General features: G+C 57.9%; 3 long non-coding RNA genes across 11 annotated transcripts; all 3 read right to left on the bottom strand.

The window, feature by feature from the left end:
* Positions 1-15168: 15168 nt before the first annotated feature.
* On the bottom strand, positions 15169-26309 carry LOC135311024 (uncharacterized). Its single transcript, XR_010370926.1, has 3 exons — positions 25785-26309; positions 15427-15484; positions 15169-15198 (listed from the first exon to the last, which is right to left on the bottom strand). It is a non-coding gene; the product is annotated as an uncharacterized LOC135311024 (long non-coding RNA).
* Positions 26310-38556: 12247 nt separating this feature from the next.
* Positions 38557-44624, bottom strand: LOC135311026 (uncharacterized). Its single transcript, XR_010370936.1, has 4 exons — positions 44518-44624; positions 43941-44132; positions 43573-43682; positions 38557-38744 (listed from the first exon to the last, which is right to left on the bottom strand). It is a non-coding gene; the product is annotated as an uncharacterized LOC135311026 (long non-coding RNA).
* Positions 44625-59172: 14548 nt separating this feature from the next.
* LOC135311025 (uncharacterized) lies at positions 59173-114788 on the bottom strand. 9 transcript variants are annotated; one of them, XR_010370928.1, is made up of 19 exons: positions 114703-114788; positions 109860-110051; positions 109492-109601; positions 104273-104464; positions 103905-104014; positions 98858-99049; positions 98490-98599; positions 92953-93144; positions 92585-92694; positions 87360-87551; positions 86992-87101; positions 81478-81669; positions 81110-81219; positions 75400-75509; positions 70317-70508; positions 69949-70058; positions 64679-64870; positions 64311-64420; positions 59173-59390 (listed from the first exon to the last, which is right to left on the bottom strand). It is a non-coding gene; the product is annotated as an uncharacterized LOC135311025 (long non-coding RNA). The 9 variants fall into 9 exon arrangements; XR_010370927.1 differs by lacking the exon at positions 59173-59390 and adding an exon at positions 59672-59840; XR_010370932.1 differs by lacking the exons at positions 59173-59390; positions 87360-87551 and adding an exon at positions 59670-59840.
* Between the last annotated feature and the right edge of the window lie 4212 nt (positions 114789-119000).

Here is a 119000-nt window from a genome sequence, read left to right as displayed (position 1 = left end):
TACACTTATGTGTCTACTTACACATCCATATGCTTATGGAATACATATATTTTACACATATCTATTTAGATATGTTTAGACTTGGCTATATTTACACTTACACAGAATAGCTATTTACACATACCTGTTTAGGCTTACATATCAATACATATATAGAACACCTATTTAGACTAGCTATCTGCTTACTTATACTTTTCTGACACTTTCATCTTTTTCAACTTCTCTATTTAGACATCTACTTACAATGACATGTATTTAGACTATGTAACACACAGTAAGTGTAGATGCTCACTCTAGTCAGACTTCCTTCTATTTTTAATTCCTTCATAAATCCTTTTTCTTCATTTTAAACTCCTTTATTTTTTATTTTAAATATATGTAGACAGGCGAGTTACTTTTGTATTTTAAAATCCTGTATCTCAATGTAGAATTCTTTCTATCCTAAAATCCATTTATACATCTATAAAGTAATAATACTTTTCAATATATATAAAATAAGAGGTTTTCTCTAATTCAGTGCCTCACACCCACGTTGGCTTAAAATATTTTTCTTAATAGACCCCTGAATTTTCAGGCGTTTTTGGGCTACAACCCCCCTTTTTGAGGGGGGGAACCCCTAGATGACCCACACACACACTGACCTGCTCCTCTGATGCATTATCAGCTCCCCCAGTGACACTGGGGTGCCCTGCATGACATCATCACCCCCCCAGGACTCCCCCTATTTTATTATAGTGAGGTTGGACTAGGTGATCCCTGAGGTCCCCTCCAACCTGAGATTCTGTGATTCACCCCCAAGAAGGGCACTAAACAAGGGAATCTACTCCAACCTGCAGCTCATTAAGAGTGTCATTTACAAAGGTACACACACCCACCCCCCAAAAAAAGGGGAGCTCTGCTAAATCTAAAAGGTGGGGCAGCCCCCCCAGCCCCTGTCCGCAGGCTGGCGGCCGCCCCACGGCAAAGCAGGAGCGTGCCAGAGGATGGTGTCACGTCTCTCTCGGGCTCTGCTCGGACATGTTCCCGCGCTGGGACGTGCTCCCCGGGGCGACAAACAGCCCCGGTCCCTGGGGGCCCCGACTCTCCCCACCAGGCAGCCCTCGCGGCCGCACCTGCGGGGCACCCGCTGGAGACAGAGCCGGGAGCCCCCAGGCAGAGGGATGGCCCCTTACCTTCACCACGCTTAACGACCGGCAGGCAAACCCGGGCCGGGGGGCATCTCTTGAGCATCACGAGACACTGAGAAGACATCTGAAAAACAGAAATCCCAAACTATATTTCAGCACGTTAATAAAATAGCACAGAAGAAAATGGAGGAGCTCAGTCAGCACAAGGGATAGGAAGGAAATTGAGCCGCAGCAAGATTCTGGGCAAACGGGTCATGTCAAAACACAACACCTCCTTTAAAAGCTAGAGGGACTGGAACACTTGAAAACGGTATTAAGACTAAGCGATACCGTTTTGAACAGATTCTTCGCGTAACACTGAACGCTCTGGCTGGTGCTGGAAAACGTCTCATCCCTTCCTTACGGCACCGCTGCGGGGAGATAACCCCGTGAGGCTGCGGGGCAAAGTTGTACCGTAACCAGAACCTCCGCTTACAGATCCGCCGCAGCAGCTACAGCCCTCGCCCTGCCGCCGCATGTCTTGCTGCCTGGCTCCATGAAGCCTGAAGCGAAGCGTCAAACTTGAAAGAGTAACGTAAAAAATTAAGAATAAATCTCAGTAATGCACTTTGTGCTGAGAAGGCAGGCGCGTGTTTACGCACATCCAATATGAACGTCTACGCTATAAAAGCTTTTCATTTAACTCACACAGCCTTTCACGCGCGCCATTCCATTATCTATCTCCAAAATACACAGCAGCAACGTGACTGGGGGGTTTTGGCGTGTTATGGAGTCGGGAGGGATGTCCGCCCAGCTGCCCCGCCCAAGAGATGCTGCTGAACTGCCAGGGAAACGCACATCGAAAGCGAGACTGAAATAAAATACTTAAGAGCGCTCCCTCAAAATACCGGCAGGAAAAAAACGCCCCCACCCCAACATTCAGTCACCCCTCATTAAATATTTACAACAAATACCTACCTGCTTAATTACACCTAATAAATCGTACGCTACATCTGCTCGGCAGTTACAGCTGAAACAGCGCAAGTCACATTGTTCATCAGACGATGTTAGCTTTTTTTAAACTTTCATTTATGACAGAAGAATCGGTGAGTGAAGAGATCCCCAATACAGTTTTACTTTTTTGCAGAAAAAAATAATACCACAACAAAAAACCACGCGAATCAAATCCCCAGTGTTGCAATACATGGGGCTACCAAGAAGGACCGGCAGATATGCTAATGCGTTTGGCTGTACCGAAGCATGCAGGGGAACCGTATTTTTATGGGATCTCGACTGTTACAACTGAGAACCCAAGCACTACCAATGCCATCAACATTTGGAGTATGTGCTGTGCTTGGATTCAACCGTACAAGTGTCGGAGGAAATTTAGTACCGTGCAGGCACCCAAAGATGATGGTTACCAAAGGGAGGAACGTATATGCCTTCACCTAAAAAAAACCCCACAACAATCCACACTCGATAGCGTTGTCACCACCACATCGCTCCACAAGGACCTACCCCACAACATCCCCCACCTCACGTGCACCTGGCTTCTCCTCTCACCTGCTCCTTACCCGTGCTGGACTTGGACGGTCACCATCCTTTGCGGCCCCTAGAGATAAAAGCACATAGAGTTGCCATTGCAGTTCCTAAAAAAAATCACCAGCTGCGCACCCCTCTTCTCTGCAACCCAATTCACCTCAAACGCTCCTTTGCCACCTTGCCCTGACTCGACACCCCCGGGCAGGGCGGCTCCAAGCCAAGACACCACAACCACAGACAAACCCTACGCGGAACGCCAACAACAACACGCCTCAAAAAACAAGCCGAGTCACTCGGCGAGACCGACGACACACGTACAGAAAACCTCCATCCGGGAAGAGCACGCGCAGAACCCTAGCGTGCTCCTAGCGCCACGCCACAAAACGATGAGACCTTCGTGGGCGGGGACAAGCGCTTCCTCTCAAAACTGACGAGATGGATGCACAAGCAGCCCGCCTTCAAGACCTCAGCCCCTGAAGACGCAAGGAAGAAGTGCCAGTCCCTAAAAGCGACAGCTAGCGAGCAGAGCCGCTCACGCGGCCGGGAACGGCACGGCACAAGACCACCGGCCAGAACCACCCGAGACGCCAAAACGATCCACGCCGGAAGCTTGCGACGCCAAAAGAGAAGCGCCCGATGGGCGCCGTGCCCACGACTAGGGCCTCGCCGGGCCCTAGTAACGCTGCCGAGGCACCCGCCTCGATCCTACGGAACAAAGAACGACCGAGACCCGAGGAAGGTCAAACGCACCCAACACCAAACACACAGACGCACTACACAACGACACGCACAGCCTGGAACCGCCCTGCCCGGGGCACGCTGCCATCATATTTCAGAGGAACGCGCTCCATTCCCCTTCTCAAAGGGGACCGCTTCCTAGACAACCCTCTCCCCTACGCTCTCTTTAAAACCCCTTCCTGCCACAGCCAACCGTGCCGCCCTCGCTCCCCCAACCCCTTCCCCAGCACCATTGCCTCAACTTAGCTTTCGAGGGGCCCAGAGTCTCCCTCTTCCCTTCCTTCTGAAGGACAAGCACACGTCACTCCTCCAGTCACCAGCTGCCTCTTTGTCATCTGAAAAATAAAAACAATCACAAGCCCCACACAACAGCCCTGTCAGTCAGCATCCCATCACTCTACAAAGACCTAGGCCGCTGCATCCGTCTACCTCAGATGTGCCCACCTGCTCCGCTCACTTGCTCTGTGGCCCTGCCCAACTCACACTATTGTCCTCCCTTCTGGCCCCTAGGGATACCGGGAGATCATGTTACCACTGCACTTCCAAAGGAAGATCTCCCCAGCCCCACGCCCCTCCTCCCTACGACCCAGCTCACCTCAAACGCACATCCAGTCCCAAGGGCAGCCGCACACAATCTAAAAAACCAAACAGAAATGTTTCAACCCGCTTGCCACACAACACCTTGGTACGGAACCGCCACCCTGACCGCAATCGCCTCACCTTCTCGGACCTCTCGTCGCCGTGCGTCCTCTCCCCTCTGATGGCCGATTGCGGCACCTGCAAAAATCCAAGCAGAAAGGCACCTGCTGAGAAGCTGCAGAACTGTCAAGCTACCCACACCAATCCCCGTCTAAGACTCGCACCTTTTCCTCACCAGCTCACCTGCCTGGACGCCATCAGATCCAACTGCCACGTTCAAGCTTGACCACCACCTGCAAGACCCAAACAGGGGTTATTCATGACTAACTGCAAAGCCCCAAAGAGACACATCGCTACTTCAGCGCACCTAACATTGCTCACCCCGTGCAGTTCCCCTCCAATGCCCGGATCCCGCTTGGCCCACCACATGCACCCTCAAATATTATTGCCATGTTGCACTCACAGAGCCATCAGTCACCACTTCCTTCTACATACACCACGCACCAACTCACCTGCTTACAGCGCTATCCTCGGCCCTCCTCCGTCGCCCTGCACTCCTCCCTCAGCATCTGCAAAAATATTAAACAAGTCCCCTCAATGAACAGCAATAGCTTAGCCATTCCACAGGCCTTGTTCCCAGGTAGCAAGCCCATCGAGAGCCCAGCTAGGCTGCTCTGCCATCTAAGCACCGTAAACCAAGCATTACGCCCGACCCACATCCAAGCCGGAACGCCCCTGAGATGCTCTCTGCTCCGCTGAAGCAGGAGCTCCCTCTCCCAGACAGCTACCGTCATTCCCTGGAAGGCCACAAAACACCGTGGGAATTCTTTTTCTCACCCACAGACAACGGCCGCTCGATCTAAAAGGGCCACACATCTTTTCCCCCAAAGAAGCAAGGCACTTTGACACATAAGCCATAGCCTCTCATCGCTCCTTTGCCACCTTGCCCTGACTCGACACCCCCGGGCAGGGCGGCTCCAAGCCAAGACACCACAACCACAGACAAACCCTACACAGAACGCCAACAACAACACGCCTCAAAAAACAAGCCGAGTCACTCGGCGAGACCGACGACGCACGTACAGAAAACCTCCATCGAGGAAGAGCACGCGCAGAACCCTAGCGTGCTCCTAGCGCCACGCCAGAAAACGACGAGACCTTCGTGGGCGGGGACAAGCGCTTCCTCTCAAAACTGAAGAGATGGATGCGCAAGCAAGCAGCCCGCCTTCAAGACCTCAGCCCCTGAAGACGCAAGGAAGAAGTGCCAGTCCCTAAAAGCGACACCTAGCTAACAGAGCCGCTCACGCGGCCGGGAACGGCCCGGCACAAGACCGCCGGCCAGAACCACCCGAGACGCCAAAACGATCCACGCCGGAAGCTTGCGACGCCAAAAGAGAAGCGCCCGATGGGCGCCGTGCCCACGACTAGGGCCTCGCCGGGCCCTAGTAACGCTGCCGAGGCACCCGCCTCGATCCTACGGAACAAAGAACGACCGAGACCCGAGGAAGGTCAAACGCACCCAACACCAAACACACAGACGCGCTACACAACGACACGCACAGCCTGGAACCGCCCTGCCCGGGGCACGCTGCCATCATATTTCAGAGGAACGCGCTCCATTCCCCTTCTCAAAGGGGACCGCTTCCTAGACAACCCTCTCCCCTACGCTCTCTTTAAAACCCCTTCCTGCCACAGCCAACCGTGCCGCCCTCGCTCCCCCAACCCCTTCCCCAGCACCATTGCCTCAACTTAGCTTTCGAGGGGCCCAGAGTCTCCCTCTTCCCTTCCTTCTGAAGGACAAGCACACGTCACTCCTCCAGTCACCAGCTGCCTCTTTGTCATCTGAAAAATAAAAACAATCACAAGCCCCACACAACAGCCCTGTCAGTCAGCATCCCATCACTCTACAAAGACCTAGGCCGCTGCATCCATCTACCTCAGACGCACCCACCTGCTCTGCTCACCCGGCTGCTCCGTGCCCATTCCGGACGAGGACGAACGCCACCCCCTGCGGCCCCTAGAGATACCACAGGACACACAAAGTTACCGTGGCTCTGCCAAAAAAGGAAGAACGAACCACACCAGCCCCACGCCCCTCCCCTCTGCGACCCAGCTCACCTCAAACGCGCATCCAGGCCCAAAGGCAGCCGGCGCACAACCTGCAGAACCAGAGACAAACGCTTCCATTGAGTGGCCGTACGACACCTCGCTCTCAAACAGCAGCCTGGCCTTCAACCCCCTCACCTCTCGGACCTCTCGTCGGCACGCGGCGTCTCCCCTCCGAAGCCTGCGGGCGGCACCTGCAAGAACCCAAGCAAAAAAGGACCCGCTCAGGTGCTGCGGGACTCTCAGGACACCCGCACCAACCGCCCCCATCTCAGACACGCACCTTTCCCTCGACAGCTCACCTGCCCGGCCTCCATCAGATACGGTCGCCACCTTGAGGCTCGCCCACCACCTGCAAGAGCCAAACGCACGTTGCTCACAACCACCTGCAACGCGGCACCTCAGGACGAATCGCTACGCTTCAGCCCACCCGTCACCGCTCACCCTGTGCGATTCCCCTCCGGTGCCCAGATCCCGCTCGGCTCCTCGCATGCACCCAAAGAAAAATTACCACAATGGGCTCGTAGAGCCAACAGCCACATCTTCCCTCTAGCTACACCACACACCAACTCACCTGCTGACAGCGCCGCCCTCCATCACCCTGCACAACTCCTCCCTCGGCACCTGCCAAACCGATGTCAAACAAGTCACCTGCATGCACGGCCACAGCTTAACCACGACACGGGTCTCGATCGCATGTAGGAACACTCCTTGAGAGCCCAACTAGGGCGGCTCCTAAACATAAGCACAATACATCAAACATTAAGCCCAGCACACAGACAAACCACAACACCCTTGACATGCTACCTGCTCAGCTAAGACTCCAGCTCCCTCTCCCAGACACCTACGGTTGTTCCCTGGGGGCCCAGCCCACAAAACCCAACAGGAATTACTTCCCTCACCCACCGACAACAGCCACTTGATCCAAGACGGCTGCAAAACTCCTCCCCGCTCAAAGCCTGGGCGCATCCCTAGATGCCAGCACCACCCACCTTGCCCTGACTCTCCATCCCCGGGCAGGGCGGCTCCAAGACACACACAGAACAACGCTACACAGAACGCTACAGGCAATGCACCCCGAAGGATGAGAGGCAGCTCTCGGAGAAAACGACGACACACAGACGGAACCCCCCGTCCGGCAAGACCACCTGCGGGACCCCGACGGTGACGTCGGCAGGCCCTACGGCAACACCAGAGAACGCCAACAGCTTCGTGGCCCGGGACAAGAGCTTCCTCTCACAACCGAGACGACAGACGCGCAACCAGCCCAGCTTCAAGACCTAACCGCCTACGGATGCAAGGAAGAAACGCCAGTCCCCAAAAAACTCACAGCCACAGAGCGGCGCCGCTCACGCAGCCGGGAACGACGCCGCCCAAGACGACCGTCCGAGACGCCAAAACGATCCACGCCTGAAGCTTGCGACGCCAAAAGAGAAGCGCCCGATGGGCGCCGAGCCCACGACTAGGGCCTCGCCGGGCCCTACCAACGCTGCCGAGGCACCTGCCTGGCTCCTAAAGAACAAAGAGAGCAACCGAGACCCGAGGAAGGTCGGAGACACCCAACACAAAACACAGACACACTGCACAATAACACACACAGCCTGGAACCCCCCTGCCCGGCACACGTTCCCGTCACGTTGAAGAGGAACCTGCTCCTTTTCCCTGCTCTCAAAGGGGACCGCTTCCCAGACAGCCCGCTCCGCTGCGCCATCCTTAAAACCCCTCCCTCCCGCAACCCCTTCCTCAGCACCGTTGCCTCAACTTAGCTTTCAAGGGGCCCAGAGTCCCGGTCCACCCATCCTTCAGAAGAACAAGCACACAGGCAGCCCACTGCATCGGTCCTCCAAGGGCCAGCTGCCTTGTCATCATCTAAACAAAAACAACAAAAATACACACACCGCCCCGTCAGTCAGCATCCCACCACTCAACAAGGACCTACCCCGCAACGTCCCCCACCTCACGTGCACCCGGCTGATCCGTGCCCATTCCGGACGAGGACGAACGCCATCCCCTGCGGCCCCTAGAGATACCACGGGATACACAAAGTTACCGTGGCTCTGCCAAAAAAGGAAGAACGAACCACAACAGCCCCGCGCCCCTCCCCTCTGCGACCCAGCTCACCTCAAACGCGCATCCAGGCCCAAAGGCAGCCGGCGCACAACCTGCAGAACCAGAGACAAACGCTTCCATTGAGCGGCCGTACGACAGACACCTTGCTCTCAAACAACAGCCTGGCCTTCAACCCCCTCACCTCTCGGACCTCTCGTCGGCACACGGCGTCTCCCCTCCGAAGCCTGCGGGCGGCACCTGCAAGAACCCAAGCAAAAAAGGACCCGCTCAGGTGCTGCGGGACTCTCAGGACACCCGCACCAACCGCCCCCATCTCAGACACGCACCTTTCCCTCGACAGCTCACCTGCCCGGCCTCCATCAGATACGGTCGCCACCTTGAGGCTCGCCCACCACCTGCAAGAGCCAAACGCACATTGCTCACAACCACCTGCAACGCGGCACCTCAGGACGAATCGCTACGCTTCAGCCCACCCGTCACCGCTCACCCTGTGCGATTCCCCTCCGGTGCCCAGATCCCGCTCGGCTCCTCGCATGCGCCCAAAGAAAAATTACCACAATGGGCTCGTAGAGCCAACAGCCACACCTTCCCTCTAGCTACACCACACACCAACTCACCTGCTGACAGCGCCGCCCTCCATCACCCTGCACAACTCCTCCCTCGGCACCTGCCAAACCGATGTCAAACAAGTCACCTGCATGCACGGCCACAGCTTAACCACGACACGGGTCTCGATCGCATGTAGGAACACCCCCTTGAGAGCCCAACTAGGGCGGCTCCTAAACATAAGCACAATACATCAAACATTAAGCCCAGCACACAGACAAACCACAACACCCTTGACATGCTACCTGCTCAGCTAAGACTCCAGCTCCCTCTCCCAGACACCTACGGTTGTTCCCTGGGGGCCCAGCCCACAAAACCCAACAGGAATTACTTCCCTCACCCACCGACAACAGCCACTTGATCCAAGACGGCTGCAAAACTCCTCCCCGCTCAAAGCCTGGGCGCATCCCTAGATGCCAGCACCACCCACCTTGCCCTGACTCTCCATCCCCGGGCAGGGCGGCTCCAAGACACACACAGAACAACGCTACACAGAACGCTACAGGCAATGCACCCCGAAGGATGAGAGGCAGCTCTCGGAGAAAACGACGACACACAGACGGAACCCCCCGTCCGGCAAGACCACCTGCGGGACCCCGACGGTGACGTCGGCAGGCCCTACGGCAACACCAGAGAACGCCAACAGCTTCGTGGCCCGGGACAAGAGCTTCCTCTCACAACCGAGACGACAGACGCGCAACCAGCCCAGCTTCAAGACCTAACCGCCTACGGATGCAAGGAAGAAACGCCAGTCCCCAAAAAACTCACAGCCACAGAGCGGCGCCGCTCACGCAGCCGGGAACGACGCCGCCCAAGACGACCGTCCGAGACGCCAAAACGATCCACGCCTGAAGCTTGCGACGCCAAAAGAGAAGCGCCCGATGGGCGCCGAGCCCACGACTAGGGCCTCGCCGGGCCCTACCAACGCTGCCGAGGCACCTGCCCGGCTCCTAAAGAACAAAGAGAGCAACCGAGACCCGAGGAAGGTCGGAGACACCCAACACAAAACACAGACACACTGCACAATAACACACACAGCCTGGAACCCCCCTGCCCGGCACACGTTCCCGTCACGTTGAAGAGGAACCTGCTCCTTTTCCCTGCTCTCAAAGGGGACCGCTTCCCAGACAGCCCGCTCCGCTGCGCCGTCCTTAAAACCCCTCCCTCCCGCAACCCCTTCCTCAGCACCGTTGCCTCAACTTAGCTTTCAAGGGGCCCAGAGTCCCGGTCCACCCATCCTTCAGAAGAACAAGCGCACAGGCAGCCCACTGCATCGGTCCTCCAAGGGCCAGCTGCCTTGTCATCATCTAAACAAAAACAACAAAAATACACACACCGCCCCGTCAGTCAGCATCCCACCACTCAACAAGGACCTACCCCGCAACGTCCCCCACCTCACGTGCACCCGGCTGATCCGTGCCCATTCCGGACGAGGACGAACGCCATCCCCTGCGGCCCCTAGAGATACCACGGGATACACAAAGTTACCGTGGCTCTGCCAAAAAAGGAAGAACGAACCACAACAGCCCCGCGCCCCTCCCCTCTGCGACCCAGCTCACCTCAAACGCGCATCCAGGCCCAAAGGCAGCCGGCGCACAACCTGCAGAACCAGAGACAAACGCTTCAATTGGGTGGCCGTATGACACCTTGCTCTCAAACAGCAGCCTGGCCTTCAACCCCCTCACCTCTCGGACCTCTCGTCGGCACACGGCGTCTCCCCTCCGAAGCCTGCGGGCGGCACCTGCAAGAACCCAAGCAAAAAAGGACCCGCTCAGGTGCTGCGGGACTCTCAGGACACCCGCACCAACCGCCCCCATCTCAGACACGCACCTTTCCCTCGACAGCTCACCTGCCCGGCCTCCATCAGATACGGTCGCCACCTTGAGGCTCGCCCACCACCTGCAAGAGCCAAACGCACATTGCTCACAACCACCTGCAACGCGGCACCTCAGGACGAATCGCTACGCTTCAGCCCACCCGTCACCGCTCGCCCTGTGCGATTCCCCTCCGGTGCCCAGATCCCGCTCGGCTCCTCGCATGCGCCCAAAGAAAAATTACCACAATGGGCTCGTAGAGCCAACAGCCACACCTTCCCTCTAGCTACACCACACACCAACTCACCTGCTGACAGCGCCGCCCTCCATCACCCTGCACAACTCCTCCCTCGGCACCTGCCAAACCGATGTCAAACAAGTCACCTGCATGCACGGCCACAGCTTAACCACGACACGGGTCTCGATCGCATGTAGGAACACCCCCTTGAGAGCCCAACTAGGGCGGCTCCTAAACATAAGCACAATACATCAAACATTAAGCCCAGCACACAGACAAACCACAACACCCTTGACATGCTACCTGCTCAGCTAAGACTCCAGCTCCCTCTCCCAGACACCTACGGTTGTTCCCTGGGGGCCCAGCCCACAAAACCCAACAGGAATTACTTCCCTCACCCACCGACAACAGCCACTTGATCCAAGACGGCTGCAAAACTCCTCCCCGCTCAAAGCCTGGGCGCATCCCTAGATGCCAGCACCACCCACCTTGCCCTGACTCTCCATCCCCGGGCAGGGCGGCTCCAAGACACACACAGAACAACGCTACACAGAACGCTACAGGCAATGCACCCCGAAGGATGAGAGGCAGCTCTCGGAGAAAACGACGACACCCAGATGGGACCCCGACGGTGACGTCGGCAGGCCCTACGGCAACACCAGAGAACGCCAACAGCTTCGTGGCCCGGGACAAGAGCTTCCTCTCGCCACCGAGACGACAGACGCGCAACCAGCCCAGCTTCAAGACCTAACCGCCTACGGATGCAAGGAAGAAATGCCAGTCCCCAAAAACTCACAGCAACAGAGCGGCGCCGCTCACGCAGCCGGGAACGACGCCGCCCAAGACGACCGTCCGAGACGCCAAAACGATCCACGCCTGAAGCTTGCGACGCCAAAAGAGAAGCGCCCGATGGGCGCCGAGCCCACGACTAGGGCCTCGCCGGGCCCTACCAACACTGCCGAGGCACCTGCCCGGCTCCTAAAGAACAAAGAGAGCAACCGAGACCCGAGGAAGGTCGGAGACACCCAACACAAAACACACACACTGCACAATAACGCACACAGCCTGGAACCCCCCTGCCCGGCACACGTTCCCGTCACGTTGAAGAGGAACCTGCTCCTTTTCCCTGCTCCCAAAGGGGACCGCTTCCCGGACAGCCCGCTCCGCTGCGCCGTCCTTAAAACCCCTCCCTCCCGCAACCCCTTCCTCAGCACCGTTGCCTCAACTTAGCTTTCAAGGGGCCCAGAGTCCCGGTCCACCCATCCTTCAGAAGAACAAGCGCACAGGCAGCCCACTGCATCGGTCCTCCAAGGGCCAGCTGCCTTGTCATCATCTAAACAAAAACAACAAAAATACACACACCGCCCCGTCAGTCAGCATCCCATCACTCAACAAGGACCTACCCCGCAACGTCCCCCACCTCACGTGCACCCGGCTGATCCGTGCCCATTCCGGACGAGGACGAACGCCATCCCCTGCGGCCCCTAGAGATACCACAGGACACACAAAGTTACCGTCGCTCTGCCAAAAAAGGAAGAACAAACCACAACAGCCCCGCGCCCCTCCCCTCTGCGACCCAGCTCACCTCAAACGCGCATCCAGGCCCAAGGGCAGCCGGCGCACAACCTGCAGAACCAGAGACAAACGCTTCCATTGAGTGGCCGTACGACACCTTGCTCTCAAACAACAGCCTGGCCTTCAACCCCCTCACCTCTCGGACCTCTCGTCGGCACGCGGCGTCTCCCCTCCGAAGCCTGCGGGCGGCACCTGCAAGAACCCAAGCAAAAAAGGACCCGCTCAGGTGCTGCGGGACTCTCAGGACACCCGCACCAACCGCCCCCATCTCAGACACGCACCTTTCCCTCGACAGCTCACCTGCCCGGCCTCCATCAGATACGGTCGCCACCTTGAGGCTCGCCCACCACCTGCAAGAGCCAAACGCACATTGCTCACAACCACCTGCAACGCGGCACCTCAGGACGAATCGCTACGCTTCAGCCCACCCGTCACCGCTCGCCCTGTGCGATTCCCCTCCGGTGCCCAGATCCCGCTCGGCTCCTCGCATGTGCCCAAAGAAAAATTACCACAATGGGCTCGTAGAGCCAACAGCCACACCTTCCCTCTAGCTACACCACACACCAACTCACCTGCTGACAGCGCCGCCCTCCATCACCCTGCACAACTCCTCCCTCGGCACCTGCCAAACCGATGTCAAACAAGTCACCTGCATGCACGGCCACAGCTTAACCACGACACGGGTCTCGATCGCATGTAGGAACACTCCTTGAGAGCCCAACTAGGGCGGCTCCTAAACATAAGCACAATACATCAAACATTAAGCCCAGCACACAGACAAACCACAACACCCTTGACATGCTACCTGCTCAGCTAAGACTCCAGCTCCCTCTCCCAGACACCTACGGTTGTTCCCTGGGGGCCCAGCCCACAAAACCCAACAGGAATTACTTCCCTCACCCACCGACAACAGCCACTTGATCCAAGACGGCTGCAAAACTCCTCCCCGCTCAAAGCCTGGGCGCATCCCTAGATGCCAGCACCACCCACCTTGCCCTGACTCTCCATCCCCGGGCAGGGCGGCTCCAAGACACACACAGAACAACGCTACACAGAACGCTACAAGCAACGCACCCCGAAGGATGAGAGGCAGCTCTCAGAGAGAACGACGACACCCAGACGGAACCCCCCGTCCGGCAAGACCGCCTGCGGGACCCCGACGGTGACGTCGGCAGGCCCTACGGCAACACCAGAGAACGCCAACAGCTTCGTGGCCCGGGACAAGAGCTTCCTCTCGCCACCGAGACGACAGACGCGCAACCAGCCCAGCTTCAAGACCTAACCGCCTACGGATGCAAGGAAGAAACGCCAGTCCCCAAAAAACTCACAGCCACAGAGCAGCGCCGCTCACGCAGCCGGGAACGACGCCGCCCAAGACGACCGTCCGAGACGCCAAAACGATCCACGCCTGAAGCTTGCGACGCCAAAAGAGAAGCGCCCGATGGGCGCCGAGCCCACGACTAGGGCCTCGCCGGGCCCTACCAATGCTGCCGAGGCACCTGCCTGGCTCCTAAAGAACAAAGAGAGCAACCGAGACCCGAGGAAGGTCGGAGACACCCAACACAAAACACACACACTGCACAATAACGCACACAGCCTGGAACCCCCCTGCCCGGCACACATTCCCGTCACGTTGAAGAGGAACCTGCTCCTTTTCCCTGCTCCCAAAGGGGACCGCTTCCCAGACAGCCCGCTCCGCTGCACCATCCTTAAAACCCCTCCCTCCCGCAACCCCTTCCTCAGCACCGTTGCCTCAACTTAGCTTTCAAGGGGCCCAGAGTCCCGGTCCACCCATCCTTCAGAAGAACAAGCGCACAGGCAGCCCACTGCATCGGTCCTCCAAGTCCCAGGTGCCTTTTCATCATCTAAACAAAAACAACAAAAATACACACACAGCCCTGGCAGTCAGCATCCCATCACTCAACAAGGACCTACCCCGCAACGTCCCCCACCTCACGTGCACCCGGCTGATCCATGCCCATTGTGGACGAGGACGAACGCCACCCCCTGCGGCCCCTAGAGATACCACAGGACACACAAAGTTACCGTCGCTCTGCCAAAAAAGGAAGAACGAACCACACCAGCCCCGCGCCCCTCCCCTCTGCGACCCAGCTCACCTCAAACGCACATCCAGGCCCAAGGGCAGCCGGCGCACAACCTGCAGAACCAGAGACAAACGCTTCCATTGAGTGGCCGTACGACACCTTGCTCTCAAACAGCAGCCTGGCCTTCAACCCCCTCACCTCTCGGACCTCTCGTCGGCACGCGGCGTCTCCCCTCCGAAGCCTGCGGGCGGCACCTGCAAGAACCCAAGCAAAAAAGGACCCGCTCAGGTGCTGCGGGACTCTCAGGACACCCGCACCAACCGCCCCCATCTCAGACACGCACCTTTCCCTCGACAGCTCACCTGCCTGGCCTCCATCAGATACGGTCGCCACCTTGAGGCTCGCCCACCACCTGCAAGAGCCAAACGCACGTTGCTCACAACCACCTGCAACGCGGCACCTCAGGACGAATCGCTACGCTTCAGCCCACCCGTCACCGCTCACTGTAGCCTTCTCTGCGGTCTCATCACCACACTGTGTCTCTCCCGCAAAGCCTACATGGAACATGTGCAAAAGCTTAAGGAAGAAGATACATGCTACGATATTACCCAGAACAGCAACCTACCCACGCCGAATCCCGTTCTCACACATCTTTTCTTTGACAGCTTGCCTGCCCAGCCTCTGCAGTTCCAGCTGCCACTTTGAGGCTCACCCATCACCTGTAACACACAAGTAACACAGGTCACTTTTACCTTCGCTATCAACACAACACCTCAGAAAGAACCGCTACTTCAGCACACCAATCACCTCTCACCTTGATCCACTCCCCTCCCGTGTCCAGCTCACACTTGGCTCATTCCTTACTGCCTTCTAACCCCCCAAAACACACTGCAGACTCATTCAGCCGTCAGTCACATCTTCCTTCTATATACCACACACTGGCCTACCTTCTTACAGCATTTCCCCGGCTTTCCTCTGTCACCCTGAACAACTCCTCCTCTGCCTCTGGAAAAAAAGGACATGGTGGAAGTCACCTGGATGCACAGCAATAGCTTAACCGATCCATAGGTCTTGCTCCCACGTAGGAATACCATGTAGAGCCCAACTACCACCTGCCATTAAAGGACATACATTAACTCAAGCATTACACCCTATACACATACAAACCTGAAGACCGTTAGGATGTACTCTCAGCTAGCACTCTAGCTGCCAGCTACAGTCATCCCCTTAACATCTACAAAATACTACTAAAGTTACTGACCTTTCCCATTGCTTTTGGCTATTGGCTCTGCACAAGGCTACACAGGGTTTTACAGAAGTCTATGGATATTAACTATACACTTGTATTGCTCTTCTTTTCTTAAAGAAACAGCATATATAAATTCCCATACATAAATGCATACAGAACACTCACCCTAACCCCTACCACATCTTATCAATACCCTTAACAGTTAATGTCAACACCTTCTAAATTACACAAGAGAGTTAATGAAAATAATTTTAAGATTCAATAAAGTTGAAAATTCCAATAATAAAAAGAAACATACTCAAAACTAAAAAGAAAAAAATAACAGAACAACATACTATCAAGCCATCTTACCACACCTGAACCTCCAATGCAGTATTAGATAAGAAAAAATAGATAAGTTTAGACACAAATGATCTTTCAAATTTAAATGCCACCAACCCTTATTGAGTTCTAAAAGCCTTACCTCTCACAAGCATCTGCATTTCTTTAAATATCAAAACATACCTATCCAAAAATATTTAAACAGCTCAAAACTTACAATTAAGTACAGGAACACCAAAGCACCCACACTGAAGAAACCCAGGAGGAAAATGAGCTCCCTCACCAGAGGCTGTGGCTCATATACCCCGGGCCCTGCCCACCACCCTTCCCACAATCACCTGGGAAAGGGGAGGGGTGAACCACCACAGGGTATAAAGGCAGCTGAAGGAACAGCAGGGAGTTTTCTCAAGTGCTTTATGTTAACAGCATGGAAGAAGACAAAAAGAGTGGTTCTTACTGTAATTGTACTACTATTTGTTTTTCTTCACCTACGTGTATTGCATCAGCAATGTGACCAGGTAAGAAATTAAACATAATTTTCCTGGGATGTATACAGGGAAAAAGCATGTCTTTCTTACTAATTTATATAGAAGAGCAGCTCCTGGATTATAATAGCACTATTATGACCATTAGTTGTATGTTTTACTTTTCTGGTAAACAGAAGAGTTATACAATTATGGTTCATTTCTAGCAAAACCACACATACTATCTATATACTAGCAGAGCTATAGTCTAGCTATGACTGAATGGCAAAGTGAATTAAATCTCTGGTTCAAATGAAATTATTTTCTATAAATCACTGATAATTCAGAGTAATTTTGACACTCTGATTTCCTTAAGACACTGATAGCAGTCTCAAAGGACAAAAATTACAAAAGGGAAATACAGGAATGGTATCAAAAGTTATATGAAGTGTCCTAATGAGCATATAAGCAGCTAAATAAAGAATAAATGGGGAAGTGCAATAAAAACTCATTGAGACGTGTGTTGCTAAAAATAGATCCAGGCTATTGATTCTCCAAGAATCTCAAGAGAAGGTCAGAGCCACCTGTAGACATTTTTGGGGTACCAGATACCAAAGAGAAACATACTATAAGACAGAAAACAAATTAATTACTGCAGAGTACAAAGATGGCTTTAGGAAAGGTTCTGGCAGAACAAGAGGCGTTGTCACAGGGATAGGAATAGTTTCTAATGGACCAGAGAAACTAAAGCAATGGTGAGAATGCAGGAAGCTCAAAAGGGAATTGACCAAACTAACAGATATTCTCGGGGGAGCTGGAACGGGGGGCGGCAAAGAATTGAGGAAAGAAAAAAGTGATCAGGGTAACAGATACTGACTCAGGAATAGAGCTGGAGGGTAAAGAGGGGTGAAAAGTGTCCTTCTGAGCTAGAACAGGGTCCTGGGCTATCTCTATGAGGGGATGTCTCGTGGGAACTCAGCAAACGGAGCAGAGGAGTCCTGAGGGAGCCCAAGACACCAAAGCAGCCTTGGAGCTGGAGCCTGAGGAGAGTCTAGGAAAGGACCGTGACTAGGATAGAAGATGTCCTGAGGAAGGCAGAGAGACAGAAAAGTATTTGGGGATGTGACAATTACATCCAGAGGGCATCTGAGCTCAGTAAACGCAACGTGAGAAAGCCAGGGAACAAATGGAGGCACAAACGGGAGGAAGAAAGGACAGAACGACTGCTGTGCGCAGCATATACAGACTCGGGAAATCTTCAGATGGTGAGAGAGGGGCGCGAGTGCCGCGGCAAAGCTAAAAGTGCGCAGAATGCGACCTCAAAGGGACCGATAGGTGTGGCGGCACCCTGAGGGGTCCCGGATGAGGCGCAGAGACAAAAGAATGCTCTGGGAAACGAGGATACGGTCTGGAGGGGTGTGACCAAATTACAGATCTCCTCAGGAGCCGGGGACCGGCTGGAGGTACCGTAGTCAGCAGACGGTATGCTAAGAGTGCTCCGAGGCACAAGCAAACCCGACGACTGGGTTCAGAGATAACAAGGGAAGACCAAAGTCCGCTACTGAGCTAAAACAGGGTTGTGGGACGCAAAGGGACTCTCTGGACACACGGTGACTGGGAGCAGAAGGGTCACGAAAGGCTCGCGGGATAAGAGATTGAAAAGGAGAGTAAATGCTACCAAAATACTGTGGAGCACAGGGAAGGTCTCAGGAGGCATCCTAGATGGCATAGAAAAGAAAAAGATTGCTCTTTTTTGGGAACAGATGTCTTGGAGAGGTGCGATTGCGACAGCAATGTGCTGCTGGGGAACGTCTAAGACGGTGAGGTAAAAGGCCTATGAGGTAGAAGAAGACATTTTAAAAGCTGCGACACTAACAAAAGACAAGAAATTATTCAAGTGTTAATACAGCCAATGGATAACATTAGGCAGAGGAGTTCAAAACTGATAGTAAAGAAATAGGGAAAAACATAAAACACCAAAGGCCAAGTGACTTGGAGATGTAGGGGAAAAAAAAAAATCAAGTGCGGGATGTTAGAAAAACAAAGAGAAAAATGAAAAGACAGACAGGAAACTGAAACGGGAGCAGAAAGAAAGTTAAAATGCAGCAGAACTAATGAAAGACAAGAAATAATTCTGAGAAACAGCAAAGGGAATAAAAGTAGACAGAACATTTAGGAAGCAAGAGATTAGGAAAAGGAAGGGCAAAAATAGATAGGGACAGCCATCTAAAAGAGACAGCAAATTTTAAAAGCTGTGACGCTAAGGGAAGAGAAGAAATAATTTTAAAAAGACAGCAAAGGGAGAAAAAATTGGCATAGAAAAGGTTTAAAAAGCAAGGGGGATTATGGAAATAAAGATAAAATTTAAAACATAGGGACAGCAAACGGATGAAGCAGACTGGTGAAGTGATGGTGTTAAGGGAAGACATATACTTGAAAGAAAACAGCAAAATAAGCACAGGAAACGGGCTAAAGGAAGAAATCTAAAAAGTGACAGGGATTAGGGAAACCTAGAGCAAACTATTAATAATAGGGATGGAAAATAGAAAAATATTATAAAAGCAAAGGTACTGCTACTAAGGACAAGAAATAACTAAAACATAAAGACACCAGATAAAATTGTACAAAATTTTAGAGGAAAATACGATTCAAGAAATGAGGGAAAAAATTAAAAATAGCAACGGTCAAGTAAAATGGAAATGTAGAAAGTAAGTGGAAAAAAGCAAGGTCATTAGTGAAATAGAAGAAATAACTTTTTTTAAACTTCCAAAGGAATGAGAGTTAACTTATAAATAACATTTAAAAAGGAAGGACTTATAGGAAAACACAAGAAAAAATTAAAATTAAAACAGAGACGGTAACCTAGAAGGGAGGTAGAAAGGAAATGGAAAAAGCGAGGGCACTAAAGAGAGATGAGAAATAATTTTGCAAAGACAGCAAAGAGAACTGAGGTTGCTGTAGAAAGAAAGCCTAGGCAGCAGTGCGTATTAGGAAATAAAGACAATCTTATGCAATAAGGACAGTGACCCGAAACAGACGTGAAAAGGAAATGTAAAAAGCGAGAGCGCTATGAAAAAGAAAAACAATTGAGAAGTAACACCGGCAAACGAGACAAAAGTAGGAAACTTTAAAAGCCAAGGGATTAAGAGACAATAACAACTAAAAATTAGTAACAGAAATAAAACACAGACATAAAATTTTAAAAGCGATGGTGCTAAGGAAAGAGCTGAAAATGAACAAATGACCACAGTAAAGGTGATAATAGTACACAAAAAGAACAAAAAGAACGAAAAGGGTGGTTAGGGTACCACTGGAAAAAAATTAAAAGGGATTGAATAAGGAGTTCAGCTATCTCAAAGGGGGAAAAGCATTCTTCCTTGGGAATTTGCAGGGCTCGGGGAGGCGGCTTTAAGGGAGACTTGGAGGGGAAGGGATATAGCCAGGCTCGCTAAAGAAGAGCCTAGGGGCGGCGTGCCGAGCTCGAGGGTGAAATCGATATCCCACCTTGAGCAGGTCTACCCCGATGCACGCAGCACGGATGCCGTAAGGCAGGAGATAGAAGCTGTTGTGCAGCGGGATAGCTTTGGTTTTCTTGCCGTCGCAGACATCCCAGAATCACAATGTTCTGGGTCAGAAGGGACCCACGAGGATTAGAGTCCAACTCCTTTCCCTGCACAGGACAACCCCAAATTCACCCCATGCCTCCAATGGTGTTGCCCTAGTGCTACTTGATTATTGTCAGGCTTGGCGCTGTGCCTGCTTCCCTGGGGAGCCTGTTCCATGTTCCGTGGCCCTCTGAGTGAAAAACCTTTTCCTAATACCCACCCTAAACCTCCCCTGGCCCATCCTCCTGCCGTTCCCTCAGGTCCTATTGTTGGTCACTGGAGAAAAATGATCGGCACCTGTGCCTCCTCCACCCCTTGTGAGGAAGCTGCAGAGGGAGATGAGGTCTCCCTGTCTCTAGGCTTAATAAACCAAGTGACTTTAGCTGCTCCTAGTACGGTTTCTCACCAGATGCGGTGGGATGCCTCGTACGATTCGAGTGCTGTGACGGATGGCTCTAATCTCTTACGAAAGGTTAGGCAAGGAAGGAGATGTGGTGGGGTGGCTCTGTATGTTACGTACTGTTTTGGTTGTAGAGAGCTCAATGATTGGGAGGATGAGGTTGACGGCTTATGGGTAAGGATGAGGGGAAAGGCCAACGAGGCAGGTATCCAGCTGGGGGTCTGCTGTAGACCACCTGACTGCAATGAAGAAGTAGCTGAAGAATTCTACAGGCAGCTGGCAGAACTCTCCCAGTTGCTACCCCTTATTTTCACAGGGCACTTGAACTTACCAGATGTCTGCTGGAAAGAAAACGCAGCCGAGGACACTGTCTAGGAGGTTCATGGAGCACGTGGAAGGTAACTTCCTGATGCAGCTGGTAAATGAGCCTACTGGGGAGGTGCCTCGACTGACCTGCTCTTTAGAAACAGAAGGACTGGTGGGAGATGTGGGGGTTGGAAGCCATTTTGCGCCTAGCGACTGCACCCTGATGGAATTCCTGATGCCTGGCAAAATAAGGAAGGGGGGCTGGCAAAATCTATACCGTGGACTTGCGGAGGGCAGGCTTTGGACTCTTCGGGACACTGGTTGAAAGGGTTGCTTGGGAGGAAGTCCTGAAGGGCTAAGGGGTCCTGGAAGGCTGGACGTTGAAGAAGGAAATCTGGAAGGTACAGAACCAGGTTGTCCCCGTGTGCAGTAAGACAAACGGGCAGGAAGATGACAGGCCTGGCTGAACAGAGAGCTTTTGCGGTGGCTCGGGGTGGGGGGGAAAGGAGAGTTTACTGCTTTTGAAGAATGGGTAGGCAAGTCAGGAACAGAACACAGAGCTTGTTATGCCAATCGGAGAGCAAACCAGGAAGGCAAAAGCCCAGCTAGAACTCAACTGGCCACTGTTATTAGAGATGACAAAACATGCTTTTACATATATGCTAACAGAAAGAGAGCCAAAGAGAATCTCCAGCCTCTACTGGGGGCCGGGGTGGGGAATGCTGCCACTGAGGACTAGACTGAGGTACTTGATGCCTTCTTGGCCTCAGTCTCCAGTAGACTGGCTGTTTATCACCAGGGTAGTAATGGTTCACCTTCGGTGTGCTCACCAGGCATGTACAGGATGAGCAGGGGATCAGGCCCAGACACTGCAGGTTCTGCCTGACCAACCCAGTCTCCTTCTATGACCAGGTGACCCACCCAGTGGATGAGGGAAGGGCCGTGGATGTTAGCTACCTGTACTTCAGTAAAGCCTTTGACACTGTCTCCCACAGCATTCTCCTGGAGAAGCTGGTGGTTCCTAGCTTGGACAGGTGTACTCCTTGAGTACAAAACTAGCTGGATGGCTGAGCCCCAAGAGTAGTGGTGACAGAGGTTAAGCCAAATTTGTGGCTGGTCATGAGCGCTGTTCCCCAGGGGTCAGCTTTAGGACTAGTCTTGTTCCATGTCTATATCAATGACCTGAATGAGGGGACAGTGTGCCTTCAGTAAGTTTGCAGATGATACCAAGTTGGGCGGGAGTGTTCATCTGCCTGAGGGTAGGAAGGCTCTGCAGAGGGATCTGGACAGGCTGGACCCATGGCCCTAGGTCAGCTCTATGAGAATTAACAAGGCTGAGTGCCGGGTCCCGTGCTCGGGTCACAACGACCCCATGCAATGCTACAGGCTTGGGGAAGAGCAGCTGGAAAACTGTGCGGCAGAGAAGGACCCGGGGGTGCTGGTTGACAGCCGGCTGAACGTGAGGCGGTGGTCTGCCTGGGTTGGCAGGGAGGCCGATGGGGTCCTGCCTTGTATCAGAACTGTTGTCAGCCTAAGGCATAGTATATCAGTTCAGTCAAAGGAGGTTTCTAAGTAAATGGATCAGCTTGAAACACAACATATCCTTTACAGCTTAAGTGAGTAGAACACTTAAACACTATTAACAGCTATTTATACTAAAAATCTGATCAAAATGGTACCACACTAAACATTCTTGCTGGTGTTAGAAAAAGCCTCATCCCTTCCTTACGGCACTGCTGCAGGGAGATAACCCTATGAGACTGCAGGGCAATGCTATAGCGTAACAAGAATCTATGCTTACCGATTCACCACCACAGCTACAGCTCTTTCACTGCTGCTGCTGCACATCATGCTTACGCAATGAAGCCCAAAGTGTCAAACCTAAAGGAATAAAATCAGGGGAACACAGCTGCCCTTCTGAAGGCAGGCTGCCCGGGGTGAGGGGGGCAGCCGTGCGTCGGGGCACAGGGCAGCCAGGCAGACCAGATGCCAGCGGCTGACCTGCAAAGGAGTTGTGCGCTGCTGAGCCTTGGGCTTTGTTGGCTTGGCAGCACCTCGCCTCTGCACTGCCAGGACCCTGCTCTGCTCATCCTGCACAAGCACAAGGCTTCAGCGAGCACACAACAGGAGAGCAGGGTAAGTGAGGGCATGTCACCAAGAAAAAACCCACACAGGAGAAAACCTCATGCAGGAGGCCCATTTCAGTGGAAGGGAGGGCACAGACACATGCAGAGGGAGGGCGGGGGAGGAGGCGGACACTGCCGGACAGGGGCATGTCTGGGCAGACACGCCATGGGGAACGTGCATGGGGATGACTGACACCAGGGGGTCCCCCCAGGATAATCCACAACAGGCAACTCACCTGGGATAACCTGCAGATGATGATGCACTCCAGATAACTGATGCACTGCAGGAAACCCCTTCCAGGCAAGCCCCAGAAATGCCCTTCCAAATGCAGGTGTTTCACACCTAGTAATCTCCAAATTAGGATTTTCATGGTGTTTTTTTCTTTATAGGGTTGGGTTGGTCAATTATTGCTTTGGGGTGTTGGTTTTTTTTGTTATCTTTGGGTTGTGTTGTTTTCCATTTTGCTGGGTTTCTTGGGGATTTGTGGGTTGGGTCCTTTTTTTTTTTCCCCATAATATAAAACTTGGGGTTGTTCTTCAAAAATACTGTATAAAGTGTGGGGGGGTGTGTTTTGAACCACAAAAATTGGTGATTTTCAGTTTGTTCTGTGGGTTTCTTCATTTGGAGTTTTTTGTAGGTTTTTTTTGTGGTGTGTGTTTTGTCACTCCCCAGCCCACCTACCTGATGTGCGGAAAGCGGACTCCACAATCCGTAAGATTGTGAAGTAGGTATGTTTATTCAGCACGGGCAGTAGTCCCACCAAAGTCATGCATGCCTGTGTGATAGTTTGTCTTCCATTTATATAGTAAAGCATTACAGATACATACAATTTCCCAATACGCCTAGAGATATGCATGACCTTTCCCCACGTCGTATTAAAATTAGCCAAAAAAGTAGTTTCCATAAATCTTTCCCAACTGAGCTTGCACAGTGCCTCCTCGTGGTGGTGATCGGGGGTAGTAAAGATGAAGGCTGCTGGCTCCTCTTCATCACCACTAGTAACCTTTTGGTTTTGCGCAGACTCAGTTATCTCTTGACACTTGTCCAAACTACTGTTTTACCTGGTTCTTTAGACAATTTTCTATCCTTGTCAGGAATTTGTCCTTCGCAAGTGGATGCCAGGCCTCCTTGCTAATTATTTTACACAGCGGCTAGATAAGCGTTCCGCAACAATTAACTTTCAGCTGGATAAGCATTCAGAGATAGAACAGTTAACTTCTGGTTTTGCATCTTAAGAGCCCCTTCCCCCTTTCATACCCCCCAGCCATTTTCTTGCTTTCCAGCTGCACAAATCCACCTGGAGTTGACTCTTCCAGTTTTCTTTCCCCCAAAACTGTTTGGGTTTTTGTTTAGTGTTTTTCTCTTTGCTTTGGTTCCACCACCCCCCACCACTGCAGACCCAGACTCGAAAGGTTTGGGGTTCTTTTGTACCCTGGCAGCAGCTCCCATTCCGCATATGCGGCCCCATAGGGGAAAATCCCCATTTGGGGGAATCAGGCCCACACTGGGATAGGAAAAGGAGAAGGCGAGAGGGGCAGCATTTGAAAGCGCATTTGTATCTTCAATTGATGGGGGGAGTTGAGGGGGGTTGTCAAATTTATAAATCCTGTGTATAAATAGGGTTTCTTTGCATTTTAAAAACCTTAAATAGCATAGACATTTACACTTATGTGTCTACTTACACATCCATATGCTTATGGAATACATATATTTTACACATATCTATTTAGATATGTTTAGACTTGGCTATATTTACACTTACACAGAATAGCTATTTACACATACCTGTTTAGGCTTACATATCAATACATATATAGAACACCTATTTAGACTAGCTATCTGCTTACTTATACTTTTCTGACACTTTCATCTTTTTCAACTTCTCTATTTAGACATCTACTTACAATGACATGTATTTAGACTATGTAACACACAGTAAGTGTAGATGCTCACTCTAGTCAGACTTCCTTCTATTTTTAATTCCTTCATAAATCCTTTTTCTTCATTTTAAACTCCTTTATTTTTTATTTTAAATATATGTAGACAGGCGAGTTACTTTTGTATTTTAAAATCCTGTATCTCAATGTAGAATTCTTTCTATCCTAAAATCCATTTATACATCTATAAAGTAATAATACTTTTCAATATATATAAAATAAGAGGTTTTCTCTAATTCAGTGCCTCACACCCACGTTGGCTTAAAATATTTTTCTTAATAGACCCCTGAATTTTCAGGCGTTTTTGGGCTACAACCCCCCTTTTTGAGGGGGGGAACCCCTAGATGACCCACACACACACTGACCTGCTCCTCTGATGCATTATCAGCTCCCCCAGTGACACTGGGGTGCCCTGCATGACATCATCACCCCCCCAGGACTCCCCCTATTTTATTATAGTGAGGTTGGACTAGGTGATCCCTGAGGTCCCCTCCAACCTGAGATTCTGTGATTCACCCCCAAGAAGGGCACTAAACAAGGGAATCTACTCCAACCTGCAGCTCATTAAGAGTGTCATTTACAAAGGTACACACACCCACCCCCCAAAAAAAGGGGAGCTCTGCTAAATCTAAAAGGTGGGGCAGCCCCCCCAGCCCCTGTCCGCAGGCTGGCGGCCGCCCCACGGCAAAGCAGGAGCGTGCCAGAGGATGGTGTCACGTCTCTCTCGGGCTCTGCTCGGACATGTTCCCGCGCTGGGACGTGCTCCCCGGGGCGACAAACAGCCCCGGTCCCTGGGGGCCCCGACTCTCCCCACCAGGCAGCCCTCGCGGCCGCACCTGCGGGGCACCCGCTGGAGACAGAGCCGGGAGCCCCCAGGCAGAGGGATGGCCCCTTACCTTCACCACGCTTAACGACCGGCAGGCAAACCCGGGCCGGGGGGCATCTCTTGAGCATCACGAGACACTGAGAAGACATCTGAAAAACAGAAATCCCAAACTATATTTCAGCACGTTAATAAAATAGCACAGAAGAAAATGGAGGAGCTCAGTCAGCACAAGGGATAGGAAGGAAATTGAGCCGCAGCAAGATTCTGGGCAAACGGGTCATGTCAAAACACAACACCTCCTTTAAAAGCTAGAGGGACTGGAACACTTGAAAACGGTATTAAGACTAAGCGATACCGTTTTGAACAGATTCTTCGCGTAACACTGAACGCTCTGGCTGGTGCTGGAAAACGTCTCATCCCTTCCTTACGGCACCGCTGCGGGGAGATAACCCCGTGAGGCTGCGGGGCAAAGTTGTACCGTAACCAGAACCTCCGCTTACAGATCCGCCGCAGCAGCTACAGCCCTCGCCCTGCCGCCGCATGTCTTGCTGCCTGGCTCCATGAAGCCTGAAGCGAAGCGTCAAACTTGAAAGAGTAACGTAAAAAATTAAGAATAAATCTCAGTAATGCACTTTGTGCTGAGAAGGCAGGCGCGTGTTTACGCACATCCAATATGAACGTCTACGCTATAAAAGCTTTTCATTTAACTCACACAGCCTTTCACGCGCGCCATTCCATTATCTATCTCCAAAATACACAGCAGCAACGTGACTGGGGGGTTTTGGCGTGTTATGGAGTCGGGAGGGATGTCCGCCCAGCTGCCCCGCCCAAGAGATGCTGCTGAACTGCCAGGGAAACGCGCATCCAAAGCGAGACTGAAATAAAATACTTAAGAGCGCTCCCTCAAAATACCGGCAGGAAAAAAACGCCCCCACCCCAACATTCAGTCACCCCTCATTAAATATTTACAACAAATACCTACCTGCTTAATTACACCTAATAAATCGTACGCTACATCTGCTCGGCAGTTACAGCTGAAACAGCGCAAGTCACATTGTTCATCAGACGATGTTAGCTTTTTTTAAACTTTCATTTATGACAGAAGAATCGGTGAGTGAAGAGATCCCCAATACAGTTTTACTTTTTTGCAGAAAAAAATAATACCACAACAAAAAACCACGCGAATCAAATCCCCAGTGTTGCAATACATGGGGCTACCAAGAAGGACCGGCAGATATGCTAATGCGTTTGGCTGTACCGAAGCATGCAGGGGAACCGTATTTTTATGGGATCTCGACTGTTACAACTGAGAACCCAAGCACTACCAATGCCATCAACATTTGGAGTATGTGCTGTGCTTGGATCTCCGCAAGGACCATTGATTTTTTTATCTTAGAAAAAAAAGCAATACTTCGCAAGTCTTGTGCTGGTGAGTTCTACTGACAAAGACATTGTCTCTAAGATGCACTCTGATGGCAAGTTCATAGAATGCAACCTCACTGAATAAGAAATATCTCAATTTTTCAAGATCTCTTCCTAACAAAAGTCACACTGTGGGGCTTTCAGATGGGTCAGATTATGAATCCTTTCACAACAAGAACCACACCAGCTAACTAGGATATTCTTGCAGTGGCCAGGTGCCTCTTCATCACGTGAAAAAAAAAAACAACAAAAAAAAACCCCAAAAAACACCAGGGCCAGCAATAAGTATCACACGGGTCAACACAGCTCTCTTCCAGAGCACCCCCCTCATCAAAACGAACATGCCCATCGGCTCACCTGCTCTGCACAGATTCCACCATCACCCCCCGCTTCCGTCATCGCTTGTGGCACCAAATGTATCAACACACAGTAAACTACCGTTACGCTCGTGAGAAATCACCGCCCCATGACTTCCTCGTTACTACCCAGCTCGCTTCTAATGCTCATACGCCGTTCCAAAGATGGCCCACGTGTTACCTACAGAACTGAAGAGCTCGACGACGGACCACAGCATTCTCTGGTCTCAGATGCTGGCCGCTGCCCCACCTTCTCAGACCTCTCATAGGCATGCGGCAGCACCGCTCCGAGCCTGCCAGCGGCACCTGCAAAAAGCCAAGCGAAAAGGCACCTCCCGAGATGCTGCCCGATGCCACAGCCTGCCCGCACCGATCCCCGTCTCGCACCCCTTTCCCTCGACAGCCTCCCTCCCAGCCTACGCCACTTCCAGGTGCCGTGTCCAGCTCGCCCGCCGTCCGTAACACCCGAACAACGCGCGTTGCTTATAACTTCCCCAGCAACACAACACCTCAGAAAAGAGCTGCTACTTCAGCCCACCAATCACCACTCGCCTTGCTCGACTTGCCTCCTTTGCTCATTGCTACGCTACTTCAAACCCCAAACAAAAGACAAACGCAAGGAGCAACGGAGTCATAGAGCCATCGGTCACATCTTCCCTCTATATACACCACGCACCACCTCACCCGCTTACATCGGTCCCCTCAGTTCCCCTCCGTCGCCCTGCACGACTCGTCCCTCGGCATCTCCAAAACCAGTACCAAACAAGGCGCCTGGTTGCACAGCAGTACCTTAACGGTTCCTGAAGACCGACTATAACCTGCCATTAAAACAAACATATGACATCAAACATGAAGCCCTACGCACGTACAAGCTTGAACACCCTGCAGAGGTAATCTGCTCAGCTGAACTCTAGCCGCCTCTCCCAGATAGCTACGGTCACGGCCTCCGAGCCCACAAAACGTCACAGTGATTACGGTCCTCGCTCGCTGAGGAGGGCCACTCAATCCGAGATGACGGTACAACCTTTCCCCCAACAGCCTTGGCACAGCAACAGATGAACCCTAAGCTCTCATCGCTGTGCCACCTACCCGACTCTACAGGGCCAGCAAGGCGGTCCGAGACAAACTCAAACGCACACACCAACGCTATGAGAAACGCTACAAACTGCGCGCCTCCGAGACGAGAGAACGCTCTCGGCAAACAGAGGGACAACTGGACGGAAGAGCTCGTCCAGCAACAAGACCTGCGGAACCCTGACAGTGACGCAAGGAGGCCCTAACGCGATCCAAAAAGATTAGAAGAGCGTCAGGGCCCATGACAAGAAGTTCCTCTCAAAACTGAGACGAAGGGTGCACAAGAAGCCCGGCTACAAGACCTAAGAACATAAGGATGCAGGGAAGAAATTACACTCCTTGAAAATGGACAGCGACAGAGCAGAGCTGTTCATGCATCTGGGAACGATGTCGCAGACAACAACTGCCCAGAAACTCCTCAAAGAACAGAGCGATCCACACTTTAAACTGTAACACGCAAAAAAAGAAGCACCCAAAGGGCGCCAGCCCCACAATTAGAACCTTGCCAGCCCCTAGGGATAGTGCTGTGCTCCTGAGAGTAAAGAGAACATCGTGACCCGAGAAAGGTCTAAGACGCCGAACACACACCACACAAACTACACAACACACGCAGCCCCGAACAGCCCTGCCCAGCACAAACTAGCACCATGCTGAAGAGGAACTCGCTCCCCTTACCTGCCCAAAGGGGACTGCTTCCTGGACAGCCCTCGCCCCTAGGCTACCTTTAAAACCCCTTCCTGCCGTGGCCAACCTTGTCCCCACCCTACCCCGACCCTTTCCCCAGCACCCCTGCCTCAACTTAGCTTTCAGAGGGCCAGGAAGCTCAATCCATCCTCAAGAAGGAAGAGCACAGTCAGACCACTGGATTTGTCCTGCAGTCCCAGGTGCCTCCTCATCATCCAAAAAAAAAAACCCCACACACAACCAAAAAAAGGCTGGAGAGTGCTGTCAATCAGCATCACACCACAGACACTTCCCACAGCATTCCCCTCCTTACTCTACAGCAAGTCCAGAAAAGGCCACCACTGCTTTTAGAGGGCCGGGACACTCAATCCATCCTCAACAAGAAAAACACCAGCAGCCCACTAGATCAATCCTGCAGTTGCCAGGTGCCTCTTCACTCTCAGAAAAAAAAAAAACCCAAACTCCCAACCCACAGACAACAAACAGTGCTGTCAGTCAGCAACACATCAGTCAACACGGACCTTTCCCATATCATCCCCACCTCACATGTAGCCCGGGGTTCCGCTCAGCTGCTCTGTGCCCCTTCCAGACTTAGACAGTCGTCATCACTTGCAGCCCCTAGAGATACCGTAAGACACAAAATCACCGCTCTCCTTGCAAGAAGTCACCAGCCCCATGCTCCTCCTCACTGCAACCCAACTCACCTGAAATGCTCCTCAAATACCCTTCACTTGCATCTTCCCTTTAATCCTGCACAGGGACCTGCTGCCTTAGTGTGCTCTACTCAGCTCTGCTCTATCACACTGCACAGGTCAGACCAAAGGGAGGGCCAGAGGAGGAGGAGGAGGACGACAACGAGCAGGTGCACAAGGGCAGGCAGAGGAAGAGGAGGAGGGGCCCGAGGAGGAAGATAGAGGGCCCAAGAGCAGGCCCGAGGGCGGGCTGAGGAGGAGGGGGAGGGGCCAGAGGGTGGGCCGATGAGGACAAGGAGGAGCCCAAGGGTGGGCACATGAGGACGAGAAGCAAGAAAAGGAGGAAGATAGCAGGGCCCAGGGCGAGCACAGGACAGTAGGAGGAGAGAAAAGCAGCATCCGGCTGAACGGGGCGGGGGGGCGTGTGTACGTGTAGTGAGAAGGCACGAGGCAGGGAACAGGACGGCCAGAGAAGGACAGGGAGCCTGACGGAGGTGGAGATACAAGCAGCAGAGAGAGGGGAAGAGAGGCAGCAGAGAGAGGGAAGAGCAGGACACAGACCAACAAAGAAGGAAGAGGAGCAGGCTGGAGACGCACAAAGAACCTGGGGCAGGCAGCACGACAGCGAGGGAGGAAAGAAGAATAGGGGCAGGAAGCTGGACCGAGCGCGATGGAGACAGACAAGACAAGCGACAAGAACAGGGCAGAGAGGGAAGAATGAAGCCACGGGGACAGGGAGCCGAGACAGCCAACAACGGAGGGAAGGGGCCGGGGAGGGAACACCACAAAACAAACCATGGGGCTACGTGGTACAGAGCATGAGAAGGCAGAGAATTAAGAATTAGGGACAGGGAGCCAGAAAAACAACAAAAAACCACCCAAAACAAAGGGCGATGGGGAGCAAAAGGAATCGCAATGCGTACAGAAAGGAGAGAGAAACAATTCTAAAACAGGGTCATGGGGAAGCCAGAGACAGCAAGATGGAGAAAGGACAAAAGCTACAGGCTACAGGGCAGAGAGGGAAGAATTAATGAATAGACACAGAGAGCTGGGCAGAAAGAGATGGAGAAAGGCTGAAGATCACACGGCCAACAGGGAAGAGAGAAGAGAGGGAGGAATTTTCAAAACAGGGGCAAGAAGCCAGAGAGAGGGAGAGAGGCGCAACAATAAAATGGGGACAGGCCACAGGGCGGCGAGGAGGGAATCGATGAATAAGAACAGGAGACCAAAGAGAACACAATGTAGAATGGAGAAAAGGAACAGCGGCCTACAGGGAAGGAGGAATTAAAGATCAGGCACTGGGAGGCAGACAGAGACACATGAAGAAACAAGTAGGAAAAAAAAAAAAAAACAAACAACGGCAATGGGCTACAAAGACAGACAGAGAGGGAAGAAATAAAACATAGCAGCAAGGAGCTGGACAGAGAGAGATGAGGACAAACAAACAGCACGGGTCTACGTGACAGAGAACGTGGAATTAGAACACAGAGAGGGGGAGCCGGACAGAGAGAGAGGCCGAGAGAAAAATCTAGACGGGCTACGGCGGGCAGAGGCAGGAATTAAAACCTAGGGACAGGGAGCTGGACAGAGAGAGACGGAGATCACAGGGAACAGCGGCGGGTGCAGGAAGAACAGGAATTCGAGAATAGGGAAAGGGAGCTGGACAGAGAAGAACTCAGAAAGGCAAGAACAGTAGCAGGGTACAGAGCAGAGCAGACGAACTAAAAAGCGCGGCGGGAGCGTTGAGGCAGACAGAGAGAGATTAAGAAAAAAGTCACGGGCTACGTGGCAAAGCAGGAGGAACTCAGAAACGGGGATGGCAACCAAGGGAGAGTGAGCTGGTGAAGGATAACGGGTATTCAAAGTGAGGGACGGGGAGCTGGGAAAAGCGAGGCAGAGAAAAACAGAATCACAGAGAGAATCACACAAAGCCAAAAAAGAAGAAACTGAACAACAGGAACAGGTGTAACCAAAGCGATGAAGTCAACCAACCAGAGACGGTGTTCCATTACGGGAACACGGAGCGTACGAATCAGCGCATCTGTCGATCTGCATTTTAGTCCCTAGGCGATCGTTAATGTCAGCAGAACAACAGACAACGTGCTTCTGTCAGAAAAGGATGACAAAACGCGGTTTCGTGTAGCGCACTGAGAAAACTAGCCAAGACTGCCAAGATTAAGAGCCAAGAAGGTAAAAGGCAATTCTGGCAGGGGGAGATCGCGACCACCGACTCACGGACCACCACCGAGCCTGCGCAGTGATTTACATACGGAACGAGCCAGTTTGTACCGATCAGTAGACAGGACGATAATGAATATGTATGAATACGTAAAATTTTGATCTACAAATTCTACGGGAAAGGTGTGTGAGGTACGCACGCCAGGAGGAGCGATCCCCCGTGCATCCGGCGCCGTGAATAAAGAACGCCTGCTCTTTAATACTAAATCGGCGTTGAGGAGTTGTTTCCGATTTTACCGCGTTTTTCGGTAACACACGGAGTCAGACCAAGAGGGCCAGAGAAAGACAAAATACCGACAGGCTACAGGACAGAGCAGGAGGAATAAAAAAATGAAAACGGAGCCAGAGCCAGGCAGAGAGAGGCGGAGAAAGAACAAGTAGCCACAGGCTACAGGACAGAGAGAGGGAGGCCTGAAAAGACGGGGAGGCAGGGAGCCACTCAGAGCAAGATGGAGAAAGAAGGGGCGGGGGGGCGCCAAAAAAAAAAAAAAAAAAAAACATTTTGCAGCAGGTAAGGAAAGAGAGGGGGCCAGGGGAGAGACAGGGAGGGCCCAGGACGCACAAGAGAGGCAACGGGGCCCCAGTGGCCCAGGACTCACCGCGACTCTCGCTCTCAGCGCTGCTGGCACAATTTAGCCGTTCAGATGCTTCTTTCCCCTCCTCTCCGCCCTGCCTCTTCTGCAGCTCCAGACTCTAGGCCGTCCTGCACCTAAAGAGGATACACGGGTGTCTTACCGCTCTTACGAGATGAGGCTTCCTAGGCACGTAGCCTAGCTCGCTCGTGCACTACACGCCCGTACCCAACTCCCGGTTACGCGTACAGACCCTGCGGTGCACGTTGGTGGCCTGGCCCGCTGCGGGCTACGAAGGGGGATCCTCCCTCCCTCACCTGCAGGGACAGGCTCTCTCTTGCCTGCGGCAGGAAGGCAGCTGGCAGCCAGAGCGCCTTCAGTTTCTGCTGCTTTACCTTTCGTTGGCGTCTCCAGCTTCAGCCGAGGCAGCTCCTGTCCACAGCCGGGAAGGGCTCTGTGTGTCCCTTTTCGCCCCCGCGCTGCGAGGATGGCAACGCCGGGCAGAGAGAAGCCACGCAAGCCTGAGACGGCCGCAGTCAACGGCATCCCCGGGGGAAGGACAGACAACCACGTCCTCAGCACGGTCTCTGCGAGAGGGAAAGAAGAAACAGCGACCGTCATTACCGTCGATCGACCCTGGCCAAAGCCCCTCCTTGCGCAGGGGCTTCTGGACACACCGCTCCTTCCCCGCGCTACTGCTAAGGGCCCCTGCGCCGAGGGGGAATCCAGTGCGCTCGAGGGCCGGCTCGCTGCCTTCACGACAGGGCCTGGGGGCAGCCAAGGGCTACGCAGCACGCTTCAGGGGAGGTGCCGGGGCTGGGGGCAGGCGCACGGGGCAAGGGGGGGGCCAGGGGAGGCTGAGCGGCAGCTCCGGTGAGCCGGGGAGGCGGCGGCCATCGTCTGCGCCCTGGGCAGGGGGAAAAGGTCCTCCTCCTTTCCCTCTTCCCTTCTGTCAGCTCCCGGGGAACTCACCGCTTCTCGGGGAGCGGCCGCACCTGGAAGCCCCCAGAAATCAACACGAATCCAACCCCAAAAATACACCGCGCCTACCGTACGCGGCACGGCCGCCCGGCACCCGAGCGCCGGAACACCGCGCCTCCCGCCGCGCCCCGGCGAGCCACGTGACAGGGCCGGCAGCCACTGCGCCAGGACTACAGCTCCCGGCATGCTCTGCGCCACAACACGGCCGCCCGGCAGCCACTGCGCCAGGACTACAGCTCCCGGCACGCTCTGCGCCACAACACGGCCGCCCGGCAGCCGCGCGCCGCAAGGACTACAGCTCCCGCCATGCTCTGCGCCACAACACGGCCGCCCGGCAGCCCCCCGCCACAAGGACTACAGCTCCCGCCATGCTCTGCGCCACAACACGGCCGCCCGGCAGCCCCCCGCCACAAGGACTACAGCTCCCGCCATGCTCTGCGCCACAACACGGCCGCCCGGCAGCCCCCCGCCACAAGGACTACAGCTCCCGCCATGCTCTGCGCCACAACACGGCCGCCCGGCAGCCCCCCGCCACAAGGACTACAGCTCCCGGCATGCTCTGCGCCACAACATGGCCGCCCGGCAGCCCCCCGCCACAAGGACTACAGCTCCCGCCATGCTCTGCGCCACAACACGGCCGCCCGCCCAGCCGGCAGACGCACCACCACAGCTCCCGGCACGCCGCGAGCCCGCCCTCCCCGCTCTCTCACCCTGCGGGGCACCGTCCCTCCCGCCGATGCACCCGGAAGCCCCACCGAGCCCTCAGCACAGCCTCGCTCTCCCCACCGCCCGCTCCGACCCGCCGCTGCCCCGCCGCAGCCCTCCTCGGGGCTTGACCCGGCACGCAGCGGCCCCCCACCCAGCCCCCGCTCACCTCCCCCCTCGCTACACTCGCAGCCCGCTGACGCTCGGCCACAGCTCCGCTCCGCCCCGCCCTCGGCTCACACTGGCCCCCCCGGAGCAGGGCACCACCCCTTTTCCAGGGAGGAGCCGGCACCGGCAGCCCCACTGCCCGCACCTGGGGCTCCTCCAGCCAGACCCCGCCCACAGCTGAAGCGCAGCAGCAACGGGGGGCCCCCTCCCCTCACCCCCACAGTGCACCACCTCCTCCCCTGGGCTCCGTCACAGCCCCTTGCCCCACGCCAAGGGAGCGCAAACGCAGCCCTCAGGCCAAAGGAGAGGGCAGCTGTTGGTGCAGGCGCGCACGGAACAAGTCCCAGGAGCGATTCGTGGCTCAGGGTCCCCAACGCTCCCCCTGCCCCAAGGCCACCTCGGCCGCCGTTGCCGCAGCCGCACGGAGCTGGTGGTGGCTGGGATAGTGCTCATTTTCTCCACAGTAGCTAGGAAGGGATACGTTTTGGATTTATGCTCAAAACACCGTTAATAATGTAGAGATGTTTTGGTTCTTGCTGAGCACTGCTTCCACAGTCAGGGCCTCTTCTGGTTCTCTCAGTGCCCCACCAGCAAGTAGGCTGGGACAGCTGGGAAAGCTTTCCCAGCTAACTGACCAAAGGGATATTCCATACCATTTGACATCATGCTCAGCACACGCAGCTGGGGGAAGAAGGGGGAGTCCTTGGGGGGGGGGGGGGGGGGGGCTACGGCATTTCTCTCCCTAAGTAACCATGACACATGACAGAGCCCTGCTTTCCCAGAGGTGGCTCAACACCTGCCCGCCGAAAAGGAGGAGTGAATTAATTCCTTGCTTTGCTTCCACGCACAGCTTTTGCTTTACCTATTAAACAGTCTTGATCTCAACCCATGATTTTTCTCACTTTTACCCTTCCAGCTCTCTCCCCCAGCCCACTGAGGGTGGAGCGAGCAAGCAGCTCCCTGGTGCAGAGTTGCCAGCTGGGGCTGAACCACGGCACGCGCTTGTCCGCGTTTGGCAGGGAAGGGACCGTCCGTCGCCTGGCTACTGGAGCGACGGGCTGCTGGGCAGAGGGGGAGGCCACCAAAGGTGAGGAGCAGGGCACAGGACAGTAGGAAGAGAGAAGAGAAGAGCGGCAGCCGGCTGGACGGGGGCGGGGGGGCGTGTGTGCGTGTAGTGAGAAGGCACGAGGCAGGGAACAGGACGGCCAGAGAAGGACAGGGAGCCTGACGGAGGTGGAGATACAAGCAGCAGAGAGAGGGGAAGAGAGGCAGCAGAAAGAGGGGGGAAGAGCAGGACACAGACCAACAAAGAAGGAAGAGGAGCAGGCTGGAGACGCACAAAGAACCTGGGGCAGGCAGCACGACAGCGAGGGAGGAAAGAAGAATAGGGGCAGGAAGCTGGACCGAGCGCGATGGAGACAGACAAGACAAGCGACAAGAACAGGGCAGAGAGGGAAGAATGAAGCCACGGGGACAGGGAGCCGAGACAGCCAACAACGGAGGGAAGGGGCCGGGGAGGGAACACCACAAAACAAACCATGGGGCTACGTGGTACAGAGCATGAGAAGGCAGAGAATTAAGAATTAGGGACAGGGAGCCAGAAAAACAACAAAAAACCACCCAAAACAAAGGGCGATGGGGAGCAAAAGGAATCGCAATGCGTACAGAAAGGAGAGAGAAACAATTCTAAAACAGGGTCATGGGGAAGCCAGAGACAGCAAGATGGAGAAAGGACAAAAGCTACAGGCTACAGGGCAGAGAGGGAAGAATTAATGAATAGACACAGAGAGCTGGGCAGAAAGAGATGGAGAAAGGCTGAAGATCACACGGCCAACAGGGAAGAGAGAAGAGAGGGAGGAATTTTCAAAACAGGGGCAAGAAGCCAGAGAGAGGGAGAGAGGCGCAACAATAAAATGGGGACAGGCCACAGGGCGGCGAGGAGGGAATCGATGAATAAGAACAGGAGACCAAAGAGAACACAATGTAGAATGGAGAAAAGGAACAGCAGCCTACAGGGAAGGAGGAATTAAAGATCAGGCACTGGGAGGCAGACAGAGACACATGAAGAAACAAGTAGGAAAAAAAAAAAAACAAACAACGGCAATGGGCTACAAAGACAGACAGAGAGGGAAGAAATAAAACATAGCAGCAAGGAGCTGGACAGAGAGAGATGAGGACAAACAAACAGCACGGGTCTACGTGACAGAGAACGTGGAATTAGAACACAGAGAGGGGGAGCCGGACAGAGAGAGAGGCCGAGAGAAAAATCTAGACGGGCTACGGCGGGCAGAGGCAGGAATTAAAACCTAGGGACAGGGAGCTGGACAGAGAGAGACGGAGATCACAGGGAACAGCGGCGGGTGCAGGAAGAACAGGAATTCGAGAATAGGGAAAGGGAGCTGGACAGAGAAGAACTCAGAAAGGCAAGAACAGTAGCAGGGTACAGAGCAGAGCAGACGAACTAAAAAGCGCGGCGGGAGCGTTGAGGCAGACAGAGAGAGATTAAGAAAAAAGTCACGGGCTACGTGGCAAAGCAGGAGGAACTCAGAAACGGGGATGGCAACCAAGGGAGAGTGAGCTGGTGAAGGATAACGGGTATTCAAAGTGAGGGACGGGGAGCTGGGAAAAGCGAGGCAGAGAAAAACAGAATCACAGAGAGAATCACACAAAGCCAAAAAAGAAGAAACTGAACAACAGGAACAGGTGTAACCAAAGCGATGAAGTCAACCAACCAGAGACGGTGTTCCATTACGGGAACACGGAGCGTACGAATCAGCGCATCTGTCGATCTGCATTTTAGTCCCTAGGCGATCGTTAATGTCAGCAGAACAACAGACAACGTGCTTCTGTCAGAAAAGGATGACAAAACGCGGTTTCGTGTAGCGCACTGAGAAAACTAGCCAAGACTGCCAAGATTAAGAGCCAAGAAGGTAAAAGGCAATTCTGGCAGGGGGAGATCGCGACCACCGACTCACGGACCACCACCGAGCCTGCGCAGTGATTTACATACGGAACGAGCCAGTTTGTACCGATCAGTAGACAGGACGATAATGAATATGTATGAATACGTAAAATTTTGATCTACAAATTCTACGGGAAAGGTGTGTGAGGTACGCACGCCAGGAGGAGCGATCCCCCGTGCATCCGGCGCCGTGAATAAAGAACGCCTGCTCTTTAATACTAAATCGGCGTTGAGGAGTTGTTTCCGATTTTACCGCGTTTTTCGGTAACACACGGAGTCAGACCAAGAGGGCCAGAGAAAGACAAAATACCGACAGGCTACAGGACAGAGCAGGAGGAATAAAAAAATGAAAACGGAGCCAGAGCCAGGCAGAGAGAGGCGGAGAAAGAACAAGTAGCCACAGGCTACAGGACAGAGAGAGGGAGGCCTGAAAAGACGGGGAGGCAGGGAGCCACTCAGAGCAAGATGGAGAAAGAAGGGGCGGGGGGGCGCCAAAAAAAAAAAAAAAAAAACCACATTTTGCAGCAGGTAAGGAAAGAGAGGGGGCCAGGGGAGAGACAGGGAGGGCCCAGGACGCACAAGAGAGGCAACGGGGCCCCAGTGGCCCAGGACTCACCGCGACTCTCGCTCTCAGCGCTGCTGGCACAATTTAGCCGTTCAGATGCTTCTTTCCCCTCCTCTCCGCCCTGCCTCTTCTGCAGCTCCAGACTCTAGGCCGTCCTGCACCTAAAGAGGATACACGGGTGTCTTACCGCTCTTACGAGATGAGGCTTCCTAGGCACGTAGCCTAGCTCGCTCGTGCACTACACGCCCGTACCCAACTCCCGGTTACGCGTACAGACCCTGCGGTGCACGTTGGTGGCCTGGCCCGCTGCGGGCTACGAAGGGGGATCCTCCCTCCCTCACCTGCAGGGACAGGCTCTCTCTTGCCTGCGGCAGGAAGGCAGCTGGCAGCCAGAGCGCCTTCAGTTTCTGCTGCTTTACCTTTCGTTGGCGTCTCCAGCTTCAGCCGAGGCAGCTCCTGTCCACAGCCGGGAAGGGCTCTGTGTGTCCCTTTTCGCCCCCGCGCTGCGAGGATGGCAACGCCGGGCAGAGAGAAGCCACGCAAGCCTGAGACGGCCGCAGTCAACGGCATCCCCGGGGGAAGGACAGACAACCACGTCCTCAGCACGGTCTCTGCGAGAGGGAAAGAAGAAACAGCGACCGTCATTACCGTCGATCGACCCTGGCCAAAGCCCCTCCTTGCGCAGGGGCTTCTGGACACACCGCTCCTTCCCCGCGCTACTGCTAAGGGCCCCTGCGCCGAGGGGGAATCCAGTGCGCTCGAGGGCCGGCTCGCTGCCTTCACGACAGGGCCTGGGGGCAGCCAAGGGCTACGCAGCACGCTTCAGGGGAGGTGCCGGGGCTGGGGGCAGGCGCACGGGGCAAGGGGGGGGCCAGGGGAGGCTGAGCGGCAGCTCCGGTGAGCCGGGGAGGCGGCGGCCATCGTCTGCGCCCTGGGCAGGGGGAAAAGGTCCTCCTCCTTTCCCTCTTCCCTTCTGTCAGCTCCCGGGGAACTCACCGCTTCTCGGGGAGCGGCCGCACCTGGAAGCCCCCAGAAATCAACACGAATCCAACCCAAAAAATACACCGCGCCTACCGTACGCGGCACGGCCGCCCGGCACCCGAGCGCCGGAACACCGCGCCTCCCGCCGCGCCCCGGCGAGCCACGTGACAGGGCCGGCAGCCACTGCGCCAGGACTACAGCTCCCGGCACGCTCTGCGCCACAACACGGCCGCCTGGCAGCCGCGCGCCGCAAGGACTACAGCTCCCGGCATGCTCTGCGCCACAACACGGCCGCCCGGCAGCCGCGCGCCGCAAGGACTACAGCTCCCGCCATGCTCTGCGCCACAACACGGCCGCCCGGCAGCCCCCCGCCACAAGGACTACAGCTCCCGGCACGCTCTGCGCCACAACACGGCCGCCCGGCAGCCCCCCGCCACAAGGACTACAGCTCCCGGCACGCTCTGCGCCACAACACGGCCGCCCGGCAGCCCCCCGCCACAAGGACTACAGCTCCCGCCATGCTCTGCGCCACAACATGGCCGCCCGCCCAGCCGGCAGACGCACCACCGCAGCTCCCGGCACGCCGCGAGCCCGCCCTCCCCGCTCTCTCACCCTGCGGGGCACCGTCCCTCCCGCCGATGCACCCGGAAGCCCCACCGAGCCCTCAGCACAGCCTCGCTCTCCCCACCGCCCGCTCCGACCCGCCGCTGCCCCGCCGCAGCCCTCCTCGGGGCTTGACCCGGCACGCAGCGGCCCCCCACCCAGCCCCCGCTCACCTCCCCCCTCGCTACACTCGCAGCCCGCTGACGCTCGGCCACAGCTCCGCTCCGCCCCGCCCTCGGCTCACACTGGCCCCCCCGGAGCAGGGCACCACCCCTTTTCCAGGGAGGAGCCGGCACCGGCAGCCCCACTGCCCGCACCTGGGGCTCCTCCAGCCAGACCCCGCCCACAGCTGAAGCACAGCAGCAACGGGGGGCCCCCTCCCCTCACCCCCACAGTGCACCACCTCCTCCCCTGGGCTCCGTCACAGCCCCTTGCCCCACGCCAAGGGAGCGCAAACGCAGCCCTCAGGCCAAAGGAGAGGGCAGCTGTTGGTGCAGGCGCGCACGGAACAAGTCCCAGGAGCGATTCGTGGCTCAGGGTCCCCAACGCTCCCCCTGCCCCAAGGCCACCTCGGCCGCCGTTGCCGCAGCCGCACGGAGCTGGTGGTGGCTGGGATAGTGCTCATTTTCTCCACAGTAGCTAGGAAGGGATACGTTTTGGATTTATGCTCAAAACACCGTTAATAATGTAGAGATGTTTTGGTTCTTGCTGAGCACTGCTTCCACAGTCAGGGCCTCTTCTGGTTCTCTCAGTGCCCCACCAGCAAGTAGGCTGGGACAGCTGGGAAAGCTTTCCCAGCTAACTGACCAAAGGGATATTCCATACCATTTGACATCATGCTCAGCACACGCAGCTGGGGGAAGAAGGGGGAGTCCTTGGGGGGGGGGGGGCTACGGCATTTCTCTCCCTAAGTAACCATGACACATGACAGAGCCCTGCTTTCCCAGAGGTGGCTCAACACCTGCCCGCCGAAAAGGAGGAGTGAATTAATTCCTTGCTTTGCTTCCACGCACAGCTTTTGCTTTACCTATTAAACAGTCTTGATCTCAGCCCATGATTTTTCTCACTTTTACCCTTCCAGCTCTCTCCCCCAGCCCACTGAGGGTGGAGCGAGCAAGCAGCTCCCTGGTGCAGAGTTGCCAGCTGGGGCTGAACCACGGCACGCGCTTGTCCGCGTTTGGCAGGGAAGGGACCGTCCGTCGCCTGGCTACTGGAGCGACGGGCTGCTGGGCAGAGGGGGAGGCCACCAAAGGTGAGGAGCAGGGCACAGGACAGTAGGAAGAGAGAAGAGAAGAGCGGCAGCCGGCTGGACGGGGGCGGGGGGGCGTGTGTGCGTGTAGTGAGAAGGCACGAGGCAGGGAACAGGACGGCCAGAGAAGGACAGGGAGCCTGACGGAGGTGGAGATACAAGCAGCAGAGAGAGGGGAAGAGAGGCAGCAGAGAGAGGGGAAGAGAGGCAGCAGAGAGAGGGGAAGAGAGGCAGCAGAGAGAGGGGAAGAGAGGCAGCAGAGAGAGGGGAAGAGAGGCAGCAGAGAGAGGGGAAGAGAGGCAGCAGAGAGAGGGGAAGAGCAGGACACAGACCAACAAAGAAGGAAGAGGAGCAAGCTGGAGACGCACAAAGAACCTGGGGCAGGCAGCACGACAGCGAGGGAGGAAAGAAGAATAGGGGCAGGAAGCTGGACCGAGCGCGATGGAGACAGACAAGACAAGCGACAAGAACAGGGCAGAGAGGGAAGAATGAAGCCACGGGGACAGGGAGCCGAGACAGCCAACGACGGAGGGAAGGGGCCGGGGAGGGAACACCACAAAACAAACCATGGGGCTACGTGGTACAGAGCATGAGAAGGCAGAGAATTAAGAATTAGGGACAGGGAGCCAGAAAAACAACAAAAAACCACCCAAAACAAAGGGCGATGGGGAGCAAAAGGAATCGCAATGCGTACAGAAAGGAGAGAGAAACAATTCTAAAACAGGGTCATGGGGAAGCCAGAGACAGCAAGATGGAGAAAGGACAAAAGCTACAGGCTACAGGGCAGAGAGGGAAGAATTAATGAATAGACACAGAGAGCTGGGCAGAAAGAGATGGAGAAAGGCTGAAGATCACACGGCCAACAGGGAAGAGAGAAGAGAGGGAGGAATTTTCAAAACAGGGGCAAGAAGCCAGAGAGAGGGAGAGAGGCGCAACAATAAAATGGGGACAGGCCACAGGGCGGCGAGGAGGGAATCGATGAATAAGAACAGGAGACCAAAGAGAACACAATGTAGAATGGAGAAAAGGAACAGCGGCCTACAGGGAAGGAGGAATTAAAGATCAGGCACTGGGAGGCAGACAGAGACACATGAAGAAACAAGTAGGAAAAAAAAAAAAAAACAAACAACGGCAATGGGCTACAAAGACAGACAGAGAGGGAAGAAATAAAACATAGCAGCAAGGAGCTGGACAGAGAGAGATGAGGACAAACAAACAGCACGGGTCTACGTGACAGAGAACGTGGAATTAGAACACAGAGAGGGGGAGCCGGACAGAGAGAGAGGCCGAGAGAAAAATCTAGACGGGCTACGGCGGGCAGAGGCAGGAATTAAAACCTAGGGACAGGGAGCTGGACAGAGAGAGACGGAGATCACAGGGAACAGCGGCGGGTGCAGGAAGAACAGGAATTCGAGAATAGGGAAAGGGAGCTGGACAGAGAAGAACTCAGAAAGGCAAGAACAGTAGCAGGGTACAGAGCAGAGCAGACGAACTAAAAAGCGCGGCGGGAGCGTTGAGGCAGACAGAGAGAGATTAAGAAAAAAGTCACGGGCTACGTGGCAAAGCAGGAGGAACTCAGAAACGGGGATGGCAACCAAGGGAGAGTGAGCTGGTGAAGGATAACGGGTATTCAAAGTGAGGGACGGGGAGCTGGGAAAAGCGAGGCAGAGAAAAACAGAATCACAGAGAGAATCACACAAAGCCAAAAAAGAAGAAACTGAACAACAGGAACAGGTGTAACCAAAGCGATGAAGTCAACCAACCAGAGACGGTGTTCCATTACGGGAACACGGAGCGTACGAATCAGCGCATCTGTCGATCTGCATTTTAGTCCCTAGGCGATCGTTAATGTCAGCAGAACAACAGACAACGTGCTTCTGTCAGAAAAGGATGACAAAACGCGGTTTCGTGTAGCGCACTGAGAAAACTAGCCAAGACTGCCAAGATTAAGAGCCAAGAAGGTAAAAGGCAATTCTGGCAGGGGGAGATCGCGACCACCGACTCACGGACCACCACCGAGCCTGCGCAGTGATTTACATACGGAACGAGCCAGTTTGTACCGATCAGTAGACAGGACGATAATGAATATGTATGAATACGTAAAATTTTGATCTACAAATTCTACGGGAAAGGTGTGTGAGGTACGCACGCCAGGAGGAGCGATCCCCCGTGCATCCGGCGCCGTGAATAAAGAACGCCTGCTCTTTAATACTAAATCGGCGTTGAGGAGTTGTTTCCGATTTTACCGCGTTTTTCGGTAACACACGGAGTCAGACCAAGAGGGCCAGAGAAAGACAAAATACCGACAGGCTACAGGACAGAGCAGGAGGAATAAAAAAATAAAAACGGAGCCAGAGCCAGGCAGAGAGAGGCGGAGAAAGAACAAGTAGCCACAGGCTACAGGACAGAGAGAGGGAGGCCTGAAAAGACGGGGAGGCAGGGAGCCACTCAGAGCAAGATGGAGAAAGAAGGGGCGGGGGGGCGCCAAAAAAAAAAAAAAAAAAACATTTTGCAGCAGGTAAGGAAAGAGAGGGGGCCAGGGGAGAGACAGGGAGGGCCCAGGATGCACAAGAGAGGCAACGGGGCCCCAGTGGCCCAGGACTCACCGCGACTCTCGCTCTCAGCGCTGCTGGCACAATTTAGCCGTTCAGATGCTTCTTTCCCCTCCTCTCCGCCCTGCCTCTTCTGCAGCTCCAGACTCTAGGCCGTCCTGCACCTAAAGAGGATACACGGGTGTCTTACCGCTCTTACGAGATGAGGCTTCCTAGGCACGTAGCCTAGCTCGCTCGTGCACTACACGCCCGTACCCAACTCCCGGTTACGCGTACAGACCCTGCGGTGCACGTTGGTGGCCTGGCCCGCTGCGGGCTACGAAGGGGGATCCTCCCTCCCTCACCTGCAGGGACAGGCTCTCTCTTGCCTGCGGCAGGAAGGCAGCTGGCAGCCAGAGCGCCTTCAGTTTCTGCTGCTTTACCTTTCGTTGGCGTCTCCAGCTTCAGCCGAGGCAGCTCCTGTCCACAGCCGGGAAGGGCTCTGTGTGTCCCTTTTCACCCCCGCGCTGCGAGGATGGCAACGCCGGGCAGAGAGAAGCCACGCAAGCCTGAGACGGCCGCAGTCAACGGCATCCCCGGGGGAAGGACAGACAACCACGTCCTCAGCACGGTCTCTGCGAGAGGGAAAGAAGAAACAGCGACCGTCATTACCGTCGATCGACCCTGGCCAAAGCCCCTCCTTGCGCAGGGGCTTCTGGACACACCGCCCCTTCCCCGCGCTACTGCTAAGGGCCCCTGCGCCGAGGGGGAATCCAGTGCGCTCGAGGGCCGGCTCGCTGCCTTCACGACAGGGCCTGGGGGCGGCCAAGGGCTACGCAGCACGCTTCAGGGGAGGTGCCGGGGCTGGGGGCAGGCGCACGGGGCAAGGGGGGGGCCAGGGGAGGCTGAGCGGCAGCTCCGGTGAGCCGGGGAGGCGGCGGCCATCATCTGCGCCCTGGGCAGGGGGAAAAGGTCCTCCTCCTTTCCCTCTTCCCTTCTGTCAGCTCCCGGGGAACTCACCGCTTCTCGGGGAGCGGCCGCACCTGGAAGCCCCCAGAAATCAACACGAATCCAACCCCAAAAATACACCGCGCGTACCGTACGCGGCACGGCCGCCCGGCACCCGAGCGCCGGAACACCGCGCCTCCCGCCGCGCCCCGGCGAGCCACGTGACAGGGCCGGCAGCCACTGCGCCAGGACTACAGCTCCCGGCACGCTCTGCGCCACAACACGGCCGCCCGGCAGCCCCCCGCCACAAGGACTACAGCTCCCGGCATGCTCTGCGCCACAACACGGCCGCCCGGCAGCCGCGCGCCACAAGGACTACAGCTCCCGCCATGCTCTGCGCCACAACACGGCCGCCCGGCAGCCCCCCGCCACAAGGACTACAGCTCCCGCCATGCTCTGCGCCACAACACGGCCGCCCGGCAGCCCCCCGACACAAGGACTACAGCTCCCGCCATGCTCTGCGCCACAACACGGCCGCCCGGCAGCCCCCCGCCACAAGGACTACAGCTCCCGGCATGCTCTGCGCCACAACACGGCCGCCCGGCAGCCGCGCGCCACAAGGACTACAGCTCCCGCCATGCTCTGCGCCACAACACGGCCGCCCGGCAGCCCCCCGCCACAAGGACTACAGCTCCCGCCATGCTCTGCGCCACAACACGGCCGCCCGCCCAGCCGGCAGACGCACCACCGCAGCTCCCGGCACGCCGCGAGCCCGCCCTCCCCGCTCTCTCACCCTGCGGGGCACCGTCCCTCCCGCCGATGCACCCGGAAGCCCCACCGAGCCCTCAGCACAGCCTCGCTCTCCCCACCGCCCGCTCCGACCCGCCGCTGCCCCGCCGCAGCCCTCCTCGGGGCTTGACCCGGCACGCAGCGGCCCCCCACCCAGCCCCCGCTCACCTCCTCCCTCGCTACACTCGCAGCCCGCTGACGCTCGGCCACAGCTCCGCTCCGCTCCGCCCTCGGCTCACACTGGCCCCCCGGAGCAGGGCACCACCCCTTTTCCAGGGAGGAGCCGGCACCGCCAGCCCCACTGCCCGCACCTGGGGCTCCTCCAGCCAGACCCCGCCCACAGCTGAGGCGCAGCAGCAACGGGGGGCCCCCTCCCCTCACCCCCACAGTGCACCACCTCCTCCCCCGGGCTCCATCACAGACCCTTGCCCCACGCCAAGGGAGCGCAAACGCAGCCCTCAGGCCAAAGGAGAGGGCAGCTGTTGGTGCAGGCGCGCACGGAACAAGTCCCAGGAGCGATTCGTGGCTCAGGGTCCCCAACGCTCCCCCTGCCCCAAGGCCACCTCGGCCGCCGTTGCCGCAGCCGCACGGAGCTGGTGGTGGCTGGGATAGTGCTCATTTTCTCCACAGTAGCTAGGAAGGGATACGTTTTGGATTTATGCTCAAAACACCGTTAATAATGTAGAGATGTTTTGGTTCTTGCTGAGCACTGCTTCCACAGTCAGGGCCTCTTCTGGTTCTCTCAGTGCCCCACCAGCAAGCAGGCTGGGACAGCTGGGAAAGCTTTCCCAGCTAACTGACCAAAGGGATATTCCATACCATTTGACATCATGCTCAGCACACGCAGCTGGGGGAAGAAGGGGGAGTCCTTGGGGGGGGGGGGGGGGGGCTACGGCATTTCTCTCCCTAAGTAACCATGACACATGACAGAGCCCTGCTTTCCCAGAGGTGGCTCAACACCTGCCCGCCGAAAAGGAGGAGTGAATTAATTCCTTGCTTTGCTTCCACGCACAGCTTTTGCTTTACCTATTAAACAGTCTTGATCTCAACCCATGATTTTTCTCACTTTTACCCTTCCAGCTCTCTCCCCCAGCCCACTGAGGGTGGAGCGAGCAAGCAGCTCCCTGGTGCAGAGTTGCCAGCTGGGGCTGAACCACGGCACGCGCTTGTCCGCGTTTGGCAGGGAAGGGACCGTCCGTCGCCTGGCTCCTGGAGCGACGGGCTGCTGGGCAGAGGGGGAGGCCACCAAAGGTGAGGAGCAGGGCACAGGACAGTAGGAAGAGAGAAGAGAAGAGCGGCAGCCGGCTGGACGGGGGCGGGGGGGCGTGTGTGCGTGTAGTGAGAAGGCACGAGGCAGGGAACAGGACGGCCAGAGAAGGACAGGGAGCCTGACGGAGGTGGAGATACAAGCAGCAGAGAGAGGGGAAGAGAGGCAGCAGAGAGAGGGAAGAGCAGGACACAGACCAACAAAGAAGGAAGAGGAGCAGGCTGGAGACGCACAAAGAACCTGGGGCAGGCAGCACGACAGCGAGGGAGGAAAGAAGAATAGGGGCAGGAAGCTGGACCGAGCGCGATGGAGACAGACAAGACAAGCGACAAGAACAGGGCAGAGAGGGAAGAATGAAGCCACGGGGACAGGGAGCCGAGACAGCCAACAACGGAGGGAAGGGGCCGGGGAGGGAACACCACAAAACAAACCATGGGGCTACGTGGTACAGAGCATGAGAAGGCAGAGAATTAAGAATTAGGGACAGGGAGCCAGAAAAACAACAAAAAACCACCCAAAACAAAGGGCGATGGGGAGCAAAAGGAATCGCAATGCGTACAGAAAGGAGAGAGAAACAATTCTAAAACAGGGTCATGGGGAAGCCAGAGACAGCAAGATGGAGAAAGGACAAAAGCTACAGGCTACAGGGCAGAGAGGGAAGAATTAATGAATAGACACAGAGAGCTGGGCAGAAAGAGATGGAGAAAGGCTGAAGATCACACGGCCAACAGGGAAGAGAGAAGAGAGGGAGGAATTTTCAAAACAGGGGCAAGAAGCCAGAGAGAGGGAGAGAGGCGCAACAATAAAATGGGGACAGGCCACAGGGCGGCGAGGAGGGAATCGATGAATAAGAACAGGAGACCAAAGAGAACACAATGTAGAATGGAGAAAAGGAACAGCGGCCTACAGGGAAGGAGGAATTAAAGATCAGGCACTGGGAGGCAGACAGAGACACATGAAGAAACAAGTAGGAAAAAAAAAAAAAAACAAACAACGGCAATGGGCTACAAAGACAGACAGAGAGGGAAGAAATAAAACATAGCAGCAAGGAGCTGGACAGAGAGAGATGAGGACAAACAAACAGCACGGGTCTACGTGACAGAGAACGTGGAATTAGAACACAGAGAGGGGGAGCCGGACAGAGAGAGAGGCCGAGAGAAAAATCTAGACGGGCTACGGCGGGCAGAGGCAGGAATTAAAACCTAGGGACAGGGAGCTGGACAGAGAGAGACGGAGATCACAGGGAACAGCGGCGGGTGCAGGAAGAACAGGAATTCGAGAATAGGGAAAGGGAGCTGGACAGAGAAGAACTCAGAAAGGCAAGAACAGTAGCAGGGTACAGAGCAGAGCAGACGAACTAAAAAGCGCGGCGGGAGCGTTGAGGCAGACAGAGAGAGATTAAGAAAAAAGTCACGGGCTACGTGGCAAAGCAGGAGGAACTCAGAAACGGGGATGGCAACCAAGGGAGAGTGAGCTGGTGAAGGATAACGGGTATTCAAAGTGAGGGACGGGGAGCTGGGAAAAGCGAGGCAGAGAAAAACAGAATCACAGAGAGAATCACACAAAGCCAAAAAAGAAGAAACTGAACAACAGGAACAGGTGTAACCAAAGCGATGAAGTCAACCAACCAGAGACGGTGTTCCATTACGGGAACACGGAGCGTACGAATCAGCGCATCTGTCGATCTGCATTTTAGTCCCTAGGCGATCGTTAATGTCAGCAGAACAACAGACAACGTGCTTCTGTCAGAAAAGGATGACAAAACGCGGTTTCGTGTAGCGCACTGAGAAAACTAGCCAAGACTGCCAAGATTAAGAGCCAAGAAGGTAAAAGGCAATTCTGGCAGGGGGAGATCGCGACCACCGACTCACGGACCACCACCGAGCCTGCGCAGTGATTTACATACGGAACGAGCCAGTTTGTACCGATCAGTAGACAGGACGATAATGAATATGTATGAATACGTAAAATTTTGATCTACAAATTCTACGGGAAAGGTGTGTGAGGTACGCACGCCAGGAGGAGCGATCCCCCGTGCATCCGGCGCCGTGAATAAAGAACGCCTGCTCTTTAATACTAAATCGGCGTTGAGGAGTTGTTTCCGATTTTACCGCGTTTTTCGGTAACACACGGAGTCAGACCAAGAGGGCCAGAGAAAGACAAAATACCGACAGGCTACAGGACAGAGCAGGAGGAATAAAAAAATAAAAACGGAGCCAGAGCCAGGCAGAGAGAGGCGGAGAAAGAACAAGTAGCCACAGGCTACAGGACAGAGAGAGGGAGGCCTGAAAAGACGGGGAGGCAGGGAGCCACTCAGAGCAAGATGGAGAAAGAAGGGGCGGGGGGGCGCCAAAAAAAAAAAAAAACAAAACATTTTGCAGCAGGTAAGGAAAGAGAGGGGGCCAGGGGAGAGACAGGGAGGGCCCAGGATGCACAAGAGAGGCAACGGGGCCCCAGTGGCCCAGGACTCACCGCGACTCTCGCTCTCAGCGCTGCTGGCACAATTTAGCCGTTCAGATGCTTCTTTCCCCTCCTCTCCGCCCTGCCTCTTCTGCAGCTCCAGACTCTAGGCCGTCCTGCACCTAAAGAGGATACACGGGTGTCTTACCGCTCTTACGAGATGAGGCTTCCTAGGCACGTAGCCTAGCTCGCTCGTGCACTACACGCCCGTACCCAACTCCCGGTTACGCGTACAGACCCTGCGGTGCACGTTGGTGGCCTGGCCCGCTGCGGGCTACGAAGGGGGATCCTCCCTCCCTCACCTGCAGGGACAGGCTCTCTCTTGCCTGCGGCAGGAAGGCAGCTGGCAGCCAGAGCGCCTTCAGTTTCTGCTGCTTTACCTTTCGTTGGCGTCTCCAGCTTCAGCCGAGGCAGCTCCTGTCCACAGCCGGGAAGGGCTCTGTGTGTCCCTTTTCACCCCCGCGCTGCGAGGATGGCAACGCCGGGCAGAGAGAAGCCACGCAAGCCTGAGACGGCCGCAGTCAACGGCATCCCCGGGGGAAGGACAGACAACCACGTCCTCAGCACGGTCTCTGCGAGAGGGAAAGAAGAAACAGCGACCGTCATTACCGTCGATCGACCCTGGCCAAAGCCCCTCCTTGCGCAGGGGCTTCTGGACACACCGCCCCTTCCCCGCGCTACTGCTAAGGGCCCCTGCGCCGAGGGGGAATCCAGTGCGCTCGAGGGCCGGCTCGCTGCCTTCACGACAGGGCCTGGGGGCGGCCAAGGGCTACGCAGCACGCTTCAGGGGAGGTGCCGGGGCTGGGGGCAGGCGCACGGGGCAAGGGGGGGGCCAGGGGAGGCTGAGCGGCAGCTCCGGTGAGCCGGGGAGGCGGCGGCCATCATCTGCGCCCTGGGCAGGGGGAAAAGGTCCTCCTCCTTTCCCTCTTCCCTTCTGTCAGCTCCCGGGGAACTCACCGCTTCTCGGGGAGCGGCCGCACCTGGAAGCCCCCAGAAATCAACACGAATCCAACCCCAAAAATACACCGCGCCTACCGTACGCGGCACGGCCGCCCGGCACCCGAGCGCCGGAACACCGCGCCTCCCGCCGCGCCCCGGCGAGCCACGTGACAGGGCCGGCAGCCACTGCGCCAGGACTACAGCTCCCGGCACGCTCTGCGCCACAACACGGCCGCCCGGCAGCCCCCCGCCACAAGGACTACAGCTCCCGCCATGCTCTGCGCCACAACACGGCCGCCCGGCAGCCCCCCGCCACAAGGACTACAGCTCCCGCCATGCTCTGCGCCACAACACGGCCGCCCGCCCAGCCGCCACACGCACCACCACAGCTCCCGGCACGCCGCGAGCCCGCCCTCCCCGCTCTCTCACCCTGCGGGGCACCGTCCCTCCCGCCGATGCACCCGGAAGCCCCACCGAGCCCTCAGCACAGCCTCGCTCTCCCCACCGCCCGCTCCGACCCGCCGCTGCCCCGCCGCAGCCCTCCTCGGGGCTTGACCCGGCACGCAGCGGCCCCCCACCCAGCCCCCGCTCACCTCCTCCCTCGCTACACTCGCAGCCCGCTGACGCTCGGCCACAGCTCCGCTCCGCTCCGCCCTCGGCTCACACTGGCCCCCCGGAGCAGGGCACCACCCCTTTTCCAGGGAGGAGCCGGCACCGGCAGCCCCACTGCCCGCACCTGGGGCTCCTCCAGCCAGACCCCGCCCACAGCTGAGGCGCAGCAGCAACGGGGGGCCCCCTCCCCTCACCCCCACAGTGCACCACCTCCTCCCCTGGGCTCCGTCACAGCCCCTTGCCCCACGCCAAGGGAGCGCAAACGCAGCCCTCAGGCCAAAGGAGAGGGCAGCTGTTGGTGCAGGCGCGCACGGAACAAGTCCCAGGAGCGATTCGTGGCTCAGGGTCCCCAACGCTCCCCCTGCCCCAAGGCCACCTCGGCCGCCGTTGCCGCAGCCGCACGGAGCTGGTGGTGGCTGGGATAGTGCTCATTTTCTCCACAGTAGCTAGGAAGGGATACGTTTTGGATTTATGCTCAAAACACCGTTAATAATGTAGAGATGTTTTGGTTCTTGCTGAGCACTGCTTCCACAGTCAGGGCCTCTTCTGGTTCTCTCAGTGCCCCACCAGCAAGCAGGCTGGGACAGCTGGGAAAGCTTTCCCAGCTAACTGACCAAAGGGATATTCCATACCATTTGACATCATGCTCAGCACACGCAGCTGGGGGAAGAAGGGGGAGTCCTTGGGGGGGGGGGGGGGGGGGCTACGGCATTTCTCTCCCTAAGTAACCATGACACATGACAGAGCCCTGCTTTCCCAGAGGTGGCTCAACACCTGCCCGCCGAAAAGGAGGAGTGAATTAATTCCTTGCTTTGCTTCCACGCACAGCTTTTGCTTTACCTATTAAACAGTCTTGATCTCAACCCATGATTTTTCTCACTTTTACCCTTCCAGCTCTCTCCCCCAGCCCACTGAGGGTGGAGCGAGCAAGCAGCTCCCTGGTGCAGAGTTGCCAGCTGGGGCTGAACCACGGCACGCGCTTGTCCGCGTTTGGCAGGGAAGGGACCGTCCGTCGCCTGGCTCCTGGAGCGACGGGCTGCTGGGCAGAGGGGGAGGCCACCAAAGGTGAGGAGCAGGGCACAGGACAGTAGGAAGAGAGAAGAGAAGAGCGGCAGCCGGCTGGACGGGGGCGGGGGGGCGTGTGTGCGTGTAGTGAGAAGGCACGAGGCAGGGAACAGGACGGCCAGAGAAGGACAGGGAGCCTGACGGAGGTGGAGATACAAGCAGCAGAGAGAGGGGAAGAGAGGCAGCAGAGAGAGGGAAGAGCAGGACACAGACCAACAAAGAAGGAAGAGGAGCAGGCTGGAGACGCACAAAGAACCTGGGGCAGGCAGCACGACAGCGAGGGAGGAAAGAAGAATAGGGGCAGGAAGCTGGACCGAGCGCGATGGAGACAGACAAGACAAGCGACAAGAACAGGGCAGAGAGGGAAGAATGAAGCCACGGGGACAGGGAGCCGAGACAGCCAACAACGGAGGGAAGGGGCCGGGGAGGGAACACCACAAAACAAACCATGGGGCTACGTGGTACAGAGCATGAGAAGGCAGAGAATTAAGAATTAGGGACAGGGAGCCAGAAAAACAACAAAAAACCACCCAAAACAAAGGGCGATGGGGAGCAAAAGGAATCGCAATGCGTACAGAAAGGAGAGAGAAACAATTCTAAAACAGGGTCATGGGGAAGCCAGAGACAGCAAGATGGAGAAAGGACAAAAGCTACAGGCTACAGGGCAGAGAGGGAAGAATTAATGAATAGACACAGAGAGCTGGGCAGAAAGAGATGGAGAAAGGCTGAAGATCACACGGCCAACAGGGAAGAGAGAAGAGAGGGAGGAATTTTCAAAACAGGGGCAAGAAGCCAGAGAGAGGGAGAGAGGCGCAACAATAAAATGGGGACAGGCCACAGGGCGGCGAGGAGGGAATCGATGAATAAGAACAGGAGACCAAAGAGAACACAATGTAGAATGGAGAAAAGGAACAGCGGCCTACAGGGAAGGAGGAATTAAAGATCAGGCACTGGGAGGCAGACAGAGACACATGAAGAAACAAGTAGGAAAAAAAAAAAAAAACAAACAACGGCAATGGGCTACAAAGACAGACAGAGAGGGAAGAAATAAAACATAGCAGCAAGGAGCTGGACAGAGAGAGATGAGGACAAACAAACAGCACGGGTCTACGTGACAGAGAACGTGGAATTAGAACACAGAGAGGGGGAGCCGGACAGAGAGAGAGGCCGAGAGAAAAATCTAGACGGGCTACGGCGGGCAGAGGCAGGAATTAAAACCTAGGGACAGGGAGCTGGACAGAGAGAGACGGAGATCACAGGGAACAGCGGCGGGTGCAGGAAGAACAGGAATTCGAGAATAGGGAAAGGGAGCTGGACAGAGAAGAACTCAGAAAGGCAAGAACAGTAGCAGGGTACAGAGCAGAGCAGACGAACTAAAAAGCGCGGCGGGAGCGTTGAGGCAGACAGAGAGAGATTAAGAAAAAAGTCACGGGCTACGTGGCAAAGCAGGAGGAACTCAGAAACGGGGATGGCAACCAAGGGAGAGTGAGCTGGTGAAGGATAACGGGTATTCAAAGTGAGGGACGGGGAGCTGGGAAAAGCGAGGCAGAGAAAAACAGAATCACAGAGAGAATCACACAAAGCCAAAAAAGAAGAAACTGAACAACAGGAACAGGTGTAACCAAAGCGATGAAGTCAACCAACCAGAGACGGTGTTCCATTACGGGAACACGGAGCGTACGAATCAGCGCATCTGTCGATCTGCATTTTAGTCCCTAGGCGATCGTTAATGTCAGCAGAACAACAGACAACGTGCTTCTGTCAGAAAAGGATGACAAAACGCGGTTTCGTGTAGCGCACTGAGAAAACTAGCCAAGACTGCCAAGATTAAGAGCCAAGAAGGTAAAAGGCAATTCTGGCAGGGGGAGATCGCGACCACCGACTCACGGACCACCACCGAGCCTGCGCAGTGATTTACATACGGAACGAGCCAGTTTGTACCGATCAGTAGACAGGACGATAATGAATATGTATGAATACGTAAAATTTTGATCTACAAATTCTACGGGAAAGGTGTGTGAGGTACGCACGCCAGGAGGAGCGATCCCCCGTGCATCCGGCGCCGTGAATAAAGAACGCCTGCTCTTTAATACTAAATCGGCGTTGAGGAGTTGTTTCCGATTTTACCGCGTTTTTCGGTAACACACGGGGTCAGACCAAGAGGGCCAGAGAAAGACAAAATACCGACAGGCTACAGGACAGAGCAGGAGGAATAAAAAAATAAAAACGGAGCCAGAGCCAGGCAGAGAGAGGCGGAGAAAGAACAAGTAGCCACAGGCTACAGGACAGAGAGAGGGAGGCCTGAAAAGACGGGGAGGCAGGGAGCCACTCAGAGCAAGATGGAGAAAGAAGGGGCGGGGGGGCGCCAAAAAAAAAAAAAAACAAAACATTTTGCAGCAGGTAAGGAAAGAGAGGGGGCCAGGGGAGAGACAGGGAGGGCCCAGGATGCACAAGAGAGGCAACGGGGCCCCAGTGGCCCAGGACTCACCGCGACTCTCGCTCTCAGCGCTGCTGGCACAATTTAGCCGTTCAGATGCTTCTTTCCCCTCCTCTCCGCCCTGCCTCTTCTGCAGCTCCAGACTCTAGGCCGTCCTGCACCTAAAGAGGATACACGGGTGTCTTACCGCTCTTACGAGATGAGGCTTCCTAGGCACGTAGCCTAGCTCGCTCGTGCACTACACGCCCGTACCCAACTCCCGGTTACGCGTACAGACCCTGCGGTGCACGTTGGTGGCCTGGCCCGCTGCGGGCTACGAAGGGGGATCCTCCCTCCCTCACCTGCAGGGACAGGCTCTCTCTTGCCTGCGGCAGGAAGGCAGCTGGCAGCCAGAGCGCCTTCAGTTTCTGCTGCTTTACCTTTCGTTGGCGTCTCCAGCTTCAGCCGAGGCAGCTCCTGTCCACAGCCGGGAAGGGCTCTGTGTGTCCCTTTTCGCCCCCGCGCTGCGAGGATGGCAACGCCGGGCAGAGAGAAGCCACGCAAGCCTGAGACGGCCGCAGTCAACGGCATCCCCGGGGGAAGGACAGACAACCACGTCCTCAGCACGGTCTCTGCGAGAGGGAAAGAAGAAACAGCGACCGTCATTACCGTCGATCGACCCTGGCCAAAGCCCCTCCTTGCGCAGGGGCTTCTGGACACACCGCCCCTTCCCCGCGCTACTGCTAAGGGCCCCTGCGCCGAGGGGGAATCCAGTGCGCTCGAGGGCCGGCTCGCTGCCTTCACGACAGGGCCTGGGGGCGGCCAAGGGCTACGCAGCACGCTTCAGGGGAGGTGCCGGGGCTGGGGGCAGGCGCACGGGGCAAGGGGGGGGCCAGGGGAGGCTGAGCGGCAGCTCCGGTGAGCCGGGGAGGCGGCGGCCATCGTCTGCGCCCTGGGCAGGGGGAAAAGGTCCTCCTCCTTTGCCTCTTCCCTTCTGTCAGCTCCCGGGGAACTCACCGCTTCTCGGGGAGCGGCCGCACCTGGAAGCCCCCAGAAATCAACACGAATCCAACCCCAAAAATACACCGCGCCTACCGTACGCGGCACGGCCGCCCGGCACGCGAGCGCCGGAACACCGCGCCTCCCGCCGCGCCCCGGCGAGCCACGTGACAGGGCCGGCAGCCACTGCGCCAGGACTACAGCTCCCGGCATGCTCTGCGGCACAACACGGCCGCCCGGCAGCCCCCCGCCACAAGGACTACAGCTCCCGCCATGCTCTGCGCCACAACACGGCCGCCCGGCAGCCCCCCGACACAAGGACTACAGCTCCCGCCATGCTCTGCGCCACAACACGGCCGCCCGGCAGCCCCCCGCCGCAAGGACTACAGCTCCCGGCATGCTCTGCGCCACAACACGGCCGCCCGGCAGCCCCCGCCACAAGGACTACAGCTCCCGCCATGCTCTGCGCCACAACACGGCCGCCCGCCCAGCCGGCAGACGCACCACCACAGCTCCCGGCACGCCGCGAGCCCGCCCTCCCCGCTCTCTCACCCTGCGGGGCACCGTCCCTCCCGCCGATGCCCCCGGAAGCCCCACCGAGCCCTCAGCACAGCCTCGCTCTCCCCACCGCCCGCTCCGACCCGCCGCTGCCCCGCCGCAGCCCTCCTCGGGGCTTGACCGGGGACCCAGCGGTCCATCACCCAGCCCCCGCTCACCTCCTCCCTCGCTACACTCGCAGCCCGCTGACGCTCGGCCACAGCTCCGCTCCGCTCCGCCCTCGGCTCACACTGGCCCCCCGGAGCAGGGCACCACCCCTTTTCCAGGGAGGAGCCGGCACCGGCAGCCCCACTGCCCGCACCTGGGGCTCCTCCAGCCAGACCCCGCCCACAGCTGAGGCGCAGCAGCAACGGGGGGCCCCCTGCCCTCACCCCCACAGTGCACCACCTCCTCCCCTGGGCTCCGTCACAGCCCCTTGCCCCACGCCAAGGGAGCGCAAACGCAGCCCTCAGGCCAAAGGAGAGGGCAGCTGTTGGTGCAGGCGCGCACGGAACAAGTCCCAGGAGCGATTCGTGGCTCAGGGTCCCCAACGCTCCCCCTGCCCCAAGGCCACCTCGGCCGCCGTTGCCGCACCCGCACGGAGCTGGTGGTGGCTGGGATAGTGCTCATTTTCTCCACAGTAGCTAGGAAGGGATACGTTTTGGATTTATGCTCAAAACACCGTTAATAATGTAGAGATGTTTTGGTTCTTGCTGAGCACTGCTTCCACAGTCAGGGCCTCTTCTGGTTCTCTCAGTGCCCCACCAGCAAGCAGGCTGGGACAGCTGGGAAAGCTTTCCCAGCTAACTGACCAAAGGGATATTCCATACCATTTGACATCATGCTCAGCACACGCAGCTGGGGGAAGAAGGGGGAGTCCTTGGGGGGGGGGGGGGGGGGGGCTACGGCATTTCTCTCCCTAAGTAACCATGACACATGACAGAGCCCTGCTTTCCCAGAGGTGGCTCAACACCTGCCCGCCGAAAAGGAGGAGTGAATTAATTCCTTGCTTTGCTTCCACGCACAGCTTTTGCTTTACCTATTAAACAGTCTTGATCTCAACCCATGATTTTTCTCACTTTTACCCTTCCAGCTCTCTCCCCCAGCCCACTGAGGGTGGAGCGAGCAAGCAGCTCCCTGGTGCAGAGTTGCCAGCTGGGGCTGAACCACGGCACGCGCTTGTCCGCGTTTGGCAGGGAAGGGACCGTCCGTCGCCTGGCTCCTGGAGCGACGGGCTGCTGGGCAGAGGGGGAGGCCACCAAAGGTGAGGAGCAGGGCACAGGACAGTAGGAAGAGAGAAGAGAAGAGCGGCAGCCGGCTGGACGGGGGCGGGGGGGCGTGTGTGCGTGTAGTGAGAAGGCACGAGGCAGGGAACAGGACGGCCAGAGAAGGACAGGGAGCCTGACGGAGGTGGAGATACAAGCAGCAGAGAGAGGGGAAGAGAGGCAGCAGAGAGAGGGAAGAGCAGGACACAGACCAACAAAGAAGGAAGAGGAGCAGGCTGGAGACGCACAAAGAACCTGGGGCAGGCAGCACGACAGCGAGGGAGGAAAGAAGAATAGGGGCAGGAAGCTGGACCGAGCGCGATGGAGACAGACAAGACAAGCGACAAGAACAGGGCAGAGAGGGAAGAATGAAGCCACGGGGACAGGGAGCCGAGACAGCCAACAACGGAGGGAAGGGGCCGGGGAGGGAACACCACAAAACAAACCATGGGGCTACGTGGTACAGAGCATGAGAAGGCAGAGAATTAAGAATTAGGGACAGGGAGCCAGAAAAACAACAAAAAACCACCCAAAACAAAGGGCGATGGGGAGCAAAAGGAATCGCAATGCGTACAGAAAGGAGAGAGAAACAATTCTAAAACAGGGTCATGGGGAAGCCAGAGACAGCAAGATGGAGAAAGGACAAAAGCTACAGGCTACAGGGCAGAGAGGGAAGAATTAATGAATAGACACAGAGAGCTGGGCAGAAAGAGATGGAGAAAGGCTGAAGATCACACGGCCAACAGGGAAGAGAGAAGAGAGGGAGGAATTTTCAAAACAGGGGCAAGAAGCCAGAGAGAGGGAGAGAGGCGCAACAATAAAATGGGGACAAGCCACAGGGCGGCGAGGAGGGAATCGATGAATAAGAACAGGAGACCAAAGAGAACACAATGTAGAATGGAGAAAAGGAACAGCGGCCTACAGGGAAGGAGGAATTAAAGATCAGGCACTGGGAGGCAGACAGAGACACATGAAGAAACAAGTAGGAAAAAAAAAAAAAAACAAACAACGGCAATGGGCTACAAAGACAGACAGAGAGGGAAGAAATAAAACATAGCAGCAAGGAGCTGGACAGAGAGAGATGAGGACAAACAAACAGCACGGGTCTACGTGACAGAGAACGTGGAATTAGAACACAGAGAGGGGGAGCCGGACAGAGAGAGAGGCCGAGAGAAAAATCTAGACGGGCTACGGCGGGCAGAGGCAGGAATTAAAACCTAGGGACAGGGAGCTGGACAGAGAGAGACGGAGATCACAGGGAACAGCGGCCGGTGCAGGAAGAACAGGAATTCGAGAATAGGGAAAGGGAGCTGGACAGAGAAGAACTCAGAAAGGCAAGAACAGTAGCAGGGTACAGAGCAGAGCAGACGAACTAAAAAGCGCGGCGGGAGCGTTGAGGCAGACAGAGAGAGATTAAGAAAAAAGTCACGGGCTACGTGGCAAAGCAGGAGGAACTCAGAAACGGGGATGGCAACCAAGGGAGAGTGAGCTGGTGAAGGATAACGGGTATTCAAAGTGAGGGACGGGGAGCTGGGAAAAGCGAGGCAGAGAAAAACAGAATCACAGAGAGAATCACACAAAACCAAAAAAGAAGAAACTGAACAACAGGAACAGGTGTAACCAAAGCGATGAAGTCAACCAATCAGAGACGGTGTTCCATTACGGGAACACGGAGCGTACGAATCAGCGCATCTGTCGATCTGCATTTTAGTCCCTAGGCGATCGTTAATGTCAGCAGAACAACAGACAACGTGCTTCTGTCAGAAAAGGATGACAAAACGCGGTTTCGTGTAGCGCACTGAGAAAACTAGCCAAGACTGCCAAGATTAAGAGCCAAGAAGGTAAAAGGCAATTCTGGCAGGGGGAGATCGCGACCACCGACTCACGGACCACCACCGAGCCTGCGCAGTGATTTACATACGGAACGAGCCAGTTTGTACCGATCAGTAGACAGGACGATAATGAATATGTATGAATACGTAAAATTTTGATCTACAAATTCTACGGGAAAGGTGTGTGAGGTACGCACGCCAGGAGGAGCGATCCCCCGTGCATCCGGCGCCGTGAATAAAGAACGCCTGCTCTTTAATACTAAATCGGCGTTGAGGAGTTGTTTCCGATTTTACCGCGTTTTTCGGTAACACACGGAGTCAGACCAAGAGGGCCAGAGAAAGACAAAATACCGACAGGCTACAGGACAGAGCAGGAGGAATAAAAAAATAAAAACGGAGCCAGAGCCAGGCAGAGAGAGGCGGAGAAAGAACAAGTAGCCACAGGCTACAGGACAGAGAGAGGGAGGCCTGAAAAGATGGGGAGGCAGGGAGCCACTCAGAGCGAGATGGAGAAAGAAGGGGCGGGGGGGCGCCAAAAAAAAAAAAAAAAAAACATTTTGCAGCAGGTAAGGAAAGAGAGGGGGCCAGGGGAGAGACAGGGAGGGCCCAGGACGCACAAGAGAGGCAACGGGGCCCCAGTGGCCCAGGACTCACCGCGACTCTCGCTCTCAGCGCTGCTGGCACAATTTAGCCGTTCAGATGCTTCTTTCCCCTCCTCTCCGCCCTGCCTCTTCTGCAGCTCCAGACTCTAGGCCGTCCTGCACCTAAAGAGGATACACGGGTGTCTTACCGCTCTTACGAGATGAGGCTTCCTAGGCACGTAGCCTAGCTCGCTCGTGCACTACACGCCCGTACCCAACTCCCGGTTACGCGTACAGACCCTGCGGTGCACGTTGGTGGCCTGGCCCGCTGCGGGCTACGAAGGGGGATCCTCCCTCCCTCACCTGCAGGGACAGGCTCTCTCTTGCCTGCGGCAGGAAGGCAGCTGGCAGCCAGAGCGCCTTCAGTTTCTGCTGCTTTACCTTTCGTTGGCGTCTCCAGCTTCAGCCGAGGCAGCTCCTGTCCACAGCCGGGAAGGGCTCTGTGTGTCCCTTTTCGCCCCCGCGCTGCGAGGATGGCAACGCCGGGCAGAGAGAAGCCACGCAAGCCTGAGACGGCCGCAGTCAACGGCATCCCCGGGGGAAGGACAGACAACCACGTCCTCAGCACGGTCTCTGCGAGAGGGAAAGAAGAAACAGCGACCGTCATTACCGTCGATCGACCCTGGCCAAAGCCCCTCCTTGCGCAGGGGCTTCTGGACACACCGCCCCTTCCCCGCGCTACTGCTAAGGGCCCCTGCGCCGAGGGGGAATCCAGTGCGCTCGAGGGCCGGCTCGCTGCCTTCACGACAGGGCCTGGGGGCGGCCAAGGGCTACGCAGCACGCTTCAGGGGAGGTGCCGGGGCTGGGGGCAGGCGCACGGGGCAAGGGGGGGGCCAGGGGAGGCTGAGCGGCAGCTCCGGTGAGCCGGGGAGGCGGCGGCCATCGTCTGCGCCCTGGGCAGGGGGAAAAGGTCCTCCTCCTTTCCCTCTTCCCTTCTGTCAGCTCCCGGGGAACTCACCGCTTCTCGGGGAGCGGCCGCACCTGGAAGCCCCCAGAAATCAACACGAATCCAACCCCAAAAATACACCGCGCGTACCGTACGCGGCACGGCCGCCCGGCACCCGAGCGCCGGAACACCGCGCCTCCCGCCGCGCCCCGGCGAGCCACGTGACAGGGCCGGCAGCCACTGCGCCAGGACTACAGCTCCCGGCATGCTCTGCGGCACAACACGGCCGCCCGGCAGCCCCCCGCCACAAGGACTACAGCTCCCGCCATGCTCTGCGCCACAACACGGCCGCCCGCCCAGCCGGCAGACGCACCACCACAGCTCCCGGCACGCCGCGAGCCCGCCCTCCCCGCTCTCTCACCCTGCGGGGCACCGTCCCTCCCGCCGATGCACCCGGAAGCCCCACCGAGCCCTCAGCACAGCCTCGCTCTCCCCACCGCCCGCTCCGACCCGCCGCTGCCCCGCCGCAGCCCTCCTCGGGGCTTGACCGGGGACCCAGCGGTCCATCACCCAGCCCCCGCTCACCTCCTCCCTCGCTACACTCGCAGCCCGCTGACGCTCGGCCACAGCTCCGCTCCGCTCCGCCCTCGGCTCACACTGGCCCCCCGGAGCAGGGCACCACCCCTTTTCCAGGGAGGAGCCAGCACCGGCAGCCCCACTGCCCGCACCTGGGGCTCCTCCAGCCAGACCCCGCCCACAGCTGAGGCGCAGCAGCAACGGGGGGCCCCCTCCCCTCACCCCCACAGTGCACCACCTCCTCCCCTGGGCTCCGTCACAGCCCCTTGCCCCACGCCAAGGGAGCGCAAACGCAGCCCTCAGGCCAAAGGAGAGGGCAGCTGTTTGTGCAGGCGCGCACGTAACAAGTCCCAGGAGCGATTCGTGGCTCAGGGTCCCCAACGCTCCCCCTGCCCCAAGGCCACCTCGGCCGCCGTTGCCGCAGCCGCACGGAGCTGGTGGTGGCTGGGATAGTGCTCATTTTCTCCACAGTAGCTAGGAAGGGATACGTTTTGGATTTATGCTCAAAACACCGTTAATAATGTAGAGATGTTTTGGTTCTTGCTGAGCACTGCTTCCACAGTCAGGGCCTCTTCTGGTTCTCTCAGTGCCCCACCAGCAAGTAGGCTGGGACAGCTGGGAAAGCTTTCCCAGCTAACTGACCAAAGGGATATTCCATACCATTTGACATCATGCTCAGCACACGCAGCTGGGGGAAGAAGGGGGAGTCCTTGGGGGGGGGGGGGGGGGGGCTACGGCATTTCTCTCCCTAAGTAACCATGACACATGACAGAGCCCTGCTTTCCCAGAGGTGGCTCAACACCTGCCCGCCGAAAAGGAGGAGTGAATTAATTCCTTGCTTTGCTTCCACGCACAGCTTTTGCTTTACCTATTAAACAGTCTTGATCTCAACCCATGATTTTTCTCACTTTTACCCTTCCAGCTCTCTCCCCCAGCCCACTGAGGGTGGAGCGAGCAAGCAGCTCCCTGGTGCAGAGTTGCCAGCTGGGGCTGAACCACGGCACGCGCTTGTCCGCGTTTGGCAGGGAAGGGACCGTCCGTCGCCTGGCTACTGGAGCGACGGGCTGCTGGGCAGAGGGGGAGGCCACCAAAGGTGAGGAGCAGGGCACAGGACAGTAGGAAGAGAGAAGAGAAGAGCGGCAGCCGGCTGGACGGGGGCGGGGGGGCGTGTGTGCGTGTAGTGAGAAGGCACGAGGCAGGGAACAGGACGGCCAGAGAAGGACAGGGAGCCTGACGGAGGTGGAGATACAAGCAGCAGAGAGAGGGGAAGAGAGGCAGCAGAGAGAGGGAAGAGCAGGACACAGACCAACAAAGAAGGAAGAGGAGCAGGCTGGAGACGCACAGAGAACCTGGGGCAGGCAGCACGACAGCGAGGGAGGAAAGAAGAATAGGGGCAGGAAGCTGGACCGAGCGCGATGGAGACAGACAAGACAAGCGACAAGAACAGGGCAGAGAGGGAAGAATGAAGCCACGGGGACAGGGAGCCGAGACAGCCAACAACGGAGGGAAGGGGCCGGGGAGGGAACACCACAAAACAAACCATGGGGCTACGTGGTACAGAGCATGAGAAGGCAGAGAATTAAGAATTAGGGACAGGGAGCCAGAAAAACAACAAAAAACCACCCAAAACAAAGGGCGATGGGGAGCAAAAGGAATCGCAATGCGTACAGAAAGGAGAGAGAAACAATTCTAAAACAGGGTCATGGGGAAGCCAGAGACAGCAAGATGGAGAAAGGACAAAAGCTACAGGCTACAGGGCAGAGAGGGAAGAATTAATGAATAGACACAGAGAGCTGGGCAGAAAGAGATGGAGAAAGGCTGAAGATCACACGGCCAACAGGGAAGAGAGAAGAGAGGGAGGAATTTTCAAAACAGGGGCAAGAAGCCAGAGAGAGGGAGAGAGGCGCAACAATAAAATGGGGACAGGCCACAGGGCGGCGAGGAGGGAATCGATGAATAAGAACAGGAGACCAAAGAGAACACAATGTAGAATGGAGAAAAGGAACAGCAGCCTACAGGGAAGGAGGAATTAAAGATCAGGCACTGGGAGGCAGACAGAGACACATGAAGAAACAAGTAGGAAAAAAAAAAAAAAAACAAACAACGGCAATGGGCTACAAAGACAGACAGAGAGGGAAGAAATAAAACATAGCAGCAAGGAGCTGGACAGAGAGAGATGAGGACAAACAAACAGCACGGGTCTACGTGACAGAGAACGTGGAATTAGAACACAGAGAGGGGGAGCCGGACAGAGAGAGAGGCCGAGAGAAAAATCTAGACGGGCTACGGCGGGCAGAGGCAGGAATTAAAACCTAGGGACAGGGAGCTGGACAGAGAGAGACGGAGATCACAGGGAACAGCGGCCGGTGCAGGAAGAACAGGAATTCGAGAATAGGGAAAGGGAGCTGGACAGAGAAGAACTCAGAAAGGCAAGAACAGTAGCAGGGTACAGAGCAGAGCAGACGAACTAAAAAGCGCGGCGGGAGCGTTGAGGCAGACAGAGAGAGATTAAGAAAAAAGTCACGGGCTACGTGGCAAAGCAGGAGGAACTCAGAAACGGGGATGGCAACCAAGGGAGAGTGAGCTGGTGAAGGATAACGGGTATTCAAAGTGAGGGACGGGGAGCTGGGAAAAGCGAGGCAGAGAAAAACAGAATCACAGAGAGAATCACACAAAGCCAAAAAAGAAGAAACTGAACAACAGGAACAGGTGTAACCAAAGCGATGAAGTCAACCAACCAGAGACGGTGTTCCATTACGGGAACACGGAGCGTACGAATCAGCGCATCTGTCGATCTGCATTTTAGTCCCTAGGCGATCGTTAATGTCAGCAGAACAACAGACAACGTGCTTCTGTCAGAAAAGGATGACAAAACGCGGTTTCGTGTAGCGCACTGAGAAAACTAGCCAAGACTGCCAAGATTAAGAGCCAAGAAGGTAAAAGGCAATTCTGGCAGGGGGAGATCGCGACCACCGACTCACGGACCACCACCGAGCCTGCGCAGTGATTTACATACGGAACGAGCCAGTTTGTACCGATCAGTAGACAGGACGATAATGAATATGTATGAATACGTAAAATTTTGATCTACAAATTCTACGGGAAAGGTGTGTGAGGTACGCACGCCAGGAGGAGCGATCCCCCGTGCATCTGGCGCCGTGAATAAAGAACGCCTGCTCTTTAATACTAAATCGGCGTTGAGGAGTTGTTTCCGATTTTACCGCGTTTTTCGGTAACACACGGAGTCAGACCAAGAGGGCCAGAGAAAGACAAAATACCGACAGGCTACAGGACAGAGCAGGAGGAATAAAAAAATAAAAACGGAGCCAGAGCCAGGCAGAGAGAGGCGGAGAAAGAACAAGTAGCCACAGGCTACAGGACAGAGAGAGGGAGGCCTGAAAAGACGGGGAGGCAGGGAGCCACTCAGAGCAAGATGGAGAAAGAAGGGGCGGGGGGGCGCCAAAAAAAAAAAAAAAAAAACATTTTGCAGCAGGTAAGGAAAGAGAGGGGGCCAGGGGAGAGACAGGGAGGGCCCAGGATGCACAAGAGAGGCAACGGGGCCCCAGTGGCCCAGGACTCACCGCGACTCTCGCTCTCAGCGCTGCTGGCACAATTTAGCCGTTCAGATGCTTCTTTCCCCTCCTCTCCGCCCTGCCTCTTCTGCAGCTCCAGACTCTAGGCCGTCCTGCACCTAAAGAGGATACACGGGTGTCTTACCGCTCTTACGAGATGAGGCTTCCTAGGCACGTAGCCTAGCTCGCTCGTGCACTACACGCCCGTACCCAACTCCCGGTTACGCGTACAGACCCTGCGGTGCACGTTGGTGGCCTGGCCCGCTGCGGGCTACGAAGGGGGATCCTCCCTCCCTCACCTGCAGGGACAGGCTCTCTCTTGCCTGCGGCAGGAAGGCAGCTGGCAGCCAGAGCGCCTTCAGTTTCTGCTGCTTTACCTTTCGTTGGCGTCTCCAGCTTCAGCCGAGGCAGCTCCTGTCCACAGCCGGGAAGGGCTCTGTGTGTCCCTTTTCACCCCCGCGCTGCGAGGATGGCAACGCCGGGCAGAGAGAAGCCACGCAAGCCTGAGACGGCCGCAGTCAACGGCATCCCCGGGGGAAGGACAGACAACCACGTCCTCAGCACGGTCTCTGCGAGAGGGAAAGAAGAAACAGCGACCGTCATTACCGTCGATCGACCCTGGCCAAAGCCCCTCCTTGCGCAGGGGCTTCTGGACACACCGCCCCTTCCCCGCGCTACTGCTAAGGGCCCCTGCGCCGAGGGGGAATCCAGTGCGCTCGAGGGCCGGCTCGCTGCCTTCACGACAGGGCCTGGGGGCGGCCAAGGGCTACGCAGCACGCTTCAGGGGAGGTGCCGGGGCTGGGGGCAGGCGCACGGGGCAAGGGGGGGGCCAGGGGAGGCTGAGCGGCAGCTCCGGTGAGCCGGGGAGGCGGCGGCCATCATCTGCGCCCTGGGCAGGGGGAAAAGGTCCTCCTCCTTTCCCTCTTCCCTTCTGTCAGCTCCCGGGGAACTCACCGCTTCTCGGGGAGCGGCCGCACCTGGAAGCCCCCAGAAATCAACACGAATCCAACCCCAAAAATACACCGCGCCTACCGTACGCGGCACGGCCGCCCGGCACCCGAGCGCCGGAACACCGCGCCTCCCGCCGCGCCCCGGCGAGCCACGTGACAGGGCCGGCAGCCACTGCGCCAGGACTACAGCTCCCGGCACGCTCTGCGCCACAACACGGCCGCCCGGCAGCCCCCCGCCACAAGGACTACAGCTCCCGCCATGCTCTGCGCCACAACACGGCCGCCCGGCAGCCCCCCGCCACAAGGACTACAGCTCCCGCCATGCTCTGCGCCACAACACGGCCGCCCGGCAGCCCCCCGCCACAAGGACTACAGCTCCCGCCATGCTCTGCGCCACAACACGGCCGCCCGGCAGCCCCCCGCCACAAGGACTACAGCTCCCGCCATGCTCTGCGCCACAACACGGCCGCCCGGCAGCCCCCCGCCACAAGGACTACAGCTCCCGCCATGCTCTGCGCCACAACACGGCCGCCCGGCAGCCCCCCGACACAAGGACTACAGCTCCCGCCATGCTCTGCGCCACAACACGGCCGCCCGGCAGCCCCCCGCCACAAGGACTACAGCTCCCGCCATGCTCTGCGCCACAACACGGCCGCCCGGCAGCCCCCCGCCGCAAGGACTACAGCTCCCGCCATGCTCTGCGCCACAACACGGCCGCCCGGCAGCCCCCCGCCACAAGGACTACAGCTCCCGCCATGCTCTGCGCCACAACACGGCCGCCCGGCAGCCCCCCGCCGCAAGGACTACAGCTCCCGCCATGCTCTGCGCCACAACACGGCCGCCCGGCAGCCCCCCGACACAAGGACTACAGCTCCCGCCATGCTCTGCGCCACAACACGGCCGCCCGCCCAGCCGGCAGACGCACCACCGCAGCTCCCGGCACGCCGCGAGCCCGCCCTCCCCGCTCTCTCACCCTGCGGGGCACCGTCCCTCCCGCCGATGCACCCGGAAGCCCCACCGAGCCCTCAGCACAGCCTCGCTCTCCCCACCGCCCGCTCCGACCCGCCGCTGCCCCGCCGCAGCCCTCCTCGGGGCTTGACCCGGCACGCAGCGGCCCCCCACCCAGCCCCCGCTCACCTCCTCCCTCGCTACACTCGCAGCCCGCTGACGCTCGGCCACAGCTCCGCTCCGCTCCGCCCTCGGCTCACACTGGCCCCCCGGAGCAGGGCACCACCCCTTTTCCAGGGAGGAGCCGGCACCGGCAGCCCCACTGCCCGCACCTGGGGCTCCTCCAGCCAGACCCCGCCCACAGCTGAGGCGCAGCAGCAACGGGGGGCCCCCTCCCCTCACCCCCACAGTGCACCACCTCCTCCCCCGGGCTCCATCACAGACCCTTGCCCCACGCCAAGGGAGCGCAAACACAGCCCTCAGGCCAAAGGAGAGGGCAGGTGTTTGTGCAGGCGCGCACGTAACAAGTCCCAGGAGCGATTCGTGGCTCAGGGTCCCCAACGCTCCCCCTGCCCCAAGGCCACCTCGGCCGCCGTTGCCGCAGCCGCACGGAGCTGGTGGTGGCTGGGATAGTGCTCATTTTCTCCACAGTAGCTAGGAAGGGATACGTTTTGGATTTATGCTCAAAACACCGTTAATAATGTAGAGATGTTTTGGTTCTTGCTGAGCACTGCTTCCACAGTCAGGGCCTCTTCTGGTTCTCTCAGTGCCCCACCAGCAAGCAGGCTGGGACAGCTGGGAAAGCTTTCCCAGCTAACTGACCAAAGGGATATTCCATACCATTTGACATCATGCTCAGCACACGCAGCTGGGGGAAGAAGGGGGAGTCCTTGGGGGGGGGGGGGCTACGGCATTTCTCTCCCTAAGTAACCATGACACATGACAGAGCCCTGCTTTCCCAGAGGTGGCTCAACACCTGCCCGCCGAAAAGGAGGAGTGAATTAATTCCTTGCTTTGCTTCCACGCACAGCTTTTGCTTTACCTATTAAACAGTCTTGATCTCAGCCCATGATTTTTCTCACTTTTACCCTTCCAGCTCTCTCCCCCAGCCCACTGAGGGTGGAGCGAGCAAGCAGCTCCCTGGTGCAGAGTTGCCAGCTGGGGCTGAACCACGGCACGCGCTTGTCCGCGTTTGGCAGGGAAGGGACCGTCCGTCGCCTGGCTCCTGGAGCGACGGGCTGCTGGGCAGAGGGGGAGGCCACCAAAGGTGAGGAGCAGGGCACAGGACAGTAGGAAGAGAGAAGAGCGGCAGCCGGCTGGACGGGGGCGGGGGGGCGTGTGTGCGTGTAGTGAGAAGGCACGAGGCAGGGAACAGGACGGCCAGAGAAGGACAGGGAGCCTGACGGAGGTGGAGATACAAGCAGCAGAGAGAGGGGAAGAGAGGCAGCAGAGAGAGGGAAGAGCAGGACACAGACCAACAAAGAAGGAAGAGGAGCAGGCTGGAGACGCACAGAGAACCTGGGGCAGGCAGCACGACAGCGAGGGAGGAAAGAAGAATAGGGGCAGGAAGCTGGACCGAGCGCGATGGAGACAGACAAGACAAGCGACAAGAACAGGGCAGAGAGGGAAGAATGAAGCCACGGGGACAGGGAGCCGAGACAGCCAACAACGGAGGGAAGGGGCCGGGGAGGGAACACCACAAAACAAACCATGGGGCTACGTGGTACAGAGCATGAGAAGGCAGAGAATTAAGAATTAGGGACAGGGAGCCAGAAAAACAACAAAAAACCACCCAAAACAAAGGGCGATGGGGAGCAAAAGGAATCGCAATGCGTACAGAAAGGAGAGAGAAACAATTCTAAAACAGGGTCATGGGGAAGCCAGAGACAGCAAGATGGAGAAAGGACAAAAGCTACAGGCTACAGGGCAGAGAGGGAAGAATTAATGAATAGACACAGAGAGCTGGGCAGAAAGAGATGGAGAAAGGCTGAAGATCACACGGCCAACAGGGAAGAGAGAAGAGAGGGAGGAATTTTCAAAACAGGGGCAAGAAGCCAGAGAGAGGGAGAGAGGCGCAACAATAAAATGGGGACAGGCCACAGGGCGGCGAGGAGGGAATCGATGAATAAGAACAGGAGACCAAAGAGAACACAATGTAGAATGGAGAAAAGGAACAGCGGCCTACAGGGAAGGAGGAATTAAAGATCAGGCACTGGGAGGCAGACAGAGACACATGAAGAAACAAGTAGGAAAAAAAAAAAAAAACAAACAACGGCAATGGGCTACAAAGACAGACAGAGAGGGAAGAAATAAAACATAGCAGCAAGGAGCTGGACAGAGAGAGATGAGGACAAACAAACAGCACGGGTCTACGTGACAGAGAACGTGGAATTAGAACACAGAGAGGGGGAGCCGGACAGAGAGAGAGGCCGAGAGAAAAATCTAGACGGGCTACGGCGGGCAGAGGCAGGAATTAAAACCTAGGGACAGGGAGCTGGACAGAGAGAGACGGAGATCACAGGGAACAGCGGCGGGTGCAGGAAGAACAGGAATTCGAGAATAGGGAAAGGGAGCTGGACAGAGAAGAACTCAGAAAGGCAAGAACAGTAGCAGGGTACAGAGCAGAGCAGACGAACTAAAAAGCGCGGCGGGAGCGTTGAGGCAGACAGAGAGAGATTAAGAAAAAAGTCACGGGCTACGTGGCAAAGCAGGAGGAACTCAGAAACGGGGATGGCAACCAAGGGAGAGTGAGCTGGTGAAGGATAACGGGTATTCAAAGTGAGGGACGGGGAGCTGGGAAAAGCGAGGCAGAGAAAAACAGAATCACAGAGAGAATCACACAAAGCCAAAAAAGAAGAAACTGAACAACAGGAACAGGTGTAACCAAAGCGATGAAGTCAACCAACCAGAGACGGTGTTCCATTACGGGAACACGGAGCGTACGAATCAGCGCATCTGTCGATCTGCATTTTAGTCCCTAGGCGATCGTTAATGTCAGCAGAACAACAGACAACGTGCTTCTGTCAGAAAAGGATGACAAAACGCGGTTTCGTGTAGCGCACTGAGAAAACTAGCCAAGACTGCCAAGATTAAGAGCCAAGAAGGTAAAAGGCAATTCTGGCAGGGGGAGATCGCGACCACCGACTCACGGACCACCACCGAGCCTGCGCAGTGATTTACATACGGAACGAGCCAGTTTGTACCGATCAGTAGACAGGACGATAATGAATATGTATGAATACGTAAAATTTTGATCTACAAATTCTACGGGAAAGGTGTGTGAGGTACGCACGCCAGGAGAAGCGATCCCCCGTGCATCTGGCGCCGTGAATAAAGAACGCCTGCTCTTTAATACTAAATCGGCGTTGAGGAGTTGTTTCCGATTTTACCGCGTTTTTCGGTAACACACGGAGTCAGACCAAGAGGGCCAGAGAAAGACAAAATACCGACAGGCTACAGGACAGAGCAGGAGGAATAAAAAAATAAAAACGGAGCCAGAGCCAGGCAGAGAGAGGCGGAGAAAGAACAAGTAGCCACAGGCTACAGGACAGAGAGAGGGAGGCCTGAAAAGACGGGGAGGCAGGGAGCCACTCAGAGCAAGATGGAGAAAGAAGGGGCGGGGGGGCGCCAAAAAAAAAAAAAAAAAAACATTTTGCAGCAGGTAAGGAAAGAGAGGGGGCCAGGGGAGAGACAGGGAGGGCCCAGGATGCACAAGAGAGGCAACGGGGCCCCAGTGGCCCAGGACTCACCGCGACTCTCGCTCTCAGCGCTGCTGGCACAATTTAGCCGTTCAGATGCTTCTTTCCCCTCCTCTCCGCCCTGCCTCTTCTGCAGCTCCAGACTCTAGGCCGTCCTGCACCTAAAGAGGATACACGGGTGTCTTACCGCTCTTACGAGATGAGGCTTCCTAGGCACGTAGCCTAGCTCGCTCGTGCACTACACGCCCGTACCCAACTCCCGGTTACGCGTACAGACCCTGCGGTGCACGTTGGTGGCCTGGCCCGCTGCGGGCTACGAAGGGGGATCCTCCCTCCCTCACCTGCAGGGACAGGCTCTCTCTTGCCTGCGGCAGGAAGGCAGCTGGCAGCCAGAGCGCCTTCAGTTTCTGCTGCTTTACCTTTCGTTGGCGTCTCCAGCTTCAGCCGAGGCAGCTCCTGTCCACAGCCGGGAAGGGCTCTGTGTGTCCCTTTTCACCCCCGCGCTGCGAGGATGGCAACGCCGGGCAGAGAGAAGCCACGCAAGCCTGAGACGGCCGCAGTCAACGGCATCCCCGGGGGAAGGACAGACAACCACGTCCTCAGCACGGTCTCTGCGAGAGGGAAAGAAGAAACAGCGACCGTCATTACCGTCGATCGACCCTGGCCAAAGCCCCTCCTTGCGCAGGGGCTTCTGGACACACCGCCCCTTCCCCGCGCTACTGCTAAGGGCCCCTGCGCCGAGGGGGAATCCAGTGCGCTCGAGGGCCGGCTCGCTGCCTTCACGACAGGGCCTGGGGGCGGCCAAGGGCTACGCAGCACGCTTCAGGGGAGGTGCCGGGGCTGGGGGCAGGCGCACGGGGCAAGGGGGGGGCCAGGGGAGGCTGAGCGGCAGCTCCGGTGAGCCGGGGAGGCGGCGGCCATCATCTGCGCCCTGGGCAGGGGGAAAAGGTCCTCCTCCTTTCCCTCTTCCCTTCTGTCAGCTCCCGGGGAACTCACCGCTTCTCGGGGAGCGGCCGCACCTGGAAGCCCCCAGAAATCAACACGAATCCAACCCCAAAAATACACCACGCCTACCGTACGCGGCACGGCCGCCCGGCACCCGAGCGCCAGAACACCGCGCCTCCCGCCGCGCCCCGGCGAGCCACGTGACAGGGCCGGCAGCCACTGCGCCAGGACTACAGCTCCCGGCATGCTCTGCGCCACAACACGGCCGCCCGGCAGCCCCCCGCCACAAGGACTACAGCTCCCGGCATGCTCTGCGCCACAACACGGCCGCCCGGCATCCCCCCGCCACAAGGACTACAGCTCCCGCCATGCTCTGCGCCACAACACGGCCGCCCGGCAGCCACTGCGCCAGGACTACAGCTCCCGGCACGCTCTGCGCCACAACATGGCCGCCCGGCAGCCCCCCGCCACAAGGACTACAGCTCCCGGCACGCTCTGCGCCACAACACGGCCGCCCGGCAGCCACTGCGCCAGGACTACAGCTCCCGGCACGCTCTGCGCCACAACATGGCCGCCCGGCAGCCCCCCGCCACAAGGACTACAGCTCCCGCCATGCTCTGCGCCACAACACGGCCGCCCGGCAGCCCCCCGCCGCAAGGACTACAGCTCCCGCCATGCTCTGCGGCACAACACGGCCGCCCGGCAGCCCCCCGACACAAGGACTACAGCTCCCGCCATGCTCTGCGCCACAACACGGCCGCCCGCCCAGCCGGCAGACGCACCACCGCAGCTCCCGGCACGCCGCGAGCCCGCCCTCCCCGCTCTCTCACCCTGCGGGGCACCGTCCCTCCCGCCGATGCACCCGGAAGCCCCACCGAGCCCTCAGCACAGCCTCGCTCTCCCCACCGCCCGCTCCGACCCGCCGCTGCCCCGCCGCAGCCCTCCTCGGGGCTTGACCCGGCACGCAGCGGCCCCCCACCCAGCCCCCGCTCACCTCCCCCCTCGCTACACTCGCAGCCCGCTGACGCTCGGCCACAGCTCCGCTCCGCTCCGCCCTCGGCTCACACTGGCCCCCCGGAGCAGGGCACCACCCCTTTTCCAGGGAGGAGCCGGCACCGGCAGCCCCACTGCCCGCACCTGGGGCTCCTCCAGCCAGACCCCGCCCACAGCTGAGGCGCAGCAGCAACGGGGGGCCCCCTCCCCTCACCCCCACAGTGCACCACCTCCTCCCCCGGGCTCCATCACAGACCCTTGCCCCACGCCAAGGGAGCGCAAATGCAGCCCTCAGGCCAAAGGAGAGGGCAGGTGTTGGTGCAGGCGCGCACGGAACAAGTCCCAGGAGCGATTCGTGGCTCAGGGTCCCCAACGCTCCCCCTGCCCCAAGGCCACCTCGGCCGCCGTTGCCGCAGCCGCACGGAGCTGGTGGTGGCTGGGATAGTGCTCATTTTCTCCACAGTAGCTAGGAAGGGATACGTTTTGGATTTATGCTCAAAACACCGTTAATAATGTAGAGATGTTTTGGTTCTTGCTGAGCACTGCTTCCACAGTCAGGGCCTCTTCTGGTTCTCTCAGTGCCCCACCAGCAAGCAGGCTGGGACAGCTGGGAAAGCTTTCCCAGCTAACTGACCAAAGGGATATTCCATACCATTTGACATCATGCTCAGCACACGCAGCTGGGGGAAGAAGGGGGAGTCCTTGGGGGGGGGGGGGGCTACGGCATTTCTCTCCCTAAGTAACCATGACACATGACAGAGCCCTGCTTTCCCAGAGGTGGCTCAACACCTGCCCGCCGAAAAGGAGGAGTGAATTAATTCCTTGCTTTGCTTCCACGCACAGCTTTTGCTTTACCTATTAAACAGTCTTGATCTCAACCCATGATTTTTCTCACTTTTACCCTTCCAGCTCTCTCCCCCAGCCCACTGAGGGTGGAGCGAGCAAGCAGCTCCCTGGTGCAGAGTTGCCAGCTGGGGCTGAACCACGGCACGCGCTTGTCCGCGTTTGGCAGGGAAGGGACCGTCCGTCGCCTGGCTCCTGGAGCGACGGGCTGCTGGGCAGAGGGGGAGGCCACCAAAGGTGAGGAGCAGGGCACAGGACAGTAGGAAGAGAGAAGAGCGGCAGCCGGCTGGACGGGGGCGGGGGGGCGTGTGTGCGTGTAGTGAGAAGGCACGAGGCAGGGAACAGGACGGCCAGAGAAGGACAGGGAGCCTGACGGAGGTGGAGATACAAGCAGCAGAGAGAGGGGAAGAGAGGCAGCAGAGAGAGGGAAGAGCAGGACACAGACCAACAAAGAAGGAAGAGGAGCAGGCTGGAGACGCACAGAGAACCTGGGGCAGGCAGCACGACAGCGAGGGAGGAAAGAAGAATAGGGGCAGGAAGCTGGACCGAGCGCGATGGAGACAGACAAGACAAGCGACAAGAACAGGGCAGAGAGGGAAGAATGAAGCCACGGGGACAGGGAGCCGAGACAGCCAACAACGGAGGGAAGGGGCCGGGGAGGGAACACCACAAAACAAACCATGGGGCTACGTGGTACAGAGCATGAGAAGGCAGAGAATTAAGAATTAGGGACAGGGAGCCAGAAAAACAACAAAAAACCACCCAAAACAAAGGGCGATGGGGAGCAAAAGGAATCGCAATGCGTACAGAAAGGAGAGAGAAACAATTCTAAAACAGGGTCATGGGGAAGCCAGAGACAGCAAGATGGAGAAAGGACAAAAGCTACAGGCTACAGGGCAGAGAGGGAAGAATTAATGAATAGACACAGAGAGCTGGGCAGAAAGAGATGGAGAAAGGCTGAAGATCACACGGCCAACAGGGAAGAGAGAAGAGAGGGAGGAATTTTCAAAACAGGGGCAAGAAGCCAGAGAGAGGGAGAGAGGCGCAACAATAAAATGGGGACAGGCCACAGGGCGGCGAGGAGGGAATCGATGAATAAGAACAGGAGACCAAAGAGAACACAATGTAGAATGGAGAAAAGGAACAGCGGCCTACAGGGAAGGAGGAATTAAAGATCAGGCACTGGGAGGCAGACAGAGACACATGAAGAAACAAGTAGGAAAAAAAAAAAAAAACAAACAACGGCAATGGGCTACAAAGACAGACAGAGAGGGAAGAAATAAAACATAGCAGCAAGGAGCTGGACAGAGAGAGATGAGGACAAACAAACAGCACGGGTCTACGTGACAGAGAACGTGGAATTAGAACACAGAGAGGGGGAGCCGGACAGAGAGAGAGGCCGAGAGAAAAATCTAGACGGGCTACGGCGGGCAGAGGCAGGAATTAAAACCTAGGGACAGGGAGCTGGACAGAGAGAGACGGAGATCACAGGGAACAGCGGCGGGTGCAGGAAGAACAGGAATTCGAGAATAGGGAAAGGGAGCTGGACAGAGAAGAACTCAGAAAGGCAAGAACAGTAGCAGGGTACAGAGCAGAGCAGACGAACTAAAAAGCGCGGCGGGAGCGTTGAGGCAGACAGAGAGAGATTAAGAAAAAAGTCACGGGCTACGTGGCAAAGCAGGAGGAACTCAGAAACGGGGATGGCAACCAAGGGAGAGTGAGCTGGTGAAGGATAACGGGTATTCAAAGTGAGGGACGGGGAGCTGGGAAAAGCGAGGCAGAGAAAAACAGAATCACAGAGAGAATCACACAAAGCCAAAAAAGAAGAAACTGAACAACAGGAACAGGTGTAACCAAAGCGATGAAGTCAACCAACCAGAGACGGTGTTCCATTACGGGAACACGGAGCGTACGAATCAGCGCATCTGTCGATCTGCATTTTAGTCCCTAGGCGATCGTTAATGTCAGCAGAACAACAGACAACGTGCTTCTGTCAGAAAAGGATGACAAAACGCGGTTTCGTGTAGCGCACTGAGAAAACTAGCCAAGACTGCCAAGATTAAGAGCCAAGAAGGTAAAAGGCAATTCTGGCAGGGGGAGATCGCGACCACCGACTCACGGACCACCACCGAGCCTGCGCAGTGATTTACATACGGAACGAGCCAGTTTGTACCGATCAGTAGACAGGACGATAATGAATATGTATGAATACGTAAAATTTTGATCTACAAATTCTACGGGAAAGGTGTGTGAGGTACGCACGCCAGGAGGACCGATCCCCCGTGCATCCGGCGCCGTGAATAAAGAACGCCTGCTCTTTAATACTAAATCGGCGTTGAGGAGTTGTTTCCGATTTTACCGCGTTTTTCGGTAACACACGGAGTCAGACCAAGAGGGCCAGAGAAAGACAAAATACCGACAGGCTACAGGACAGAGCAGGAGGAATAAAAAAATAAAAACGGAGCCAGAGCCAGGCAGAGAGAGGCGGAGAAAGAACAAGTAGCCACAGGCTACAGGACAGAGAGAGGGAGGCCTGAAAAGACGGGGAGGCAGGGAGCCACTCAGAGCGAGATGGAGAAAGAAGGGGCGGGGGGGCGCCAAAAAAAAAAAAAAAAAAAAACATTTTGCAGCAGGTAAGGAAAGAGAGGGGGCCAGGGGAGAGACAGGGAGGGCCCAGGATGCACAAGAGAGGCAACGGGGCCCCAGTGGCCCAGGACTCACCGCGACTCTCGCTCTCAGCGCTGCTGGCACAATTTAGCCGTTCAGATGCTTCTTTCCCCTCCTCTCCGCCCTGCCTCTTCTGCAGCTCCAGACTCTAGGCCGTCCTGCACCTAAAGAGGATACACGGGTGTCTTACCGCTCTTACGAGATGAGGCTTCCTAGGCACGTAGCCTAGCTCGCTCGTGCACTACACGCCCGTACCCAACTCCCGGTTACGCGTACAGACCCTGCGGTGCACGTTGGTGGCCTGGCCCGCTGCGGGCTACGAAGGGGGATCCTCCCTCCCTCACCTGCAGGGACAGGCTCTCTCTTGCCTGCGGCAGGAAGGCAGCTGGCAGCCAGAGCGCCTTCAGTTTCTGCTGCTTTACCTTTCGTTGGCGTCTCCAGCTTCAGCCGAGGCAGCTCCTGTCCACAGCCGGGAAGGGCTCTGTGTGTCCCTTTTCGCCCCCGCGCTGCGAGGATGGCAACGCCGGGCAGAGAGAAGCCACGCAAGCCTGAGACGGCCGCAGTCAACGGCATCCCCGGGGGAAGGACAGACAACCACGTCCTCAGCACGGTCTCTGCGAGAGGGAAAGAAGAAACAGCGACCGTCATTACCGTCGATCGACCCTGGCCAAAGCCCCTCCTTGCGCAGGGGCTTCTGGACACACCGCCCCTTCCCCGCGCTACTGCTAAGGGCCCCTGCGCCGAGGGGGAATCCAGTGCGCTCGAGGGCCGGCTCGCTGCCTTCACGACAGGGCCTGGGGGCGGCCAAGGGCTACGCAGCACGCTTCAGGGGAGGTGCCGGGGCTGGGGGCAGGCGCACGGGGCAAGGGGGGGGCCAGGGGAGGCTGAGCGGCAGCTCCGGTGAGCCGGGGAGGCGGCGGCCATCGTCTGCGCCCTGGGCAGGGGGAAAAGGTCCTCCTCCTTTCCCTCTTCCCTTCTGTCAGCTCCCGGGGAACTCACCGCTTCTCGGGGAGCGGCCGCACCTGGAAGCCCCCAGAAATCAACACGAATCCAACCCCAAAAATACACCGCGCGTACCGTACGCGGCACGGCCGCCCGGCACCCGAGCGCCGGAACACCGCGCCTCCCGCCGCGCCCCGGCGAGCCACGTGACAGGGCCGGCAGCCACTGCGCCAGGACTACAGCTCCCGGCATGCTCTGCGCCACAACACGGCCGCCCGGCAGCCGCGCGCCGCAAGGACTACAGCTCCCGCCATGCTCTGCGCCACAACACGGCCGCCCGGCAGCCCCCCGCCACAAGGACTACAGCTCCCGCCATGCTCTGCGCCACAACACGGCCGCCCGGCAGCCCCCCGACACAAGGACTACAGCTCCCGCCATGCTCTGCGCCACAACACGGCCGCCCGGCAGCCCCCCGACACAAGGACTACAGCTCCCGCCATGCTCTGCGCCACAACACGGCCGCCCGGCAGCCCCCCGCCACAAGGACTACAGCTCCCGCCATGCTCTGCGCCACAACACGGCCGCCCGGCAGCCCCCCGCCACAAGGACTACAGCTCCCGGCATGCTCTGCGCCACAACACGGCCGCCCGGCAGCCCCCCGCCACAAGGACTACAGCTCCCGGCATGCTCTGCGCCACAACACGGCCGCCCGGCAGCCCCCCGACACAAGGACTACAGCTCCCGCCATGCTCTGCGCCACAACACGGCCGCCCGGCAGCCCCCCGCCACAAGGACTACAGCTCCCGCCATGCTCTGCGCCACAACACGGCCGCCCGCCCAGCCGGCAGACGCACCACCACAGCTCCCGGCACGCCGCGAGCCCGCCCTCCCCGCTCTCTCACCCTGCGGGGCACCGTCCCTCCCGCCGATGCACCCGGAAGCCCCACCGAGCCCTCAGCACAGCCTCGCTCTCCCCACCGCCCGCTCCGGCCCGCTCCGACCCGCCGCTGCCCCGCCGCAGCCCTCCTCGGGGCTTGACCCGGCACGCAGCGGCCCCCCACCCAGCCCCCGCTCACCTCCTCCCTCGCTACACTCGCAGCCCGCTGACGCTCGGCCACAGCTCCGCTCCGCTCCGCCCTCGGCTCACACTGGCCCCCCGGAGCAGGGCACCACCCCTTTTCCAGGGAGGAGCCGGCACCGCCAGCCCCACTGCCCGCACCTGGGGCTCCTCCAGCCAGACCCCGCCCACAGCTGAGGCGCAGCAGCAACGGGGGGCCCCCTGCCCTCACCCCCACAGTGCACCACCTCCTCCCCTGGGCTCCGTCACAGCCCCTTGCCCCACGCCAAGGGAGCGCAAACGCAGCCCTCAGGCCAAAGGAGAGGGCAGGTGTTGGTGCAGGCGCGCACGGAACAAGTCCCAGGAGCGATTCGTGGCTCAGGGTCCCCAACGCTCCCCCTGCCCCAAGGCCACCTCGGCCGCCGTTGCCGCAGCCGCACGGAGCTGGTGGTGGCTGGGATAGTGCTCATTTTCTCCACAGTAGCTAGGAAGGGATACGTTTTGGATTTATGCTCAAAACACCGTTAATAATGTAGAGATGTTTTGGTTCTTGCTGAGCACTGCTTCCACAGTCAGGGCCTCTTCTGGTTCTCTCAGTGCCCCACCAGCAAGCAGGCTGGGACAGCTGGGAAAGCTTTCCCAGCTAACTGACCAAAGGGATATTCCATACCATTTGACATCATGCTCAGCACACGCAGCTGGGGGAAGAAGGGGGAGTCCTTGGGGGGGGGGGGGCTACGGCATTTCTCTCCCTAAGTAACCATGACACATGACAGAGCCCTGCTTTCCCAGAGGTGGCTCAACACCTGCCCGCCGAAAAGGAGGAGTGAATTAATTCCTTGCTTTGCTTCCACGCACAGCTTTTGCTTTACCTATTAAACAGTCTTGATCTCAACCCATGATTTTTCTCACTTTTACCCTTCCAGCTCTCTCCCCCAGCCCACTGAGGGTGGAGCGAGCAAGCAGCTCCCTGGTGCAGAGTTGCCAGCTGGGGCTGAACCACGGCACGCGCTTGTCCGCGTTTGGCAGGGAAGGGACCGTCCGTCGCCTGGCTCCTGGAGCGACGGGCTGCTGGGCAGAGGGGGAGGCCACCAAAGGTGAGGAGCAGGGCACAGGACAGTAGGAAGAGAGAAGAGAAGAGCGGCAGCCGGCTGGACGGGGGCGGGGGGGCGTGTGTGCGTGTAGTGAGAAGGCACGAGGCAGGGAACAGTACGGCCAGAGAAGGACAGGGAGCCTGACGGAGGTGGAGATACAAGCAGCAGAGAGAGGGGAAGAGAGGCAGCAGAGAGAGGGGAAGAGAGGCAGCAGAGAGAGGGGAAGAGAGGCAGCAGAGAGAGGGGAAGAGAGGCAGCAGAGAGAGGGGAAGAGAGGCAGCAGAGAGAGGGGAAGAGAGGCAGCAGAGAGAGGGGAAGAGAGGCAGCAGAGAGAGGGGAAGAGAGGCAGCAGAGAGAGGGGAAGAGAGGCAGCAGAGAGAGGGGAAGAGCAGGACACAGACCAACAAAGAAGGAAGAGGAGCAAGCTGGAGACGCACAAAGAACCTGGGGCAGGCAGCACGACAGCGAGGGAGGAAAGAAGAATAGGGGCAGGAAGCTGGACCGAGCGCGATGGAGACAGACAAGACAAGCGACAAGAACAGGGCAGAGAGGGAAGAATGAAGCCACGGGGACAGGGAGCCGAGACAGCCAACAACGGAGGGAAGGGGCCGGGGAGGGAACACCACAAAACAAACCATGGGGCTACGTGGTACAGAGCATGAGAAGGCAGAGAATTAAGAATTAGGGACAGGGAGCCAGAAAAACAACAAAAAACCACCCAAAACAAAGGGCGATGGGGAGCAAAAGGAATCGCAATGCGTACAGAAAGGAGAGAGAAACAATTCTAAAACAGGGTCATGGGGAAGCCAGAGACAGCAAGATGGAGAAAGGACAAAAGCTACAGGCTACAGGGCAGAGAGGGAAGAATTAATGAATAGACACAGAGAGCTGGGCAGAAAGAGATGGAGAAAGGCTGAAGATCACACGGCCAACAGGGAAGAGAGAAGAGAGGGAGGAATTTTCAAAACAGGGGCAAGAAGCCAGAGAGAGGGAGAGAGGCGCAACAATAAAATGGGGACAGGCCACAGGGCGGCGAGGAGGGAATCGATGAATAAGAACAGGAGACCAAAGAGAACACAATGTAGAATGGAGAAAAGGAACAGCAGCCTACAGGGAAGGAGGAATTAAAGATCAGGCACTGGGAGGCAGACAGAGACACATGAAGAAACAAGTAGGAAAAAAAAAAAACACAAACAACGGCAATGGGCTACAAAGACAGACAGAGAGGGAAGAAATAAAACATAGCAGCAAGGAGCTGGACAGAGAGAGATGAGGACAAACAAACAGCACGGGTCTACGTGACAGAGAACGTGGAATTAGAACACAGAGAGGGGGAGCCGGACAGAGAGAGAGGCCGAGAGAAAAATCTAGACGGGCTACGGCGGGCAGAGGCAGGAATTAAAACCTAGGGACAGGGAGCTGGACAGAGAGAGACGGAGATCACAGGGAACAGCGGCGGGTGCAGGAAGAACAGGAATTCGAGAATAGGGAAAGGGAGCTGGACAGAGAAGAACTCAGAAAGGCAAGAACAGTAGCAGGGTACAGAGCAGAGCAGACGAACTAAAAAGCGCGGCGGGAGCGTTGAGGCAGACAGAGAGAGATTAAGAAAAAAGTCACGGGCTACGTGGCAAAGCAGGAGGAACTCAGAAACGGGGATGGCAACCAAGGGAGAGTGAGCTGGTGAAGGATAACGGGTATTCAAAGTGAGGGACGGGGAGCTGGGAAAAGCGAGGCAGAGAAAAACAGAATCACAGAGAGAATCACACAAAGCCAAAAAAGAAGAAACTGAACAACAGGAACAGGTGTAACCAAAGCGATGAAGTCAACCAACCAGAGACGGTGTTCCATTACGGGAACACGGAGCGTACGAATCAGCGCATCTGTCGATCTGCATTTTAGTCCCTAGGCGATCGTTAATGTCAGCAGAACAACAGACAACGTGCTTCTGTCAGAAAAGGATGACAAAACGCGGTTTCGTGTAGCGCACTGAGAAAACTAGCCAAGACTGCCAAGATTAAGAGCCAAGGTAAAAGGCAATTCTGGCAGGGGGAGATCGCGACCACCGACTCACGGACCACCACCGAGCCTGCGCAGTGATTTACATATGGAACGAGCCAGTTTGTACCGATCAGTAGACAGGACGATAATGAATATGTATGAATACGTAAAATTTTGATCTACAAATTCTACGGGAAAGGTGTGTGAGGTACGCACGCCAGGAGGAGCGATCCCCCGTGCATCCGGCGCCGTGAATAAAGAACGCCTGCTCTTTAATACTAAATCGGCGTTGAGGAGTTGTTTCCGATTTTACCGCGTTTTTCGGTAACACAGGGAGTCAGACCAAGAGGGCCAGAGAAAGACAAAATACCGACAGGCTACAGGACAGAGCAGGAGGAATAAAAAAATAAAAACGGAGCCAGAGCCAGGCAGAGAGAGGCGGAGAAAGAACAAGTAGCCACAGGCTACAGGACAGAGAGAGGGAGGCCTGAAAAGACGGGGAGGCAGGGAGCCACTCAGAGCAAGATGGAGAAAGAAGGGGCGGGGGGGCGCCAAAAAAAAAAAAAAAAAAACATTTTGCAGCAGGTAAGGAAAGAGAGGGGGCCAGGGGAGAGACAGGGAGGGCCCAGGATGCACAAGAGAGGCAACGGGGCCCCAGTGGCCCAGGACTCACCGCGACTCTCGCTCTCAGCGCTGCTGGCACAATTTAGCCGTTCAGATGCTTCTTTCCCCTCCTCTCCGCCCTGCCTCTTCTGCAGCTCCAGACTCTAGGCCGTCCTGCACCTAAAGAGGATACACGGGTGTCTTACCGCTCTTACGAGATGAGGCTTCCTAGGCACGTAGCCTAGCTCGCTCGTGCACTACACGCCCGTACCCAACTCCCGGTTACGCGTACAGACCCTGCGGTGCACGTTGGTGGCCTGGCCCGCTGCGGGCTACGAAGGGGGATCCTCCCTCCCTCACCTGCAGGGACAGGCTCTCTCTTGCCTGCGGCAGGAAGGCAGCTGGCAGCCAGAGCGCCTTCAGTTTCTGCTGCTTTACCTTTCGTTGGCGTCTCCAGCTTCAGCCGAGGCAGCTCCTGTCCACAGCCGGGAAGGGCTCTGTGTGTCCCTTTTCACCCCCGCGCTGCGAGGATGGCAACGCCGGGCAGAGAGAAGCCACGCAAGCCTGAGACGGCCGCAGTCAACGGCATCCCCGGGGGAAGGACAGACAACCACGTCCTCAGCACGGTCTCTGCGAGAGGGAAAGAAGAAACAGCGACCGTCATTACCGTCGATCGACCCTGGCCAAAGCCCCTCCTTGCGCAGGGGCTTCTGGACACACCGCTCCTTCCCCGCGCTACTGCTAAGGGCCCCTGCGCCGAGGGGGAATCCAGTGCGCTCGAGGGCCGGCTCGCTGCCTTCACGACAGGGCCTGGGGGCGGCCAAGGGCTACGCAGCACGCTTCAGGGGAGGTGCCGGGGCTGGGGGCAGGCGCACGGGGCAAGGGGGGGGCCAGGGGAGGCTGAGCGGCAGCTCCGGTGAGCCGGGGAGGCGGCGGCCATCGTCTGCGCCCTGGGCAGGGGGAAAAGGTCCTCCTCCTTTCCCTCTTCCCTTCTGTCAGCTCCCGGGGAACTCACCGCTTCTCGGGGAGCGGCCGCACCTGGAAGCCCCCAGAAATCAACACGAATCCAACCCCAAAAATACACCGCGCCTACCGTACGCGGCACGGCCGCCCGGCACCCGAGCGCCGGAACACCGCGCCTCCCGCCGCGCCCCGGCGAGCCACGTGACAGGGCCGGCAGCCACTGCGCCAGGACTACAGCTCCCGGCATGCTCTGCGGCACAACACGGCCGCCCGGCAGCCCCCCGCCACAAGGACTACAGCTCCCGCCATGCTCTGCGCCACAACACGGCCGCCCGGCAGCCCCCCGCCACAAGGACTACAGCTCCCGGCATGCTCTGCGCCACAACACGGCCGCCCGGCACCCCCCGCCACAAGGACTACAGCTCCCGCCATGCTCTGCGCCACAACACGGCCGCCCGGCAGCCCCCCGCCACAAGGACTACAGCTCCCGCCATGCTCTGCGCCACAACACGGCCGCCCGGCAGCCCCCCGACACAAGGACTACAGCTCCCGGCACGCTCTGCGCCACAACACGGCCGCCCGGCAGCCCCCCGACACAAGGACTACAGCTCCCGCCATGCTCTGCGCCACAACACGGCCGCCCGGCAGCCCCCCGCCACAAGGACTACAGCTCCCGGCACGCTCTGCGCCACAACACGGCCGCCCGGCAGCCCCCCGACACAAGGACTACAGCTCCCGCCATGCTCTGCGGCACAACACGGCCGCCCGGCAGCCCCCCGCCACAAGGACTACAGCTCCCGCCATGCTCTGCGCCACAACACGGCCGCCCGCCCAGCCGGCAGACGCACCACCGCAGCTCCCGGCACGCCGCGAGCCCGCCCTCCCCGCTCTCTCACCCTGCGGGGCACCGTCCCTCCCGCCGATGCACCCGGAAGCCCCACCGAGCCCTCAGCACAGCCTCGCTCTCCCCACCGCCCGCTCCGACCCGCCGCTGCCCCGCCGCAGCCCTCCTCGGGGCTTGACCCGGCACGCAGCGGCCCCCCACCCAGCCCCCGCTCACCTCCCCCCTCGCTACACTCGCAGCCCGCTGACGCTCGGCCACAGCTCCGCTCCGCTCCGCCCTCGGCTCACACTGGCCCCCCGGAGCAGGGCACCACCCCTTTTCCAGGGAGGAGCCGGCACCGGCAGCCCCACTGCCCGCACCTGGGGCTCCTCCAGCCAGACCCCGCCCACAGCTGAGGCGCAGCAGCAACGGGGGGCCCCCTCCCCTCACCCCCACAGTGCACCACCTCCTCCCCTGGGCTCCGTCACAGCCCCTTGCCCCACGCCAAGGGAGCGCAAACGCAGCCCTCAGGCCAAAGGAGAGGGCAGCTGTTGGTGCAGGCGCGCACGTAACAAGTCCCAGGAGCGATTCGTGGCTCAGGGTCCCCAACGCTCCCCCTGCCCCAAGGCCACCTCGGCCGCCGTTGCCGCAGCCGCACGGAGCTGGTGGTGGCTGGGATAGTGCTCATTTTCTCCACAGTAGCTAGGAAGGGATACGTTTTGGATTTATGCTCAAAACACCGTTAATAATGTAGAGATGTTTTGGTTCTTGCTGAGCACTGCTTCCACAGTCAGGGCCTCTTCTGGTTCTCTCAGTGCCCCACCAGCAAGCAGGCTGGGACAGCTGGGAAAGCTTTCCCAGCTAACTGACCAAAGGGATATTCCATACCATTTGACATCATGCTCAGCACACGCAGCTGGGGGAAGAAGGGGGAGTCCTTGGGGGGGGGGGGGCTACGGCATTTCTCTCCCTAAGTAACCATGACACATGACAGAGCCCTGCTTTCCCAGAGGTGGCTCAACACCTGCCCGCCGAAAAGGAGGAGTGAATTAATTCCTTGCTTTGCTTCCACGCACAGCTTTTGCTTTACCTATTAAACAGTCTTGATCTCAACCCATGATTTTTCTCACTTTTACCCTTCCAGCTCTCTCCCCCAGCCCACTGAGGGTGGAGCGAGCAAGCAGCTCCCTGGTGCAGAGTTGCCAGCTGGGGCTGAACCACGGCACGCGCTTGTCCGCGTTTGGCAGGGAAGGGACCGTCCGTCGCCTGGCTCCTGGAGCGACGGGCTGCTGGGCAGAGGGGGAGGCCACCAAAGGTGAGGAGCAGGGCACAGGACAGTAGGAAGAGAGAAGAGAAGAGCGGCAGCCGGCTGGACGGGGGCGGGGGGGCGTGTGTGCGTGTAGTGAGAAGGCACGAGGCAGGGAACAGTACGGCCAGAGAAGGACAGGGAGCCTGACGGAGGTGGAGATACAAGCAGCAGAGAGAGGGGAAGAGAGGCAGCAGAGAGAGGGGAAGAGAGGCAGCAGAGAGAGGGGAAGAGAGGCAGCAGAGAGAGGGGAAGAGAGGCAGCAGAGAGAGGGGAAGAGAGGCAGCAGAGAGAGGGGAAGAGAGGCAGCAGAGAGAGGGGAAGAGAGGCAGCAGAGAGAGGGGAAGAGAGGCAGCAGAGAGAGGGGAAGAGAGGCAGCAGAGAGAGGGGAAGAGAGGCAGCAGAGAGAGGGGAAGAGAGGCAGCAGAGAGAGGGGAAGAGAGGCAGCAGAGAGAGGGGAAGAGAGGCAGCAGAGAGAGGGGAAGAGAGGCAGCAGAGAGAGGGGAAGAGAGGCAGCAGAGAGAGGGGAAGAGAGGCAGCAGAGAGAGGGGAAGAGAGGCAGCAGAGAGAGGGGAAGAGCAGGACACAGACCAACAAAGAAGGAAGAGGAGCAAGCTGGAGACGCACAAAGAACCTGGGGCAGGCAGCACGACAGCGAGGGAGGAAAGAAGAATAGGGGCAGGAAGCTGGACCGAGCGCGATGGAGACAGACAAGACAAGCGACAAGAACAGGGCAGAGAGGGAAGAATGAAGCCACGGGGACAGGGAGCCGAGACAGCCAACAACGGAGGGAAGGGGCCGGGGAGGGAACACCACAAAACAAACCATGGGGCTACGTGGTACAGAGCATGAGAAGGCAGAGAATTAAGAATTAGGGACAGGGAGCCAGAACAACAACAAAAAACCACCCAAAACAAAGGGCGATGGGGAGCAAAAGGAATCGCAATGCGTACAGAAAGGAGAGAGAAACAATTCTAAAACAGGGTCATGGGGAAGCCAGAGACAGCAAGATGGAGAAAGGACAAAAGCTACAGGCTACAGGGCAGAGAGGGAAGAATTAATGAATAGACACAGAGAGCTGGGCAGAAAGAGATGGAGAAAGGCTGAAGATCACACGGCCAACAGGGAAGAGAGAAGAGAGGGAGGAATTTTCAAAACAGGGGCAAGAAGCCAGAGAGAGGGAGAGAGGCGCAACAATAAAATGGGGACAGGCCACAGGGCGGCGAGGAGGGAATCGATGAATAAGAACAGGAGACCAAAGAGAACACAATGTAGAATGGAGAAAAGGAACAGCAGCCTACAGGGAAGGAGGAATTAAAGATCAGGCACTGGGAGGCAGACAGAGACACATGAAGAAACAAGTAGGAAAAAAAAAAAAACAAACAACGGCAATGGGCTACAAAGACAGACAGAGAGGGAAGAAATAAAACATAGCAGCAAGGAGCTGGACAGAGAGAGATGAGGACAAACAAACAGCACGGGTCTACGTGACAGAGAACGTGGAATTAGAACACAGAGAGGGGGAGCCGGACAGAGAGAGAGGCCGAGAGAAAAATCTAGACGGGCTACGGCGGGCAGAGGCAGGAATTAAAACCTAGGGACAGGGAGCTGGACAGAGAGAGACGGAGATCACAGGGAACAGCGGCGGGTGCAGGAAGAACAGGAATTCGAGAATAGGGAAAGGGAGCTGGACAGAGAAGAACTCAGAAAGGCAAGAACAGTAGCAGGGTACAGAGCAGAGCAGACGAACTAAAAAGCGCGGCGGGAGCGTTGAGGCAGACAGAGAGAGATTAAGAAAAAAGTCACGGGCTACGTGGCAAAGCAGGAGGAACTCAGAAACGGGGATGGCAACCAAGGGAGAGTGAGCTGGTGAAGGATAACGGGTATTCAAAGTGAGGGACGGGGAGCTGGGAAAAGCGAGGCAGAGAAAAACAGAATCACAGAGAGAATCACACAAAGCCAAAAAAGAAGAAACTGAACAACAGGAACAGGTGTAACCAAAGCGATGAAGTCAACCAACCAGAGACGGTGTTCCATTACGGGAACACGGAGCGTACGAATCAGCGCATCTGTCGATCTGCATTTTAGTCCCTAGGCGATCATTAATGTCAGCAGAACAACAGACAACGTGCTTCTGTCAGAAAAGGATGACAAAACGCGGTTTCGTGTAGCGCACTGAGAAAACTAGCCAAGACTGCCAAGATTAAGAGCCAAGGTAAAAGGCAATTCTGGCAGGGGGAGATCGCGACCACCGACTCACGGACCACCACCGAGCCTGCGCAGTGATTTACATATGGAACGAGCCAGTTTGTACCGATCAGTAGACAGGACGATAATGAATATGTATGAATACGTAAAATTTTGATCTACAAATTCTACGGGAAAGGTGTGTGAGGTACGCACGCCAGGAGGAGCGATCCCCCGTGCATCCGGCGCCGTGAATAAAGAACGCCTGCTCTTTAATACTAAATCGGCGTTGAGGAGTTGTTTCCGATTTTACCGCGTTTTTCGGTAACACACGGAGTCAGACCAAGAGGGCCAGAGAAAGACAAAATACCGACAGGCTACAGGACAGAGCAGGAGGAATAAAAAAATAAAAACGGAGCCAGAGCCAGGCAGAGAGAGGCGGAGAAAGAACAAGTAGCCACAGGCTACAGGACAGAGAGAGGGAGGCCTGAAAAGACGGGGAGGCAGGGAGCCACTCAGAGCAAGATGGAGAAAGAAGGGGCGGGGGGGCGCCAAAAAAAAAAAAAAAAAAACATTTTGCAGCAGGTAAGGAAAGAGAGGGGGCCAGGGGAGAGACAGGGAGGGCCCAGGATGCACAAGAGAGGCAACGGGGCCCCAGTGGCCCAGGACTCACCGCGACTCTCGCTCTCAGCGCTGCTGGCACAATTTAGCCGTTCAGATGCTTCTTTCCCCTCCTCTCCGCCCTGCCTCTTCTGCAGCTCCAGACTCTAGGCCGTCCTGCACCTAAAGAGGATACACGGGTGTCTTACCGCTCTTACGAGATGAGGCTTCCTAGGCACGTAGCCTAGCTCGCTCGTGCACTACACGCCCGTACCCAACTCCCGGTTACGCGTACAGACCCTGCGGTGCACGTTGGTGGCCTGGCCCGCTGCGGGCTACGAAGGGGGATCCTCCCTCCCTCACCTGCAGGGACAGGCTCTCTCTTGCCTGCGGCAGGAAGGCAGCTGGCAGCCAGAGCGCCTTCAGTTTCTGCTGCTTTACCTTTCGTTGGCGTCTCCAGCTTCAGCCGAGGCAGCTCCTGTCCACAGCCGGGAAGGGCTCTGTGTGTCCCTTTTCACCCCCGCGCTGCGAGGATGGCAACGCCGGGCAGAGAGAAGCCACGCAAGCCTGAGACGGCCGCAGTCAACGGCATCCCCGGGGGAAGGACAGACAACCACGTCCTCAGCACGGTCTCTGCGAGAGGGAAAGAAGAAACAGCGACCGTCATTACCGTCGATCGACCCTGGCCAAAGCCCCTCCTTGCGCAGGGGCTTCTGGACACACCGCTCCTTCCCCGCGCTACTGCTAAGGGCCCCTGCGCCGAGGGGGAATCCAGTGCGCTCGAGGGCCGGCTCGCTGCCTTCACGACAGGGCCTGGGGGCGGCCAAGGGCTACGCAGCACGCTTCAGGGGAGGTGCCGGGGCTGGGGGCAGGCGCACGGGGCAAGGGGGGGGCCAGGGGAGGCTGAGCGGCAGCTCCGGTGAGCCGGGGAGGCGGCGGCCATCGTCTGCGCCCTGGGCAGGGGGAAAAGGTCCTCCTCCTTTCCCTCTTCCCTTCTGTCAGCTCCCGGGGAACTCACCGCTTCTCGGGGAGCGGCCGCACCTGGAAGCCCCCAGAAATCAACACGAATCCAACCCCAAAAATACACCGCGCCTACCGTACGCGGCACGGCCGCCCGGCACCCGAGCGCCGGAACACCGCGCCTCCCGCCGCGCCCCGGCGAGCCACGTGACAGGGCCGGCAGCCACTGCGCCAGGACTACAGCTCCCGGCACGCTCTGCGCCACAACACGGCCGCCCGGCAGCCACTGCGCCAGGACTACAGCTCCCGCCATGCTCTGCGCCACAACACGGCCGCCCGGCAGCCCCCCGCCACAAGGACTACAGCTCCCGCCATGCTCTGCGCCACAACACGGCCGCCCGGCAGCCGCGCGCCGCAAGGACTACAGCTCCCGCCATGCTCTGCGCCACAACACGGCCGCCCGGCAGCCCCCCGCCACAAGGACTACAGCTCCCGCCATGCTCTGCGCCACAACACGGCCGCCCAGCAGCCCCCCGCCACAAGGACTACAGCTCCCGGCACGCTCTGCGCCACAACATGGCCGCCCGGCAGCCCCCCGCCACAAGGACTACAGCTCCCGCCATGCTCTGCGCCACAACATGGCCGCCCGGCAGCCCCCCGACACAAGGACTACAGCTCCCGGCATGCTCTGCGCCACAACACGGCCGCCCGCCCAGCCGGCAGACGCACCACCGCAGCTCCCGCCACGCCGCGAGCCCGCCCTCCCCGCTCTCTCACCCTGCGGGGCACCGTCCCTCCCGCCGATGCACCCGGAAGCCCCACCGAGCCCTCAGCACAGCCTCGCTCTCCCCACCGCCCGCTCCGGCCCGCTCCGACCCGCCGCTGCCCCGCCGCAGCCCTCCTCGGGGCTTGACCCGGCACGCAGCGGCCCCCCACCCAGCCCCCGCTCACCTCCCCCCTCGCTACACTCGCAGCCCGCTGACGCTCGGCCACAGCTCCGCCCCGCTCCGCCCTCGGCTCACACTGGCCCCCCGGAGCAGGGCACCACCCCTTTTCCAGGGAGGAGCCGGCACCGGCAGCCCCACTGCCCGCACCTGGGGCTCCTCCAGCCAGACCCCGCCCACAGCTGAGGCGCAGCAGCAACGGGGGGCCCCCTCCCCTCACCCCCACAGTGCACCACCTCCTCCCCTGGGCTCCGTCACAGCCCCTTGCCCCACGCCAAGGGAGCGCAAACGCAGCCCTCAGGCCAAAGGAGAGGGCAGGTGTTTGTGCAGGCGCGCACGTAACAAGTCCCAGGAGCGATTCGTGGCTCAGGGTCCCCAACGCTCCCCCTGCCCCAAGGCCACCTCGGCCGCCGTTGCCGCAGCCGCACGGAGCTGGTGGTGGCTGGGATAGTGCTCATTTTCTCCACAGTAGCTAGGAAGGGATACGTTTTGGATTTATGCTCAAAACACCGTTAATAATGTAGAGATGTTTTGGTTCTTGCTGAGCACTGCTTCCACAGTCAGGGCCTCTTCTGGTTCTCTCAGTGCCCCACCAGCAAGTAGGCTGGGACAGCTGGGAAAGCTTTCCCAGCTAACTGACCAAAGGGATATTCCATACCATTTGACATCATGCTCAGCACACGCAGCTGGGGGAAGAAGGGGGAGTCCTTGGGGGGGGGGGGGGGGGCTACGGCATTTCTCTCCCTAAGTAACCATGACACATGACAGAGCCCTGCTTTCCCAGAGGTGGCTCAACACCTGCCCGCCGAAAAGGAGGAGTGAATTAATTCCTTGCTTTGCTTCCACGCACAGCTTTTGCTTTACCTATTAAACAGTCTTGATCTCAACCCATGATTTTTCTCACTTTTACCCTTCCAGCTCTCTCCCCCAGCCCACTGAGGGTGGAGCGAGCAAGCAGCTCCCTGGTGCAGAGTTGCCAGCTGGGGCTGAACCACGGCACGCGCTTGTCCGCGTTTGGCAGGGAAGGGACCGTCCGTCGCCTGGCTCCTGGAGCGACGGGCTGCTGGGCAGAGGGGGAGGCCACCAAAGGTGAGGAGCAGGGCACAGGACAGTAGGAAGAGAGAAGAGAAGAGAAGAGCGGCAGCCGGCTGGACGGGGGCGGGGGGGCGTGTGTGCGTGTAGTGAGAAGGCACGAGGCAGGGAACAGGACGGCCAGAGAAGGACAGGGAGCCTGACGGAGGTGGAGATACAAGCAGCAGAGAGAGGGGAAGAGAGGCAGCAGAGAGAGGGGAAGAGAGGCAGCAGAGAGAGGGGAAGAGAGGCAGCAGAGAGAGGGGAAGAGAGGCAGCAGAGAGAGGGGAAGAGAGGCAGCAGAGAGAGGGGAAGAGAGGCAGCAGAGAGAGGGGAAGAGAGGCAGCAGAGAGAGGGGAAGAGAGGCAGCAGAGAGAGGGGAAGAGAGGCAGCAGAGAGAGGGGAAGAGCAGGACACAGACCAACAAAGAAGGAAGAGGAGCAAGCTGGAGACGCACAAAGAACCTGGGGCAGGCAGCACGACAGCGAGGGAGGAAAGAAGAATAGGGGCAGGAAGCTGGACCGAGCGCGATGGAGACAGACAAGACAAGCGACAAGAACAGGGCAGAGAGGGAAGAATGAAGCCACGGGGACAGGGAGCCGAGACAGCCAACAACGGAGGGAAGGGGCCGGGGAGGGAACACCACAAAACAAACCATGGGGCTACGTGGTACAGAGCATGAGAAGGCAGAGAATTAAGAATTAGGGACAGGGAGCCAGAACAACAACAAAAAACCACCCAAAACAAAGGGCGATGGGGAGCAAAAGGAATCGCAATGCGTACAGAAAGGAGAGAGAAACAATTCTAAAACAGGGTCATGGGGAAGCCAGAGACAGCAAGATGGAGAAAGGACAAAAGCTACAGGCTACAGGGCAGAGAGGGAAGAATTAATGAATAGACACAGAGAGCTGGGCAGAAAGAGATGGAGAAAGGCTGAAGATCACACGGCCAACAGGGAAGAGAGAAGAGAGGGAGGAATTTTCAAAACAGGGGCAAGAAGCCAGAGAGAGGGAGAGAGGCGCAACAATAAAATGGGGACAGGCCACAGGGCGGCGAGGAGGGAATCGATGAATAAGAACAGGAGACCAAAGAGAACACAATGTAGAATGGAGAAAAGGAACAGCAGCCTACAGGGAAGGAGGAATTAAAGATCAGGCACTGGGAGGCAGACAGAGACACATGAAGAAACAAGTAGGAAAAAAAAAAAACACAAACAACGGCAATGGGCTACAAAGACAGACAGAGAGGGAAGAAATAAAACATAGCAGCAAGGAGCTGGACAGAGAGAGATGAGGACAAACAAACAGCACGGGTCTACGTGACAGAGAACGTGGAATTAGAACACAGAGAGGGGGAGCCGGACAGAGAGAGAGGCCGAGAGAAAAATCTAGACGGGCTACGGCGGGCAGAGGCAGGAATTAAAACCTAGGGACAGGGAGCTGGACAGAGAGAGACGGAGATCACAGGGAACAGCGGCGGGTGCAGGAAGAACAGGAATTCGAGAATAGGGAAAGGGAGCTGGACAGAGAAGAACTCAGAAAGGCAAGAACAGTAGCAGGGTACAGAGCAGAGCAGACGAACTAAAAAGCGCGGCGGGAGCGTTGAGGCAGACAGAGAGAGATTAAGAAAAAAGTCACGGGCTACGTGGCAAAGCAGGAGGAACTCAGAAACGGGGATGGCAACCAAGGGAGAGTGAGCTGGTGAAGGATAACGGGTATTCAAAGTGAGGGACGGGGAGCTGGGAAAAGCGAGGCAGAGAAAAACAGAATCACAGAGAGAATCACACAAAGCCAAAAAAGAAGAAACTGAACAACAGGAACAGGTGTAACCAAAGCGATGAAGTCAACCAACCAGAGACGGTGTTCCATTACGGGAACACGGAGCGTACGAATCAGCGCATCTGTCGATCTGCATTTTAGTCCCTAGGCGATCGTTAATGTCAGCAGAACAACAGACAACGTGCTTCTGTCAGAAAAGGATGACAAAACGCGGTTTCGTGTAGCGCACTGAGAAAACTAGCCAAGACTGCCAAGATTAAGAGCCAAGGTAAAAGGCAATTCTGGCAGGGGGAGATCGCGACCACCGACTCACGGACCACCACCGAGCCTGCGCAGTGATTTACATATGGAACGAGCCAGTTTGTACCGATCAGTAGACAGGACGATAATGAATATGTATGAATACGTAAAATTTTGATCTACAAATTCTACGGGAAAGGTGTGTGAGGTACGCACGCCAGGAGGAGCGATCCCCCGTGCATCCGGCGCCGTGAATAAAGAACGCCTGCTCTTTAATACTAAATCGGCGTTGAGGAGTTGTTTCCGATTTTACCGCGTTTTTCGGTAACACAGGGAGTCAGACCAAGAGGGCCAGAGAAAGACAAAATACCGACAGGCTACAGGACAGAGCAGGAGGAATAAAAAAATAAAAACGGAGCCAGAGCCAGGCAGAGAGAGGCGGAGAAAGAACAAGTAGCCACAGGCTACAGGACAGAGAGAGGGAGGCCTGAAAAGACGGGGAGGCAGGGAGCCACTCAGAGCAAGATGGAGAAAGAAGGGGCGGGGGGGCGCCAAAAAAAAAAAAAAAAAAACATTTTGCAGCAGGTAAGGAAAGAGAGGGGGCCAGGGGAGAGACAGGGAGGGCCCAGGATGCACAAGAGAGGCAACGGGGCCCCAGTGGCCCAGGACTCACCGCGACTCTCGCTCTCAGCGCTGCTGGCACAATTTAGCCGTTCAGATGCTTCTTTCCCCTCCTCTCCGCCCTGCCTCTTCTGCAGCTCCAGACTCTAGGCCGTCCTGCACCTAAAGAGGATACACGGGTGTCTTACCGCTCTTACGAGATGAGGCTTCCTAGGCACGTAGCCTAGCTCGCTCGTGCACTACACGCCCGTACCCAACTCCCGGTTACGCGTACAGACCCTGCGGTGCACGTTGGTGGCCTGGCCCGCTGCGGGCTACGAAGGGGGATCCTCCCTCCCTCACCTGCAGGGACAGGCTCTCTCTTGCCTGCGGCAGGAAGGCAGCTGGCAGCCAGAGCGCCTTCAGTTTCTGCTGCTTTACCTTTCGTTGGCGTCTCCAGCTTCAGCCGAGGCAGCTCCTGTCCACAGCCGGGAAGGGCTCTGTGTGTCCCTTTTCACCCCCGCGCTGCGAGGATGGCAACGCCGGGCAGAGAGAAGCCACGCAAGCCTGAGACGGCCGCAGTCAACGGCATCCCCGGGGGAAGGACAGACAACCACGTCCTCAGCACGGTCTCTGCGAGAGGGAAAGAAGAAACAGCGACCGTCATTACCGTCGATCGACCCTGGCCAAAGCCCCTCCTTGCGCAGGGGCTTCTGGACACACCGCTCCTTCCCCGCGCTACTGCTAAGGGCCCCTGCGCCGAGGGGGAATCCAGTGCGCTCGAGGGCCGGCTCGCTGCCTTCACGACAGGGCCTGGGGGCGGCCAAGGGCTACGCAGCACGCTTCAGGGGAGGTGCCGGGGCTGGGGGCAGGCGCACGGGGCAAGGGGGGGGCCAGGGGAGGCTGAGCGGCAGCTCCGGTGAGCCGGGGAGGCGGCGGCCATCGTCTGCGCCCTGGGCAGGGGGAAAAGGTCCTCCTCCTTTCCCTCTTCCCTTCTGTCAGCTCCCGGGGAACTCACCGCTTCTCGGGGAGCGGCCGCACCTGGAAGCCCCCAGAAATCAACACGAATCCAACCCCAAAAATACACCGCGCCTACCGTACGCGGCACGGCCGCCCGGCACCCGAGCGCCGGAACACCGCGCCTCCCGCCGCGCCCCGGCGAGCCACGTGACAGGGCCGGCAGCCACTGCGCCAGGACTACAGCTCCCGGCATGCTCTGCGGCACAACACGGCCGCCCGGCAGCCCCCCGCCACAAGGACTACAGCTCCCGCCATGCTCTGCGCCACAACACGGCCGCCCGGCAGCCCCCCGCCACAAGGACTACAGCTCCCGGCATGCTCTGCGCCACAACACGGCCGCCCGGCACCCCCCGCCACAAGGACTACAGCTCCCGCCATGCTCTGCGCCACAACACGGCCGCCCGGCAGCCCCCCGCCACAAGGACTACAGCTCCCGCCATGCTCTGCGCCACAACACGGCCGCCCGGCAGCCCCCCGACACAAGGACTACAGCTCCCGGCACGCTCTGCGCCACAACACGGCCGCCCGGCAGCCCCCCGACACAAGGACTACAGCTCCCGCCATGCTCTGCGCCACAACACGGCCGCCCGGCAGCCCCCCGCCACAAGGACTACAGCTCCCGGCACGCTCTGCGCCACAACACGGCCGCCCGGCAGCCCCCCGACACAAGGACTACAGCTCCCGCCATGCTCTGCGGCACAACACGGCCGCCCGGCAGCCCCCCGCCACAAGGACTACAGCTCCCGCCATGCTCTGCGCCACAACACGGCCGCCCGCCCAGCCGGCAGACGCACCACCGCAGCTCCCGGCACGCCGCGAGCCCGCCCTCCCCGCTCTCTCACCCTGCGGGGCACCGTCCCTCCCGCCGATGCACCCGGAAGCCCCACCGAGCCCTCAGCACAGCCTCGCTCTCCCCACCGCCCGCTCCGACCCGCCGCTGCCCCGCCGCAGCCCTCCTCGGGGCTTGACCCGGCACGCAGCGGCCCCCCACCCAGCCCCCGCTCACCTCCCCCCTCGCTACACTCGCAGCCCGCTGACGCTCGGCCACAGCTCCGCTCCGCTCCGCCCTCGGCTCACACTGGCCCCCCGGAGCAGGGCACCACCCCTTTTCCAGGGAGGAGCCGGCACCGGCAGCCCCACTGCCCGCACCTGGGGCTCCTCCAGCCAGACCCCGCCCACAGCTGAGGCGCAGCAGCAACGGGGGGCCCCCTCCCCTCACCCCCACAGTGCACCACCTCCTCCCCTGGGCTCCGTCACAGCCCCTTGCCCCACGCCAAGGGAGCGCAAACGCAGCCCTCAGGCCAAAGGAGAGGGCAGCTGTTGGTGCAGGCGCGCACGTAACAAGTCCCAGGAGCGATTCGTGGCTCAGGGTCCCCAACGCTCCCCCTGCCCCAAGGCCACCTCGGCCGCCGTTGCCGCAGCCGCACGGAGCTGGTGGTGGCTGGGATAGTGCTCATTTTCTCCACAGTAGCTAGGAAGGGATACGTTTTGGATTTATGCTCAAAACACCGTTAATAATGTAGAGATGTTTTGGTTCTTGCTGAGCACTGCTTCCACAGTCAGGGCCTCTTCTGGTTCTCTCAGTGCCCCACCAGCAAGCAGGCTGGGACAGCTGGGAAAGCTTTCCCAGCTAACTGACCAAAGGGATATTCCATACCATTTGACATCATGCTCAGCACACGCAGCTGGGGGAAGAAGGGGGAGTCCTTGGGGGGGGGGGGGCTACGGCATTTCTCTCCCTAAGTAACCATGACACATGACAGAGCCCTGCTTTCCCAGAGGTGGCTCAACACCTGCCCGCCGAAAAGGAGGAGTGAATTAATTCCTTGCTTTGCTTCCACGCACAGCTTTTGCTTTACCTATTAAACAGTCTTGATCTCAACCCATGATTTTTCTCACTTTTACCCTTCCAGCTCTCTCCCCCAGCCCACTGAGGGTGGAGCGAGCAAGCAGCTCCCTGGTGCAGAGTTGCCAGCTGGGGCTGAACCACGGCACGCGCTTGTCCGCGTTTGGCAGGGAAGGGACCGTCCGTCGCCTGGCTCCTGGAGCGACGGGCTGCTGGGCAGAGGGGGAGGCCACCAAAGGTGAGGAGCAGGGCACAGGACAGTAGGAAGAGAGAAGAGAAGAGCGGCAGCCGGCTGGACGGGGGCGGGGGGGCGTGTGTGCGTGTAGTGAGAAGGCACGAGGCAGGGAACAGTACGGCCAGAGAAGGACAGGGAGCCTGACGGAGGTGGAGATACAAGCAGCAGAGAGAGGGGAAGAGAGGCAGCAGAGAGAGGGGAAGAGAGGCAGCAGAGAGAGGGGAAGAGAGGCAGCAGAGAGAGGGGAAGAGAGGCAGCAGAGAGAGGGGAAGAGAGGCAGCAGAGAGAGGGGAAGAGAGGCAGCAGAGAGAGGGGAAGAGAGGCAGCAGAGAGAGGGGAAGAGAGGCAGCAGAGAGAGGGGAAGAGAGGCAGCAGAGAGAGGGGAAGAGAGGCAGCAGAGAGAGGGGAAGAGAGGCAGCAGAGAGAGGGGAAGAGAGGCAGCAGAGAGAGGGGAAGAGAGGCAGCAGAGAGAGGGGAAGAGAGGCAGCAGAGAGAGGGGAAGAGAGGCAGCAGAGAGAGGGGAAGAGAGGCAGCAGAGAGAGGGGAAGAGAGGCAGCAGAGAGAGGGGAAGAGAGGCAGCAGAGAGAGGGGAAGAGCAGGACACAGACCAACAAAGAAGGAAGAGGAGCAAGCTGGAGACGCACAAAGAACCTGGGGCAGGCAGCACGACAGCGAGGGAGGAAAGAAGAATAGGGGCAGGAAGCTGGACCGAGCGCGATGGAGACAGACAAGACAAGCGACAAGAACAGGGCAGAGAGGGAAGAATGAAGCCACGGGGACAGGGAGCCGAGACAGCCAACAACGGAGGGAAGGGGCCGGGGAGGGAACACCACAAAACAAACCATGGGGCTACGTGGTACAGAGCATGAGAAGGCAGAGAATTAAGAATTAGGGACAGGGAGCCAGAACAACAACAAAAAACCACCCAAAACAAAGGGCGATGGGGAGCAAAAGGAATCGCAATGCGTACAGAAAGGAGAGAGAAACAATTCTAAAACAGGGTCATGGGGAAGCCAGAGACAGCAAGATGGAGAAAGGACAAAAGCTACAGGCTACAGGGCAGAGAGGGAAGAATTAATGAATAGACACAGAGAGCTGGGCAGAAAGAGATGGAGAAAGGCTGAAGATCACACGGCCAACAGGGAAGAGAGAAGAGAGGGAGGAATTTTCAAAACAGGGGCAAGAAGCCAGAGAGAGGGAGAGAGGCGCAACAATAAAATGGGGACAGGCCACAGGGCGGCGAGGAGGGAATCGATGAATAAGAACAGGAGACCAAAGAGAACACAATGTAGAATGGAGAAAAGGAACAGCAGCCTACAGGGAAGGAGGAATTAAAGATCAGGCACTGGGAGGCAGACAGAGACACATGAAGAAACAAGTAGGAAAAAAAAAAAAACAAACAACGGCAATGGGCTACAAAGACAGACAGAGAGGGAAGAAATAAAACATAGCAGCAAGGAGCTGGACAGAGAGAGATGAGGACAAACAAACAGCACGGGTCTACGTGACAGAGAACGTGGAATTAGAACACAGAGAGGGGGAGCCGGACAGAGAGAGAGGCCGAGAGAAAAATCTAGACGGGCTACGGCGGGCAGAGGCAGGAATTAAAACCTAGGGACAGGGAGCTGGACAGAGAGAGACGGAGATCACAGGGAACAGCGGCGGGTGCAGGAAGAACAGGAATTCGAGAATAGGGAAAGGGAGCTGGACAGAGAAGAACTCAGAAAGGCAAGAACAGTAGCAGGGTACAGAGCAGAGCAGACGAACTAAAAAGCGCGGCGGGAGCGTTGAGGCAGACAGAGAGAGATTAAGAAAAAAGTCACGGGCTACGTGGCAAAGCAGGAGGAACTCAGAAACGGGGATGGCAACCAAGGGAGAGTGAGCTGGTGAAGGATAACGGGTATTCAAAGTGAGGGACGGGGAGCTGGGAAAAGCGAGGCAGAGAAAAACAGAATCACAGAGAGAATCACACAAAGCCAAAAAAGAAGAAACTGAACAACAGGAACAGGTGTAACCAAAGCGATGAAGTCAACCAACCAGAGACGGTGTTCCATTACGGGAACACGGAGCGTACGAATCAGCGCATCTGTCGATCTGCATTTTAGTCCCTAGGCGATCATTAATGTCAGCAGAACAACAGACAACGTGCTTCTGTCAGAAAAGGATGACAAAACGCGGTTTCGTGTAGCGCACTGAGAAAACTAGCCAAGACTGCCAAGATTAAGAGCCAAGGTAAAAGGCAATTCTGGCAGGGGGAGATCGCGACCACCGACTCACGGACCACCACCGAGCCTGCGCAGTGATTTACATATGGAACGAGCCAGTTTGTACCGATCAGTAGACAGGACGATAATGAATATGTATGAATACGTAAAATTTTGATCTACAAATTCTACGGGAAAGGTGTGTGAGGTACGCACGCCAGGAGGAGCGATCCCCCGTGCATCCGGCGCCGTGAATAAAGAACGCCTGCTCTTTAATACTAAATCGGCGTTGAGGAGTTGTTTCCGATTTTACCGCGTTTTTCGGTAACACACGGAGTCAGACCAAGAGGGCCAGAGAAAGACAAAATACCGACAGGCTACAGGACAGAGCAGGAGGAATAAAAAAATAAAAACGGAGCCAGAGCCAGGCAGAGAGAGGCGGAGAAAGAACAAGTAGCCACAGGCTACAGGACAGAGAGAGGGAGGCCTGAAAAGACGGGGAGGCAGGGAGCCACTCAGAGCAAGATGGAGAAAGAAGGGGCGGGGGGGCGCCAAAAAAAAAAAAAAAAAAACATTTTGCAGCAGGTAAGGAAAGAGAGGGGGCCAGGGGAGAGACAGGGAGGGCCCAGGATGCACAAGAGAGGCAACGGGGCCCCAGTGGCCCAGGACTCACCGCGACTCTCGCTCTCAGCGCTGCTGGCACAATTTAGCCGTTCAGATGCTTCTTTCCCCTCCTCTCCGCCCTGCCTCTTCTGCAGCTCCAGACTCTAGGCCGTCCTGCACCTAAAGAGGATACACGGGTGTCTTACCGCTCTTACGAGATGAGGCTTCCTAGGCACGTAGCCTAGCTCGCTCGTGCACTACACGCCCGTACCCAACTCCCGGTTACGCGTACAGACCCTGCGGTGCACGTTGGTGGCCTGGCCCGCTGCGGGCTACGAAGGGGGATCCTCCCTCCCTCACCTGCAGGGACAGGCTCTCTCTTGCCTGCGGCAGGAAGGCAGCTGGCAGCCAGAGCGCCTTCAGTTTCTGCTGCTTTACCTTTCGTTGGCGTCTCCAGCTTCAGCCGAGGCAGCTCCTGTCCACAGCCGGGAAGGGCTCTGTGTGTCCCTTTTCACCCCCGCGCTGCGAGGATGGCAACGCCGGGCAGAGAGAAGCCACGCAAGCCTGAGACGGCCGCAGTCAACGGCATCCCCGGGGGAAGGACAGACAACCACGTCCTCAGCACGGTCTCTGCGAGAGGGAAAGAAGAAACAGCGACCGTCATTACCGTCGATCGACCCTGGCCAAAGCCCCTCCTTGCGCAGGGGCTTCTGGACACACCGCTCCTTCCCCGCGCTACTGCTAAGGGCCCCTGCGCCGAGGGGGAATCCAGTGCGCTCGAGGGCCGGCTCGCTGCCTTCACGACAGGGCCTGGGGGCGGCCAAGGGCTACGCAGCACGCTTCAGGGGAGGTGCCGGGGCTGGGGGCAGGCGCACGGGGCAAGGGGGGGGCCAGGGGAGGCTGAGCGGCAGCTCCGGTGAGCCGGGGAGGCGGCGGCCATCGTCTGCGCCCTGGGCAGGGGGAAAAGGTCCTCCTCCTTTCCCTCTTCCCTTCTGTCAGCTCCCGGGGAACTCACCGCTTCTCGGGGAGCGGCCGCACCTGGAAGCCCCCAGAAATCAACACGAATCCAACCCCAAAAATACACCGCGCCTACCGTACGCGGCACGGCCGCCCGGCACCCGAGCGCCGGAACACCGCGCCTCCCGCCGCGCCCCGGCGAGCCACGTGACAGGGCCGGCAGCCACTGCGCCAGGACTACAGCTCCCGGCACGCTCTGCGCCACAACACGGCCGCCCGGCAGCCACTGCGCCAGGACTACAGCTCCCGCCATGCTCTGCGCCACAACACGGCCGCCCGGCAGCCCCCCGCCACAAGGACTACAGCTCCCGCCATGCTCTGCGCCACAACACGGCCGCCCGGCAGCCGCGCGCCGCAAGGACTACAGCTCCCGCCATGCTCTGCGCCACAACACGGCCGCCCGGCAGCCCCCCGCCACAAGGACTACAGCTCCCGCCATGCTCTGCGCCACAACACGGCCGCCCAGCAGCCCCCCGCCACAAGGACTACAGCTCCCGGCACGCTCTGCGCCACAACATGGCCGCCCGGCAGCCCCCCGCCACAAGGACTACAGCTCCCGCCATGCTCTGCGCCACAACATGGCCGCCCGGCAGCCCCCCGACACAAGGACTACAGCTCCCGGCATGCTCTGCGCCACAACACGGCCGCCCGCCCAGCCGGCAGACGCACCACCGCAGCTCCCGCCACGCCGCGAGCCCGCCCTCCCCGCTCTCTCACCCTGCGGGGCACCGTCCCTCCCGCCGATGCACCCGGAAGCCCCACCGAGCCCTCAGCACAGCCTCGCTCTCCCCACCGCCCGCTCCGGCCCGCTCCGACCCGCCGCTGCCCCGCCGCAGCCCTCCTCGGGGCTTGACCCGGCACGCAGCGGCCCCCCACCCAGCCCCCGCTCACCTCCCCCCTCGCTACACTCGCAGCCCGCTGACGCTCGGCCACAGCTCCGCCCCGCTCCGCCCTCGGCTCACACTGGCCCCCCGGAGCAGGGCACCACCCCTTTTCCAGGGAGGAGCCGGCACCGGCAGCCCCACTGCCCGCACCTGGGGCTCCTCCAGCCAGACCCCGCCCACAGCTGAGGCGCAGCAGCAACGGGGGGCCCCCTCCCCTCACCCCCACAGTGCACCACCTCCTCCCCTGGGCTCCGTCACAGCCCCTTGCCCCACGCCAAGGGAGCGCAAACGCAGCCCTCAGGCCAAAGGAGAGGGCAGGTGTTTGTGCAGGCGCGCACGTAACAAGTCCCAGGAGCGATTCGTGGCTCAGGGTCCCCAACGCTCCCCCTGCCCCAAGGCCACCTCGGCCGCCGTTGCCGCAGCCGCACGGAGCTGGTGGTGGCTGGGATAGTGCTCATTTTCTCCACAGTAGCTAGGAAGGGATACGTTTTGGATTTATGCTCAAAACACCGTTAATAATGTAGAGATGTTTTGGTTCTTGCTGAGCACTGCTTCCACAGTCAGGGCCTCTTCTGGTTCTCTCAGTGCCCCACCAGCAAGTAGGCTGGGACAGCTGGGAAAGCTTTCCCAGCTAACTGACCAAAGGGATATTCCATACCATTTGACATCATGCTCAGCACACGCAGCTGGGGGAAGAAGGGGGAGTCCTTGGGGGGGGGGGGGGGGGCTACGGCATTTCTCTCCCTAAGTAACCATGACACATGACAGAGCCCTGCTTTCCCAGAGGTGGCTCAACACCTGCCCGCCGAAAAGGAGGAGTGAATTAATTCCTTGCTTTGCTTCCACGCACAGCTTTTGCTTTACCTATTAAACAGTCTTGATCTCAACCCATGATTTTTCTCACTTTTACCCTTCCAGCTCTCTCCCCCAGCCCACTGAGGGTGGAGCGAGCAAGCAGCTCCCTGGTGCAGAGTTGCCAGCTGGGGCTGAACCACGGCACGCGCTTGTCCGCGTTTGGCAGGGAAGGGACCGTCCGTCGCCTGGCTCCTGGAGCGACGGGCTGCTGGGCAGAGGGGGAGGCCACCAAAGGTGAGGAGCAGGGCACAGGACAGTAGGAAGAGAGAAGAGAAGAGAAGAGCGGCAGCCGGCTGGACGGGGGCGGGGGGGCGTGTGTGCGTGTAGTGAGAAGGCACGAGGCAGGGAACAGGACGGCCAGAGAAGGACAGGGAGCCTGACGGAGGTGGAGATACAAGCAGCAGAGAGAGGGGAAGAGAGGCAGCAGAAAGAGGGGGGAAGAGCAGGACACAGACCAACAAAGAAGGAAGAGGAGCAGGCTGGAGACGCACAGAGAACCTGGGGCAGGCAGCACGACAGCGAGGGAGGAAAGAAGAATAGGGGCAGGAAGCTGGACCGAGCGCGATGGAGACAGACAAGACAAGCGACAAGAACAGGGCAGAGAGGGAAGAATGAAGCCACGGGGACAGGGAGCCGAGACAGCCAACAACGGAGGGAAGGGGCCGGGGAGGGAACACCACAAAACAAACCATGGGGCTACGTGGTACAGAGCATGAGAAGGCAGAGAATTAAGAATTAGGGACAGGGAGCCAGAAAAACAACAAAAAACCACCCAAAACAAAGGGCGATGGGGAGCAAAAGGAATCGCAATGCGTACAGAAAGGAGAGAGAAACAATTCTAAAACAGGGTCATGGGGAAGCCAGAGACAGCAAGATGGAGAAAGGACAAAAGCTACAGGCTACAGGGCAGAGAGGGAAGAATTAATGAATAGACACAGAGAGCTGGGCAGAAAGAGATGGAGAAAGGCTGAAGATCACACGGCCAACAGGGAAGAGAGAAGAGAGGGAGGAATTTTCAAAACAGGGGCAAGAAGCCAGAGAGAGGGAGAGAGGCGCAACAATAAAATGGGGACAGGCCACAGGGCGGCGAGGAGGGAATCGATGAATAAGAACAGGAGACCAAAGAGAACACAATGTAGAATGGAGAAAAGGAACAGCGGCCTACAGGGAAGGAGGAATTAAAGATCAGGCACTGGGAGGCAGACAGAGACACATGAAGAAACAAGTAGGAAAAAAAAAAAAAAACAAACAACGGCAATGGGCTACAAAGACAGACAGAGAGGGAAGAAATAAAACATAGCAGCAAGGAGCTGGACAGAGAGAGATGAGGACAAACAAACAGCACGGGTCTACGTGACAGAGAACGTGGAATTAGAACACAGAGAGGGGGAGCCGGACAGAGAGAGAGGCCGAGAGAAAAATCTAGACGGGCTACGGCGGGCAGAGGCAGGAATTAAAACCTAGGGACAGGGAGCTGGACAGAGAGAGACGGAGATCACAGGGAACAGCGGCGGGTGCAGGAAGAACAGGAATTCGAGAATAGGGAAAGGGAGCTGGACAGAGAAGAACTCAGAAAGGCAAGAACAGTAGCAGGGTACAGAGCAGAGCAGACGAACTAAAAAGCGCGGCGGGAGCGTTGAGGCAGACAGAGAGAGATTAAGAAAAAAGTCACGGGCTACGTGGCAAAGCAGGAGGAACTCAGAAACGGGGATGGCAACCAAGGGAGAGTGAGCTGGTGAAGGATAACGGGTATTCAAAGTGAGGGACGGGGAGCTGGGAAAAGCGAGGCAGAGAAAAACAGAATCACAGAGAGAATCACACAAAGCCAAAAAAGAAGAAACTGAACAACAGGAACAGGTGTAACCAAAGCGATGAAGTCAACCAACCAGAGACGGTGTTCCATTACGGGAACACGGAGCGTACGAATCAGCGCATCTGTCGATCTGCATTTTAGTCCCTAGGCGATCATTAATGTCAGCAGAACAACAGACAACGTGCTTCTGTCAGAAAAGGATGACAAAACGCGGTTTCGTGTAGCGCACTGAGAAAACTAGCCAAGACTGCCAAGATTAAGAGCCAAGAAGGTAAAAGGCAATTCTGGCAGGGGGAGATCGCGACCACCGACTCACGGACCACCACCGAGCCTGCGCAGTGATTTACATACGGAACGAGCCAGTTTGTACCGATCAGTAGACAGGACGATAATGAATATGTATGAATACGTAAAATTTTGATCTACAAATTCTACGGGAAAGGTGTGTGAGGTACGCACGCCAGGAGGAGCGATCCCCCGTGCATCCGGCGCCGTGAATAAAGAACGCCTGCTCTTTAATACTAAATCGGCGTTGAGGAGTTGTTTCCGATTTTACCGCGTTTTTCGGTAACACAGGGAGTCAGACCAAGAGGGCCAGAGAAAGACAAAATACCGACAGGCTACAGGACAGAGCAGGAGGAATAAAAAAATAAAAACGGAGCCAGAGCCAGGCAGAGAGAGGCGGAGAAAGAACAAGTAGCCACAGGCTACAGGACAGAGAGAGGGAGGCCTGAAAAGACGGGGAGGCAGGGAGCCACTCAGAGCAAGATGGAGAAAGAAGGGGCGGGGGGGCGCCAAAAAAAAAAAAAAAAAAACATTTTGCAGCAGGTAAGGAAAGAGAGGGGGCCAGGGGAGAGACAGGGAGGGCCCAGGATGCACAAGAGAGGCAACGGGGCCCCAGTGGCCCAGGACTCACCGCGACTCTCGCTCTCAGCGCTGCTGGCACAATTTAGCCGTTCAGATGCTTCTTTCCCCTCCTCTCCGCCCTGCCTCTTCTGCAGCTCCAGACTCTAGGCCGTCCTGCACCTAAAGAGGATACACGGGTGTCTTACCGCTCTTACGAGATGAGGCTTCCTAGGCACGTAGCCTAGCTCGCTCGTGCACTACACGCCCGTACCCAACTCCCGGTTACGCGTACAGACCCTGCGGTGCACGTTGGTGGCCTGGCCCGCTGCGGGCTACGAAGGGGGATCCTCCCTCCCTCACCTGCAGGGACAGGCTCTCTCTTGCCTGCGGCAGGAAGGCAGCTGGCAGCCAGAGCGCCTTCAGTTTCTGCTGCTTTACCTTTCGTTGGCGTCTCCAGCTTCAGCCGAGGCAGCTCCTGTCCACAGCCGGGAAGGGCTCTGTGTGTCCCTTTTCACCCCCGCGCTGCGAGGATGGCAACGCCGGGCAGAGAGAAGCCACGCAAGCCTGAGACGGCCGCAGTCAACGGCATCCCCGGGGGAAGGACAGACAACCACGTCCTCAGCACGGTCTCTGCGAGAGGGAAAGAAGAAACAGCGACCGTCATTACCGTCGATCGACCCTGGCCAAAGCCCCTCCTTGCGCAGGGGCTTCTGGACACACCGCTCCTTCCCCGCGCTACTGCTAAGGGCCCCTGCGCCGAGGGGGAATCCAGTGCGCTCGAGGGCCGGCTCGCTGCCTTCACGACAGGGCCTGGGGGCGGCCAAGGGCTACGCAGCACGCTTCAGGGGAGGTGCCGGGGCTGGGGGCAGGCGCACGGGGCAAGGGGGGGCCAGGGGAGGCTGAGCGGCAGCTCCGGTGAGCCGGGGAGGCGGCGGCCATCGTCTGCGCCCTGGGCAGGGGGAAAAGGTCCTCCTCCTTTCCCTCTTCCCTTCTGTCAGCTCCCGGGGAACTCACCGCTTCTCGGGGAGCGGCCGCACCTGGAAGCCCCCAGAAATCAACACGAATCCAACCCCAAAAATACACCGCGCCTACCGTACGCGGCACGGCCGCCCGGCACCCGAGCGCCGGAACACCGCGCCTCCCGCCGCGCCCCGGCGAGCCACGTGACAGGGCCGGCAGCCACTGCGCCAGGACTACAGCTCCCGGCACGCTCTGCGCCACAACACGGCCGCCCGGCAGCCACTGCGCCAGGACTACAGCTCCCGCCATGCTCTGCGCCACAACACGGCCGCCCGGCAGCCCCCCGCCACAAGGACTACAGCTCCCGCCATGCTCTGCGCCACAACACGGCCGCCCGGCAGCCCCCCGCCACAAGGACTACAGCTCCCGGCACGCTCTGCGCCACAACACGGCCGCCCGGCAGCCCCCCGACACAAGGACTACAGCTCCCGCCATGCTCTGCGGCACAACACGGCCGCCCGGCAGCCCCCCGACACAAGGACTACAGCTCCCGGCACGCTCTGCGCCACAACATGGCCGCCCGCCCAGCCGGCAGACGCACCACCGCAGCTCCCGGCACGCCGCGAGCCCGCCCTCCCCGCTCTCTCACCCTGCGGGGCACCGTCCCTCCCGCCGATGCACCCGGAAGCCCCACCGAGCCCTCAGCACAGCCTCGCTCTCCCCACCGCCCGCTCCGACCCGCCGCTGCCCCGCCGCAGCCCTCCTCGGGGCTTGACCCGGCACGCAGCGGCCCCCCACCCAGCCCCCGCTCACCTCCTCCCTCGCTACACTCGCAGCCCGCTGACGCTCGGCCACAGCTCCGCTCCGCTCCGCCCTCGGCTCACACTGGCCCCCCGGAGCAGGGCACCACCCCTTTTCCAGGGAGGAGCCGGCACCGCCAGCCCCACTGCCCGCACCTGGGGCTCCTCCAGCCAGACCCCGCCCACAGCTGAGGCGCAGCAGCAACGGGGGGCCCCCTCCCCTCACCCCCACAGTGCACCACCTCCTCCCCTGGGCTCCGTCACAGCCCCTTGCCCCACGCCAAGGGAGCGCAAACGCAGCCCTCAGGCCAAAGGAGAGGGCAGGTGTTGGTGCAGGCGCGCACGGAACAAGTCCCAGGAGCGATTCGTGGCTCAGGGTCCCCAACGCTCCCCCTGCCCCAAGGCCACCTCGGCCGCCGTTGCCGCAGCCGCACGGAGCTGGTGGTGGCTGGGATAGTGCTCATTTTCTCCACAGTAGCTAGGAAGGGATACGTTTTGGATTTATGCTCAAAACACCGTTAATAATGTAGAGATGTTTTGGTTCTTGCTGAGCACTGCTTCCACAGTCAGGGCCTCTTCTGGTTCTCTCAGTGCCCCACCAGCAAGCAGGCTGGGACAGCTGGGAAAGCTTTCCCAGCTAACTGACCAAAGGGATATTCCATACCATTTGACATCATGCTCAGCACACGCAGCTGGGGGAAGAAGGGGGAGTCCTTGGGGGGGGGGGGGCTACGGCATTTCTCTCCCTAAGTAACCATGACACATGACAGAGCCCTGCTTTCCCAGAGGTGGCTCAACACCTGCCCGCCGAAAAGGAGGAGTGAATTAATTCCTTGCTTTGCTTCCACGCACAGCTTTTGCTTTACCTATTAAACAGTCTTGATCTCAACCCATGATTTTTCTCACTTTTACCCTTCCAGCTCTCTCCCCCAGCCCACTGAGGGTGGAGCGAGCAAGCAGCTCCCTGGTGCAGAGTTGCCAGCTGGGGCTGAACCACGGCACGCGCTTGTCCGCGTTTGGCAGGGAAGGGACCGTCCGTCGCCTGGCTCCTGGAGCGACGGGCTGCTGGGCAGAGGGGGAGGCCACCAAAGGTGAGGAGCAGGGCACAGGACAGTAGGAAGAGAGAAGAGAAGAGCGGCAGCCGGCTGGACGGGGGCGGGGGGGCGTGTGTGCGTGTAGTGAGAAGGCACGAGGCAGGGAACAGGACGGCCAGAGAAGGACAGGGAGCCTGACGGAGGTGGAGATACAAGCAGCAGAGAGAGGGGAAGAGAGGCAGCAGAGAGAGGGGAAGAGAGGCAGCAGAGAGAGGGGAAGAGAGGCAGCAGAGAGAGGGGAAGAGAGGCAGCAGAGAGAGGGGAAGAGAGGCAGCAGAGAGAGGGGAAGAGAGGCAGCAGAGAGAGGGGAAGAGAGGCAGCAGAGAGAGGGGAAGAGAGGCAGCAGAGAGAGGGGAAGAGAGGCAGCAGAGAGAGGGGAAGAGAGGCAGCAGAGAGAGGGGAAGAGAGGCAGCAGAGAGAGGGGAAGAGAGGCAGCAGAGAGAGGGGAAGAGAGGCAGCAGAGAGAGGGGAAGAGAGGCAGCAGAGAGAGGGGAAGAGAGGCAGCAGAGAGAGGGGAAGAGCAGGACACAGACCAACAAAGAAGGAAGAGGAGCAAGCTGGAGACGCACAAAGAACCTGGGGCAGGCAGCACGACAGCGAGGGAGGAAAGAAGAATAGGGGCAGGAAGCTGGACCGAGCGCGATGGAGACAGACAAGACAAGCGACAAGAACAGGGCAGAGAGGGAAGAATGAAGCCACGGGGACAGGGAGCCGAGACAGCCAACAACGGAGGGAAGGGGCCGGGGAGGGAACACCACAAAACAAACCATGGGGCTACGTGGTACAGAGCATGAGAAGGCAGAGAATTAAGAATTAGGGACAGGGAGCCAGAACAACAACAAAAAACCACCCAAAACAAAGGGCGATGGGGAGCAAAAGGAATCGCAATGCGTACAGAAAGGAGAGAGAAACAATTCTAAAACAGGGTCATGGGGAAGCCAGAGACAGCAAGATGGAGAAAGGACAAAAGCTACAGGCTACAGGGCAGAGAGGGAAGAATTAATGAATAGACACAGAGAGCTGGGCAGAAAGAGATGGAGAAAGGCTGAAGATCACACGGCCAACAGGGAAGAGAGAAGAGAGGGAGGAATTTTCAAAACAGGGGCAAGAAGCCAGAGAGAGGGAGAGAGGCGCAACAATAAAATGGGGACAGGCCACAGGGCGGCGAGGAGGGAATCGATGAATAAGAACAGGAGACCAAAGAGAACACAATGTAGAATGGAGAAAAGGAACAGCAGCCTACAGGGAAGGAGGAATTAAAGATCAGGCACTGGGAGGCAGACAGAGACACATGAAGAAACAAGTAGGAAAAAAAAAAAAACAAACAACGGCAATGGGCTACAAAGACAGACAGAGAGGGAAGAAATAAAACATAGCAGCAAGGAGCTGGACAGAGAGAGATGAGGACAAACAAACAGCACGGGTCTACGTGACAGAGAACGTGGAATTAGAACACAGAGAGGGGGAGCCGGACAGAGAGAGAGGCCGAGAGAAAAATCTAGACGGGCTACGGCGGGCAGAGGCAGGAATTAAAACCTAGGGACAGGGAGCTGGACAGAGAGAGACGGAGATCACAGGGAACAGCGGCGGGTGCAGGAAGAACAGGAATTCGAGAATAGGGAAAGGGAGCTGGACAGAGAAGAACTCAGAAAGGCAAGAACAGTAGCAGGGTACAGAGCAGAGCAGACGAACTAAAAAGCGCGGCGGGAGCGTTGAGGCAGACAGAGAGAGATTAAGAAAAAAGTCACGGGCTACGTGGCAAAGCAGGAGGAACTCAGAAACGGGGATGGCAACCAAGGGAGAGTGAGCTGGTGAAGGATAACGGGTATTCAAAGTGAGGGACGGGGAGCTGGGAAAAGCGAGGCAGAGAAAAACAGAATCACAGAGAGAATCACACAAAGCCAAAAAAGAAGAAACTGAACAACAGGAACAGGTGTAACCAAAGCGATGAAGTCAACCAACCAGAGACGGTGTTCCATTACGGGAACACGGAGCGTACGAATCAGCGCATCTGTCGATCTGCATTTTAGTCCCTAGGCGATCATTAATGTCAGCAGAACAACAGACAACGTGCTTCTGTCAGAAAAGGATGACAAAACGCGGTTTCGTGTAGCGCACTGAGAAAACTAGCCAAGACTGCCAAGATTAAGAGCCAAGGTAAAAGGCAATTCTGGCAGGGGGAGATCGCGACCACCGACTCACGGACCACCACCGAGCCTGCGCAGTGATTTACATATGGAACGAGCCAGTTTGTACCGATCAGTAGACAGGACGATAATGAATATGTATGAATACGTAAAATTTTGATCTACAAATTCTACGGGAAAGGTGTGTGAGGTACGCACGCCAGGAGGAGCGATCCCCCGTGCATCCGGCGCCGTGAATAAAGAACGCCTGCTCTTTAATACTAAATCGGCGTTGAGGAGTTGTTTCCGATTTTACCGCGTTTTTCGGTAACACAGGGAGTCAGACCAAGAGGGCCAGAGAAAGACAAAATACCGACAGGCTACAGGACAGAGCAGGAGGAATAAAAAAATAAAAACGGAGCCAGAGCCAGGCAGAGAGAGGCGGAGAAAGAACAAGTAGCCACAGGCTACAGGACAGAGAGAGGGAGGCCTGAAAAGACGGGGAGGCAGGGAGCCACTCAGAGCAAGATGGAGAAAGAAGGGGCGGGGGGGCGCCAAAAAAAAAAAAAAAAAAAACATTTTGCAGCAGGTAAGGAAAGAGAGGGGGCCAGGGGAGAGACAGGGAGGGCCCAGGATGCACAAGAGAGGCAACGGGGCCCCAGTGGCCCAGGACTCACCGCGACTCTCGCTCTCAGCGCTGCTGGCACAATTTAGCCGTTCAGATGCTTCTTTCCCCTCCTCTCCGCCCTGCCTCTTCTGCAGCTCCAGACTCTAGGCCGTCCTGCACCTAAAGAGGATACACGGGTGTCTTACCGCTCTTACGAGATGAGGCTTCCTAGGCACGTAGCCTAGCTCGCTCGTGCACTACACGCCCGTACCCAACTCCCGGTTACGCGTACAGACCCTGCGGTGCACGTTGGTGGCCTGGCCCGCTGCGGGCTACGAAGGGGGATCCTCCCTCCCTCACCTGCAGGGACAGGCTCTCTCTTGCCTGCGGCAGGAAGGCAGCTGGCAGCCAGAGCGCCTTCAGTTTCTGCTGCTTTACCTTTCGTTGGCGTCTCCAGCTTCAGCCGAGGCAGCTCCTGTCCACAGCCGGGAAGGGCTCTGTGTGTCCCTTTTCACCCCCGCGCTGCGAGGATGGCAACGCCGGGCAGAGAGAAGCCACGCAAGCCTGAGACGGCCGCAGTCAACGGCATCCCCGGGGGAAGGACAGACAACCACGTCCTCAGCACGGTCTCTGCGAGAGGGAAAGAAGAAACAGCGACCGTCATTACCGTCGATCGACCCTGGCCAAAGCCCCTCCTTGCGCAGGGGCTTCTGGACACACCGCCCCTTCCCCGCGCTACTGCTAAGGGCCCCTGCGCCGAGGGGGAATCCAGTGCGCTCGAGGGCCGGCTCGCTGCCTTCACGACAGGGCCTGGGGGCGGCCAAGGGCTACGCAGCACGCTTCAGGGGAGGTGCCGGGGCTGGGGGCAGGCGCACGGGGCAAGGGGGGGGCCAGGGGAGGCTGAGCGGCAGCTCCGGTGAGCCGGGGAGGCGGCGGCCATCATCTGCGCCCTGGGCAGGGGGAAAAGGTCCTCCTCCTTTCCCTCTTCCCTTCTGTCAGCTCCCGGGGAACTCACCGCTTCTCGGGGAGCGGCCGCACCTGGAAGCCCCCAGAAATCAACACGAATCCAACCCCAAAAATACACCGCGCCTACCGTACGCGGCACGGCCGCCCGGCACCCGAGCGCCGGAACACCGCGCCTCCCGCCGCGCCCCGGCGAGCCACGTGACAGGGCCGGCAGCCACTGCGCCAGGACTACAGCTCCCGGCATGCTCTGCGCCACAACACGGCCGCCCGGCAGCCACTGCGCCAGGACTACAGCTCCCGGCACGCTCTGCGCCACAACACGGCCGCCCGGCAGCCCCCCGACACAAGGACTACAGCTCCCGGCATGCTCTGCGGCACAACACGGCCGCCCGGCAGCCCCCCGACACAAGGACTACAGCTCCCGGCATGCTCTGCGGCACAACACGGCCGCCCGGCAGCCCCCCGACACAAGGACTACAGCTCCCGCCATGCTCTGCGCCACAACACGGCCGCCCGCCCAGCCGGCAGACGCACCACCACAGCTCCCGGCACGCCGCGAGCCCGCCCTCCCCGCTCTCTCACCCTGCGGGGCACCGTCCCTCCCGCCGATGCACCCGGAAGCCCCACCGAGCCCTCAGCACAGCCTCGCTCTCCCCACCGCCCGCTCCGACCCGCCGCTGCCCCGCCGCAGCCCTCCTCGGGGCTTGACCCGGCACGCAGCGGCCCCCCACCCAGCCCCCGCTCACCTCCCCCCTCGCTACACTCGCAGCCCGCTGACGCTCGGCCACAGCTCCGCTCCGCCCCGCCCTCGGCTCACACTGGCCCCCCGGAGCAGGGCACCACCCCTTTTCCAGGGAGGAGCCGGCACCGCCAGCCCCACTGCCCGCACCTGGGGCTCCTCCAGCCAGACCCCGCCCACAGCTGAGGCGCAGCAGCAACGGGGGGCCCCCTCCCCTCACCCCCACAGTGCACCACCTCCTCCCCTGGGCTCCGTCACAGCCCCTTGCCCCACGCCAAGGGAGCGCAAACGCAGCCCTCAGGCCAAAGGAGAGGGCAGGTGTTTGTGCAGGCGCGCACGTAACAAGTCCCAGGAGCGATTCGTGGCTCAGGGTCCCCAACGCTCCCCCTGCCCCAAGGCCACCTCGGCCGCCGTTGCCGCAGCCGCACGGAGCTGGTGGTGGCTGGGATAGTGCTCATTTTCTCCACAGTAGCTAGGAAGGGATACGTTTTGGATTTATGCTCAAAACACCGTTAATAATGTAGAGATGTTTTGGTTCTTGCTGAGCACTGCTTCCACAGTCAGGGCCTCTTCTGGTTCTCTCAGTGCCCCACCAGCAAGTAGGCTGGGACAGCTGGGAAAGCTTTCCCAGCTAACTGACCAAAGGGATATTCCATACCATTTGACATCATGCTCAGCACACGCAGCTGGGGGAAGAAGGGGGAGTCCTTGGGGGGGGGGGGGGGGGGCTACGGCATTTCTCTCCCTAAGTAACCATGACACATGACAGAGCCCTGCTTTCCCAGAGGTGGCTCAACACCTGCCCGCCGAAAAGGAGGAGTGAATTAATTCCTTGCTTTGCTTCCACGCACAGCTTTTGCTTTACCTATTAAACAGTCTTGATCTCAACCCATGATTTTTCTCACTTTTACCCTTCCAGCTCTCTCCCCCAGCCCACTGAGGGTGGAGCGAGCAAGCAGCTCCCTGGTGCAGAGTTGCCAGCTGGGGCTGAACCACGGCACGCGCTTGTCCGCGTTTGGCAGGGAAGGGACCGTCCGTCGCCTGGCTCCTGGAGCGACGGGCTGCTGGGCAGAGGGGGAGGCCACCAAAGGTGAGGAGCAGGGCACAGGACAGTAGGAAGAGAGAAGAGAAGAGCGGCAGCCGGCTGGACGGGGGCGGGGGGGCGTGTGTGCGTGTAGTGAGAAGGCACGAGGCAGGGAACAGGACGGCCAGAGAAGGACAGGGAGCCTGACGGAGGTGGAGATACAAGCAGCAGAGAGAGGGGAAGAGAGGCAGCAGAAAGAGGGGGGAAGAGCAGGACACAGACCAACAAAGAAGGAAGAGGAGCAGGCTGGAGACGCACAGAGAACCTGGGGCAGGCAGCACGACAGCGAGGGAGGAAAGAAGAATAGGGGCAGGAAGCTGGACCGAGCGCGATGGAGACAGACAAGACAAGCGACAAGAACAGGGCAGAGAGGGAAGAATGAAGCCACGGGGACAGGGAGCCGAGACAGCCAACAACGGAGGGAAGGGGCCGGGGAGGGAACACCACAAAACAAACCATGGGGCTACGTGGTACAGAGCATGAGAAGGCAGAGAATTAAGAATTAGGGACAGGGAGCCAGAAAAACAACAAAAAACCACCCAAAACAAAGGGCGATGGGGAGCAAAAGGAATCGCAATGCGTACAGAAAGGAGAGAGAAACAATTCTAAAACAGGGTCATGGGGAAGCCAGAGACAGCAAGATGGAGAAAGGACAAAAGCTACAGGCTACAGGGCAGAGAGGGAAGAATTAATGAATAGACACAGAGAGCTGGGCAGAAAGAGATGGAGAAAGGCTGAAGATCACACGGCCAACAGGGAAGAGAGAAGAGAGGGAGGAATTTTCAAAACAGGGGCAAGAAGCCAGAGAGAGGGAGAGAGGCGCAACAATAAAATGGGGACAGGCCACAGGGCGGCGAGGAGGGAATCGATGAATAAGAACAGGAGACCAAAGAGAACACAATGTAGAATGGAGAAAAGGAACAGCGGCCTACAGGGAAGGAGGAATTAAAGATCAGGCACTGGGAGGCAGACAGAGACACATGAAGAAACAAGTAGGAAAAAAAAAAAAAACAAACAACGGCAATGGGCTACAAAGACAGACAGAGAGGGAAGAAATAAAACATAGCAGCAAGGAGCTGGACAGAGAGAGATGAGGACAAACAAACAGCACGGGTCTACGTGACAGAGAACGTGGAATTAGAACACAGAGAGGGGGAGCCGGACAGAGAGAGAGGCCGAGAGAAAAATCTAGACGGGCTACGGCGGGCAGAGGCAGGAATTAAAACCTAGGGACAGGGAGCTGGACAGAGAGAGACGGAGATCACAGGGAACAGCGGCGGGTGCAGGAAGAACAGGAATTCGAGAATAGGGAAAGGGAGCTGGACAGAGAAGAACTCAGAAAGGCAAGAACAGTAGCAGGGTACAGAGCAGAGCAGACGAACTAAAAAGCGCGGCGGGAGCGTTGAGGCAGACAGAGAGAGATTAAGAAAAAAGTCACGGGCTACGTGGCAAAGCAGGAGGAACTCAGAAACGGGGATGGCAACCAAGGGAGAGTGAGCTGGTGAAGGATAACGGGTATTCAAAGTGAGGGACGGGGAGCTGGGAAAAGCGAGGCAGAGAAAAACAGAATCACAGAGAGAATCACACAAAGCCAAAAAAGAAGAAACTGAACAACAGGAACAGGTGTAACCAAAGCGATGAAGTCAACCAACCAGAGACGGTGTTCCATTACGGGAACACGGAGCGTACGAATCAGCGCATCTGTCGATCTGCATTTTAGTCCCTAGGCGATCGTTAATGTCAGCAGAACAACAGACAACGTGCTTCTGTCAGAAAAGGATGACAAAACGCGGTTTCGTGTAGCGCACTGAGAAAACTAGCCAAGACTGCCAAGATTAAGAGCCAAGGTAAAAGGCAATTCTGGCAGGGGGAGATCGCGACCACCGACTCACGGACCACCACCGAGCCTGCGCAGTGATTTACATATGGAACGAGCCAGTTTGTACCGATCAGTAGACAGGACGATAATGAATATGTATGAATACGTAAAATTTTGATCTACAAATTCTACGGGAAAGGTGTGTGAGGTACGCACGCCAGGAGGAGCGATCCCCCGTGCATCCGGCGCCGTGAATAAAGAACGCCTGCTCTTTAATACTAAATCGGCGTTGAGGAGTTGTTTCCGATTTTACCGCGTTTTTCGGTAACACACGGAGTCAGACCAAGAGGGCCAGAGAAAGACAAAATACCGACAGGCTACAGGACAGAGCAGGAGGAATAAAAAAATAAAAACGGAGCCAGAGCCAGGCAGAGAGAGGCGGAGAAAGAACAAGTAGCCACAGGCTACAGGACAGAGAGAGGGAGGCCTGAAAAGACGGGGAGGCAGGGAGCCACTCAGAGCAAGATGGAGAAAGAAGGGGCGGGGGGGCGCCAAAAAAAAAAAAAAAAAAACATTTTGCAGCAGGTAAGGAAAGAGAGGGGGCCAGGGGAGAGACAGGGAGGGCCCAGGATGCACAAGAGAGGCAACGGGGCCCCAGTGGCCCAGGACTCACCGCGACTCTCGCTCTCAGCGCTGCTGGCACAATTTAGCCGTTCAGATGCTTCTTTCCCCTCCTCTCCGCCTTGCCTCTTCTGCAGCTCCAGACTCTAGGCCGTCCTGCACCTAAAGAGGATACACGGGTGTCTTACCGCTCTTACGAGATGAGGCTTCCTAGGCACGTAGCCTAGCTCGCTCGTGCACTACACGCCCGTACCCAACTCCCGGTTACGCGTACAGACCCTGCGGTGCACGTTGGTGGCCTGGCCCGCTGCGGGCTACGAAGGGGGATCCTCCCTCCCTCACCTGCAGGGACAGGCTCTCTCTTGCCTGCGGCAGGAAGGCAGCTGGCAGCCAGAGCGCCTTCAGTTTCTGCTGCTTTACCTTTCGTTGGCGTCTCCAGCTTCAGCCGAGGCAGCTCCTGTCCACAGCCGGGAAGGGCTCTGTGTGTCCCTTTTCGCCCCCGCGCTGCGAGGATGGCAACGCCGGGCAGAGAGAAGCCACGCAAGCCTGAGACGGCCGCAGTCAACGGCATCCCCGGGGGAAGGACAGACAACCACGTCCTCAGCACGGTCTCTGCGAGAGGGAAAGAAGAAACAGCGACCGTCATTACCGTCGATCGACCCTGGCCAAAGCCCCTCCTTGCGCAGGGGCTTCTGGACACACCGCCCCTTCCCTGCGCTACTGCTAAGGGCCCCTGCGCCGAGGGGGAATCCAGTGCGCTCGAGGGCCGGCTCGCTGCCTTCACGACAGGGCCTGGGGGCGGCCAAGGGCTACGCAGCACGCTTCAGGGGAGGTGCCGGGGCTGGGGGCAGGCGCACGGGGCAAGGGGGGGGCCAGGGGAGGCTGAGCGGCAGCTCCGGTGAGCCGGGGAGGCGGCGGCCATCGTCTGCGCCCTGGGCAGGGGGAAAAGGTCCTCCTCCTTTCCCTCTTCCCTTCTGTCAGCTCCCGGGGAACTCACCGCTTCTCGGGGAGCGGCCGCACCTGGAAGCCCCCAGAAATCAACACGAATCCAACCCCAAAAATACACCGCGCGTACCGTACGCGGCACGGCCGCCCGGCACGCGAGCGCCGGAACACCGCGCCTCCCGCCGCGCCCCGGCGAGCCACGTGACAGGGCCGGCAGCCACTGCGCCAGGACTACAGCTCCCGGCACGCTCTGCGCCACAACACGGCCGCCCGGCAGCCACTGCGCCAGGACTACAGCTCCCGCCATGCTCTGCGCCACAACACGGCCGCCCGGCAGCCGCGCGCCGCAAGGACTACAGCTCCCGCCATGCTCTGCGCCACAACACGGCCGCCCGGCAGCCCCCCGACACAAGGACTACAGCTCCCGGCATGCTCTGCGGCACAACACGGCCGCCCGGCAGCCCCCCGACACAAGGACTACAGCTCCCGCCATGCTCTGCGCCACAACACGGCCGCCCGCCCAGCCGGCAGACGCACCACCGCAGCTCCCGGCACGCCGCGAGCCCGCCCTCCCCGCTCTCTCACCCTGCGGGGCACCGTCCCTCCCGCCGATGCACCCGGAAGCCCCACCGAGCCCTCAGCACAGCCTCGCTCTCCCCACCGCCCGCTCCGACCCGCCGCTGCCCCGCCGCAGCCCTCCTCGGGGCTTGACCCGGCACGCAGCGGCCCCCCACCCAGCCCCCGCTCACCTCCTCCCTCGCTACACTCGCAGCCCGCTGACGCTCGGCCACAGCTCCGCTCCGCCCCGCCCTCGGCTCACACTGGCCCCCCGGAGCAGGGCACCACCCCTTTTCCAGGGAGGAGCCGGCACCGGCAGCCCCACTGCCCGCACCTGGGGCTCCTCCAGCCAGACCCCGCCCACAGCTGAGGCGCAGCAGCAACGGGGGGCCCCCTCCCCTCACCCCCACAGTGCACCACCTCCTCCCCTGGGCTCCGTCACAGCCCCTTGCCCCACGCCAAGGGAGCGCAAACGCAGCCCTCAGGCCAAAGGAGAGGGCAGCTGTTGGTGCAGGCGCGCACGTAACAAGTCCCAGGAGCGATTCGTGGCTCAGGGTCCCCAACGCTCCCCCTGCCCCAAGGCCACCTCGGCCGCCGTTGCCGCAGCCGCACGGAGCTGGTGGTGGCTGGGATAGTGCTCATTTTCTCCACAGTAGCTAGGAAGGGATACGTTTTGGATTTATGCTCAAAACACCGTTAATAATGTAGAGATGTTTTGGTTCTTGCTGAGCACTGCTTCCACAGTCAGGGCCTCTTCTGGTTCTCTCAGTGCCCCACCAGCAAGCAGGCTGGGACAGCTGGGAAAGCTTTCCCAGCTAACTGACCAAAGGGATATTCCATACCATTTGACATCATGCTCAGCACACGCAGCTGGGGGAAGAAGGGGGAGTCCTTGGGGGGGGGGGGGGGCTACGGCATTTCTCTCCCTAAGTAACCATGACACATGACAGAGCCCTGCTTTCCCAGAGGTGGCTCAACACCTGCCCGCCGAAAAGGAGGAGTGAATTAATTCCTTGCTTTGCTTCCACGCACAGCTTTTGCTTTACCTATTAAACAGTCTTGATCTCAACCCATGATTTTTCTCACTTTTACCCTTCCAGCTCTCTCCCCCAGCCCACTGAGGGTGGAGCGAGCAAGCAGCTCCCTGGTGCAGAGTTGCCAGCTGGGGCTGAACCACGGCACGCGCTTGTCCGCGTTTGGCAGGGAAGGGACCGTCCGTCGCCTGGCTCCTGGAGCGACGGGCTGCTGGGCAGAGGGGGAGGCCACCAAAGGTGAGGAGCAGGGCACAGGACAGTAGGAAGAGAGAAGAGAAGAGCGGCAGCCGGCTGGACGGGGGCGGGGGGGCGTGTGTGCGTGTAGTGAGAAGGCACGAGGCAGGGAACAGGACGGCCAGAGAAGGACAGGGAGCCTGACGGAGGTGGAGATACAAGCAGCAGAGAGAGGGGAAGAGAGGCAGCAGAGAGAGGGGAAGAGAGGCAGCAGAGAGAGGGGAAGAGAGGCAGCAGAGAGAGGGGAAGAGAGGCAGCAGAGAGAGGGGAAGAGAGGCAGCAGAGAGAGGGGAAGAGAGGCAGCAGAGAGAGGGGAAGAGAAGGACACAGACCAACAAAGAAGGAAGAGGAGCAAGCTGGAGACGCACAAAGAACCTGGGGCAGGCAGCACGACAGCGAGGGAGGAAAGAAGAATAGGGGCAGGAAGCTGGACCGAGCGCGATGGAGACAGACAAGACAAGCGACAAGAACAGGGCAGAGAGGGAAGAATGAAGCCACGGGGACAGGGAGCCGAGACAGCCAACAACGGAGGGAAGGGGCCGGGGAGGGAACACCACAAAACAAACCATGGGGCTACGTGGTACAGAGCATGAGAAGGCAGAGAATTAAGAATTAGGGACAGGGAGCCAGAAAAACAACAAAAAACCACCCAAAACAAAGGGCGATGGGGAGCAAAAGGAATCGCAATGCGTACAGAAAGGAGAGAGAAACAATTCTAAAACAGGGTCATGGGGAAGCCAGAGACAGCAAGATGGAGAAAGGACAAAAGCTACAGGCTACAGGGCAGAGAGGGAAGAATTAATGAATAGACACAGAGAGCTGGGCAGAAAGAGATGGAGAAAGGCTGAAGATCACACGGCCAACAGGGAAGAGAGAAGAGAGGGAGGAATTTTCAAAACAGGGGCAAGAAGCCAGAGAGAGGGAGAGAGGCGCAACAATAAAATGGGGACAGGCCACAGGGCGGCGAGGAGGGAATCGATGAATAAGAACAGGAGACCAAAGAGAACACAATGTAGAATGGAGAAAAGGAACAGCGGCCTACAGGGAAGGAGGAATTAAAGATCAGGCACTGGGAGGCAGACAGAGACACATGAAGAAACAAGTAGGAAAAAAAAAAAAAAAAAACACACAACGGCAATGGGCTACAAAGACAGACAGAGAGGGAAGAAATAAAACATAGCAGCAAGGAGCTGGACAGAGAGAGATGAGGACAAACAAACAGCACGGGTCTACGTGACAGAGAACGTGGAATTAGAACACAGAGAGGGGGAGCCGGACAGAGAGAGAGGCCGAGAGAAAAATCTAGACGGGCTACGGCGGGCAGAGGCAGGAATTAAAACCTAGGGACAGGGAGCTGGACAGAGAGAGACGGAGATCACAGGGAACAGCGGCGGGTGCAGGAAGAACAGGAATTCGAGAATAGGGAAAGGGAGCTGGACAGAGAAGAACTCAGAAAGGCAAGAACAGTAGCAGGGTACAGAGCAGAGCAGACGAACTAAAAAGCGCGGCGGGAGCGTTGAGGCAGACAGAGAGAGATTAAGAAAAAAGTCACGGGCTACGTGGCAAAGCAGGAGGAACT

The sequence above is a fragment of the Phalacrocorax carbo genome, unplaced genomic scaffold (assembly GCF_963921805.1).
Source record: "Phalacrocorax carbo unplaced genomic scaffold, bPhaCar2.1 SCAFFOLD_150, whole genome shotgun sequence".
NCBI lineage: Eukaryota > Metazoa > Chordata > Aves > Suliformes > Phalacrocoracidae > Phalacrocorax > Phalacrocorax carbo.
Note: the sequence above shows the minus strand (reverse complement) of the source record. Positions and strands in the feature narration are given on the sequence as shown.